Genomic DNA, 121896 nt, shown 5'->3' on the forward strand with positions numbered 1-121896 from the left:
CGGTATGCCTGCAACAGGTATCATAATACTAGTAGTGTATCAAACATGCTGAACACACTAAACTGGCCTATTTTAACACAACGCAGACTGCGTGCACGACTGGTTATGATGTACAAGATCACACATCATCTTGTTGCTATACCATCTAGCACAATTCTCATTCCATCAGACTCCAGAACCAGAAAACACCATTCTCACACCTTCAGACACATTTATACATCAAAAGACTCGTAAAGATTTTCATTTTCCCCATACACAATAACTCAATGGAATCTTTTACCAACCTCAGTAGTAAATACACAGACAGTCGACTCTTTCAGAGAGCAGCTTACATATGCTGTTCTCTCCACCATTATTTAAAAACTTCATCTTCTGTACATAGTTTTAATCACTACATCTGTTCTTTGCACCGTTTGTAAATAAATAAAATAATAACTTAATTTTAGTAAATAGGCCACGTATGCACCAGTTATTAATCATCTTTATTCAGATGGAAAACTTGAAAACTTAAAGAAGAAGAAGAGAAGAGGAAAAGTACGCCAAATTTTATGGTTTACGGGGAACTGGGTCGTTATCCCATTGATATTACTATTAAGCTACGTATGGTTATGTTTTGGAATGATATGCTCTCAAATGAGAATAAATTATCTAATACATTATATAGACTTATGATACAACTTCACCAGAGTAAACCCAAACATTTTAAATGGGTTACGTACATTAAATCCATTTTTGATGAATGTGGTCTTACTTTTATATGGAATAATCATATACCTATGAATAGAGAAATATTGAAATCTCTTGTCAAACAAAAACTTGTTGATCAGTTTATACAACAATGGTTTTCTGTAATTAATAATTCTTCTAGAGGAGAATTATATTGTAAATTCAAAAGTATATTTGAATTAGAACCCTATCTACTTCGATTGGGAAATACTGATAGATTGTATATGGCTAAATTTAGATGCTCAAATCTTAAATTCCCAATTGAAACGGGAAGATGGAAAAATATTTAAAACGAAAATAGGATATGTCATCTATGTAATCAAAATATTGGCGACGAATATCACTATTTGTGTGTTTGTTCACATCCTAGTATATCACTTCTTAGACAAAATCTTGTACCTAATTATTACCTACAATATCCCTCAAGGCAAAAATTAATCGATTTACTCTCATTTTGCAACATAAAGGTGTATAGGAAAGTATGTACTTTCCTTAGAAAGATTACTTATTTTTTGTAGATGCAATTTTTATACATTTATATATATTTATGTACTCACAATCACTGAACAATAAGAAAGAATTCTGTACATATGTAATCCTTTAAACTCAATAGGTAATATGTATAGATTATTACATGGCATTTTTCATATCATACCCTTTATCGGCCCAAGGTTATGATATTAGCCCAAGAGCCGCAGTCTCGAGGGCTTATATCATGAATGAGGGCGGACAAAGGGTCTGATATGAAAAATGACATGTGATTATCTTTTTATCATATACTTCAGCAGAAGAAATACAGACAAGAACTATTAAAATTTAATTTTGTTTATCTTTGCATTTTCAGATAATATTTACAGACAACCAAAACAAAAATCTTAACTTTAATTGTTTTTATCGCATACTAATACAAGCATTTATTGATCTTTTCTCAAAAATTATCGTGTTCTTCAATAATATTGTCAACTCATTTATGTCTTTCAAAACAAGTTTTATAACTTAATTCATTTTTGCTTCTCAACCATTTTTGGAAAAGTCTTATCACTTGCCGTTTTCCGCGTTCTGTTGTCGTTTTCAAACAAATTTCCGGAAATGCACGAAGTTGCATGTGATAAACGTCGCGGAAATTAACGGAAAGGCATCACTGTGTCTAAACCACACCGGCAAAATTTGATCGGACTCGAAGGTATCTAACGTCCGGCACAATGACGGAACATCAATAGACAGAAGAAAGATAGGTTTCTCCTTATTTTCTTATTTTTTTAATGATATCGAAGAATATATATACATATACAACTATTTTCTATTGTGAGATGCAATATTTTCTACAACCGTTCTATATTAACGGAGAAATAAGTCAAAATGCATGTCAAAATGACGAATTGAGTTAACCTTGCCTCGAAATTGTTTAATTTCTCTTTAAATTGTTCACATTGTACGGAAAGAAAGGTACGGGAAGATAGATATTGACACGGAGATTGCAAATTTAGTTATTATGAGCATCTCAATAATTGTAACTCTGTGTATGGAACGAAAGAAATGGGTCATTTCAAAATGGAACTGGCCGGTTTCGTCAATGTATACAACCCGGTTTCGTCATAGATTTCAAAATGCATAACCCGGTTTGGTCAAATAAAAAAAATCATAATCGCATAACATTATAATTGATTATTTAATTTCAGAGTTCAAAAGGAGTTGTGTGGGTCGTTCGAAAACAAGTTCGTTCACCGGACAGCGGCTTATTATTTATTTGAGTCTCAGATTCAAATAAATAATAAACAAATTCCTACTCTTATAGAACTCAAATATTTTAATTTTACTTTGCATTCCGAACTTTTTTAACAGCATATTGAGATTAAAGCTCTTTAAATATGCGTTTTCTATATGAGTTATGGGAAAATATGTTGAACATGTTAAACTTGAAATTAAAGTTTACGGTCTTAAAAATCGAAACACACAATTGATGTATGTGATTTTCTCGCACAAAAGAATGGACACCTTTATAAGTAATCTAATCATTCCATGTATGTAATCTTTTCTACCATCGTTAAAAATAAATCTTCTTAAGGATAAACGTTGATGATAAGACAAATGTTTATGCATGCATAATCGACATAGAATGTAGGATTACAACTACCATGCATTAAAATAAAATTTATTTATCACTAATTGTAACTATACTGCTATGTACAAATTAGTATAATAGTCTCAGGTCATCGATAAAATTCAATAATAATTATTTTGTCAACATTATTAAAAAAAACGAGTCTGTACTGTCACCATTGTGTTATGATGATCGTACATTGGCGTTGGTCAATATATTTTGACAATATATACGGACAGACGGATTCAGTTTATTTCAAAGTGGGCGTATTTCGAACAACTTGTACATACCGCCTAGCGTAGCGAGTCGAACAATATTTTGATTATTTTTTGCTTAACAAAATCGTTAAATACAGGAATCAATATAGTTTTGGCAACCGAAGGTGGGGTCGGGGCGTGCAACCTATACGTCATCTAGATTCGCCACTTATCTTATAAAGTGTATAACGAATTAAAATATTGTAAGAAATGAGAAATCAGGGACACCCGGGAAATCGGATTATGTGAGTTGGATTATGTTTATTATAATAAATGCCGAATATCAAGTTCTTTTTATCGATTTCTATACATTTTTCTCAAATATATATAAAAGTTATATAGGAAAATGATAAGGCAGACAAATATACAAATAAATCGACTTGGTCGATATCCTAATAAAACTTATTGACCTTTAATTACGATTTTTTTTTCATTTCTTTGCGTTTTTACACGCCCATCCCAATTTTGACAGGACGTATTATTGTATACACCCGTCTGTCCATCCGTCCTTCCATCCGTCCGTTCCTTAATCTATCAGTCATTCGGTCCGTCCGTCCGTCCGTCCGTCCGTCTAGCTATCCGTCTATCTTTCTGTCCAGCGTAAACATGTCGCACCGTAACTTGAGAACAGCTTATCTAGTTTTCATGAAACTTAACAAAGTTATTTCTTGAAATGGTCAAACGATTTGTAAACCTTTTAGTGAAAATCAAATTAAATCGTTTTGAGTTACAGAACTTTGTAAGTAAAACAGGAGTGTGTATCTCAAAACCTATATAAAAAAATATCATAATGTTAATGTTAAAAAAATAATTAGATATCAGTGTTTGCTATTGAGTATTTATATTCCATTTAAAATTAGTTTGAAGATCAGTGAAATAACGGATACGATTTTTATTAGGAAAATGTGTAGTACTATAATTACCTCGTCGCGGAAATTAACGGAAAGGCATCACTGTGTCTAAACCACACCGGCAAAATTTGATCGGACTCGAAGGTATCTAACGTCCGGCACAATGACGGAACATCAATAGACAGAAGAAAGATAGGTTTCTCCTTATTTTCTTATTTTTTTAATGATATCGAAGAATATATATACATATACAACTATTTTCTATTGTGAGATGCAATATTTTCTACAACCGTTCTATATTAACGGAGAAATAAGTCAAAATGCATGTCAAAATGACGAATTGAGTTAACCTTGCCTCGAAATTGTTTAATTTCTCTTTAAATTGTTCACATTGTACGGAAAGAAAGGTACGGGAAGATAGATATTGACACGGAGATTGCAAATTTAGTTATTATGAGCATCTCAATAATTGTAACTCTGTGTATGGAACGAAAGAAATGGGTCATTTCAAAATGGAACTGGCCGGTTTCGTCAATGTATACAACCCGGTTTCGTCATAGATTTCAAAATGCATAACCCGGTTTGGTCAAATAAAAAAAATCATAATCGCATAACATTATAATTGATTATTTAATTTCAGAGTTCAAAAGGAGTTGTGTGGGTCGTTCGAAAACAAGTTCGTTCACCGGACAGCGGCTTATTATTTATTTGAGTCTCAGATTCAAATAAATAATAAACAAATTCCTACTCTTATAGAACTCAAATATTTTAATTTTACTTTGCATTCCGAACTTTTTTAACAGCATATTGAGATTAAAGCTCTTTAAATATGCGTTTTCTATATGAGTTATGGGAAAATATGTTGAACATGTTAAACTTGAAATTAAAGTTTACGGTCTTAAAAATCGAAACACACAATTGATGTATGTGATTTTCTCGCACAAAAGAATGGACACCTTTATAAGTAATCTAATCATTCCATGTATGTAATCTTTTCTACCATCGTTAAAAATAAATCTTCTTAAGGATAAACGTTGATGATAAGACAAATGTTTATGCATGCATAATCGACATAGAATGTAGGATTACAACTACCATGCATTAAAATAAAATTTATTTATCACTAATTGTAACTATACTGCTATGTACAAATTAGTATAATAGTCTCAGGTCATCGATAAAATTCAATAATAATTATTTTGTCAACATTATTAAAAAAAACGAGTCTGTACTGTCGCCATTGTGTTATGATGATCGTACATTGGCGTTGGTCAATATATTTTGACAATATATACGGACAGACGGATTCAGTTTATTTCAAAGTGGGCGTATTTCGAACAACTTGTACATACCGCCTAGCGTAGCGAGTCGAACAATATTTTGATTATTTTTTGCTTAACAAAATCGTTAAATACAGGAATCAATATAGTTTTGGCAACCGAAGGTGGGGTCGGGGCGTGCAACCTATACGTCATCTAGATTCGCCACTTATCTTATAAAGTGTATAACGAATTAAAATATTGTAAGAAATGAGAAATCAGGGACACCCGGGAAATCGGATTATGTGAGTTGGATTATGTTTATTATAATAAATGCCGAATATCAAGTTCTTTTTATCGATTTCTATACATTTTTCTCAAATATATATAAAAGTTATATAGGAAAATGATAAGGCAGACAAATATACAAATAAATCGACTTGGTCGATATCCTAATAAAACTTATTGACCTTTAATTACGATTTTTTTTTCATTTCTTTGCGTTTTTACACGCCCATCCCAATTTTGACAGGACGTATTATTGTATACACCCGTCTGTCCATCCGTCCTTCCATCCGTCCGTTCCTTAATCTATCAGTCATTCGGTCCGTCCGTCCGTCCGTCCGTCCGTCTAGCTATCCGTCTATCTTTCTGTCCAGCGTAAACATGTCGCACCGTAACTTGAGAACAGCTTATCTAGTTTTCATGAAACTTAACAAAGTTATTTCTTGAAATGGTCAAACGATTTGTAAACCTTTTAGTGAAAATCAAATTAAATCGTTTTGAGTTACAGAACTTTGTAAGTAAAACAGGAGTGTGTATCTCAAAACCTATATAAAAAAATATCATAATGTTAATGTTAAAAAAATAATTAGATATCAGTGTTTGCTATTGAGTATTTATATTCCATTTAAAATTAGTTTGAAGATCAGTGAAATAACGGATACGATTTTTATTAGGAAAATGTGTAGTACTATAATTACCTCGTCGCGGAAATTAACGGAAAGGCATCACTGTGTCTAAACCACACCGGCAAAATTTGATCGGACTCGAAGGTATCTAACGTCCGGCACAATGACGGAACATCAATAGACAGAAGAAAGATAGGTTTCTCCTTATTTTCTTATTTTTTTAATGATATCGAAGAATATATATACATATACAACTATTTTCTATTGTGAGATGCAATATTTTCTACAACCGTTCTATATTAACGGAGAAATAAGTCAAAATGCATGTCAAAATGACGAATTGAGTTAACCTTGCCTCGAAATTGTTTAATTTCTCTTTAAATTGTTCACATTGTACGGAAAGAAAGGTACGGGAAGATAGATATTGACACGGAGATTGCAAATTTAGTTATTATGAGCATCTCAATAATTGTAACTCTGTGTATGGAACGAAAGAAATGGGTCATTTTAAAATGGAACTGGCCGGTTTCGTCAATGTATACAACCCGGTTTCGTCATAGATTTCAAAATGCATAACCCGGTTTGGTCAAATAAAAAAAATCATAATCGCATAACATTATAATTGATTATTTAATTTCAGAGTTCAAAAGGAGTTGTGTGGGTCGTTCGAAAACAAGTTCGTTCACCGGACAGCGGCTTATTATTTATTTGAGTCTCAGATTCAAATAAATAATAAACAAATTCCTACTCTTATAGAACTCAAATATTTTAATTTTACTTTGCATTCCGAACTTTTTTAACAGCATATTGAGATTAAAGCTCTTTAAATATGCGTTTTCTATATGAGTTATGGGAAAATATGTTGAACATGTTAAACTTGAAATTAAAGTTTACGGTCTTAAAAATCGAAACACACAATTGATGTATGTGATTTTCTCGCACAAAAGAATGGACACCTTTATAAGTAATCTAATCATTCCATGTATGTAATCTTTTCTACCATCGTTAAAAATAAATCTTCTTAAGGATAAACGTTGATGATAAGACAAATGTTTATGCATGCATAATCGACATAGAATGTAGGATTACAACTACCATGCATTAAAATAAAATTTATTTATCACTAATTGTAACTATACTGCTATGTACAAATTAGTATAATAGTCTCAGGTCATCGATAAAATTCAATAATAATTATTTTGTCAACATTATTTAAAAAAAAAGAGTCTGTACTGTCGCCATTGTGTTATGATGATCGTACATTGGCGTTGGTCAATATATTTTGACAATATATACGGACAGACGGATTCAGTTTATTTCAAAGTGGGCGTATTTCGAACAACTTGTACATACCGCCTAGCGTAGCGAGTCGAACAATATTTTGATTATTTTTTGCTTAACAAAATCGTTAAATACAGGAATCAATATAGTTTTGGCAACCGAAGGTGGGGTCGGGGCGTGCAACCTATACGTCATCTAGATTCGCCACTTATCTTATAAAGTGTATAACGAATTAAAATATTGTAAGAAATGAGAAATCAGGGACACCCGGGAAATCGGATTATGTGAGTTGGATTATGTTTATTATAATAAATGCCGAATATCAAGTTCTTTTTATCGATTTCTATACATTTTTCTCAAATATATATAAAAGTTATATAGGAAAATGATAAGGCAGACAAATATACAAATAAATCGACTTGGTCGATATCCTAATAAAACTTATTGACCTTTAATTACGATTTTTTTTTCATTTCTTTGCGTTTTTACACGCCCATCCCAATTTTGACAGGACGTATTATTGTATACACCCGTCTGTCCATCCGTCCTTCCATCCGTCCGTTCCTTAATCTATCAGTCATTCGGTCCGTCCGTCCGTCCGTCCGTCCGTCTAGCTATCCGTCTATCTTTCTGTCCAGCGTAAACATGTCGCACCGTAACTTGAGAACAGCTTATCTAGTTTTCATGAAACTTAACAAAGTTATTTCTTGAAATGGTCAAACGATTTGTAAACCTTTTAGTGAAAATCAAATTAAATCGTTTTGAGTTACAGAACTTTGTAAGTAAAACAGGAGTGTGTATCTCAAAACCTATATAAAAAAAATATCATAATGTTAATGTTAAAAAAATAATTAGATATCAGTGTTTGCTATTGAGTATTTATATTCCATTTAAAATTAGTTTGAAGATCAGTGAAATAACGGATACGATTTTTATTAGGAAAATGTGTAGTACTATAATTACCTATGTAAATAAATGTAAACACGCCAAGTTTACTTTATAATACATATACATGTATATTTAAATTCTTTCGAAAGACAATGTTCAGATCCGTGTTAACGTTGCTTTTCATAAATTGTTGGTTTTAAAAAAATTTAAAAAAACCGGGTGATATATATAGACGAAACCGGGTGTTGTGTAGTAAACAACAATGACGAAACCGGTGTATTTTTATTTGACATGACCCATTTCTTTCGTTCCATATACATAAATACAAGTATTGAGATGCTCATAATGACTAGTTTTGCAATCTCTGTGTCAGTATCTATCTTCCCGTACCTTTCTTTCCGTACAATGTGAACAATTTAAAGAGAAATTAAACAATTTCGAGGCAAGGTTCACTCAATTCGTCATTTTGACATGCATTTTGACTTATTTCTCCGTTAATATAGAACGGTTGTAGAAAATATTGCATCTCACAATAGAAAATAGTTGTATATGTATATATATTCTTCGATATCATTTAAGAAAATAAGAAAATAAGGAGAAACCTATCTTTCTCCTGTCTATTGATGTTCCGTCATTGTGCAGGACGTTAGATACCATCGAGTCCGATCAAATTCTGCCGGTGTGGTTTAGACACAGTGGGCATGTGATAACATACTCAAGGGGTACAATCAAAATCACGTGATGGATATACACACACCGGAAGTAACAGTCGAGCACACCGCTTGAAAGGTAAGTAGTCGTATTTACTTGTTTATATCAATAAAATTTGATAAATAAGGTAGTGCACCGTATGTCGGATACTATCTAGTTTTGAAATACACAATTATCCTTGCTGGAAAGCGTGCAGTTAATGATAACACTTAGACACAGTTCAAAAATTTCACCAGATAACTGTGTCGAAGTGTTTGCAATAACTGCACACTTTCTAGCAAAAACAATTGTGTATTTTAAAACTACATATTATCCGACATTCGGTGTGCCAACTTATTAATCAAAATTTAATTGATATAAACAAGAAAATGCAACTACTAACCTTTCAAGCGGCGAGTTCGACTGTAACTTCCGGTGTGTGTATATCCATCACGTGATTTTGATTGTACCCCTTGATACTGGAAGCAGTCAATAAAGGTACCTTTATCAGCCCGCTATTGAAATTCCAAGGAATCTGGTCAATAAACCTAGTAATCCTTTCATAGCCTTATGATATTTTCAAATGTTATTGAACTGTAAAATTTAAGTAATATTTTATACAAGTATATGATAAATAAAATGTATGTGTCTCAATGTCATGAAAATCACGTGCTATTATCGTACACTACTCTGCTGTCGATTTATATGTATACTTTATTATGTTTTGACCTCTTGTACACGTTCGTGTCTGAGGAAATAAAATATTTTGTCTTGTCTTTGTCTTGGTAACCAAAACACGAAATATTGCGAGTCTTAATCAATTTACACTATTGAAAACTAGTGGTTTCAGTCCAGGATTACGCCAAAAGATTTGAGAACATACTCACCCCGTCTCGTCCAATGAAAAGTCAGTTTTTTACCCTCTAATTTTCATAGTACATGGTTTTCCATGCACTATGAAATGCTATACATGAATGACTTTACATTGTCAGTTAATTATGAAAGTGAACTCTTAATAACTGCACTAACTAAGAGTACAATTTCCTGGGGCATTTTCAATGTCTACTGAGGCAAAGTAGTCTCGGTTATTGTATAAAAAGGTATATACTATGAAAATATCCAATTTAGCACATATTTACAACTTGAGTAATCCTGTAATTAGTCTATTGACATGTTTTGGCTGACTGGATGTAGCTCATTTATATAGTTTTGTAAATCTACTCACTATAATATCATTGCAAAAATGGGATTTCAAAAGGCCCTTGACTTTAGAATGTAAAGAAGGTAGCTGCTGGTTAAGTATGTTTATTGATATACAGCATTGTTTTACTAAACATGTACTTATTTACAAAATGAATTCACCAAGAGCAGACAATTCTTAAATTGCAGTGAAAGCTTTACATTCTTGAAAACATTTTTTTAATTTCACATAAAACCTAAAACTATCTTGAAAATGCTTTTGGATGAGTACAAACAGTTGGATCCCCCTCCCACATCTTTGGTTGAAATGCCTTTTAAGAATGGCTGGATCTGCCCCTGGTATGTACCCATAGGTAGTCTAGTGGATATTTTATATGCATGAAATATTTGTCACTGGACATTAGGCAACCAACTATCGACCAATTTATGACTAAATATATCAAATTGCTTTTTTAATAATTTCCCTTCAAAAGATTCATGGTTGACTCTTTTTGTGTACAAGTAATTGCATGGAAGATAAAGGATTACAAATTTTAGATTGAGTTGTACTTTAATCAGCGTATAAAGCACCATAATCATTACTCTTTATTTTTAATGAAAGAAACTTTGTAATTGTCAAAACAAAATTTAGATCAAAAGATTGATTAGTAGGATGTTAAAAATCTGTTTGAAAACTAATTACAACCTATTTAGTTAAATTTGGAACACAGAATTTATTTCAAAATTGCCAGTAGCAATTTTTGTTCTAATATCTAAGGCTTTATTAAAATACAACGAAATCTTACCCTTGTGGTCATTCATGGTTAGTTACTTAGTACATGGGAAAAGTATGTACTATGAAAATTAGAAGGCAAATTCAAGGAATTTGATTGGACCAGAAGTTGTAAGTATGTGCTAATACTTATTAAAGGTGAAAGAGCAATAATTAAAAAAAAACATTTTTAATTTTGCAAATTTTCATACATTTTCTAATGAATAGCACACATTTCTTGAATAAACAAAAAACAATTGCGGAAAGGATATTGGTAAAATAGTATTTATTTAATTTATTTACTCGACGTTTGAGGGACTTTTTTTTCTTTCAAGAAAACAATGTCAGACTGATGATATTTAATGCAAAGGATTATTTTCCCAGAGAAACACGATACATGTAAATTTATCCAAAAAAATAAGCATTTAATTTTGAATGGTCTGAATTTAAATATTTTTACAGCAAGTTTTATATATTTAAAAAAAAGTCTAATTTCAAAACGGGACTTTATAAAAAATATGGTGCTGTTTAAAATAAAAAAAATCTTTACCTGAAGTAGAAGAAAAACAATTTATCCATTTGGTCCTGACAAACTATGTCAAAGCTATTTCATTCCATCCATTGAAATGATGATTACCTATGTTTTACATTTCATTATAAAAAGTGAACTCTTATTTAGGTTTGAATATTACAATGGGAAAGGATAATTTTGTAAGGTCACTTGAAAGTGTGAATATGTTCTAAATTGGTCAGACAATACTTGGTCATGCATTATGAAGATTCAAGCCCTCGGCTTCGCCTTGGGCTTAAATCTTCATAAAACATGACCAAGTATAGTCTAACCTATAAGACAAAACATGAAAAAGAAGACGTAGACACTCTTTTGGGTATACGGGAGATAGGTGATACAGATCAGAGTATACGAACACAATGGATCTACGAATAGTCAAGATACATCCAGCTTTATGGAGCTATTGTAACGTGCAGGGGTTCCTACACGCCAGATGGTACTTTATGTACCTGTAGATCCGTAACAGGGTTACTTCCCTGGGTTTGTTGTGTATCGTTGGCTAACCCTGACAAATGGTAACGTGTTTCCTGAACTATTTCAACCTTAGATATAAAAGTCTATCAACAATTAACAAAATATTACTTCCGGTAAGTATACAAAATGAAACCCTTAATCTAACAAAGGAATATTACACAAGGAACGCTTAATTGGAGCTATAACTTAACCTTACTTCAAAAGTATATGATATATGAATATAAACCTATTTGCCTTACAGTACTTTAGTTCTTTGATAAAAAGGTAATATGGAATTATGGTTTCCAGTGCGCCATGGTCCTTATTCAGGGCCAAGGTGTCACTGGTCCAAAGGGACAGTATCACGTTGTCACCTTAATTATATACCACAGGACAATATGTCACCACCTTATTCAGATAGTACAATTGGCTCTTGCTTTTAAAAGTTTAACCAAAGGTCTTTGGTAAGCTACTTCTTATTCAGAAATAGTTATAATTACCTTTTCTTTAGTCTTCACTCTGGGAGCTCTGACGATCGAACTGATTAACGTTGCGAGAAACTCTACTTATGACCCATTTCTTTCGTTCCATATACATAAATACAAGTATTGAGATGCTCATAATGACTAGTTTTGCAATCTCTGTGTCAGTATCTATCTTCCCGTACCTTTCTTTCCGTACAATGTGAACAATTTAAAGAGAAATTAAACAATTTCGAGGCAAGGTTCACTCAATTCGTCATTTTGACATGCATTTTGACTTATTTCTCCGTTAATATAGAACGGTTGTAGAAAATATTGCATCTCACAATAGAAAATAGTTGTATATGTATATATATTCTTCGATATCATTTAAGAAAATAAGAAAATAAGGAGAAACCTATCTTTCTCCTGTCTATTGATGTTCCGTCATTGTGCAGGACGTTAGATACCATCGAGTCCGATCAAATTCTGCCGGTGTGGTTTAGACACAGTGGGCATGTGATAACATACTCAAGGGGTACAATCAAAATCACGTGATGGATATACACACACCGGAAGTAACAGTCGAGCACACCGCTTGAAAGGTAAGTAGTCGTATTTACTTGTTTATATCAATAAAATTTGATAAATAAGGTAGTGCACCGTATGTCGGATACTATCTAGTTTTGAAATACACAATTATCCTTGCTGGAAAGCGTGCAGTTAATGATAACACTTAGACACAGTTCAAAAATTTCACCAGATAACTGTGTCGAAGTGTTTGCAATAACTGCACACTTTCTAGCAAAAACAATTGTGTATTTTAAAACTACATATTATCCGACATTCGGTGTGCCAACTTATTAATCAAAATTTAATTGATATAAACAAGAAAATGCAACTACTAACCTTTCAAGCGGCGAGTTCGACTGTAACTTCCGGTGTGTGTATATCCATCACGTGATTTTGATTGTACCCCTTGATACTGGAAGCAGTCAATAAAGGTACCTTTATCAGCCCGCTATTGAAATTCCAAGGAATCTGGTCAATAAACCTAGTAATCCTTTCATAGCCTTATGATATTTTCAAATGTTATTGAACTGTAAAATTTAAGTAATATTTTATACAAGTATATGATAAATAAAATGTATGTGTCTCAATGTCATGAAAATCACGTGCTATTATCGTACACTACTCTGCTGTCGATTTATATGTATACTTTATTATGTTTTGACCTCTTGTACACGTTCGTGTCTGAGGAAATAAAATATTTTGTCTTGTCTTTGTCTTGGTAACCAAAACACGAAATATTGCGAGTCTTAATCAATTTACACTATTGAAAACTAGTGGTTTCAGTCCAGGATTACGCCAAAAGATTTGAGAACATACTCACCCCGTCTCGTCCAATGAAAAGTCAGTTTTTTACCCTCTAATTTTCATAGTACATGGTTTTCCATGCACTATGAAATGCTATACATGAATGACTTTACATTGTCAGTTAATTATGAAAGTGAACTCTTAATAACTGCACTAACTAAGAGTACAATTTCCTGGGGCATTTTCAATGTCTACTGAGGCAAAGTAGTCTCGGTTATTGTATAAAAAGGTATATACTATGAAAATATCCAATTTAGCACATATTTACAACTTGAGTAATCCTGTAATTAGTCTATTGACATGTTTTGGCTGACTGGATGTAGCTCATTTATATAGTTTTGTAAATCTACTCACTATAATATCATTGCAAAAATGGGATTTCAAAAGGCCCTTGACTTTAGAATGTAAAGAAGGTAGCTGCTGGTTAAGTATGTTTATTGATATACAGCATTGTTTTACTAAACATGTACTTATTTACAAAATGAATTCACCAAGAGCAGACAATTCTTAAATTGCAGTGAAAGCTTTACATTCTTGAAAACATTTTTTTAATTTCACATAAAACCTAAAACTATCTTGAAAATGCTTTTGGATGAGTACAAACAGTTGGATCCCCCTCCCACATCTTTGGTTGAAATGCCTTTTAAGAATGGCTGGATCTGCCCCTGGTATGTACCCATAGGTAGTCTAGTGGATATTTTATATGCATGAAATATTTGTCACTGGACATTAGGCAACCAACTATCGACCAATTTATGACTAAATATATCAAATTGCTTTTTTAATAATTTCCCTTCAAAAGATTCATGGTTGACTCTTTTTGTGTACAAGTAATTGCATGGAAGATAAAGGATTACAAATTTTAGATTGAGTTGTACTTTAATCAGCGTATAAAGCACCATAATCATTACTCTTTATTTTTAATGAAAGAAACTTTGTAATTGTCAAAACAAAATTTAGATCAAAAGATTGATTAGTAGGATGTTAAAAATCTGTTTGAAAACTAATTACAACCTATTTAGTTAAATTTGGAACACAGAATTTATTTCAAAATTGCCAGTAGCAATTTTTGTTCTAATATCTAAGGCTTTATTAAAATACAACGAAATCTTACCCTTGTGGTCATTCATGGTTAGTTACTTAGTACATGGGAAAAGTATGTACTATGAAAATTAGAAGGCAAATTCAAGGAATTTGATTGGACCAGAAGTTGTAAGTATGTGCTAATACTTATTAAAGGTGAAAGAGCAATAATTAAAAAAAAACATTTTTAATTTTGCAAATTTTCATACATTTTCTAATGAATAGCACACATTTCTTGAATAAACAAAAAACAATTGCGGAAAGGATATTGGTAAAATAGTATTTATTTAATTTATTTACTCGACGTTTGAGGGACTTTTTTTTCTTTCAAGAAAACAATGTCAGACTGATGATATTTAATGCAAAGGATTATTTTCCCAGAGAAACACGATACATGTAAATTTATCCAAAAAAATAAGCATTTAATTTTGAATGGTCTGAATTTAAATATTTTTACAGCAAGTTTTATATATTTAAAAAAAAGTCTAATTTCAAAACGGGACTTTATAAAAAATATGGTGCTGTTTAAAATAAAAAAAATCTTTACCTGAAGTAGAAGAAAAACAATTTATCCATTTGGTCCTGACAAACTATGTCAAAGCTATTTCATTCCATCCATTGAAATGATGATTACCTATGTTTTACATTTCATTATAAAAAGTGAACTCTTATTTAGGTTTGAATATTACAATGGGAAAGGATAATTTTGTAAGGTCACTTGAAAGTGTGAATATGTTCTAAATTGGTCAGACAATACTTGGTCATGCATTATGAAGATTCAAGCCCTCGGCTTCGCCTTGGGCTTAAATCTTCATAAAACATGACCAAGTATAGTCTAACCTATAAGACAAAACATGAAAAAGAAGACGTAGACACTCTTTTGGGTATACGGGAGATAGGTGATACAGATCAGAGTATACGAACACAATGGATCTACGAATAGTCAAGATACATCCAGCTTTATGGAGCTATTGTAACGTGCAGGGGTTCCTACACGCCAGATGGTACTTTATGTACCTGTAGATCCGTAACAGGGTTACTTCCCTGGGTTTGTTGTGTATCGTTGGCTAACCCTGACAAATGGTAACGTGTTTCCTGAACTATTTCAACCTTAGATATAAAAGTCTATCAACAATTAACAAAATATTACTTCCGGTAAGTATACAAAATGAAACCCTTAATCTAACAAAGGAATATTACACAAGGAACGCTTAATTGGAGCTATAACTTAACCTTACTTCAAAAGTATATGATATATGAATATAAACCTATTTGCCTTACAGTACTTTAGTTCTTTGATAAAAAGGTAATATGGAATTATGGTTTCCAGTGCGCCATGGTCCTTATTCAGGGCCAAGGTGTCACTGGTCCAAAGGGACAGTATCACGTTGTCACCTTAATTATATACCACAGGACAATATGTCACCACCTTATTCAGATAGTACAATTGGCTCTTGCTTTTAAAAGTTTAACCAAAGGTCTTTGGTAAGCTACTTCTTATTCAGAAATAGTTATAATTACCTTTTCTTTAGTCTTCACTCTGGGAGCTCTGACGATCGAACTGATTAACGTTGCGAGAAACTCTACTTATATACAAGAATAATCTCTAACCAAAATGCATATAATCTCTAAACAGAAATAAATATATTCCGTATTACTGTTACGTTTTAATATAACGCCTATATTAATTTAATATCAAGCACTTACTTTTCAACTAGAAAGGATCGGAACCAGTACCAAAACTTCGGAAATGGTTTTCCGTATTACCACCGTAATTAACGTAATATTTGCCGACTTCCTAACAGATAAACTTAGAACTTCTTCACATAATTAAGGTAACTGAATAATATTCGTCACATTACCCACGCCTCAACAGAAATGCGCCCCGCATTTACAATACTCGAGCTAAATCATCGACCTGTGGCCTTTTTGCAGACCCAAACTCTATCAACTATCTATTCGACAGTAACCACTGAGCATATTCTCAAAATGTAAAGTACTCTCCATGGTACTAAACAAAATTAACCGAACAAAATAAATGTTCACCCTATCAGCTCGTAGACAATACATCTACCATATGCTCAGATTTCAACCAGCTCCTACCAATACTACTACCAATGGGTAATGGATTCCTAACAAAACTACTTAAAAGAGGGACGAAAGATACCAAAGGGACAGTCAAACTCATACTTAACTTAATACCCTTACTATATGAAATCTAAATACCAAAAGAATGTATCAATTTAAACTGTCACTAGAAACTTAATTTTCCGAAATAATCCTGCTTGCACAAATTAGCCTATGTAGCGCCCCCTAGGAGCCTACTCTTAACGAACTCTACAAAGGGATCTTTAACGTGCACAGAATGTGACATTTCCTGAACACGGGGCATTAGATTTAACGTCCCCAGTCCGACCGGACGGTCATACAATAAAATGAAAACAAAAACACAATAATAATATCGGGTATCTTTTACCATATAGTACATTTAAAATCAAACAATGTGTCCTCTCACAGTCTGATAACTAACAATTCAAACGTTCAAAACTTATATCTGACTTCGTCCACATGCTCTGGCACGAAGTAACGATATCCAGCCTCATTGGCTTCCATGTAGAATGTATGCACACACACATCGTATAATGATTAATCAATTGTCCCAAGTTTCTTCTGTGGTCTCCTCAACCTTTACTCCTTCCTCATACCAGGTTCTAACGGTCCTTTTCAGATGGTGATGAGCAATCACACCAGGGGTTTGGGTTTCAATCGTCCTCTTGGCAGGAACAACCAGACCACTTCGGCTGAAGAAACACGCCACCTCCAAGCGACGAAGTTACACGCGTCTGTGGCACTGGACTTGTGAATAATACCGGTGAAGTAATAGAAGCAGCCACTAACAAATTACTCCTAACTGCGGTTGCAGTAGTCCTTGGAACTTTAACCGGCACCACACCATCTGCTAGGCGTTCCATAAGCTGCCTCTTCTTAGTCGAGCCAAACACTGGCAGAGGTTAAGTTGGCTTCCTCACTGGTGCCAGCTCTGGACTTGTTGCGACCTCTGGAGTGACTGACGTTATATCCACGTGAGATGACCCAGTCGGTCTCTGGCTAAATGGAATTTCATCGGAGTCACTATCACTTTCAGCTACTGTAGATTTCTGGTGTTTTCTCTTGATGTGCCTCCTAAGATTTCTTTCCAGGAGGGCTGCATAGGTGCACGCCGGTTCTTTGCAGATGAAAGATGTTGATACCCGCTTTTCCTCACAACATGTAATTATATGGTCACTCCACTCTTTGGCAGTGGGAAACCTATCACCACAGACAGGACATCTGTAAATCTCCTGTGAGGATTTTCGTGGCGTTGTCTTTGTGTTTACCATATTTCAAATTTAGATCTAAAATAATAAAACATATTCAATATCAAAAATACATATTTACATTGTATATTTACATCTCAAAACACACAACCTAACGTTTGTAGTCCTTCATCCACGATGGAGGTTTTCTAAACCTCCTTGGCCGATCATTGTCTACATCCTCATGATCATCTAGATCTAATAAGGGCAAAGAGTCAATGATAACTTCTTCGTCATGAATCTCTGATTCTAGTTCTCCTGTTTTCTCAGGACTTTGTTCGTCAACAAATTCTCCCCTTAGTATTTGTTGGGGACAAGAGCGCATCCTATCAACATGTATTACTTGACCCGCTCATTTGCGCCCACAATTGACGGTGTATGTGACACTTGAGTTTATCTTAATCACCTTATATGGACCACGCCATTGGTTAGTGAACTTTGGTGACAAACCCGGGGTTCTAAGGGGGAAGTATACATAAACCATGTTGCCAGGTTCAAATTTAGCCCAACTGACATTTTTGTCATGGTTTTTTTTTTTGCCTTAACATTTGACCAGAAACATGTCTCTGAACAATCTGATGTGCCTCTTCCATGTGTTCTTGTAATTCCCATGCCCACTGATTTTGAGGTATTGCCTTAACTTGGGATGGCAACTTATATATTAAGTCTAGGGGGGTAGACACTTCCCTCCCAAACATTAATCTATTGGGAGTGTAACCAGTGGTCTCATGTTGAGAGGACCTATAAGCCATCATGACATAAGGTAGTAATACGTCCCAATTGGAGTGATATTCATTTACATACCCCGTGAGCATGGTAGCAAGAGTTTTATTGAATCGTTCAACCATCCCGTCAGATTTCGGGTGATAAGGAGTCGTCCGGGTCTTTTCTATCTGAAGCAACTTGCACATCTCCTTAAACAAGTGGCTCTCGAATTGACTACCTTGATCAGAATGGATAATAGTTGGTACCCCGAACCTAGAAATAACCGCAGTCATAAGAATATTTGCAACTGTAGTTGCCTCCATGTTGGGCATGGGATGACTCTCTGTCCACTTAGTATAATAGTCACTTATAACTAAGATATATTTGTAGCCTTTTTCACTTGCTGGGAGTTCCCCAAGGATATCCATAGCAATTCTCTCCATGGGATACCCTGACTCTTTAACTTGCATTGGGGTTTTTCTCTTAGGAATTGGTTTCTTTCTCTTATTACATATTGAACAACCAGCAATGTAACTCCAAGTATCACCTCTAACACCTGGCCAATAAAAATTTTCCTTAATCCTAGCCAAAGTTTTCTTAATGCCCAAATGAGCAGCTGTCTTATTATCATGAGCAAACTCAAGAATTTTACGTCTTTTCTTCATTGGTATGACAACTTGTTTTAAATTAGTTTCCGGGTCTTCCCTAAACAATATACTATCTTGAACCTTCATAACATTACATTGGGACCAAAGGGACTTAACAACATAACTGTGTTTGTCGGTTTGTGAATATGAAGGTTTTGAGCCAGTAGTCAACCATCTTATGACAGTCTGCAAGTCCTTATCTGTTTCTTGCAACTGGTTTATATCTAGCTCAAGATCACTGTCCTGCCCCCCCCCCCCCCTGAAATTGTACCATATTGACTGAGCCAACTGCTTCCCAGTTCTCAACAAAACCACACTGCTTACAAGGGATACGACTCAAAGCATCGGCATTGCGATGTTGAGTACCTGGTCTATGTTTAATAACCATATCGTGTGAACTTATAACTTCCAGCCAACGGGCTAGTTGACCCTCTGGATTTTTGAATCTAATGAGCCATTGTAATGAGCTGTGATCTGTCCTTATAATAAACCGCCTACCGTATAAGAAATGCCGAAAATGTTTAACAAAATGGACCACGGCTAGCAGTTCCTGCCTTGTAACACAATACCGGCGCTCTGTTTTTGAAAGGGTCCTACTCCCATATGCAATAACATGTTCCTCACCATCAGTAACCTGTGATAAAACACCAACTATCGCTCTGTTACTTGCATCCGTATCAAGAATAAATGTTTGGGAGAAGTCGGGATGACTGAGGACTGGGGCACTGACTAATTTGACTTTCAGCTTTTCAAAGGCCTCCTGACTATCATTTGTCCACAAAAATTCGCGACCCTTTTCGGTCATTTGGTGTAAGCTCTTAGCCGTATCTGAGAAATTTGTTATGTACCGGCGATAATAACCACACAAACCCAAGAAGGATCTGAGTTCTGTCACGTTCTGGGGAATTGGCCATTCCTTTATACACTTGGTTTTATCGGGGTCAGTAGCAACACCCGATTCTGAAACAACATGTCCGAGGAAAGGATCCTTTTTAGCAAATAAATGACACTTTTTGGGTTTGAGTTTAAGCCCTGTCCCTTGTAAATTTACAAAAACCTTGCGTAAATTATGTATCATTTCGTCAAAATTCTTAGCCATAACTATGATGTCATCTAGATATATGAGACAAATGTCCCATTGGAGCCCTGCCATAACATTCTCCATTAGACGCTCAAAAGTGGCAGGGGCGTTTACCAGACCAAATGGCATACAGCGAAACTGATAAAGACCCTTTCGTGTGGCAAAGGCTGTTTTAGGGCGATCTGATGGCTCTACTTCTACCTGCCAATATCCAGAACATAAATCCAAAGTTGAAAACCACTTGTTTCCTGACAACTGCTCCAGCGAATCATCAATTCGGGGCAAAGGATACGCGTCTTTGATAGTACATGTGTTTAACTGTCTATAATCTACGCAAAACCTAGTGGTCCCATCTTTCTTTCTCACCAAAGCTATGCCGGAGGACCATGGTCCTTCCGAGGGCTCAATAATGTTTCTTTCCAACATATCGTTAATATGTTGATCTACCTCTTCCCTAAGACATATTGGGGTGCGCCGTGGTGGCTGCTTGATTGGCCTTGCAGCACCAGTGTCAATCCTGTGTTTCACAATATTTGTTTGTCCAAGATCCGAATCTGAAGCGGCAAAAAGATGCTTAAATTCCAATAACAACTCTGTGACCTTGTCTTTTTTACCATGTCCAAGATTCTCACTAGACCTATTTAATAATTTTTCCAATTCATTATTAAGAGCATAATCCTTGTGATTATCTACCTGACTAACCACTTCCGCTACACAGATTTCCGACCACAGTACCGACATTTAATACTTGGACACTGTCACTTATATTCAACAGCCTAACAGGAACTGTTTTATCAGACATTACAACAGACTTTCCTACAAGAGCCTTTCCTCTATCAAGAAATTCTTCACTGGGTTCAATAATGCCAGTCACCTGAACAGCTGAATCATAGTTCAGTACTTCTCCCTGGATCACTACCTCGGACCTTGGGGCTATGCTTACTTTATCTTTGACTGCCACCCGATAAACGCCTAACTTTCCCTGTAGTAACAAAGGTATATGTTGATTATCCCTTTCCATTACTTTATTGCCTAAATCAACTTTACAACCGTTTGTTTGCAGAAAATCTAGTCCAAGAATACCTTCCACTGACAAACCTGCTATAACACCTTCAATGACAGTGTGAAAACTACCAAGCTTAAGAGAAAACAGTGCCTTACCAATGATTTTTAAAGACTCTCCATTAGCTGCTATTATATCCTGGGTGACCTGCCGTACACTTGGCCTATCACGGGACTTCAATTTCTCAAATAGAGTATCCGAGACCAAACTAACTGTAGCTCCTGTATCAATAAGAAACTTGGCAGGGATTCCATTTATAAATAACTCTACATAGAGCCCTGCCTCATCATCAAGAGTGTTTGAGCCAAGGTACAAAGATTTACGTTTCCGTTTACCGCTACGATTGTTCGTACGCCTAACCGAAGGTCCTGATGATCCTTGGTTGTTCTGTCTCCTATTTCTAGGAGCATTACAATTTCTAGCCATGTGGCCGGGTTTACCACAATTATAGCAAAGAAATTTTTACCTATCAATTGGCCTAGATATGTTGGCTTTATTCTTAAATTCATCTAACTCTTTACGCATATTTGCCAATTGATCATTAAAGGCAGCTAACATGCCCTCTATTTCATCTGACAACCTATCATGAGACTCAGACTCTCTTACCACGTGTTCATTATTGTCTACAACTCTTAAATGGGCTTTCCCTACTTCAAATTGCTTTTCTGCTTTGTAAAATGTTTCTAACTCTACAGCTAAACATATAGCGGAATTAAGGTCAGGGGGCCGTGATTGTTTTATTTTATACGCATTTCCGTATTATTCAATGCATCCAAAAAGTGTTCTTTAGCCAATGTTTCTTTTACTTCTCCTGGAGCAGTGGGATACGCCTTATTCACAAGCCGGCGTACCGTTTGTCCTAACTCAGGAAGCGTCTCTGAAGCCCTCTGCTTCCTTTCTTTCAATTGTACCCGGTACAACTCTGACTGATTTGGGGGAGCAAACCTCTCTTCTAGAGATCGAACCAACTGGTCAAAATGACTTTTCTTGTCATCTGATAAATCCCCAAGAACACCTTGAGCCTGACCTCTAAGGGAAGCCGCTAAGTACAACCCTTTCTCTATGCTATCCCAACCGTTAATAGAGGAACAAGCCTCAACATGTGACCGGTAGTCATTCCAATCACCTGACCCTACGTACGTTGCAACCTTAATATCTCTACGCTTACTCATGCTTGCCCCTGGGGTTTTCCCGGATGACTTCTTATCGGACAAGCTGACGGGGTTTTCCTTAACAATTTGAATATCATGAAGCTTCAACTGATTTGGGACTTCTATATCTTTGAAGACCTTTGGTCTTGCGCCAATACCTATATGAGGTGGACCAACTGGGGTACTGTGAATCGGGGTTGTTTTGTCAACATACGTTTTGTCATTACGCTGTGTAGTAATAATCCCTGAGTCACTTGCAAACCCGTGAATGGGTGTAGAATGAGAATGACGACTTCTTGACAAGGTGTCCTGAAGATCTTTTTCAAGCCTAGACAATTGGGCAGATAAATTTTCAGCTTTATCCATATTTATCAAAAAAAAGGATGTTCGACTCTACTGACTGATATATCCAACTAACCAACTATACAGCGAACAAATCCCACCACTGCCACCAAATTCTGTAACGTGCAGGGGGTCCTACACGCCAGATGGTACTTTATGTACCTGTAGATCCGTATCAGGGTTACTTCCCTGGGTTTGTTGTGTATCGTTGGCTAACCCTGACAAATGGTAACGTGTTTCCTGAACTAATTCAACCTTAGATATATAAGTCTATCAACAATTAACAAAATATTACTTCCGGTAAGTATACAAAATGAAACCCTTAATCTAACAAAGGAATACTACACAAGGAACGCTTAATTGGAGCTATAACTTAACCTTACTTCAAAAGTATATGACATATGAATATAAACCTATTTGCCTTACAGTACTTTAGTTCTTTGATTAAAAGGTAATATGGAATTATGGTTTCCAGTGCGCCCCTAGTCCTTATTCAGGGCCAAGGTGTCACTGGTCCAAAGGGACAGTATCACGTTGTCACCTTAACTATATACCACAGGACAATATGTCACCACCTTATTCAGATAGTACAATTGGCTCTTGCTTTTAAAAGTTTAACCAAAGGTCCTTGGTAAGCTACTTCTTATTCAGAAATAGTTATAATTAACTTTTCTTTAGTCTTCACTCTGGGAGCTTTGACGATCGAACTGATTAACGTTGCGAGAAACTCTACTTATATACTAGAATAATCTCTAACCAAAATGCATATAATCTCTAAACAGAAATAAATATATTCCGTATTACTGTTACGTTTTAATATAACGCCTATAGTAATTTAATATCAAGCACTTACTTTTCAACTAGAAAGGATCGGAACCAGTACCAAAACTTCGGAAATGGTTTTCCGTATTACCACCGTAATTAATGTAATATTTGCCGACTTCCTAACAGATAAACTTAGAACTTCTTCACATAATTAAGGTAACTGAATAATATTCGTCACACTATGAAACACATATCTATAACTATTAATAAATGCATGTAGGCAACTTAAAACATATGGTTTTACTTTATCTTTGATTTTCGTGTTCTAATGAAAGTAAAACATGCAAAATTGATAAGATACTCCGAATATTTCGCTCATCACTAATTATTAGAAAGCTATGCATCTTTCAATCAACTTGGTAATTATAACAAGGAAAGTAAGTATCGTTATAAGTAGCTATAGTCATTAAGAGCAATATATTTGATCAGATGTCTCAATGGATTTTATATACATGTTGTCTATGAGTTATAATTAAAATTGCACTGGAGGATATTCATTTTCGAAACAAAGCCGATGCACTAGGATCTGTACTTTTCGTGTCATATATATTTTTTCGGCGATGCTGTAAGTATATAATAATAGTTTTAGAATTTATATCCATCTAATAATTTTTTGAATTTTAAGGAATTGACCTATTACAAACAATGTACTCATTGTTTAACTGCATTGTGGAACACAGCAAATTGTTTCGTGTCAATGTTACCGGGATATGCACCGTATCTCTATACCAATGTAACAAAATTTGATTTGTTGAGAAACAAAGTTATATAGATAGATATCAATCTTTTGTGATATTTGTGCAAATCCGAATAAGATAAGAAATTATGGAATATGAACGGATTTAAGGGGCCCTGAGTTTCCCTTTTTATGGACAAAAAGGTTTTTATTCAGACATTTAAAAAAGAAATGACAACTCCTTTAATAAAAACTGAAATTATCTATTTTACTATTGTACAATGAACAATTTACAACTTATCGCCTTTATTTGAAACATAATGTCACACAACTATCCCATATCACCTCTTGGGTCAGCCTCTTTAGTCACACAACTATCCCATATCACCTCTTGGGTCAGCCTCTTTAGTCACACAACTATCCCATATCACCTCTTGGGTCAGCTTCTTTAGTCACACAACTATTCCATATCACCTTTTGGGTCAGCCTCTTTAGTCACACAACTATCTCATATCATATCTTGGGTCAGCCTCTTTTGTCACACAACTATCCCATATCACATCTTGGGTCATGCAGCCTCTTTAGTCACACAACTATCCCATATCACCTCTTTGGTCAGCCTCTTTAGTCACACAACTATCCCATATCATCTCTTGGGTCAGCCTCTTTAGTCACACAACTATCTCATATCACATCTTGGGTCAGCCTCTTTTGTCACACAACTATCCCATATCACCTCTTGGGTCAGCCTCTTTAGTCACACAACTATCCCATATCACGGACCTTTGATTTGAAAGAAAATAAACGTTAACTTTGCCAACCTTTTTAACCAAAATTTCCTAACAATCTCTAAATTTATTTTCATCTTTATCATTCATGACAGTGATGTTCATTTTGTTTAATCGCTAGGTTAATACCAAAAATCGACAACCAGTAATGTGAAAATCCGAGTTAAATGGTATCTGACTGACAACATCAACGTTGAAAAACAATGGATGCCATAAAAAATATTACAATACCGGATCAGATTCCGAGGAGGTTAGGGCAATTCGTGTAATACAAGGAAAAAATACTACTACTAGGCAGGGGACAACATCTATCATGTCTATAATGATGAAATATAAACAATAGAATTGAAAACCAAAAGATACAATTCTTAAATGAAAGAAAAAGCAGAAAATAATCTATACAGAAACTCAAAATTACTTTTAGTTCACAAATGTTCATGTCAAAATCGAAAAAAAAAAATTTTAATATGCGACAGTAATTTTCTTTATCATTAGTTGATGTTGATAATCTATGCAGATTTTTTTTTATAGTTTAAAAATATTACTACAGTTCCTACGGGGCGCCGAATGGGACTCTTGTGGTTTTGTACAATATTCAATTCTGTCATGACAAAATAATTTTTGTCTTACAAAGCTATGTGCTACAGACTTGTTTTGTGAGAACTTCAATTTTGTGATGACAAAATTCATTTGTGTAGACAAAATTCATTTTTGTCATGACAAAATTCATTTTTGTAGACAAAATTCATATTTGTCATGACAAAAGTCAATTTTGTCTAAAAGGTATGCAAATATGTGCAAATATAAACATATTTGCATACAAAATTGACTTTTGTTACCTGATATGGAAATTAAATCACAAAAGTCTATTGTGTGAGGTAAGATTCAATTTTGTGAGACAAAATTGACTTTTGTGAAACAAAATTAACTTTTGTGAGACAAAATTGACTTTTGTGAGACAAAATTTACTTTTGTGAGACAAAATTGACTTTTGTGAGACAAAATTGACTTTTGTGAGACAAAATTGACTTTTGTGAGACAAAATTGACTTTTGTGAGACAAAATTCAATTTTGTGAGACAAAATTCAATTTTGTCATTTTTGTTGAGACAAAAGTCAATTTTGTTAATTTTGTTGAGACAAAAGTAAATTTTGTCATTTTTGTTGAGACAAAAATCAATTTTGTCAATTTTGTTGAGACAAAAGTTAATTTTGTCATTTTTGTTGAGACAAAAATCAATTTTGTTGTGACAAAAGTAAATTTTGTTAATTTTGTTGAGACAAAAGTCAATTTTGTCACTTTTGTTGAGACAAAAGTCAATTTTGTGACGACAAAATTCATTTTTGTGACAACAAAATTGACTTTTATGAGACAAAATTGACTTTCGTGAGACAAAATTAGCTTTCGTGAGACAAAAATCAATTTTGTTGAGACAAAATTCAATTTTGTTGAGACCAAATTCAATTTTGTCAATTTTGTTGAGACAAAAGTCATTTTTGTCTCACATTGGTCAATTTTGTCTCACAAAAATCAATTTTGTCAATTTTGTTGATCACATTGATCAATTTTGTCAATTTTGTTGATCACATTGATCAATTTTGTAAAATTTGTCTCACAAAAGTCAATTTTGTGTAACAAAAGTCGATTTAATATGCAAATTAGTTCACAGAAACCAAACTAAACTAATTTGAATACAAAATTGACTTTTGTCGCTCAATTTTCAAATTAGGTAACAAAAGTCAATTCTGTGTAACAAAAATGAATTTTGTCATGACAAAAGTGACTTTTGTCCGCTGATAGATAATTTTGTATGAAAAAAATTTAAATTTGTAGTATGATACAAATTTTGTTAAACTGAACTCATTTTTGTTGAACAAAAGTCACTTTTGTCCGTACAAAATTGAATTCTGAGTACAAAACCACAAGAGTCCCATTCGGCGCCCCGTAGTTCCAACAGGTTTTAAACTTGTCAATTTTTGAAGGGCCAGTAAAAATCTGGACGTTTCTTACTGTTCACAGAGGAACTTATATATATATATATATATAATATAATAGTGTTACTTGATACGAAACACTTAAAACAGCTTTGAATTTGAACTGTTTAAATTATTATAATAGTATAACTAGTATTTTTAAAATTACAAATAGTTAAGACAACACACCTACCCACAGTGACACCCTCCAAAATACCAAAAAAAAAAGATTATTTGAATTTATAAAATACAAGCTAAGATAATTACATTTATTAATAAACATATTATGCAACAGTGATTTTGACAATGAAACAAATTAAAATTAACCTAACATCAAAAGCATGTCATCAATTATGTATCTTACCGAGTTCGGAAATATTTCAAGTAAAATTAGGACCTGGAATTAAGGTTGTGGATCTTTCAGTTTGGAGTGTCAAAGGTCCTGGACCTTCCAGTACCAAATGTAAATTTGAACCCCTGAACTATCCCATATCACCTCTTGGGTCAGCCTCTTTTGAAATAAACAAGTCAATCTTTATTACTTTGCAGTATGGAACCTTGTTGTATAATTTCAGAGATATCCATACAATGTACACCATTCCACAAGTTATTGTCTGGAAAACTAGATAAATGCTTTTTAGGCCCATTTTATACCCTTATTCCTAAACTGTTTGGACCACAACCCACAAAATCAATCCCAACTGTCCTTTTGTTGTTATAAGCCTTGTGTTTAAATTTCATAGATTTCCATTCACTTATACTAAAGTCATTGTCCTACTAAAGTCATTGTCCGGAAACCAAATGTGTTCGAACGACGCTGACGACGAGGACGACTACAACGTGATACCAATATACGACCGTCGTATAAAAAACTTCTAAAGTCAAGATTTGTTCCGAACGAAGGATTTTCTTCTGGTCTATACGATTGGATATTTTTTCTTAAGTGGTTTTATGCATATCAAATTCAATTTCTAGATATTTAATTTGTACATGATTTTCACTAATAGTTATCAAAAATACCAGGATTATAATTTTATACGCCAGACGCGCGTTTCGTCTACATAAGGTAGCACTCCACAGTTAGGTGTGTAGTTTCGCATTTTGGCCCCTGTGGATTTTTTAAATATGAGAGCTAGTGTGCAATAAAATTATTTTTTGGATATATATCTGAGTATTAAAATAGCCTTTGTATTGGGTTTATATGAACATCAAGGTTATGTAATGTATGTAATATAGGCTGTTTTCTGTATGACAGTCCGTATTTGCATATCCATACCATACATTGGTCCGGCAATTATTGTAAAGTTTTTTTCCAACTTTTTATCGCACGAACTTTGTGATTGGATTTTACGAAAAAATGAGGCGAAAGACACCCATTTTTTATTTGATCATTAGGAAGATTTAAGAAAACAGTTTCTAAAAAGGTATCACTCAAAGGCATTGAAATTCTAGTTTGATCCAAATTTTGGGGGGATATATGACATGTTCATCCCCCTTTTTGCAATATTTTATGGTAAAAAAATGCAGAATGTTGCCATGGATACACATAAAAGGAATTAATTTTCACCCTTTTAACTTTTGAAAATTGAATCTATGGAAGATACTGATTACATACATATGCACATGTACAACACAAACAGTTAGGTTTTAGTATTAGAAATCCAGGAATAGGAGATGATAAAACATTTTGGGGCTCATTTTTAATTTTATTTTCTAACTGTGGAGTGCTACCTAAGACTCATCAGTGACGCTCAGATCAAAATAGTTAAAAAAGCCAAACAAATACAAAGTTGAAGAGCATTGAGGACCAAAAATTCCAAAAAGTTGTGCCAAATACGGCTAAGGTAATCTACTCCTGGGGTAAGAAAATCCTTAGTTTTTCGAAAAATTCAAAGTTCTGTATACAGAAAATTTATAAAAATGACCACAAAATTGATATTCATGTCAACACCGAAGTGCTGACTACTGGGCTGGTGATACCCTCGGGGACGAAACGTCCACCAGCAGTGGCATCGACCCAGTGGTGTAAATAGTTATCAAAAATACCAGGATTATAATTTTATACGCCAGACGCGCGTTTCGTCTACATAAGACTCATCACTAAGATATATCAGCAAATCCTTCTTGTGACAAATGGCCAGTAATCATACAACTTTAATTGATGGTAAGATATATATACAGAATGTTCATGAGTTAATGGGTAATTTTTCTAAAACTGATCGATATTTGCAATTTCTACTAGAAGAATTTTGCGTTTTGAATAGAGGGATTCTGGAATAATATATATTCAAATTTGTACTGTAACACATACATGTTAAACAATGTATAACTTGACGCAACAAATGTTATCTTAGAGAACGGAATGTGCTATAACACTGAAGTGTTTTGTCCTCAGTATTGTTATTCTTTCATTTCACATCTATAAAACCTGTACCAGTCGATGACATGTTTATCTTGGCAGATACTTGTCTACTCCAGTTGGTACCTGTACGTCTTCATCGTTGTGTAAATAATTCTTTGCAAAATAAAAAAAAAAACATAACCCAGACTGAAGTGTCACTTGATTTTTACTGGTTCGAAAGGTTTGACAAAATCAATAGAGTTTTACTATGTGACGAGGAAATGATTTTCATTGTAACTTTACTGCATGTAACGAGATTAGATATTAAAACACAGTTAATTTTTTAGGAAATTTAAAATTTTTAAAAAAATGTCCGATTCCATATAGATGCTAATTTATTTTCCTACGACCAGGCAAAAGTTAAAGCCTAAATGCAATTTTTGGTATAAAACTTGAATTTACCGCATGGTATGTCAAGGTCATTGCACTAACATTTTAAAGAGGGCATTTTTTTAACTGGTAAATTTTTTACTATACGTTTCTTTAGTCTCGGTGTTCATAGAAAATACGACTTTTATCAAAACATCAGACTAAATAGTTGTTTGTCTGCATAAAGATATATCAAATACTATAGGCATCTTTTTCAATGACAACCCAGGCTCTACAAGAATCTTTCGGTGGCCGGGTGTAACCTTTCCTCGTCAGTTTTGAATCACCATCACTGCTGGTGATCTTATAAAATCTATCGCAGAGTTGTCACTGGTTCAGACGTACCTATGAATAATTATTGATGTAACTGCATCCTGCATTATATTGTAAGATCATTTACGATAGATAATTCAGCTGAACTGTAAATATTCCATCTTCATGCCTTTTAGCATGTGCTGTGTTACAACGCTAGATAAAAACTGAAAAGAAAAGGTATAATACCCGGTCACCGATAGCTTTATTTCTGTTAAGCCTTGCTTATATATAAAAAAGACTGTTGCTTTTTTTATTCAATACATTTTTTCAGTTTTTTATGGGAAATTTGACAACACTATTTGTTATATATATTTGAAAGAAGAAATCCATATGCCTGCCAGACATGTTTCATCTGACCTTGGCCTCAATTCGCAATTCAGTTCTAAAGATACCACAAGAATGAAAATACTATATTAACAATATATAGTGCATCCATGCTATAGGTTATAGGTTAACTGTACACTGGGTGTTTAGAATTATTGCATTATCTGCATGTCCGTCTGTAAGGTTTCAACTGACATCGTTTTCATTGTTATTATATATATTGGTTCGCTTATGTTGAAGCAAGCTTAAGGCTTAAGACATTGATAGGCGTGATGAATTTCCATGTGAGATACTTTAAAATTGTTTACTTTTGTATGTAAATTACAAATTTTTGATGTGGGCAATACTATAAGATTTCTTATTAGTATAATATAATCTTTATTGCAAAATTACACCCATAAGGGTCAAGCAATACAATCAAACAATAATTTTATACAATACAATGCAATACAATGAAATACAATGTAATACAATGCAATACAATGCAATACAATGCAATACAATATAGTACAATACAATATATAGAATAGAAGAACATTAGAGTTCATTTATAAATGTATGTAAAAAACACCATCATAACCTTTCCTGAAATGACACGGCTCTGACTCCCTCAGTTCTAAAGACGTGACTGTTTTCTGTTCTCGGAGTTTTTCGGACGCACAAAATGTCTTATTTTCATTTATTACCACTTGGTCTGTTGGTAAATTGTAAGTCCCCGGGTGTATCATCCGCTTAGTAGTTATTGCTTCAGTAGTGACAGAACTTATAACAGAATAATGATTCACTCACACACACACATGCGCATGCACATTGTCAACGACAAAGTCTACTATAAAATGAAAAAAATCAAAATCGACGTATTTTTCTATATTACGCATTGGCATCTGCAGATAGTTGTACAGTATCTTTCATTTGCATAGAAGGAAATCTTTATGTATCTTGTATTTCATGTACACTTACATTGTTTACGAATGAGCAAATAATTCTTTTCCAAACTTATCATTAAAAAAGGTAATAAATCGACCTGACGTGAATGCAAAAACATTCTGAAGACGAAACTGGGTGTTTTTTCCGCAACAGTAGATATATTGGATTTTTGCATTTCAGTAAAAATCTGATTATTGATATAATATAACGATGTATACAGAATTTAATATGAAGTATGTAATTATTCCTGAATAGTCGATCCCGAATCTTAACTTTCAGTGAGTTTAAATAAATTATAAAACAAGGACAGACCAAAAGGTATTGACTGTGAAGAATTTACTCTTCGAAAATTATGCGACTTATCATTAACGCGATTTGCTATTCAGATTCCTTTTTGTGTGGTAAGAGTTTGGCTCAAATGTTAAAAATAACATTATTTCTGCACTCTAGTACATTCACCAACTATTTTTTTTTCATTTTCCAAATTACAACAAGACAGCTAGAAGCTCAACGTCTTAAAAGATCAGTGAAATGTGATTTAAAGCCAATCCGTGTTTAAACACTAAATCCATGTCATTTCGACTCTGTTGGAAAGTTGTATCATCGGCAATCACATAAATTCAAACATTAAAATCAATAGTGATCAATACCATTATTTTCAATTTCTATGTTTTAGACGACCGTTTACATCTTACCTCGTAGTCGTTCTCAACTGTTGGTTATAGACAATTGTTGAACAAGTTTAAAAGATATACGGTAAAATGTTTTATATCGTCGCAAAAAATGAAAATGTTGCAATATACTAAGAATAGATGGTAACACAGACATAAAAGAATCTTCTTTTGGAATTAAAACATTTATCTATAATCTCCAAATATGTATACGCCGTAATCGAAAGCTTAAAATAGAGATTTCAGGGAGAGTGCTTCATTTAGTCCTGTCTACAAATTTCGATACACTAGATGTATTTTGACGCCAACAGATACGTGCAAATCAATGATTTCTCGTAGAATCTGTAAGTAGTTCATTAAATAAGTTTGAACTGAGAAATCCTGACGTAAGCATGTCAAAGGCCATTATCAAAGGATGCTGGATAAACTATATCACGTTAATAATTTGTTCAGCAATGAAATGTTATACTCTGTATCGACGTTCCACAATTAATAGGATCTTTTTTCAATATCATGCATAATTAACTTTTTGTCAGATAACTGATAGATTAGACATAGAAAAGGCTGGTTATGAGTGCAGGTGAAAATACAGGTATGTAAGCATAGGAATTATTAATTTGTTATTAATTGAAACCAGTGGTAAGTTAAGCTTTGGGTGATAAATAAAATGTTAAAAAGAATAACCGGACGTGGTTTATTTTTTATTTTTTTGTTATTAATTGCGGATTTATTTAAACCTAAATAAGAGTAAAAATGACTCCAAAATCAAAATGCAGGATTTTTGTTGTTGATGAATGATATTGAGGTTATTCTAGTAATAATTTATTATTCATCTGTGTATTTTTTTCGAATTACTTATATCTTTGTGTGACTCTCATAAATCTATTCACATCTGTTTAAATGTTACAATTGCATTGAAAATCAAAAAAAAATGTCCTTTGATACAAGTCTATTTTGTGTGTAATGTGTCCGCAGATGCTTTTAGATTCTTCCTTTTAATCTGGTTTAACAGAGTGTTACAGTTTTTAAAAAAGGACAAGACTCTCATTAGGAGAATTTGTATACATTGTATTTGTTTTGAAATTCATAAACAAAGAAGGAATGTTTTACAGCTACAATTTCATTACATAATATTTTGACTTTCAAATCTATGCACAATAATTTATTTCATATCTTTTGGAAGTTTTGCCAGATTTCATCAAGTTGTTTCTTCAAGTATTTTTTTCTATAATTGTAACGTTATCAGGAATGTTTGTGTTTGTGTTGAATCTAATTTTCCCCTTTAATCACCTGTTCAGCTTGCAATTTGACAGTACAGTTAATTTGGTGTTTTGTTTTGAAGTTAGGTGGCACTTTGAAAAATTGTATATATATATTCAAATCAACGACAGCTCCTTATACACTGTTTCAAGGAATTGAATATTTAAATATACAATTCCTTGACTGTTTTACATTTGTCATTTCGGGACTATTTATCGCGGACTGTGTGTCTATATGGTGGAGAGTTGTCTCATTGGAAATCATATTCTATCTTCGTATTTTCATATAAACATAATCTAAATTTCTTATATATTTCATGAAAATTCAGATTTAAATCAAGGATATTGACTTTATGTTGTAAATAATAGATAAAGTATATTGTTTTTAAATCTAGGTATGGTTTAAAACTTGACACCGGCATTTAGTTCTTACAGCCCGTAACAGAGAAGTGATCGAATTCGCGTTTCTTTACCGTCAGAATAAGTTACGTTATTTCAGAAGTGACATAATTTAATTTTCTTCATCGACAAAATATTTCATGTCCAACGTGTAAGTTTTCGTTGTTTAAGTCGAAGTTTTTTTTAACACAGTAAAATATTTTTTCATTGATCATGACTTTATCGGGGTCGCATCCATCGTTTCTACAATAAACATGACCTCATCGATTTGCTCAATGTAGATATTATTTACTGCTTGCACTGTGAATATTTATGGGATTCATCACTAATAGTTTTTCTTTCGTCTGATACAGAATACCCCATATCTTTTCTTTTTCATACCTATCTGTTTATTATTTTCCCGGGATTATGTCAATCGTACATTGTTGCAATACCGACATGCTTGTACTTTGTCACAGAAAAAACTGAAATAAATTTCCTTCAAATCGAAGTAAAAAATACAAATGTACCCTTTAACATTTGAAATGTTGAAGACAAAATTGCTCTATATCTTAAGTTATTGACGAAAATTTGAAATATAAACCTCTATAAGATGTGATGTACGGCATTTCATTTTATCGTTGGTAATGATCCATATCTGACAGAGAAGAAATATTCATAATTCTCAGAAAGTTTCCGGAAATATTGTTAGATACCACTAATCGTTCCAACAATCAAGACAACAGAGACAAACAGGGAAAAAAATATGAAAATGAAAAGAGATCCTGACTTAAGTGTTAGCATGTTCAGGGAGACGGCACTCAATTTACAAAAAAATAATTGATGTTTTAAGAAACTGTAGAGGTCTCCACAGGTTTTCAACATGGGTAGAATTCCAAACCTTGAATATGAAAGCCTCGAAATCCATGATGATTTTTCTGCGGTAGCTATATCTACAAAATCCAATCATGTACACGACATATAATACATGTATATTTATATATTGGGAATTTTATTTTGGTTTCCAAACAGAATTATAAGGTTATGTATAAGTGTCTCCGTTCACTGCACAATTGTAAATTGTCTTCCTAAAGACAAGCAAAAATAAATGGCACAAGTTCACGTAGTCATAAAAAAAAGTCGTATAATTTACGTTATCGAACAAAAAATTAGAAATACGGAATATTATATGTGAATGGTTAAGAAATCCGTTTCCACTACATGTTTTAAAAGTCAAAGAAAAATGTTTTCCCTGATACAAACTTTTCAAGAACCAGCTTTGTGTAACCTATAGACAAATTCGATTGTATATAAGGAAGTTAATATGTTTACTTAAGAATTGAATGCTTCTTTTTGTAAATTTATTGGGGTGTAAAAGCGTTGACCGAAGTACATTTTGTATGAAGCGCGGAAGCGCTTCATTCTAAAAATGTACGCACGGTCAACGCTTTTACAACCCTATAACGTTACAAAAAGAAGCATTCAATACTTATAATTACATTTTTTAGCTAGGATTATAAAAACACGATTTTCATGAAGTTTAATTTTTAATTCACCTGTGCACTTTATTGTGGGACCTCGTGTCATCATGAATGAAATGTTATTGTCTCATGCAATTGCTTACGGAATAACATGTGATGTGCAATTAGCCAATCAGAATAACGTATTATAATGAAACATACATCTAATGTAATTATTCTGATTTGAAATTATCTTTTAGAACTTTTTTTAGTATTTGAGAACCTATGTTGTTTATGGGTAATAGATGAAATGTTGCATGATCCCTCGAAATGACAGCAAGCGGAGTTTTCTGGACGGTTTTCATTTGTACACTGCTAAAAACTGCCAGGTCCTGGCCATGATATATTGTGTCCAGAGAATTTTTTTTTTACTGATTTTTACTAAAACAATTATTCTTTGTGTGTGCCATTGTAAGAAATAGTTTTGCTCGTTATTTTGTCATATTAAAAAAATTCTCAACAAATTTTCCCGTTTAAACTGTACTAGAAAAAAGTTTGACATGTGAAACGGACGAAGACATATTCTAACAGAAGTACAAATACCAGTCTTCCCTTTTGTGTATACATATGTGAAAACATTTCAAAGTTATTGATTGAATTCAAATCTATCACACATACGGTACACATTGTAGTCCGAAACAATAAAGGACTTCATTCCTATGAAACACCTTTTCAAATTGTTTACCAGTATATTTCTTTTAGTTTTGGGTAAAATTGTTAGGAAATAATACTATCAAGACGTCCTTCCATTAATCTTCTTTTTTCTGTTCTGACTTTGAAGAAATGACTACTTTTCGCCCAATCGAAATGGTGCATGGACATATTTTGTTTCATATTATTAGAATTATTTTCAATATTATCGGTATTAAGCTTGCAGCCCGTAACAGAGAAGTGATCGAATTGATGTTTCTTTACCGTCAAAATTAGCTACGTTTTCAACAAACTTAATTGAGTAGTGACCGAACTATTGGTACTTAAACGTTAAAAAGATTGACAATGCTGACAAACTTTCATGTGTCGATAATCAAGCTTAATACCGATAATATTGAAAATAATTCTAATAATATGAAACAAAATATGTCCATGCACCATTTCGATTGGGCGAAAAGTAGTCATTTCTTCAAAGTCAGAACAGAAAAAAAGAAGATTAATGGAAGGACGTCTTGATAGTATTATTTCCTAACAATTTTACCCAAAACTAAAAGAAATATACTGGTAAACAATTTGAAAAGGTGTTTCATAGGAATGAAGTCCTTTATTGTTTCGGACTACAATGTGTACCGTATGTGTGATAGATTTGAATTCAATCAATAACTTTGAAATGTTTTCACATATGTATACACAAAAGGGAAGACTGGTATTTGTACTTCTGTTAGAATATGTCTTCGTCCGTTTCACATGTCAAACTTTTTTCTAGTACAGTTTAAACGGGAAAATTTGTTGAGAATTTTTTTAATATGACAAAATAACGAGCAAAACTATTTCTTACAATGGCACACACAAAGAATAATTGTTTTAGTAAAAATCAGTAAAAAAAAAATTCTCTGGACACAATATATCATGGCCAGGACCTGGCAGTTTTTAGCAGTGTACAAATGAAAACCGTCCAGAAAACTCCGCTTGCTGTCATTTCGAGGGATCATGCAACATTTCATCTATTACCCATAAACAACATAGGTTCTCAAATACTAAAAAAAGTTCTAAAAGATAATTTCAAATCAGAATAATTACATTAGATGTATGTTTCATTATAATACGTTATTCTGATTGGCTAATTGCACATCACATGTTATTCCGTAAGCAATTGCATGAGACAATAACATTTCATTCATGATGACACGAGGTCCCACAATAAAGTGCACAGGTGAATTAAAAATTAAACTTCATGAAAATCGTGTTTTTATAATCCTAGCTAAAAAATGTAATTATAAGTATTGAATGCTGCTTTTTGTAACTTTATAGGGTTGTAAAAGCGTTGACCGTGCGTACATTTTTAGAATGAAGCGCTTCCGCGCTTCATACAAAATGTACTTCGGTCAACGCTTTTACACCCCAATAAATTTACAAAAAGAAGCATTCAATTCTTAAGTAAACATATTAACTTCCTTATACATGTAAGTCAAAATGAATGTTCAAGAGTTTAATTTGTATTCAATTAATTATTATTTTAAACTTAATATATAACTACAAGGCCGGAATAAAGATAAACATAAACATAAACATTTTATTACATATATAATTAAATGGTTATACGAAGTGTTTATTTGTTGATATAATTTATTTATTTCACTGAAAATTCATTTCATGTTGAAATATTTTGTTGTGTTTCAGTTTTTGTAAATACAGATTCAACGTTGCTAGACTTAAGTAAACCACGGCATTAAATGTGGCATTTATATTTCAGGGAGTGTATGCTCGCCTTCGCAAAGTGGAAGCATCTACTGAATATTGAAAATACTGCCAGATTGAATCTGAGGTTTGATTCAAATGTGTGATATAAGATTCTAAAATTCGACTGATCTTAATCTTTTTAAAATCATATTTCTTTAGTACATTCAAACTTTAAAGACTTAGTGCAGTTAAGCAAAAGACGAGCTTTTGTATAATCCGATCGCCATAAAAGTTATGAATCCAACAAATCAATGTCTACCAAATAGTGACAACGATAATAGGAGTACTAAATTTAATCAACCACGCAATAAAGTTTCTCCAAAAGTTACCAGGAGCAATTTATTGAACCATAATCCGATTCCAAAAAAACATAAGAAGGCAGTTTATGCAAGAAATAACAAAGGGCAAAATGAACATCCTGTGGAAACAGGCAAGACAAGAGTTATTAAAAAGGAAAAGTTCAAACTTGAAGACCATTCAGTATGGACACTTAAGGTAAGCAAAAAAAGGTCAAATCAAGTTTAAATGACTATAAAAAGTTTCATCTCACTTCTACAGTCGAACATATAAAATATTCTAGTGGTAGCAAATGAATCCGAAATAAAACAACTAGTTCAGCCACAGGAAGTTGTTTTACCTGGATTCGATTACATGTTCAATGAATACAAGAGTCTTTGGCCGTCTTCTTCTCTTCAAGAATGTTTTTAATATGAAGTACTCTTTTAATAAAAATATATGATCAAGATATTAATTATTCCAGTGGTGTAATATTCTAAAAGATCTGGTATTTTGATATTCTATTTTTTTCCGGATAATTCAAAGCAAGTGTGCAGAATTTCACGGTTGCAATTGTTTCTTTATTCAATACAACACACTTGGTTTACATACTAGTATGTTCATGGAACACAAATGCTAAATTACGACGATAAAGATGATCTTTTTGGTTATAATATTTTCACCTTTACTGGCTTTAGCTTCCTATCAAACTACTGTGCGTTGAATTACAAATGAGACAAGTTTGCTTAATTTCTGCAAACACAACCTGGCCAACGTTCTTTGTGACTTTTTTCATTAGTGTTTTTAAAGTTTTCCAGTGCAATCATTCGTCCTTTCTTCCATTTGCTCCTCTATTTTATGTTTATGTATCTAGTGAATATATCCGTTTGTTGGTTTCATATGCGCGCATCTGTAATGTCGATTCGGATATTTATGTTCTTATTCAATTATACTTCAAACGAACATAAATAATTTATAAAGACAGACTCAATACTGTTCGCCACGACAGCACAGAAAGCTTGTTATACCACAATTAAATAAAACACACTGAATGTCCAATTTCCTGTCATCGACCCCTGCCATCACATATAAACATAATCTACAATAGAAAAGTATTCTATAAATTGAAGAACAGGAGGATTTATTTTGGATCGGCGATTTATTTTTGTAAACTAAGAGGACAGATTATCTATTTTCTGCACTATTGAAGCAAGATTTTTCATGTTCATGAAAGCAAGGGACTGATTATTTATTATCACAATTATATTCAAATTATTCGAAAACATACGATTTTTAAATATTTGATTATTATAAATAATATGTGTAAAGTCAAGTTATTATGTACTATTTAATCAGAATTAATCATCATCCTCTGCAGAAATGAATCTTTTATATTCCCAACTGCTGTGCATATACATGTATTGCATACATACCCAGTATTAATCAGTAAAGTTTGGTTGTAACTAACTAGGCTCTTTTAAAAGTATTGGCCAATTGTTAACATGGTTCGCCGAGGCAATTTTTTGTTTAAAGAGTTTTTGAACCGCTGAAGGCCCAAGAAGCTATAGAAAAATGATGCAAAATAATGCTTTCTGGGTGTTCTCTGAATCCTTTCTTAATCTGAGTTTTAATCATTCTTTTACAATATTTTGGTCTCAAAGCAAGATGTATAGGTTGTGTGTAAGACGTTTCATCATATATATGCATGATAAAGCAAAAATGTAATTCACATACCTTAAGTTAAATGAAACCAATTTGCAGACATTTCAAGTATTTTTAAATATAATATTTATACTTTTATTGTTAAAAGATGGGAAGATGAATTTATGAAGATTCTGATGCCATCTTATACTTTCGATTAGACCTGCTGAGTTATTTATTTTCAGTACATTGCAAGTCAGACAGGTAATTTAATTTCAAAACCTCAGATTAATTGAAAAAAAAATTCAGGCATTTCAAGTATTTTTAAATAATATTTATACTTTTATTATTAAAAGATTGGAAGATGAATTTATGAAGAGTCTGATGCCATCTTATACTTTCGATTAGACCTGCTGAGTTATTTATTTTCAATACCGTGATTGCAAGTCAGGTAATTTATTTTCAAACTACCACAGAACAAAACCATTTACTACTATATATTTTTTTGATTATCAAGGCTGAGTTATTTGTTTTCAAAATCCTTCTGCCCCCCCCCCCCCCCCCGAATATCAAATGGTCGTCCCCTCATATAAGATTGTCATATACGAAGATGATGTAATAAAAACGTGTTGACAAATATTTCGGCTTAAAAATTAGCATTTTACTTTTATATAGCTAGGGGATGACAGGTCTTAAAACTTTTTCAACTGGACAGGTTATAGTCTGTACTCCAGATTATAGTTTTTGAGGTGAAAATATAGCCATTTTTGTCCATTTATCATGAAACATGAAAACTTAAAATTAAACGCCTATTTCTACATATACAAGATGTATTCAATGGCGTTGTACATAAATGACATATAAAATACAAAAATACTATACACAAAAAAAAATACAATGCCGGTTTTCAACCGACATTTAAAAGTATCCAAAGATTCAGAGTTTCTTACATTTGTACCTAGTTCATTCCACAATTTTGGCCAAATAGTTGATGAACCTTACCTACATTATTGATATTCAGAATATTAAATATGATCTACCTAGTTTGATCTTGATCAAATAAGATCAAATAAATGTACCAAACAAACGCAAAGACTTTGGGATGACATTGGCTCAAAGAATTATAGTCCGGTTTAAGGGAGGTAATCCAATCTTGTCAATAAATTTATTTCAAGGACTGATAACTCTAGCATGTGTGGTTAAATATCGAGGTCTGGCAATAAGCACCTTGTACATTTTGTCTCTTATCTTAAATTCATGTTAACATACACAATAAATTTTCTGATTATATCATGGAATTTGATAATATATCAAGAACCGACTCAGTTAACATGTCAAGTTGGATATAGTTTTCTAAAATTGTTAGGAAAACCCGATCCATCTACCAAAAAATACTTTTTTACAAACTTCATCTACCAATCAGAAGAGCACATGACTTCCCTTTTTGGACAGAAAGCTCTCCCCCAAATGGGCGGTCCTGATGACGTATATTTATTTACTGAATTTACCCCTATATACCGAATTCATAGCCTGACTAAAACCTATGGCCAGTGACGCATGCGCATTACGGACCGCGCTGCTTCTTTACAATGTCACGGTGAGCAAAGTTAACAGAACAAAAGAAATAAATCTGTCAACATCATGAAATAACGCATCATGACCCCGAAACATGTTTTTCTTACGGTTGTTTAAGTGGTTTCCGTAAACTCTTCGGAATTTTGTGGATATCATAAAATCTTACCAATACATTTTTCCGTTGCAGCAGTAACTGAATCAATTTAGTGTAAAGAGTAGTGTTAAATGGGATGCAAAATAACGTCCGGTTGTTTCAATTACTTAACTAAAAATTATCCTTATTTTTTCAATTGTTAGTCCATTCGGGTACCGTTTATGCGCCAAAGATAGTTAGCAGAATCAGGCCATTCGATTTATCATGATAGCTTTGGGTACACATGAATATAAACACGCTTTATAGTATGAACATTATACGTAGTTCTATACGTTTGGCGTTCATTTTTTGCATGTGATGCAAACGTTAAAAGTAATAATAGTGTTATTATATAAGCCAATATGATTAAAAAACAACAACATTTTCTTATGAATTACAACTGTGTCATAGTCTAATGTTAACATATGTCTTTTTTCTATTTCTAAGTTGTGTTGAATAAACCTTGAGCAATGATATGTCTCAAACAAAAGAAAAACTGGTGTATCCTCGTATTATGTATTATTAAGAATGCATCACAAATTTTCATTGATTAGCTACTTTAAAGCATAAAGAGTACGGATTCATATGACGTACTCAAACATACGAACTGACCATACTATAATAAAGTTGAATTACTTTATTAGTTTGTTTGTTGAAGCCTGCAATAAAAAAAAAATACCATTCTAATCTTTTTCGCCCGCGTTTAGTAAAGACCAATCTTTTATAACTTGAAGATGTCCAAAATTTAATTTTTAAAATGTTTTTTCTTTTCTTTCACTCTCCTGAAGATAGAACATATTAATGTGTAAACCAAGTGCATATTTCTTAGTAGAAAATTGTAAAAGTTGGTTAAGCTAAATGTAACTTTCTAAATATGATATAAATTGTGTTCTGATCTTCGGATGTGACAATGGAAGCGCTTGTTCTCAAATTTAGTTGCTTTTTTGATGTATTCCTTTTGGTTGAACCGTTCTAGAAACATGTCAAATGTTATTTTACAATAGGAGTTTTTATCAATCTAATTAAAATACGGATCTGCAGTAAAACGAAATCAGAGATCTATATTTGGAGTTTTATGTATCTAACTTTTTGTGTCAATTTCCCAGTTATAAAGAAACTATATGTGGTTATTTTAGCCATGGTCTATATGAGTTACCTTAAAGTTGTTACAAACAAGAGTCTCATGGCTTTGGGGTTGCTGCTTTTTGATAGAGGTGGTAATTTATTTTCAAAAGTTACTTATTTGAATACTTTTTACTTCTAAAACACGAAGGGTGGCGAAGATTATATCTTGTCCATATTGTTTAATCTATTTTCTATTTTATATCTCTAATTAACTTGGAATCTCTTTTCTATAATTTCATATCTCTTTTCTAAGTTCCTTAAAGTATATCTGAATTCTATGTTTTAACACGTAAGAAATTAATCTGTTTCCCGGAATTACTCGATCGTGATGATTTATTTCAAAAACCGAGATTCTCTTTCATCATTACCAAATTCTTCAAGTAACATTTAGAAACATGTGGAGTTTGACACATGTATATTTAAATGTAAGATTGGTTATTTTTTGGGGTCTTTTGAAATACGTTTCTCTATATTATCATTCTGAACTGTCCGATATTGAACGAGTACAGATCAGTATTTATACAGCATATCATTTTTCAACTTGAAATATAGGGTTGTCTTTCTTATGTTAAATTTCAAGAAATCCTCTTAAAGTTTGTGCTCCTGTTTATGATTAATTTTTAGGGAGAAGTGGGTCCCCTATACTGCGACCAAATTAATTATGGGATGTGAATTGTTTTTATGAGCATATGAAGAGAAATGTATCTTTGTAAAGCCATTTGGCACTTACAATTTTATTTAACATGGCGAGATAAATTGTAGTGTTGTTTTGGTAATATATGTCTTTTGATCTATACAAAATAATACGAAGTGCTGAAATAAATGTTCTTCCAACTTATAAATGCCCGATAAGACGATTAAACGTTTAGCCTGATTTTGCAATTTGGCCGCAAATGGACGTGTACACATCGTATGTAATGATGAATCTAATTTGGGATAAACTTTATAGATAATAGTCCTTTTGAAAGGTGAAGTGTTTTTAATCCACACTTGAAATCAAGGAATATGTCAGTTACTTTGCAACCAAAATAAATTTTGAATTTTGAAGTTCTCTCTTTGATGTTATCTGCTAAAAAGTCTTTTTTTGAAGAAGAATATATTTGACAGTTGCATCTTAATAATTTACTTTACTACAAATCATATGTTGAATCCAACATCTAAGCAGCTGAAACAAATAAAATAAAAAATAATGATTAGCATCTTAATTATTCATGGTGTATGAATGTGTTGATCTGAATACAGTCTTTTTGTCTTAAAAAAAGCTTCTGACTAAATTTTATATAAAAAGAAAAAAGGTTTGATAAAGTTATTGATTAAAAATAAATTAATAACAGACTGAAACTAAATGTAGACGACGCCTTAAGATTGCAAGTTGTCTTGCTGCCGCGACATAAATGTCGATTGCAGGGCTCGACAGAAATTGATAAGTTATGTGTGTGGCAGTATTACCAATGAAGCACTGTTCCATAAGAGACCAAATGATGCAGATGTCAGCAACTCATGATATCATATGTCACCCTGTGGACTTCAATTAACACTGTGAAAACTATAAACTACCCAATACGACTAAATTTTACAATCAATCAAACGAGAAATGATATATACTCTAACAAGAGTGCCCACGCTGAAATGTCTCGCCTTCTTTACTTATCATTGATATTATGTTGATAGTCCTAAGAATAAATAGATATAAGAAGATGTGGTGTGAGTGCCAATGAAGCTTTATTAATAACACATAAACTTAACATTAACCAAGATAACTAAACAAAAACCAATGAACCATGAAAATGAGGTCAAGGTCAGATGAACCATGCCAGGCAGACATGTACAGCTAACAATGCTTCCATACAACAAATATAGTTGACCTATTACTTATAGTTTAAGAAAAATAGACCAAAACACAAAAACTTAACACTGAGCAATGAACCGTGAAAATGAGGTCGAGATCAAATGAAACCTGCGCGACTGACATATAGATCATAAAATATTTCCATACACCAAATATAGTTGACCTATGGCATAAAGTATTAGATGGAAAGACCAAAACTAAAAAAAACTTAACTTTGACCACTCAACCATGAAAATGCGGTCAAGGTCAGATGACATCTGCCCGCTAGACATGTACACCTTACAATCATTTCATACAACAAATATAGTAGATCTACTGCACAAAGCATAAGAAAAACAGACCAAAACACAAAACCTTAACTATAACCACTGAACCATGAGAATGAGGTCAAGGTCAGATGACACCTGCCAGTTGGACATGTACACCTTACAGTCCTTCCGAATATACTAGCAAGGCCGTAGGGCATGTTCATTTAAAGTGAGGCAATTCGGGTGGTTGCTTTTTCCAGCATTACCATCTATAATAAAAAAATAAAAAATATAACAGAAATGCGGTTTTTATTATTAACTAGCCTAGTAAGTAACAAATCAAGTTTCAATATTAAAGTTAATCTCTGTTGGTCAACTTAAATTTTCCGATTCTCTTGTGACCTGTACTATCGAAAAGCTTCAACACACGTTCTTATGTATATATATATATATATGTATGTCCAACAGCAAGTTATAAGCTTTTAAAAGATAAGCATCAATAAGAATATATTTATTATACATAATCATTAACCATAAGAATAGGTACAGAGAAAAATAGACCAACATTGTTACTTAACCGGATTTTTGACGTTCGTATGTCACAAGTGATCACAAGTTATCTTTCACATTATTCTTTCAATTTTCAAGTCATTGGTATGACCTACGGGGGTTCGAACCCACGACCTACTGCACTAGAATCAATGGAACACGCTTGCAAACAACCAGACAATGCTGATCATTAACAGAAAAAGAAACACGAAAAAAATATTTTCAAACAATACCAAAAATGTATTTCATACTTTATCAAAGATAAATAAAAATCAAGAATTGCCTTATACATTAAACTGAGACTTCCATAGAAAAGGCGGTTCGTGATTTTGTTTAAATTAATTATGAATAATTATTATATTTTTGGCCAATGAATTATTTTAGTGTAAAGATTAATAACTATAGCGTTATCGATTTAAAAATAAACCAAGGAAAGTAATAAGCCAGCATACTTATAGGGGGTCTTTATACTCATGAGTTACCTTTTTCATATTTTTTCTCTTTAAAGAACCCATCTTCAATCAGTTTTGTAATGACATTAAGATTTGTATCATTTTTTTATTTTGATTTGTATTCGGAACACTTATTTTTTTACCGTCATCGCTATGGTAAAAGCTGCAATCGCTGCTGCAGATTGGACATATTGTATGTAGTAGTGTGCTTGTAGATAATGTGAAACGTGAAACTCGCATATTGATAATGTAAAATATATAATTAAACAAAAATGACACTTTAAAAGTTCGGTCGTCGTTTCAAAAGTGAGGCATTTGCCTCATTTGCCTCCATTACGCTACGGCCCTGACTAGCCCTATTGCTTATAGTATCTGAGATATGGACTTGACCACCAAAACTTAACCTTGTGCACTGATCCATGAAATGAGGTCGAGGTCAAGTGAACACTGTCTGACGGGCATGAGGACCTTGCAAGGTACGCACATACCAAATATAATTATGCTTTTACTTATAATAAGAGAGATATAGATATAGGAAGATGTGGTGTGAGTGCCAATGAGACAACTCTCCATCCAAATAACAATTTAAAAAGTAAACCATTATAGGTTAAAGTAAACCATTATAGGTTGAAGTACGGCCTTATAAACATTACAAAAATCCGAACTTTTTTTTCAAGTGGTCTGACACTGAACCATGAAAATGAGGTCAAGGACATTTGACATGTGACTGACGGAAACTTCGTAAGATGAGACATCTATATAAAAAGTATGAAGCATCCAGGTCTTCCACCTTCTAAAATATAAAGCTTTTAAAAAGTAAGCTAACGCCGCCGCCGCCGCCGGATCACTATCCCTATGTCGAGCTTTCAAAGTTGCAGGCTCGACAAAAAATGTGTTTAGAACCTAAACACTTTCCTAAACACATTTATGAAACCGATTTTTTACATGTAGTAAATCTAAACATGTTTAATATTCAATGTGCTAACAGCCTAAACGTGTCAACCTTTAAAGTGCTTAGACTGTAAACATGGTTTACTGTAAAGTGTTTAGACCGGAAACGTGTTTAGCTAAAAAGTGCTTAGACTGCTGTGAAGTGTTTTATCTGGAAACATGTTTATCTTTGAAGTGTTTTGTCTGGAAACACCTTTAGTTGTGAAGTGTTTTGTCTGGAAACACCTTTAGTTGTGAAGTGTTTTGTCTGGAAACATGTTTATCTTTGAAGTGTTTTGTCTGGAAACACCTTTAGTTGTGAAGTGTTTTGTCTGGAAACACCTTTAGTTGTGAAGTGTTTTGAATGTAAAAATGTTTAGACCATAAATGTTTATGAAGAAACATGTTTACCATTTTAGTGTGGGAAGCCGTTTCTTTATTCGGCCTAATATAACTAATTTTTCGGATGGCTAGACTGTCAAACTCTTATGATAGATCTCAAGAAAACAGGTTTCCATACCTAGCTTTAAAAACAAAATTACAACATATAAAACAAAGGAATCTATGTTATCATTTTTTTCTAGTTAATCAAAGAACACAATCAAACATAAATTCATAACAATATACATATACAGAATATTGTCAATGAACTCTCCTACTTCTAAATCCCTTCCAACAAAACAATTTGAAACTGTCATATTTTCATTTTACTGGACTGAAATAGCATGCCTTCTCCTTTCGTAAAACCCAACTGCTGGTCACTGACCTGGAATATAGAAAAAGGAATGGTTAGTAGAATAAATTTTAAAATATGAGTATAAGAACAACATCACCAAAGGGTAAAAGCAGGATTTATGGTCCAGATAACTATGTTTAGACCAAAGTATTTATGAAAGCATAAATTTACTGAGTGCGATGTATCAATTGATATAAAACTTCTGTTTAGGCTTGATATTACTATAATTTGTTTGAATGTATATTGGCATTTTAAAAATCAAATATATTTACACTTCTGATTCTTACCTGGCAACATATTTGTCACTGTTCTTATCTCCTCTTGTAAAATGTAGCTTATCAAGCCAGACGATGATTTCCTCTGCATTTTTCTATCAATCTAAAATTAAATAACGCATGAAAATAAAATTATAAGGAAAGCAAAACCTGTTTTATCTATTGAATTTAACAAGCATAATTCTTATATTTTGAAATGCTGATTCTCCATCTCGGACGTGCTAATGAAAACAACGAACTGGAAATGACGCTGGATTTGCAAATGATGCACCTCATCCTATTGAGAATCTGTAGATTCCGCTACCCTTCCTGTTACATTATATACTCTGACGAGGAGTACCGAACGAAAATTAGCCTCAACATCTCCTTTTCCAAGCATATTAGTTAAATATAAACAAAAACTTGCATGACAGAACATTAAGCAACTCTTAATTATATTTTTACACAATATAGTTTGAACACTTAAAGCTCCTACAAGCACTTCAAGGTTTCGTGAGATGGTAACCCCATTCCCTTTTTTCTCCTGCATTGCATATACGATAGTGTACTTGTAAATATTGCTCATAATTGTCAATATTCATTTACAATTGGCAGTAAAATTAAAAGACAGCATAATCATAACTCCCTACCTTTCTGAAACAGTCAAGTTATGGTCATTTATGGTCAGTAGTAAACACAGGCACTTGTCTCAGAAAAAAACATTCCTATATACCTTATTATAACACAAGGTACTTAACTTGCATTTTAGAAAAATGTTAGGTGGTGACGAAATTCCGTTATATGCCGCTGTATAGGCTGTCAACCCCACTAAAGCTTGTTATGGTGTGTTATAATAAGGTATATAGGAAATTTTTTTTCTGAGACAAGTGCCTGTGGTAGTAAACCTGAGCGTGGCCTATCAACGTATATGTGTTCCACCTAACAGAAGTTCCACTGGAAACTTTGTTATAAACAATGTCATAATACCTATTCCTGTTCAAACAAATATTCCATATCATTTATTCCGTTAGGAACATATACTGTAATATCTATTCCTGTGGAAATAATATTCCAGAATATTTTTTCCTTTCACGGGAACTTTTATTATGAAGGAACTTCTATTCCGTGACAGGCCTTTGACTTCGTGTTCTTTGTTTTGTCCTCCCGCTCAAAAATTATCACGTGATATATTGCCGTATGAAATGTGTTGTAATTCTAAACGTGTTTAGGAAAGTGTCTAAATATTGAAAGTGCTTAGAATCTAAACACATTTAGCTTCCTATACTTGACGAAGTAGCTAAACATGTTTAGCACACCAACACGTTTATTGCGAAGTGCTGAGAGCCAAAACATGTTTACTTTTTTATGTTTAGAAATTAAACACTTTCCTAAGCACATCAGTCTTGAAACACGTTTAAATTCTAAGCACAATTTTTACAGTGATATATGTCGGAAACTGTAAAAGTCCAGGTCTACACTGACATTATCAATAATTCATGACAATGAACAAATATAATTAAGTTTTTCTTACTATCATTATATCTGTCAGTGAACCTGAACAAAACTCAACATTGACCAATTAACCACAAAAATAAGGTCAAGGTCAGACGAAAGCTGCCAGACGGACATGTACACCTTGCAATCATTCCATACCACAAATATATAAAGTTGACCTATCATTAAAAATAACAGGAGACAAACTCATGTTTCTGTATACTTTAACGGATAGTATCCATGTTTTCCGGTACCTTGAAGGCTTCAGAAATGTAATTTTCATTTAGCAATCATATGTCTCAATACTATAAAGACAAAACCAGAATCATTCCGTCCCCTACACTCTAATTTACTTCTGGGGAGATTTCATGATACAACATCATTAACAATGCAGCAAGGCACCATCTCCCATAATCCATATCTTCTCAGCAAGGATCAAGAGTACGTAAACTGTTAACGCCAATCTTCGAGGAAGTTCAAAGAATGTATTAGTGACCCCCAAAAAACACTAAAAAATAACAAAAAAAATCATTGAAGTGTTGCTTATAAATATGATTAACAGAAATCTCCATCCCACATCAGATTGCATATTTTAGAAACGATATCGGATGATTTTCAGTTTGTGATGTAAAAACTTGCAAATTCCTGCTGACAACGGATGATAGTGTTAAAACATCCGAACAAATACAAATCGACATTAAATATCAAAGAGTATAATACAGTTAAATGGGAGAAGATTAAACATTTTTATTGACAATCGAATAAAACCATATAAAATAGCACATAATACAGACCATCAAAATTAAACTTTTTAGTCGCTAGTTGAAAGTATTTGATTTATAAAGTTCACCCTAAAGGTGTGAATGTTGTTTGTTGCGTTGCTATCATTCTGTGACCACGAGCGAAAAAGGGAATAATGAAAGTTGTAAAAGAAAATGGCGGATATGCTTAATGTTAAAGCCTTGAATCTGAAATATGAACTCTGCAAAACAGACCAAAAAAACGGTTCATTGGTCCGGTGACATCAATAAAATTGCACCAGAAATATGTGTGGAAAATTCAAAATTAGGAGCAAGCAACAAAACAGGGAAGATTAATGAGGAAATTGAAATAAATTACGGAACTGAAACTGGATTCTGTGATGATTTATTTAAAATTGAAACTCGACCTTTTGCATGGAGGAAGTATTATCCATATCATACTAAGGTTAATATTTTTTAACATGAAACACCGCGTAATAGTCAATATTGTGACTTGGCTGCATGCTGAAATATATGAAAATGATGATTATGTGTAGAATGAAATGTACATGTATATTAGAACTTGAGCCGGACAGAAGACTCGTTAGATAACGTCCCCAAGACTTAGTTGACCAACTGCATGAAACTTTTCCTAATTTTTCGTCATTGTCTACAAAAATTCGTTACAATGATCTTGTTATATAGTATATCAATATATTATGTACCAGCTTATATGTCCTAATATCGGATCTCTGCGTTGGAATGATTTACGGAAATTAAGTCCCTGCGGCGGTCTCGTGTCTTATAATAAAACTTTCCGGTTTTTGTTTGCGATGCTTTCCAAACAAATAATTATTTATGGAAAGAAGAAAACATCTCAATTAAGTTATCCCGTGGTAGGTCCTATGCCTTGTAACTTGAATAATTAGGAGGTCAGTAGTGTACAATACATGATCAAATCACATTTAATTGAACCTAGCTTCTCTAGAACAATTGTTGTTTAAATTAGCCTGTTCATATTGCTATATTATTATATGATCGGAAATATGCATAACCAGGTTATCCTCTAGAGCATTTTTTTTTTGGAATGTTTGTATAATTAGCTGTATACATTTACATAGCTTAAAAAGATCATATATTCATCTTGATTCAACCAGAAAAAATTAGGGTCTACTTGATTCCATCACTACTCACAGTAAGTCAGTCTTTTTACTTATCACATGGGATGACAGCACTGTGAGTGAAATTTTAATCGTGCAGCATGTAAAAATATTATGAAGCAGAAGTACACACCAGTACCATGCCAACATAATACACCTAATCGCTATTTATTCCATTCCAGATAAGTTCTAAAATTACACAACTTTTTCATCCAGTTGGAGCTATCTGGGACCCTGTTTAAACAATTCACCATGCATGTTTCTTTTTATTGAGACCTGTCTAAACTACCGTAAATACTTCAAACAAAATATTTTTTTACTTCAATTTTAATTTCGAAAAAAGTGGATCATACTATATCAAAGTTTCTTGATGATCACTTTCTAAAGTTTTTCCTCCCTCGGCTCACTGCTGATGACCTCCATTTTCGGCCCGCGTGACCTAAACCGGAAGTTGTATAAATGACTGTTTTTCCAGGAATGGACTAAATAGTGATAAGGTGTATTCTATAAAGGCATGCCCCAAAAAGATAATTAGAGACAATCAATGCTTAAAGGGAAATAACCAGTCATGATTTTTTAGAATCTGTGTTTAGTTCACCTGGCCTAACTGGCAAAAAGAGCTTTTCTCATCACTTGGCATTTGGAGTTGTCCACAGTCTGTTGTCTTTTATAAAAATCTTCTGTTGAAACTACACAATCGTCAGTGGGATATCTTGTTTTAAAAATGCGTCCAATGGCCCTGGCTAACAACCAAAATGTCTGCCATGTATATAAAAAAAGAACAGAGGTAAAACGTGGATTTTGGCTTATATCTCTGAAACCAGAGAATTAAGGAGCAAATCTGACAGGGGTTAAAATTTTCATCTGCCCTGAAATTTTCAGACAAATACAACCCGTTAACGTTGTTGGGTTGCTTCCATGGAATTGCTAATTTAAAGAAAACTTGGCATTTTTTGGTTATTATCTTCATTATTATAATAGATAGAGCAACAAATTTTGGTAATTTTTTGTTATCTTTTACAAATATCTTCTCTGAAACTATTGAGAAAAATTTAACCACACTTGGCCACAATCGTAATTAGGGTATCTAGTAGCTAGGATAATAAATGTGTCCAATGACCTAGCCTTCCATCCAACAAGGCTGACATGGCTAAAAATAGAACATAGGGGAAATGCAGATTTTGGCTTACATTTTTGAAACTAAAGCATTTAGAGCACATCTGAATAGGTTCAAATGTTTATCATCACAAATCAGGCAACCTGTAGTTGGATTGCTGCCCTTTAACTAGTAATTTTAAGGATTTTTTTTTACAGTTTTAGGTTAGTATCTTGAATATATTTAAAGATAGAGATAAACTGTAAACAGCAATAATGTTAAGCAAAGAATGATCAACAATTAAGACAGCATTGTCAAAGTGATCAATTGACCCCTGAAGGAGTTATTGCCCTTTATAGTCAATTTTCAACAATTTTGGTAAATTTTTGTAATCTTAAATACAAAATTCTTCTCCTGAAACCATTGAGACAAATAAAACCAAACGTAACCACAATCATCATTAGGGAATCTTGTTTAAAAAATCGGTATCTGATAACCCCGCCTTCCAACAAACATGGCCAACATGGCTTAAAATAGATAGTAGGGATAAAATTTGAGTTTTGTCCATTATATTTTTTAACTGTTATATGAAAGGAGTAAAAATGTTCAGAATAATGAGCTATACCAATTGTCCATATATGTCAACACTGTTATACAAATTCTTATAGGAGTTATTGCCCATTATTGACAGTTTTTTTCCATTTTTTAGCTCACCTGGCCCATAGGGCCAAGTGAGCTTTTCTCATCACTTTGCGTCCTCGTTGTTTGTCGCCGTCGTCCGTCGTCATTAACTTTTACAAAAATCTTCTCCTGAAACTACTGGGCGAAATTAAACCAAACTTGGCCATAATCATCATTGGGGTATCAAGTTTAAAAAATGTGTCTGGTGACCCAGCCAACCAACTAAGATGGCTAGCAATGGCTAAAATTAGAACATATGGGTAAAATGTAGATTTTGGCTTATATCTCTGAAACCAAAGCATTTAGAGAAAATCTGACATGGCGGTTATATTTTCTATCAGGTCAAGATCTATCTGCTCTAAAATTTTCAGATGAATTTGAGAACCCATTTTTGGGTTGCTGCCCCTAAATAGGTAATTTTAAGGAAATTTTGCCGTTTTTGGTTATTATCTTGAATATTATTAAAGATAGAGGTAAACTGTGAACAGCAATTATGATCAGCAAAGTAAGATCTAAAAATAAGTCAACATTATCAAAATGGTCAATTGACCCCTTAAGGAGTTATTGCCCTTTATAGTCAATTTTTAACAATTTCCATAAATATTGTAAAATTTTGTAAATTTTTCACAATATTTTCCACTGTAATTACTGGGCCAAGTTCATTAAAGATAAAGATAATTGTAAGCAGCAAGAATGTTCAGTACAGTAAGATCTACAAACACATCACCATCACCAAAACACAATTTTGTCATCAATCCATCTGCATCCCTCCTGTATGATATGCGCATAGACCAAGGTGAGCGACACAGGCTCTAAAGCACAGGCTCTTTAGAGCCTCTACTTTTATATTCTGAAAGAAATATATGTCAACATCTCTATTTTCCTTATCATTTCATTGAAAAACGATCCCTTTTTCATACCTGTTTAAAAGTAATATTGTTATTCGACTTTTTACTCAATAATAATAATTTTTATTATATTTTTACAATTTTGTCCAATATCTTGAAAACCATCAAAGATAGATGGGCAGTTTAAAATATAAAGGAAATGATCAGTTAGACAATTTTTACAACAAGAAAAGTAAAATTATGCTGAAACTTAAATTAAACATTCTTTTTTACCATTAACCAACTATATTTTTTCCACCCTTTTGTAAGCTCACCTGGTCCGAAGGGCCAAGTGAGCTTTTCTCATCACTTGGAGTTTGTCGTCGTCTTCCGTTGTCGTCCTCGTCCGTCTATGTTAGCTTTTACAAAAATCTTCTTCTCTGAAACTACTGGGCCAAATTAAACCAAACTTGGCCACAATCATCATTGAGGCATGTAGTTTAGAAAATGTGTGGCATGACCGGCCAACCAACCAAGATGGCTGCCACAGCTAAAAATAGAACATAGGGGTAAAATGCAGCTTTTGGCTTATAACTAAAAAACCAAAGCATTTAGAGAATAAAATTGTTGATCAGGTCAAATTCTGTCTGCCCTGAAATTTTCAGATGAATCGGACAACCCTTTGTTGGGTTGCTGCCCCTGAATTGGTAATTTTAAGGAAATTTTGCTGTTTTTGGTTATTATCTTGAATATTATTATAGATAGAGATAACTGCAAACAGCAGTAAGTTCAGCAAAGTAAGATTTACAAATAAGTCAACATGACGGAAATGGTCAGTTGACCCCTTTAGGAGTTATTGCCTTTATAGTCAATTTTTAACCATTTTTCGAAAATCTTAATAATCTTTTACAAAAATTTCCTCCTCTGAAACTACTTCGCCAATTTAATCCAAACTTGGCCACAATCATTTTTGGGGTATTTAGTTTGTAAAATGTGTTTGATGACCCAGCCATCCAACCAAGATGGCCGCCAAGGCTAAAAATAGAACATAGGGGTAAAATGCAGTTTTTGGCTTATTACTAAAAAAACAAAGCATTAGAGCAAATTTGACGGGGTTAAATTGTTTATCAGGTGAAGATCTATCTGCCCTGAAATTTTCAGATTGATCTGACAACCCGTTGTTAGGTTGCTGTCCCTTAATTGGTAATTTTAAGGAAATTTTACTGTTTTTTGTTTTTATTTTAATATTATTATACATGTAGATAGAGATAAACTGTAAAAAGCAATAATGCACAGCAAAGTAAGACCTTTAAATAAGTCAACATGACCAAAATTGTCAATTGACCCCCTAAAAAGTTTTTGTCCTTTATAGTAAATTTTTAACAATGTTCATAAAATAAAAACATTTTCCACTGAAACTACTGGGCCAAGTTCATTATAGATATAGATAATTATTGTAAGCAGCAAGAATTTTCAGTAAATTTAGATGTACAAACACATCACCCCTCACCAAAACACAATTTTGTCATGAATCCATCTGCATCCTTTGTTTAATATTCACATAGACCAAGGTGAGTGACACCGGCTCTTTAGAGCCTCTAGTTTAGTTTTTGGAAAAACTAAAAAAGAAGTTATTGCCCTTCATAGTCAATTTTAAACAATTTTCATAAAGGAGTAAGTTCGGTAAGGGCCATATTTGGCCCCAATTATAAAGTTCATAGTTAGAAGACAATAATTGTTTTTAGTTGCCTTAAAGACATGTCAGAAAGTAAACAGAACTGTTTTTGTCAAAGTTTAATTCTAACACGTTGATTTTTACATCCCAAAAAGGTCAAGATAAGGGATTTTGGTGAAATTTGACACAATCAGCTGGATTTCAACCAAATAAAGGACCAGGAAACATAGAGCGCAGGCGTCGACAAGCTTAATATTCAAAGGAAACATGTGAAATGTCTTCACAAACATTTTTTTAAAAGATGTTTGTTGTCGACGTATGCACTCTATGTTATCAATCCAATAATCTTTGGAAATTTACCCATTTTCATTGTTTTTTTCATGAAAAATCAAAATGAATACATCTTGTGACGTCATAATAAAACGCAGAAACGTAAAATTTTCAACAAAATGACTTATATCCTAGCTAGTCAATGTATTAGATATAATTTATGATGATCTTGTTCAATAAATTTGAATTTGAAATTTACGCTAAAAAAGGGGGCCATTTTAGGACCTTATCAAACATACTCCTTTGGTAAATTTTTGTAAATTTTAACAAAACATTTTCCTCTGTTTCTTAAGAGCCAAGTTTATCATAGATAGAAAAAATCATTAGTAGCAAGAATATTCAGTAAAGTTAGATGTACAAACACAACTCCATCATCAAAACACAATTTTGTCATGAATCCATCTGTGTCCTTTGTTTAATACATGTATGCACATACACCAAGGTGAGTGACACAGGCTCTTTAGAGCCTCTAGTTTCTAAAGAATAGAAACTGAGACTACATTGGGAAATCTAATTAATTGGTATATCTGCAGAGGTTGCTAAGAATTACATTTGAATTTCTCTGTTGAAAAGAATCCAGGTTCACAGGCAACAATTTCATATATGTTGGCAGAATAGTTTAAAGTTTTGGGACCTTTATACAAGTTGCCAGAATAGAACAAGTTTTAGGACCATTACAAAAATTGGCAGATAAATTAAGTGTTGAGACCTTTGTATAAGTTGGCAAAATAAATTATGTTTTGACACCTTTATCTAAGTATGCAGAAAAGAGTAAGAGAACAGCTCTAAACTGACAGTACTACTTAGTAGACAGTAACATCTCGCCCGTGTGTATTGCTTTTCCAGCAATGTCTCAAAGGACTTCATCAACAACTGTTAAGTTTTCTGCTTTTAGTTAGTTTGATAGGAATTACTTGTGATAGATCAATGTGTTTTGATTGAAGTTGCATTTCTATCAGAACATATCAGGTTGACAACAATTTTGAGGCCCTACCACCTAAGCCATGTTCCAGGGTCTACTTTGAATTGATTAGCAAAGTTGCCATCCATCAGATTGTCTTTTTCTAAATTTCATGCAGACTGGTGAGACATATCTCTATGTCAACAGTTTATTGTTCTTTAGAAGCAACTATGATAACCACATTAAAAACTGACAAAGATCATCATTTTCATAGCCAATAGTAATATGTCCCAATTGTGATCAAATAATTTGTCCCAAATTTTTAAGTAGTCTCCTCTTACTATTACATTGTCAGATCAGTCATTTTGACTGATGGCAGCCATTTCAGATATTTAATCAAAATATAAAGATAGTTGTAATGGCATATATAGCTCTTGGATATAATTGTTAAATGCATATGTAACAGATCACTGTTAATGTCATATTTGATTGCTTTCATTGTCACAAAAAAAAATTGTCAAAAAGCACAACCTTAAAAAGACCAATTACAAAATATAATGACATGTTTAATATCAGCTATATATTTGTTTAATACATGTACCAGTTATAAAACTATCCAAATTTGCATTTAAGATTAAGATACTAAAAAAAAAATTCAAAATCACAATTAATTTGTTACATTAGTGAAATGACAGTTAAGGCATTTGATCTACCACCATAAAAAATGGTGTATTTTCAAATAATTTTTCACTTTAAAAAAAAAAGAGAAAAATTGGATAAAATGAAATATACCATGGTAAATTGTATAAGTGGTTCTTGCATGAGCCTAATACTTACACTCATATTTCATAATATGAGCTGGGTCAGATAGAAATCGACCTGGTGCAAATGCATGAATAAAAAAAAGAAAAACAAAAATAGATAAAAGTAAAAATGATAAAAAATTAGTCTGGCTTCCAAATAAGAAAGTCTATCTTCCCCTTTCTTAAGACTTGATTAAAAATAAAGGAATTGGTTTTTAATTACCAACTATTGCTACATGGTGTTAGACTGAACATTGGGTAAAGTATAGTAAATTAATTAAGTGAATGGAGTTAAAGAAAATTGAAATGACAGATGGCTTCTCCTTTCACCTACACCAAGTTCGTAGCAATAAAAATTAATTTGGTTACTGGCTTTTCGTGCTTACTCTTACATAGCCAATCTTTCCACTTTTATCTGACAAGTTTTATGTATCCCCTACAGCCACATCATGTCTTAACTTTAAAACTTGTCTATCTATGAAGAAATAATTTATATATTTTGTTTGTACAACCTTTTAATTATACATGTTCATAATTATGCAATACTGAATACTTGATGTTGCCATTTCTGATGTGGAGTATTCTCTTGTGAAATACAATCATAAATATAGTGCATTGGCCAATGATTTCCTCATAACTAATTGAAACCTATGAGTTTGTCAATAATACCCAATATGGTTGGATGTAGACAACAGTATCGTAATTTACTTGATGGAAAAGAGGATGTAAGTTGTTCAAACTTTTATACATATTTGTTTACTTACATACATTTATTTGCTCTCATTTAATTTATAGTAAATGTGATTTAGAATTATACTTTTAAATAAAAGTTTGACTATACAACATGAGAGAAACATTGATATTTTTTATCTATTGAAGAATTGTTTTTAACTAATTTATGATTTCTGCACAACAATTTCACAATATATTTTCTTTATGAATGCAGCAAAAAGTGTTGATTTTTTGTGTGTGTGTAAATCAGAAAAAGTATATTTATTTGTGTATCAACATCTTGGTCCGAGATCCAATTTACAAATTTTAAACATTTTCCTGTCTATTTTGAGAAATTGTTTTGGGTGAAAGATTTTAAAATTTAGTTGAAGTCCATTTAACTCCTTTTATTTCCTGTTCAGTGTATTAATCCTTTTGAAAAAGAAGTAGATATAATCAGTTACTTTGTTTTTAAAAACTTAATAGATTCATAAGTTCTAATTTCATATTAAACTTTGAAGAAGAAGGGTTTGTATTAGGGCTAGTTTTGGGCTTAAATTCAAAGTACATTTTTCAGATGAAAGATTTTGGGCATTTTTTAAACACTTACATGTCTACTTCAGTTGATTCAATTAGTTTCTGTAAAATATTTGAACTGATATGGTCATTATAGACACTCAAATTCAAGCTTAAATATGAAAAATCAATCAAATATGCCACAAAACATCACTATTTAGATGTTTTTTTTGTCTAAAACAAAAGTGGCCACTTTCATGTTCAATATCAACCTTATATATATATATGTTATGTATAATCATCAAATGCAACATTTAATTTGATATTAAGACTGAACACAAATGGATCCACTTCCCTTGTAGACAAAAAACGTCTTAAAGTTGACACAAATGGTAAAATTATAAAGATTTCAGTAATATGGCATGAATGGGTATCTGATGCATGTGTATTGTATAGTAAAAAACAACCCTTACTTATGGAGCAAAAGTATTCTACTTTTCAACAAAATTTGGGGCCAAAAAAGTGCCCACCTTTTGAAAGCTCCCACTATAAAAATATTTGTGTATCCATGTTTTTTCATCTCCTGCAACCTTTGTGTCTTTCTGTGTGTTTAATAACATGTGAAGTCTACTCTGCATATTTAAAGTAGAAGGTTTTTATTCTATAAAATGGTTTTTACACTTACAGCTGATGTCCATATTGTCCTCATGTTTATGTTTTTAGCTATAAATTTACAAAATTATTAATAGCTGAACTGAATAATCAATTGTTTAATGTTTGACTATATTTAAGATGGTGACCTTTTTCTCATGCCTCCTGCAGTGTTTCTCATCCTGTGATGAAAGTTTAGGTAGACATGTTATTTGTTACTATGTTACATATTTGTTTTTTTGTTTGTTTGAATTGTCTTGTGAGATTTGTCATTTATACAGGCTTTTTATAGCTGATTATGTGGTATGGGACTTGCTCATTGTTGAAGGCCGTACAGTAACCTTTAGTTGTTAATTTCTTATTCAATTTATTCATTTAGTCTCTTGTGAAGAGTTGTCTCATTTGCAATCTTACCATATCTTCATTTTTATAAATAACTTATTTACTTCAAAGTAAAACAGATATCTTAATAGAATACAAGATATCTTATATGCTTTGTTAGATATCTTATACTAGTATATGTTATAAGAAATCTAACTTACATTATAAGATATATGATGTACATTATAAGATATCTTGAAATTGAATAAAGATAAAAATGGCTTGTAGGGTGTTTATTTTGATACTTTTAAAAGTACTCTTTTTACTTCAGTAAATATCAATTTAATTTGTATTAAACATTTTATTGCAGTGTGAATAATTTAAAATAACAATAATTATAGCAGTTGGTTTAAGTACTTATTTTCCATAACATTTGTTGTATCATATTTATAAATTAAAATGATAAGATCAAATTATTGGAGAGCTGTCTGAAATTGATGTGATTCAAGTGATTTCGATGAAGGAAATTTTTGAAACATTTTATAATGGTAATATATTTTTTTTCATTTTAGAACTTTAATCAGTGAATGGAATCATTGATTTTAAATATAAATGTTAATGTCTATTCACATGTTTTATATAAAGAAAATTTTAATGATAAAATAGTTTAGCATTAGATAAATAATATAAATCATGATATCAAAATGAAAAGTCAACTTTGGAAAAGACTATATATATAATTAGTTATCAAACTTTACTATAAATTTATAAAGAAACATTTTCTTCCCCCATAGTTTGATTTTGTAATAACATCAGATTATTACATGCATTTTTCTTTTCTCATGTATTATCAGCCCTAGGTTCAATATCAGCCTAAGAGCTGCATGGCTCGAGGGCTGATAATACATGAGATATGAGAAATGACATGTTATGATCTTTTTATCATATGGTTCAACAATGGAGAAAAATAACAGATTCATATATTGATCCTTTTACATGGTTTCAAAATACAATTTAAAAGATTGAAAAGTTCATGGATGATTTAGTACATTCAATATAAAAAATTTCTATCATATGCCTCAACAGAGAAGAAACATATTTTAATATGGACGAATCGACAAAACAAATGATTTATCCAAATAATTGTTTCGTATAGTATTTTGTATTGTTTTTCACTGAAAACAAAGCATTGAGGTATATTTTCCGGAATTTTCCGGATTGCCATGCGATAAGGTTATGGAAAGGCATGTGATAACAATCGAACCATGTGATAAACTTTTTGTATCAGCCCCCTAATCACCAAATTGAAAAAAATATGGAGTTTACGTTAATTTAATGTTATTATCATACAGTAAAAATCATGTGTTATTTAGTCTAAGTATATGATAATATCAGATTATTACATGGCATTTTTCATATCGCATGTATTATCAGCCCTAGGTTTGATATCAGCCCAAGAGCCGCATGGCTCGAGGGCTGATATTGACCAAGGGCTGATAATATATGCGATATGAAAAATGACATGTTATGATCTTTTTATCATATGCTTCAACAGTAAAGAAAAAAAACCCAGATTATTAATGTAGTGATCCTTTTATGTGGTTCCCGAAGTTTAAAGAGTAAAAACGTTCACGGACGTCAGACCCAAAACTTGATATATTCAATATGAATTTTTTCTATCATATGCCTCAACAGAGAGAGAAAAAAACCCAACAGTTTAATATAAAGGAATCGACAAAAAAAATAATTCAACAATAAACATAATTATTAACCTTGTTTGGAAAAGTCAATTTTTTTAAAGAAACTTTCTGAATTATGTTTCAGAAAAAATAAAAAAATGGATTTATTTAATAATTTGTTTGTTTTTTAATTATTTTTATTGTTTTTATTATTTTACACGATATACTTTCCATTATAATTGTTTTGTACACTACTTTGTAATGTTTTTCACTGAAAACGTAGCATTGAAGTGTATTTTCCGGAATTGGCAGAGTATCACTGGAATGCCATGTGATAACGTTATGAAAAGGCATGTGATAACAATCGAAGCTTGTGATAAACTTTTCATATCAGCCCGCTAAGCACCAATTCGAAATATATGAAATTAACGTCAATTTAATGCTATTATCATACGGTAAAATGTATATGTTATTTAGTCTAAGTATATGATAATATGAAATACACAATTTTGTTTTCATTAGTAACTAATTTAGAAATAATTTAATCTTTGATTTTACAGAAAAAGTTTGAGGTGCTACAGATTGAGCCAATTTACCAGAGCTATATCATACAGATCCAGAGGCCCTTAGTGGTTGGATATATTGGTTTAGCTGTAGCCATACTACTTGGAACTGTGATCTACCACATAGCCAATGTACAGGTGAGTTTGTGGCCGTTTAGGTGTGCTGAAAAATGTGATGTGAGTTTCATCTTTTGAATACTGAATCCACCATGACTTAGCATGGTAGTATGTACTAAAGTATGCTTTTATATTTGAAGGGGGGAGGGGGTCAAATAAGTGACACACTAGCTTATGGTGATTTTAGGCAGGTGGATTTGGAAAAGTGAGTTTCAACCTTTTAATGTTCAGTTTTCCATCCAGATCTTTGAAATATAATACAAATTTTACTCACATTTTGAACTTTCATTCTGCTCTAGGATTCTTTCTCTATTTTTCAAGAATTGGGATCTCAATTTTTTTTCAGCAAAAAAATCACAAAAGAATAGCAACTATTTATGTTATCATTCCATCCTAAACGTTCCACTCAGATCCTCAGCACATCACAGCTTAACTAACAGTATTGAATTTGAAAATCTGATATTGGGGAATTGCTTGTGTGTATTTACTAGTATACAGGCTTGGGAATGGAGTAATATATTAGCAATATTTTCAAAAAGATATACCTATTTTGTGAAATCAAGTTTGACCAAGTTATCCACAATTTCAGATCCTTGATATTGTGAATCAACTATTACAGAATTGCTGAAGGAATGTTTTTGATATTTTACAAAAATTGAGAACTTTTTTTTCAACAAAATTTGCACTCTGTGAAATTAACTTCTAAAGTTTTCAACCCAGATCCTTTAAACTTAACAGGAAATCATAGGAAAAGTTAAATCCTTAAAAAATATGTAGGAGATACATTTTTCAATTCTTTCATAATGTGACAGGTTAGACCCTAGAAAAAAGATACTAGTCTTTCTCCCTGTGTGTTTTGATGAAACCAATTTCATGAATCATCAAGTGTAGCAGGACGATAATACTTCATTGTAAAGTTTCAACTGAAAATGAAAGAATGAATTAGAAATTTAAGTTAATCATTTAAAATATTGATTGCTAAATTTTATTTTGTATGAAATAAGCCTCTTTCATTTTATGACAAAAGAAGAACCTGGGTTGTACTTGAAAATATGCATGGTTATGTTTTTGTTTAAAGTATCTATGTAATCCCAGTTTATAAATACTTTAAGGGACATAAGCTTTGTTTTTCCCTTGACATTATTGTATATGGTAAGCACAAATAGTTGTGGAAAAAGCAAGTTTATAACCATTATATTAGTGTAATTTTTCAGGGAAAGGAATAGTTGTTTGCTTGGATTAGATCTTATATAAGCCTATAGTCCATCAGCTGGTAGGGCAAAAATTCAGTTCTGTGTTACACCCCAGGGTACCGCAATTTTTTTGTATAAATTTAAAGAGTAATATCTGAAGAATATTTTAAGAGGTGTTAGACTTTTGAAAAAGTGTCCAAAAGGGGTTAAAAGGGGACTTATTTCAGGGTATATCAAAAATTTTGTTTTGCACATTATTACAGAAAAATGTAAAAATAACCAAGTATTAAGTACTATACTTTTTATTAAATGGAACACATCATATCTTATTATAACGCAGGCTAATTTTTAATTAATTCCTAAATCGTAGTGGACCAAGAAAAAAAAGGGGGAGGGTCAATTTCCAAAAGTCATGATTTTGAATAAAAAGAAGCATACGTACTAATTTTCTTGATTAAATGGTTTAATTTTTCACATTGAAACATACAGCATAAAGTATATAAAGGCTGTTGAAAAAAAAATTAAAGGTAAGAAACAATAACATAGAATCAACGACAAACACAAACATAAGCAACCAGAAATGCACGATTCTGTCACAAATTTATACATCGCATTCATGAAATAACTCACATATTAAAACACTTAAAACTGTCAGGGTTTCTAGATTTATTTTTTTTTAAATTTAACAACCCCATCACTACATTTTAAGGTCACACAGAAGGTCAATCCATAGAATCAGTTAGGTCACCTGCATTTACCGAATTATCATTATCATCTTTTCCATCATCTTTGTCGTCATCGTTAGCAATATCAACGATTTGATAATGCTTATATCTACAAGCTTTCGAGCATTAACATACAGCTATCTGTTTATGATAAACCTTGTTGCACACATGAACATCTTTTTTAGCACAACCAGCTTAACATGAACAGCACATCAGAATTACAAAAGCATCTAACGCTGGTGGTTGGTCTAGGAAATTGATACTGATCAAAGCGCTTTAAACAATCCAATCATAATTGTTTGGCAACAGACCAGTGTTGTGTTTAAGAGCAGATTTCCAAATCTTCGTCTGAAAGTTGGCTTGTTTAATGTGCTTTAAGATTGCATCTTTTGCATTTCAAAAAACGTTCTGATCTTTATTTATCGATATTTTTAATTTCGTAGCCATATATAGAACACGAAAACCTCTCGAGTGTTTTGACAACTCTTCGCCAACCTCTTCCAAGGTTTCACCAAAATGGAATAGACCTTCTGAAAACTCCATATAACGTGTCAAAAAGCCGAATGCTTTGCTTTTTTCTTTACCAGACAAAACACTTACTGAATCACAACCTGTATGGGTGTGAAATCCTGCCAGTTTTCTACAAACATTCTCACCAAATTTGCACACATTGATTGCACATTTAATAATCTGCATTTGGGGGATGCATCTATCAGACTTACAATGTTAGAATTGATATGCAACTGTGAAAATAGTAAGCCAATACTTCCACAATAGTGTCAGAAGGTTTTTTAACAATGGAGTCGTAACCTTTGTCAGCTGCATGTTTTTGCATTTTATTGAGAAACATTTTTATCGGCTTCTTCCTGTTTGATTATAAGCTAAAACCTTTCTAGGCTCTTTCATTTTCAACATATCTTTTGGGGCACATACTTCCATGTGATACAAATAATCAATACATTTAAGTGTAAATCTATACGATTGTTAACTCTTTTCAAAACAAAAGAATTCAACAAAAGCATCTTTGTTTCCCCCAACTAACATACATTTCTTCCATTCCCAAGAACACGATTGTGATGGTTTAGAACTTATCGTAATAATTTGCCCTCCCAAGGACCTGCCGTTCTAATTTCGTCATGAATATTTTGGGATACTATTCAGTGACAAAATCAGTGCGGGACCACTTTCAAAACTAAAAGGATGGTTTTTAAAATAACAATTGCCAAATCGAAAAAAGTGCTAGGTATCCTAGTAATGGTTTGAATAACTGTCATGTCATCAAATATCCACATGCTTTTCTAAGGAATAAGCCTTCTTTAAAAGACCACTCAGGACAGGTTTTAATTTTTCATTACATGTGTACCATCAAAGTTTGCAAGAGACATTAGAAGAGGACCCAATTCAAACTGAAGAACCTATCGCATAAACAACTATCTTGTCTGGGCTGTGACAAGCAGGCGACATTTTCTTTTCATCTACTCTCAATATTTGTTGTTCTTACCAGCCATTAACTGCTTGCCTTTTATATGCTTTTTTAAAAATGTAAGCAATGATTTTCTTTTGAGTGTTTTGAAGATATCGGTTGACTTTTGAATAAGCCGTTCCGTAATGAAAATTTCTGAAGCAAATTTTCCCTTTTTATACGAGTTAAGAAGGTCGCACATTAATTCTGAAGAAGCAACAGAACCCGAGAACAAGCCATATAACTGCTCAGATGTTATAATAGAATTTGCCAGCTTTGCAGTGTCTGAAACAATTTCAAAACATCAGTTTCGTCTCTCTTCATTCGATTTTTTTAGTTCTTTTTGAGCGGATGTTTCAGGGTTAACCATTCCTACCAAGCCTGACATTTTAATGATATCAAAGCTCTTTCATGAGCATTTCGCAACCAACGTTTATCATAATCTTTATTTAAACTGAAACCAACAAAGCCATTTTTTTTGTATCTCTAAGAAACCTAAGAAAGTAAAAAGTATTACCAAACCCCACAACTGACTATTTGACGTTCGTTCAAAGCAACGTTTGTCGATTGAATGACTTAACAATCTTAAGTAAATCACTTCATAGCTAAAACACAAAATGTTATCAAGCACACCTTTCTCACATAAAGATCATAAATCGACAATTAAATGTTTGTTTTCAGTTGCAAATTGATAATGCTTATGTGTGAATACATTGTACATGTTGTATACTGAATCAAAGACGGCAATTTGATGATTTCCGGTATTTCACGAGTATTTGCACGTACATATATTTTATTTAATAATTCATATTTTAGACGTTATATAATTACTCCAAATTATTTAAACATTGCATGATGATTAATTCTCAAGTTTAATTATCTTAAACGGGTAATTGTATAACGAATTCTTTATGAAAGGAGAAAATATGCCTTAATTTGAACCCAAAAAATCGGATTGTTTGTAATGTAAAAAAACATTTTTTTTAAACAAAAAATCTTCCGAGTTACATTTGATATGATAAGTTTTATATCTGTTTTAGTTGTTCAAACCTATACTTTATTTTTTTTTAATCGCTTTATATTAAAACAATTAATTAAAAATTACTTAGTCGTGATTGCTAAATGAGGGGACCATTGAAAGGGACGTTTTTGAATCCTCTTTTGGACACTTTTTTTTTAGTCTAACACCTTGTATTTTATCAATAGGATAATGAAGTTGAATTCTATCCAAAAAAATCGCGGTACCCTGGGGTGTAACACAAACTCCTTAACTAGCGCGCTTTTGAGAACTAGCTGATGGACTACTATATGGGGGGAAAAAATCAAATTTGTTTTTTTAATGCAAAACATAAAACTAATTTCATACTTCCCTTCAGCTGACTAGCTTACAAAATGTGTTAATTTTTTAAACATACCTACCAACTTTTCAAAACGCCCATGGGGGTTTTTGCATCCAAGATGTATGTCATAGTCCTAAAAAAAACTTCAAGGGGGTCTTCAAATACTTTTTAATGTTGTTTTTTGGCTTCTATATGCTAATATATGCCTAATGTCAATGTAAAATTAATTGTTTTGTTTAAAATTGTGGACAAAATTGCTCTTTCAAAATTTCAGTTTGTGAGCCTCCATGGGGGAAATTCCCCACAAATAGTGACAGTTGGCAGGTATGTTTAAACATGCAACAAAAACAATGACAGATAAATATTTCTTTTCAACTGAATATGATTGTTAACTACTGAGCAGGAAGTCAAAACTGTAAAAATGTTAGTCATAGTATATCAGATAAACAAACTATGCTCAAAAGTATTCAGAAGGTTTGTTAATAGTCCAGGCAGGATATTGGAATTAAAAAAAAATGATGAAGGATTCAGGATATGTGTACTTCAAAATTGATTTCTATTTCTTGTTTAAAAGATAAAAAATAAAATGATTAAACATTTCCAATTTTTTTAACTTGTCAACAACAGCAAAGCCACTGCATAGTCAGTAATAAAAGGCAACAAATGACAAATTCAAACCAGAAAACTAACTGTCTAATTTATGTTCAAAATAATGAACAGAAATCAAATATGTTACACAGCAACAAACCACAACTACTGATGCCTCGTTCACACGTACATTTAATTGCAAATTGAATTAAAATTGAATGCAAATCGAATTTGCTAATCGCGTTCACACACTCTTCCGTTTTAATTTGAATTGATTCAAATTTGCTAGTTCACATTAGAAATGTGTTTCTGTTAAAATCAAATTTAAAGTTCACGTCGTGCGGACAGTAAAGCGAATTTGACGCGCATTGCAATTTGAGGTAGAATTAACGTTGGACATAATTCGAATTAGTTAATGTGAATCCAATTCGAATTACGTGTGAACACAGCTTAAATAACAAACTCCTGGTCTAAGACAGGCACACATAGAATGTAGCAGGGATTAACTTGTGTGAAGGCACATCATGCATCTGTCTATTCTTGTTTTCCTCTGAATGTTATAATGGTAATGTTTGGTTGCTTGAATCTTGATGTATGCCCTATAAAAAAAATGTTTGAACAATGCATTGAAATGAACTTTTCGTGGCTGACTGTAACACATGTTTTTATACGCTGGTCAAAATTTTGACGGGATGTATTATGGTATACAAATGTCCGGTGTCCGTCCGTCTGTCTGTCTGGCATAAACATGTCGCACCGTAACTTGAGAACGACTTATCCAAATTTTATGAAACTTAATATAGTTGTTTCTTATGATGTTCAAATGGTCTTTTTGATGAAAATAAGATTAAAACTTTTTGAGTTACGGCACTTTGTAACTAAAACAGGGTGTGTTTTTTTCACATGTCGCACCGTCTCTCAAAAACGATTCTTGATTATGGCTTAAAACTTTAAACACTTCTTAGTTATATTAATCTTAATATCTGTATACTTTTTGGTGATGATTCAAAATTTTATTTTTGAGTTATTGAGTATTTTGTAAAAAAGGGGGAGGTTTTTTTTACATGTCGCACCATATCTCAAAAACGATTTATGATTATTGCTTAAAACTTTACACATGTCTTTGTTATATTAATCTAAAGATCTGTATACTTTTTGGTGATGATTCAAAATTTCATTTTTGAGTTATTGAGTATTTTATAAAAAAAGGGGGAGGTTTTTTTTACATGTTGTGTCGTATCTCAAAAACAATTTATGATTATTGCTTTAAACTTTACACACTTCTTTGTTATATTAATTTAAAGATCTGTATACTATTTGGTGATGATTCAAAACTTTATTTTGGAGTTATTGAGTATTTTGTTAAACAAGGGGAGGGGTTTTAATTCAAAATTTTATTTTAGTGATATTTTGTACTTTGTAAAAAAAAAAACAGGGTTGGGGGTTTCACATGTCCCGCAGTGTCTCAAAAACAATATATGGTTATTGCTTAAAACTTTCTCAGAAACTATTTATAATTATTGCATAAAACTTCCACACAAGACGTCGGGCGTATCATGCGCTCATGGCGCAGCTGTTTATTTTATATATTGAACTTGTTCTTCTACAATTACAATTTACTTGACATACTTAATATGCTGAATTTCAAGAGAGAGACAAACTTTCCAGTTCAAATTATATTGTGTTTATACAATACTTATAGTGAGTGTTAAATTTCTTACTAATTTAACTTATTTTAGATAAATAGAAATGAATTCTAAATCAATATAGCTGAAAATTTTGAAATAAAGGCTATCAATAATTAGGTCATATATCCATTAATAGTAATGGAACAATCCCCTGTAGGCTAAAACAATTAGACTGTAATTTGACACAATAGATAAATAAAAGTGAAAAAAATGTTTACCAGTCTACATCATATAAACTATAGTTTTTATGAATGGTTTCCAGTACTGCAGGTTGGCATAGTTTTACAGTACAAGTGTGTAAAGTAGTCGTGTGAGGTAAACAAGTTTATAAATGAACTTATTAAAGTCAAACTAGTTGTTGTCAGAGAATATCAAACCAAATCATAGATATGGAAAGGAGAGAGGCAAAGCTCTGTTTATTATTACTGAACACTAGGGATATTTTGTAAGAATTGATTAATTGGTGTTAAAACACCACTTTTAGCACTCTTGTCTCTTTTTGTGCAGGTCATTTTGTTTTAGTTGAGGCAATGGGAGTGCCTGGAGAGAACCATAAACCTTTGGCAGGAAAACTGAAAAAATTAAGTCAATTAATAGTGGAGAGAAAAAACTTGTCACCTGTGGGGTTCAAAATTCACAACCTCTGAGTGTTGACATTGTAGTGATTCAGAATACTTAGAACATTCGACAACATACCCTGGAACTATACTTACACTAGACACGTTACTCTATAAAGTTACTGTTGTACATCTCAGGTTATTATTGTATCTGTGAATTAATAAGCAATAAAGCATCAAATTGATGCTGTGTCAATCAGGTTAGATTTTTTATTTTTATTTTATGCTGACATCCGAGACATATCTCTATGTCAAGTTGTCAACAGTTTGTAATCTAGTTCTTTTGATTAGATTTTTAGAACACTACCAGAGATGTACATTCCCAATTGAGTAACAACTAAATTTTTGAACTTGAATGCAAAATCCACCAATTTCCTATTCCTAAATGATATATGTGAATGTTTGTCCCCAAAAAATGATAGAATCACTTTTTTCCTCATATGACAACTAGCCACTTGGTTTATCAAGGTGAAACTTATTTGTGTTTTCAGGATTATTATAAGTCTTCAAATTCCAGATGTAAAAGAAAATTTGAAATCAGAATATTATTTGATATACGTAAATTAGGTTAATAGCCATTATATTATTTTTTTTTTTTTAATTTCAGAGTTTCAGTAATCAAGACTATAGGATTTCACAGTCAGTGTTAATTGTCGGACAAGTTTCTCTTGCTATTATTTTGCTGTGTGTGATAAAAAATTCCATATACTTAAAATTCTCAACATGGATATCTGTAGTAATTTGGATTTTATTATTAGCAATTTCCAATATTTACTTTCACATACCAAGTCGGAGGCAGACTACGGATGATGTGGCTGTTACATTTTTCTTGATTTTTATGTGTCATGTGATGTTACCGATGTCTAAAATGTTATCGTTATGTTTTGGTGGAATGACCGTTGTATTACAGATAACAACATCAGGAACTTTATCACCAAAAGAAAATATGGTTGCTGAGGTAATATTCTATTCTTTTAATGAACTTGTTTCATTCTACTCCAGAATGGACTGTAAGAAGCTCAGTGACCTTCAAATGGTATAGAAACCAATATTAAATCAATCAAATGGTATAGAAACCAATATCAAATCAATCAAATGGTATAGATCATATATACTGTCAGTTCATGCATATAAGTTTTGATATCTGACACTATAATATCATATAAGCAATACATGGTCTTTAGAAACTTTAGTACCACTCAAAATAAGAACTTGATAGCTAGATTAGGTAGCATTTGAAGGATGATCAAAAGCATAAGACTGCAATTAAGCCCCAGACCCCTATATTTTTTTTAAATAAAAACAAAACATAAAACCACACATCTCCTTTTCTATAAGTATGATACTGAATGCAAATGTTATAAACAAATATCATTCAACTTGATATTTAAGATTGCAACATTTCTATCAATAACTAATCTGAGTGAATTTAAGTAAAAAAACCTTTGTGAGTAATCACCAAAAATCTACTGATTAACAATATTTGTGTGGTATTTGAAGTTAAACCCCTCTTTCTGACACATTAATGAAACTGAGTTCATACTAGATAAAAGCTTCCACTTATATGTACAGTCAATTACCATAAAGAAGATAGAATGATTGATTTTTATTGACTAATTCTACCTGAAAAGGATAATTCCATAATGAAATTGTCTAAAGTATCCTGACAAGTTGACTTCTCACATAATTGTTATAATGATCTCTGTAGTATCCACTCCTCAAGAAATTAGTCTAGCTAGGTCAGTCAAAGTTGACTGGTGAATGGTCAATAATGTGTTGGTAACTGAATCTAATCCGTTTTGGGGTATGCTGCTTAGGATACATTTCCTTTCATTAGCTGTTTTTGCAAGCATGTAAACAAGCATGAAGGATTGTATATGTTTATATCGTATTTGTTATATATGCAATGTGCTTACAATTGTTTGATAAGACTGATTTTTGATTACTATAAAGATGACTAAATAAATATCAACTTCTTTTGAATTCATTAAATTTAGTATTTCAGTACCAGAGACTTAAAAAGAAAATGTTTCTAGAAACGGGACAGGGTTTTGTCCCCTTGATGAAGTAAAAAAAAAAAGCAAAACTTACCGTTAAGGTGTGCTTCTTCCTTTGGTATTTGTAAGGTTCGTTGGCGAAATGTTCGAAGGTATTCTTGAGTTTGAATCCTGCACATGACAGGTGGTCTCAACTCAAATCTTAATTGACTAGGATTGTCAGTTTTTCTACGAAGGTTGATGGTTTTCTCAAGGCACCTTGGCTCTCTTGAACAAAAAAAATTACTGCCAAGAAGTAGCACAATAGTGCTGGTAAAAAAACCGTTGAACATCAATCAATCAATCAATCATTGTAAAGCAGTTTTCAGCGGCGAATCCGCCGATGGTTATTTGAGAATTATGACTATCCTTTCTGAAGTGATTTTATTTTATATAATAAAAGGAAGCTAGTGTATTCAAAATACAAGATTGAGTCTGTTCGACTCCCTGATCTAAAAGAATGGCAATGAGATGGCTGCTGTCTTATTAATATTCACTGGACTTCACCCCCATTTGTCATTTCCAATATCTTACATTTTGCACGGCATTTTTAAAGACTTTTTTTTATTACAGAAGTAGTTGTATGTTTTCCATTTTCGGGTTCAAAAAGGGGGGTGCAGGTGTTATACCCCTTTTATTTTATGATTTATTTGAATATTTCATAGTATTTGGATCCACCTTTGTCAACTTACTGCTTTCATTAATGAGGAAAAGCTATACAGGTAAGTTAGCCATTAAAAGTTCCCAACATGAAAACTGTAAAGCAATATTCAAACAAAGGATCAATAAACAGCTTGATTTTAAAAAGTACAATTAACAAAAAATAAGTATGACATACATGAATTAACAATATCAACCCAAAGGTAGTTTGAGAAAAATCAGTAATAGTTCAAGCAGGGTGTGATTGTCTACAGGTGCACAGTTAGTTCAAAACTTTGGTTGATTTATTAAGTGATATCAAACAAATTTGACACTTTTTGAAAGTTCGTATTTGTGACCCCTTTGAAAAAAATCAGGATCCACCTCTGACTGCCGTGAGTATCTGGTGTAATTTTAATCAATTTAATTTTGTAAATTTTGGGTCCTGAAATCATATTCAATGAAAGAAAAATATTTTAAAAAGACATATCAGTATTGTTTTGACTTAACACTTATTTCCTTAAGTTTCTTTCAGACAAAAAAAAATCATTTCAGTTACGTTTGATATACATGTACTCATTTCATCCAATGATTAAGGAATAACAGTAAGTGTACTGTATTTTGACAGTTGTTTCCAGTCAAATACTTCATTATTATTTGCAACTCATCATTGAGGGTGGTAAAGGGTAATTTTCATGCAATGTTTTCAGCCTTTTTATTTCACATGTTTTCGTGTTTTGACGTTTCATTTCACGTTTTCTCTAGTTTGGTTCGAGTAGGTGCTTCGTGTTTCCCCTTATTTATTTTCCGTTTTTCATGATGATACTCTTAAGTTTTTGTGCTTGTCCCACATTTGATTGAATAGTAAATCGGGACTTCATTAAAAGTCAGTCCAGTATTTATACTGGTATATATGCTACATACATGAATGTTAAAGGAAATTTTACTAAAATAAAAATTTATTGCTAATTAACAAAAAGTTTAGAGGATAAGCCAAAGTCAATCTCTGTCTGGTCAATTTGTTTGTTTTAAATCAATATATTTGAGCCTATGCATTGCATGAACAATTTACAGCTTGCATGAAATATGGAAATAAAGATTGTTTATGATAAAATATTAAATTTCCTGTTGAAAAATACATAGGTTCATTGACTCTTATAATATTTCTAAATGGTCTATAAAAAATTCTCCTAATTTCAACTTCTGATAGGATGTAATTTTAATGACTAAGAATGTTTTTAATACATAATCCTCTTTAACAAAGCAGTTTTAAGTCAAAAGTTAATTTTTGAATCTTATAGAAAATACAAACGATTTATGAAAATGAGGAAACATACTGTTCGTGAGCGAAGATCGTTGCTTGCACAAGACAAATTGTTGTGATTGATGTTAATTGATTTTTATGTAATCTCTAAGAAATGCCATACATTCCCAGGAAGTACTTAAGTAGTGGGATAAGGATTATTGTATTGATTTATAAGGATAAAAAGCTGGAAAAAATGTTTGCTAAAAATAGGGGATAAAATTTCTGAAAACAAAATAGAATACTAAATGTTGGTTCACAGGAAAATAGAACATTTGCTTTTTCTAAAAGTTTCCTTTAAAACTATTGGTTACAATGACTTAAACATTTATTCAGGTTTAAATGGATTGTTCAACTAATTTAATTTAGTTTACAGTAGAAACAGCTTAATTGCTTTCAATTTAAATTTTGCTTTTAAAGTTTTTATTACAATATAATCTTGGCAAGGATCTATACATTTTTAAATGACTTCATTAACATGAAACTATTATCAGAAGAGTTAGAAATGATGAATTTGTGTTCTTATAACTTAAGTCTATCATTTTGTGATACATGTAACATGCAACTGCACATCTACAACCTCCTTTGGTATAGACCTTAGTTTGTTTGAATATTATGATATGTTAAAGTAAGGTGAAATGAAATGATATCCAATGCAACAAAAGTGACTTTCTACTATAACATAATATTATCAACAGTCTAAAAGAAAAGCAATTTTAAAGTTTCATCATTTTTCATCCAAACTAATTATAAGTTACAATACTAAAGCTCCAAAACAGGGTTATAGTGCAATAATCTCTGTTCATCTGTCTGTCCATTCCTCTGTCATGAATTTTCTGTTACATTTTTTGTTCAACTTTCTTTCTTTTTTTTGAGACTACTGATCAGAGCTTTTTGAAATTTTTATCTGGATTCATGTGTTCATGTTATATGTTTCACATAATGTTGACAGGCATTGTCAAAAACTAAATAGTTCAGATTAGCCACTGCTTTGCATTTTTCAAACTTCAAATCCTCAAAGTACCTAAAAGGTCATTCGTCATAACTTGGTCGATTCCAAACCTCAGAAGGGGAGTAGCAGAGCCACCCTAGGATTGCTGATTGCCTAAAAGGAATATTAAAATTACAAAGGGTAAAAATGAAACAGTTTAAAATGCATGTACTCGTTATAATATATCAGTATTTGTGCATAGATAAACTTATTACAGATACCAGGATTGAAATTTTGTATTTGCATCAGATGCATGTTTCCTCTGCTAAAGACTCATCAGTGATGCTCAAATCCTAAAAAGTTAAAAACGCCTAATAAAGTACCAATTTGAACTTGCTGATAGTCATATGACCGAATTAAAACAAAGATTTTTACATAAATAGACAGACAAGCACATGCAATCATAAAATGACAATTTCTTTATGTGAGTTTGCTTTCATTTTGTGAAAATCATCCTTTTACCTGTATATGAAAATTAATTATTTTTTTGTGGACTGAATCAAACAAAAGAATTGGTTCTTCCTGATGGCTTCATTGTTTCACTTGTCAATGTTAACAATGGACATTCTTTTCGTTACTGTACATGCACAAGCCATCTCTAGATAAGGATGACATTGAAGGTGCATGAATAGAAATTGATTTAGGTTAAATTATTGACTTTGAAGCCAAAAATATATCAGAGTTTATTTTGGGCTTATTTTAACAAAAATAGATTTAACTGATTGTATCAATAGCGAAAAATTATTTCACAATTCTTATATAATAAATGATTCAAAAACAAAAAAAAAAGGAAATCATATTTTATATTTTTTATCTGGATTGTGCCTAATGCTGCCTATTAAGTGTCTTCAACTAATTTTGGCACTTATTCTTAGTTTTTCTGTAGTGTTTACTTTTCCTAGTATTACTGTACAGTACAAGTATTTCTTGTGTAAAATAATTGCCTTCTATCAACATCTCCTTCTATTCATAAGCAGTATTCAGAATATTTTTTATTATATTTAATCACTTTTTCGCTCACCTGCATGGCCCATAGGGTCATTTCCATCACTTGGCATCCGATGTCTGTTGTACGTCATCCGTGGCTGTCATTATTGTTAACTTTTTACAATTTGATTTTCTTCTGGAGAACCACTGAATGGAATGGAACCAAACATGACATGAATGTTCCTTATGAGGTGCTGACCATGTATTGTTACTGTATGAAGCCGACCCATCATACGAGATGGCCACCAGTGGGGAACTTATTTAACATAGGATTCTTTGGGAAATACATACAAATGTCTTCTTTTAGAGAATCACTGAATTGAATGAAACAAAACATGGCATGAATGTTCCTTATGAGGCAATGTTTACCAAAGGATCCTATAGGAAATATCTTCTTCTAGAAAACCACTTAATGGATTGAAACAAATCATGGCTGCCACCAGAGGGACCCTATGGAAAATACATTCCAAAGCTTTTTCTAGGTGCAATGAATGGAATGAAACCAAACATAGCATGAATGTTCCTTATGAGGTGCTGACCGAGTGTTATTACTTTGTAGCTGATCCATCATCCAAGATGGCCGGCAGTGGGGGACTTAGTTTAACATAGGACCCTATGGAAAATGCATACAAATGACTTCTTTTAGAGAACAACTGAATGGAATGAAACCAAACATGGCATGAATGTTCTTTTCCTTTATGAGGTGCTGGCCAAGTGTTGTTACTTCGTAGCCCAATTTTTTTTTTTTTAATATGATTTCAAAAACCCAAATAGAGTCAGATGAGCGATACAGGCTCTTGCGAGCCTCTAGTTTTAAATTATGGGGCCAATATTAAACAAAAGTTGGCATCAATCATTATTAGAGTATCTGTTATGATTTAGATCTGTTTTTACATTATTTCCAAAACCAAAGTAGAATCAGTCGAGCAACACAGGCTATTGAGAGCCTCTTGTTTGTTTTTTCTACCCTTTTTAACCTTTAAGACATATATATAAATGCCAGTATAAATGAGCTAGAATGGAAGTGATTTGACATTTGACTGGATAATTACTTGACAGATGAATTACTGGTAATAACATTTTAATACTGATAATAATTGTGGAAGTAATTTTAATCTGTAAAAATTTTCTGATTTATATGTTGGAAAATTGCTCATCATTTTATTCAGATAGCATTTATCTGTAACCTATGAACATTGTGGAGATTTCAATATGTTATATAGTAAATTATGGAAATTTTTATTGCTGTACTGTACCAAGTAAATTGTAGAGATTTTGATTTACTATACATAGTTATATAATATATGTTGTTAAAAATTGTTATGCTAGCTTTCTTAAACTGTTTGGTGTCCTAGCAAACTGATTTTTGTAAGTTAAAGGCATTCATTCATGAGAAATAATGTTATGTAGTTTAGATCAAATACAACCTTGATATTTACATTGTTATCTTAACCTTGATTTATGTATTGAACTGATTTATTTTAAATCTTTGATCAACTTTGCAAAGTTTTTTTTTGGTAAATTTATTTTTCAATCATTTGTTAAACATAGACTACTAAATATGATAAATGAATCTTTTGATTTATAATTTTTGTCTCATATGTCATTCAACTAATTAAAACTTGCCTTCCCATTCATGAATCATTTGCCAAAAAAACCATGCTAAATTATTAGACCCTATCTTACAGGGTATTTTACCTTAACATTATTTTGCTGTGGTAGAGGGGGCATTAAATGTTACCTTTGTCTGCATGTCTGTCTGTTCATATATATATATCCCCAAATTTTGGATTGTGTAACTGTAACTGTTCTTGAGTTTTGTCCTTTTATGTATGGAAATATTCAGCAATTTTCATTTCTGTTCTTTAACTTTAGTTTGCCATAAACCAAATGTTATGAAATTTGCACACAATGCTTATTACCTCATCTGGTAAGACAGTATTTATGTATCAGCTATTTTCATCTTATTTTGGCAAAATCAAACCAAACTGGCTGCTAATTAGAGAAATATGGTATAGTATTCCATTCTTGTAAATTTTTAAAGCCAAAAACAACATTCCTTAATTTTCATCTAAATATTATACTGTTAAGATTGTAACTTGTGTACAGTTTAGAAGAAGAAGACAACTATTTCAAAATAACAAACATTTGATTTTTATATGAATAATATGAAAGAAACATTTGATTTTTATATGAATAATATGAAAGAAACATTTGATTTTTATATGAATAATAGGCATGATATATGAAACAAGCATTGTTTATTGGTTATGACAAGGATTTGTATAGTTAGACAAATCCTTGGTTATGAGAAGAATTATTTCGATTTTTTTATTCTGAAAGAAAAAGAAGACAATTGATATATCTTCCTTTTAATTGTATTCCCCTTTATTGCAATTGAATGAAAAGTTGCCCCCATAACTTTAATGTTTTTGACATGTTACTCAGTAATTGATATTTCACTGCAATGTAATTTTTGTATGTACATATTTTCCAATCTTTGTTCTACAAGAAAAAGAAGAAAATTGATATCTTCCTTTAATTGTGTCCACCTTTACTGGAATTGAATGAAAGGTAGACCCCATAACCTTATTGTTTTTGACATGTTACTCAGTAACTAATTATGAATATCTCTTTGCAATTTTTTGTTGTTGTATATACACCTTTTATCCAGTTCATGGAAAATGTATACAACTTTATTTATCCCATTAGTGTAATTGTGCTGTTTCAGGGCCTTAAATTATAGCTGATTATGCAGTATGGGCTTTGCTCATTGTTGAAGCCTGTACCTTGACATATAGTTGTTAAGTTCTGTGTTATTTGATCTCTTGTTGTGGAGAGGTGTCTCATTGTCAATCATACCACTTCTTATTTTTTATATGTTCTATATTTTCCCTGCTCAGATGACCGTCTCCCCATAGAAAATGAGCTATGCTACAAGTATTTGATTTGACTTGAATGCCTAAGTTTCCAACCAAAAAAGGATGTGGCATTAAATTAATATACACAATATTTTGACTTAATTATAGAATTCTAAAATTGGAACAAATTAACTCACAATAATGACATGCATTACATTTATGCTCAAAATTTCCCCCCAAAGTTACCTACATGTATAAACTTTTTTTTCAGATAGAACAATAAAAAGATAAAGCTTATCATAAAGGAACCACCAATCCCAAAGTTTTTACATATTTTTCAGATGACTGTTTTAATGTTACTTTCTAATATTTGCATTGGTATTTGATATTGAAATTGAATATTTATCCTTTTATTGAACTGATTTCAGCTTGTCTCAAACTTTGTTATTCTACTGAGTGCTAATATGATGGGAATTGGTCACAAATATCTTACTGATCTACATCACAGACACACTTTCTTGGAAGCAAGGAGTATGATCCAAGTTAAGAAGAAGCTTGAATGGGAAAACAATCAAAGGGTATGTAATTAGTTTTTCTGTGCAATATTAAATTCTGTGAGTAAATGAAATTTGGTATGTAAGTATTTTCATACAAAGCAAACACTCATGCTAAATAGGAACAAATTTCTTTATATAAACATTTTTTTATGACCCTGGCATAGGCATTAGTACATGTATTAAGAGTTATCCTTGACCGCCCTTCCTTTCATCTTTCTGTCTGTCCTATTTTGGTTTCTGCACTCTACAGATGTACTTTTTTTTTTCCATACCTAAATTAAGTTTTTCTCATTTCATGTTTTTAGCTCACCTGGCCCAAAGGTGAGCTTTTCTCATCATTTGGTGTTTGTTGTCTGTTGTCCTCTGGCGTTGTCTGTCCTCGTTCATCGTCACCGGCGTAAACTTTTTACATTTTGAACTTCTAGAAAACCACGGAATGGAATGAAACCAAACATGGCATGAATGTTTCTTATGAGGTGCTGACCAAGTGTTGTTACTTTGTAGCTGATCCATCATCCAAGATGGCCGCCAGCAGGGGACTAAGTTTAACATAGGACCCTATGGGAAATGCATACAAATGACTTCTTTTAGAGAACCACTGAATGGGATAAAACCAAAGATAGTATGAATGTTCCTTATGAGGTGCTGACCAAGCTTTGTTAATTTTTAGCTGATCCATCATCCAAGATGGCCGCCAGTGGAGGACTTAGTTTAAGATAGGACCCTATGGGAAATGAATACAAATGACTTCTTTCAGAGAACCACAGAATGGAATGAAGCCAAACATATTATGTATGTTCCATAATGAGGTGCTGACCAAATGTTGTTACTTTGTTGCTGATCCATCATCCAAGATGGCCGCCAGCGGGTGACTTGGTTTAACATAGGACCCTATGGGAAATGCATACAAATGACTTCTTTTAGAAAACCACTGAATGGAATGACATCAAACATAGCATGAATGTTCCTTATCAGATGCTGACCAAGTGTTGTTACTTTGTAGCTGATCCATCATCCAAGATGGCTGCCAGCGGGTGACTTGGTTTAACATAGGACCCTATGGGAAATGCATACAAATGACTTCTTTTAGAAAACCACTGAATGGAATGACATCAAACATAGCATGAATGTTCCTTATCAGATGCTGACCAAGTGTTGTTACTTTGTAGCTGATCCATCTTCCAAGACGGCTGCCAGCGGGGGACTTAGTTTAACATAGGACCCTATAGGAAATGCATACAAATGACTTCTTTTAGGAAACCACTGAATGGAATGACACCTAACATAGCATGAATGTTCCTTATGAGCTGCTGACCAAGTGTTTTTACTTTGTTGCCGATCCAACATCCAAGATGGCCACCAGTGGGGTGACTTGGTTTAAAATAGGACCCTATGGAAAATGCATACAAATGATTTCTTTTAGAAAACCACTGAATGGAATGAAACCAAACATGGCATGACTGTTCCTTATGAGTTGTTGACTAAGTATTGTTACTTTGTAGCCCATCCATCATCCAAGATGAATTAGTTTAACATAGTACCCTATGGCAAATGCATACAAAAGTCTTCTACTAGAGAACCACTGAATTGAATGAAACCAAACATAGCATGAATGCTCCTTTCCTATTCAGGTTCTGGTCAAGTGTTGTAACTTTGTAGCCAAATTTTATCTCTTTTTATATGATTTCAATAAAAAAGTAGAGTCAGGTGAGTGAAACAGGCTCTTGAGAGCATCTAGTTTTTTAACCTCAAACAGAATGGTAAGAACCAAAACCTTGCAGACAGAATTGAAATCAGGGTGTAGAGTTACTTACAGTTTTAGAGTTGAATTCCCCTTGGGTTAAAAAAAATTACCTTTCACCCCTCATTTAGGACCCTTCTTATAATTGCAAATTGCAAAGCTTGAGCCAGGGCATTCCTGACCTGCGACACATTCTTTTTAAAAAAAATTTTTATTGAATTTCGCTATATAAAAAGAGAAGTAAATCAGATTGGATATCTTCCTATCTATTCAACCCTACACTGATATGCTAAATGAAGTTACTGCCATCAATTCCCTTTATGATAGACCTATTCCAGGCTATAATTATAATATGTCTCCCTGGTGATACAGTTGTTAGCTCAGTAAACATTCTTGTTTAAAAGTTTATATTCTTCTATCCAGTTACAGTTATCAGAGCATATTTATATTTATTGAACATTTTAATTTTTCTTTTTTTTTAGTATGATTAAGAAGGTAGGTAATATTGCATTATTTAAAAGGAGTTGTGGTATGTTATATTTTCAGGACGAGTTGTTAAATAGTTGTATACCCGGAGACATGGTAGAAGAAATGAAGGGGGATATAACAGAGAAAATGTTAAACCATTCAAATAAAAATCCTGAATTATATGTAGAGTCCCATTACCAGGATGTTAGGTATGTACATATGGGGGATAAGAATGAATTATATGTAGAGTCCCATTACCAGGATGTTAGGTATGTACGTATGGGGGATAAGAATGAATTATATGTAGAGTCCCATTACCAGGATGTTAGGTATGTATGTATGGGGGATAAGAATGAATTATATGTAGAGTCCCATTACCAGGATGTTAGGTATGTATGTATGGGGGATAAGAATGAATTATATGTAGAGTCCCATTACCAGGATGTTAGGTATGTACGTATGGGGAATAAGAATGAATTATATGTAGAGTCCCATTATCAGGATGTTAGGTATGTACGTATGGGGGATAAGAATGAATTATATGTAGAGTCCCATTACCAGGATGTTAGGTATGTACGTATGGGGGATAAGAATGAATTATATGTAGAGTCCCATTACCAGGATGTTAGGTATGTATGTATGGGGGATAAGAATGAATTATATGTAGAGTCCCATTACCAGGATGTTAGGTATGTACGTATGGGGGATAAGAATGAATTATATGTAGAGTCCCATTACCAGGATGTTAGGTATGTACGTATGGGGGATAAGAATGAATTATATATAGAGTCCCATTACCAGGAATCGTTAGGTATGTACGTATGGGGGATAAGAATGAATTATATGTAGAGTCCCATTACCAGGATGTTAGGTATGTACGTATGGGGGATAAGAATGAATTATATGTAGAGTCCCATTACCAGGATGTTAGGTATGTAGGTATGGGGGATAAGAATGAATTATATGTAGAGTCCCATTACCAGGATGTTAGGTATGTACGTATGGGGAATAAGAATGAATTATATGTAGAGTTCCATTACCAGGATGTTAGGTATGTACGTATGGGGGATAAGAATTATATGTAGAGTCCCATTACCAGGATGTTAGGTATGTACGTATGAGGAAGTTATACATAAAACAGTAATCCATGTAAAGAAAGTATTCTCTGTGTTAAACCTACATTTATACAAATGGACAGAGAAAAAAGAACAAAGATTAATGAATACAAAAATAAAAAATCATTTAATTTATGATGTAAAGTTCATGCATCAAAAGAAGAAGCAAATAAAACAACACAATCAATATTGAAAAATAACATTCAGAAATATATCAAAACATTTTGTCCATAATTCAATGGTCTGTTTAAAGTCATATGAAACGAGTGAGTGGTGAATAATGTTTGTCCAATTCTTGAACCAATGCATGTATAAATCATAAACTTAGTCCTCTGTGCACGATTTTATCATTATTATCGCAAATATATCATATAATCGTCATTTTTAGCTTACCTGGCCCAAAGGGCCAAGTGAGCTTTTCCCATCACCCGGCGTCCGTCGTCGTTGTCCGCCGTCGTTGTCCGTCGTCGTCGTCCGTTGTCGTTAGCTTTTACAAAAATCTTCTCCTCTGAAACTACTGGGCCAAATTAAACCAAACTTGGCCACAATCATCATTGGGGTATCTAGTTTAAAAAATGTGTGGCGTGACCTGCCAAACCAACCAAGATGGCCGCCATGGCTAAAAATAGAACTTAGGGGTAAAATGCAGTTTTTGGCTTATAACTCAAAAACCAAAGCATTTAGAGCAAATCTGAAGTGGGGTATAATTGTTTATCAGGTCAAGATCTATCTGCCCTGAAATTTTCAGATGAATCGGACAACCCGTTGTTGGGTTGCTGCCCCTTAATTGGTAATTTTATAGAAATTTTGCTGCTTTTGGTTATTATTTTGAATATTATTATAGATAGAGATAAACTGTAAACAGCAATAATGTTCATCAAAGTAAGATTTACAAATAAGTCAACATGACCGAAATGGTCAGTTGACCCCTTTAGGAGTTATTGCCCTTTATAGTAAATTTTTAACCATTTTTCGTAAATCTTAGTTATCTTTTACAAAAATCTTCTCCTCTGATACTACTGTGCCAAATTAATCCAAACTTGGCAACAATCATCTTTGGGGTATCTAGTTTAAAAAATGTGTGGCGTGACCCGGTCAACCAACCAAGATGGCCACCACAGCTAAAAATAGAACATATGAGTAAAATGCAGTTTTTGGCTTATAACTCAAAAACCAAAGCATTTAGAGCAAATCTGGCGTGGGTTGAAATGTTTATTAAATCAATATCTATCTGCCCTGTAATTTTCAGATGAATCTGACAACCTGTTGTTGGGTTGCTGCCCGTGAATAGGTAATTTTAAGGAAATTTTGCTGTTTTTGGTTATTATCTTGAATATTATTATAGATGATGATAAACTGTAAACAGCAATAATGTTCAGCAAAGTAAGATGAACAAATAAGTCACATGACCGAAATGGTCAATTGACCCCCTAGGGAGTTATTGTCCTTTATAGTCAATTTTTAACAATTTTCATAAAATTTGTAAATTTTTATTAACATTTCCACTAATACCACTGGGCCAAGTTCATTATAGAAAGAGATAATTGTAAGAAGCAAGACTGTTTAGTAAAGAAAGATTTACAAACACATCACCATCACCAAAACACAATTTTGTCATGAATCCATCTGCTTCCTTTGTTTAATATTCACATATACCAAGGTGAGCGACACAGGCTCTTTAGAGCCTCTAGTTTTCTCTCTCTGTTTGTTATGATTTAACAAATATGGCTGCTCATTAAAAGCCGAGTTTTATCGATTGTCACCTTATAGTAAACAAATCACAAAAAGCATGGGTATTGAGCACGTGTTTAAAACATATATTATCAGATATTTGTTTATTTCAATGACAGATCCATGCGTATTGTGGTCACCGGATTTTTACGAGGAGGGTTACGCTCGGGTCACTATGCATATGGAAAATATGTTGGCGAATTTCTTCCTGGAAGCAAGCAATTAAAAATAAGTAAACTTCTTCTAAATGTGGACAAATTAAAGAATTTTTCTCAGAAAAAAGTATATGTACACAAGTTGTATAATGTAAACTATCCATTTAGTTATAAAAATCATATGCATATTTTTTTTTAATTTGAGGTTTTTTATGACTTTAAATAGAAAACTTCACTGAAACTGGTTTGTAATTGAATAAAAGCTAGCAGAATCATCTTTAAGACGTCTGCTATGAAACTTATGTCAATTAAACATGTACAATTTTATGAAAACTACACTTTTCATATAACATATAGCCCTCGAAGTGAATATTATTAAATTTGGTATGAATATATAAGTTTGTTTTTAGTTTAACTACTTTTGACCTTATTTAGGGGTTTAATTGAACCCCAAAAAGTTTGTGGAGGCTTTTCATGTTCATTGATGTAGAAAAGACTCCTTTGTGCCTCTTGTATACAGATAAGTATGGTAATCTACTAGTCACAGAGATGTGGAAACAAGTCTATATATAAAAAGCATCATGTTTCTGGCAATGATGTCAACAAATTTTTAAGAATGTGATAATGTAACACAGGCGAGACATATCTCTTGAGTTAACAGTTTATGTATGATATTAAAAGTGGCCTCATCATTATTAGTATGATAAGTAAAGCTAAAAAGGAAAGTAAAAACTTATTTTTGGCTTGTCTACTTAAGTTTTATCATGAATGATAGGAAGTTATGACTTGGCATAATTCCTACTAAAAAAATGATATTTATTGCTTTCTACTACATCAAAACTAATTACTTGTAAGAAAACTTTCACATGATCATGATAGTTAACAAACAGCACAAAAAATTTCCAATATTATACAAAAATTACTTTGGTTTGGTAGTACAAAGCCAGTTTTAGCTGTTAATTGTGTATTGGGGTATTGATGAATTGGAAAAATTTAAGGGTTATATTGGTTAGTAATTACAAAACAGATAAAGATATAAAGAACGAATTTATGAAATATTTGTTTCATATTTCTGTCTGAGATTGCTAGTTAACACTCGCTAATACAATGTACTTTGCCAAAAATGTATTCTACCTACAACTGTTTTTAAATTTTATGCTCTTTACTGCACAGATTGTGTCATAACTATTTGCACATTTCAAATTTATTTCCACTATAAAAATGTTTGTGAAAGTCCTGAAAACTAAGGCAGAAAATGAGAATAAAGAAATATATATTAAATTTTTTGGATTGGGGATACATTTAACTCATATAAATTCTATCTATAAAGTATTTAAAAAAGTATTCATAAAGTATTATAAAGAATATTTGAATTTGATTGCCATGATGTTTTACTTTCAGTGAGTTGAGTCTTGAATCCTTGTTTAACCCTTTCCTCCATAGTGACGCCTTTTGACGCCACCCCCTGTACTCCATAATGACGCCTTTTGACGCCTGTGTAGTACCTCTGTTGAAATACTTTGATTACAAAGTGTCTGATTCAGACTTAAAAAATTTGTATCCAATATGAAAAGGATATTCATAAGAATATCTGACTTGAATTTATTTGATGAAATATTTGTTTTTCACAATTTGTTTATACTTTAAAGCATATTTTTAGCATTTTATTGAAAAATCCTATGCGAATCAAGTATGCAAAAAAAAAATGTCAATGGAGGAAAGGGTTAACATGTTATGAATAACTTATTGTGATTTGCTGGAAAACAATACTGCTGTTTACTCTACTATAGCATATAAATAAGTTGTGGTTGTTTTCAATTATTAAATTTTACTCTTGTTAATAGAAGCCAATTAGTTCTAAGAAATAAAATTTCACCAATAAAAATATTTAAAAGCTAGCAGTTATTTTTAGCCATAGATTAATTCTTAAAGTGTTTCTCTAGAAAATAAATATAAGGTTCTAGTGTTTCTCTGGAAATACATATAAAGTTTGAGTGTTTCTCCAGAAAATACATATAAAGTTTGAGTGTTTCACCAGAAAATACATATAAAGTTTTAGTGTTTCTCCAGAAAATACATTTAAAGTTGTGTGTTTCTCTTTTAACATTTGTAAGCATTACATGGTTGTATTAGGCAGAATTGGACAAAGGTTTTAAAAATATTGTTTTTCTTCAAAAAGCCAAAATGTTTGAAATAATGATGAGAATTTGTTCTTATCAAATCATTTATAATAGTATATTCTTATCATCCCAGGTTTGTTATGCTACATTAGTTTTCACCGTAAATCAACTTTCTGCCAAGTCAGTTCTAATATATCTGACATTTCCCAAGTGAGGATTTTCATTCTTTTCCTCAGATAGTTTTCTAAGATTAATATAACATATAATAATTAAATATCTTTACAGAATGTTGATTAATTTTGACCAAGGTCATCCCTATACAAATGAAAGGGTGTACTCTATTTTGTGTGATTAATGATTTTGATAATAAAAGGTTATTGCACTTAACTGCACAAATAAAAGTTGATTGTATATAATGATGATAGTGATATTGTGCAGGATAAGTTTTATGGTCATTATACATGATGCAATTTAATGAAATATTTCAACAATTCAACAAAATATATGAAAAGGTATTCATTTTTTAAACTAAATTATATGAAAAGGGTGGGGTCACAGAAACCCAGCGGCTACCCCTATCAATTAAGTATTGAAGTGACTGTCAAATAACTATTTCAATATAAATAACATGATATTACTTTATTATACAAGTCATGTACATTTGAAATATATAGCGCTATAGCCTATAGTCATTGCAATTTAAATTAGAATGCATCTAAAAATTGTATTTAACTGTCCATCTAAAAAGGCTTATTACTATGACCCAGAGTTCAAGATTCATTACCTTTGGTTAAGATATTTTTTGTTTCCTACAATGTATGAAAAATACATCAAAGACACAATGTCTAACTCAATATTTTTACAATATAATTTTATTTTCTTCTATTCAGAAATTGTAGATTTCAAAAAGCATAGAGAAATTAAAAAAAAAACCCACTTCAACAATTAAGGACATTGTGTGATATTTTTGCAGTTTAGATTTTAGATATATTCTGATTTCTATTTTTCAGTATTCTGTATGCTGATATAGTTAATTTTACACCATTGTCAGCAAAATGTGAGAGTCCAAATGAACTCATCGATCTTCTTAATAGGCTGTTTGGAAGATTTGACCAGTTGGCAGAGGTAATATATACTTTTTGACTTTACAATTCATCTAAATAAACTCTTCATAAAAATCAGGATTAAAATTGTATACACCAGATGCATGTTTCCTCTACAAACAACTCATTAGTGAAGTTCAAATAAAAAAGTTAAAAAGGTCAAATAAAGCACAAAGTTTGATGTCATTACCTTACATTCCAAAAAGTTTTAAACAAATTTGTTTTGCTGTGAGATCAACTTGGTTTTTTTTTTAGGTCTACTTGATTTTACAGTTTTAGAAATAACTGCTTAAAAATTCAAATTATATAAATTTCATTATCTTCTTTTTTTTTGTAATTTTGGTTCCTGTGGAAATAAGTATAATATTGTGCACTCTCTTGCTCATTTAAGCAATACTACCATTCAACCTCCATTGGGGAAGTATAATTGTCATTGGACTGTCTGACTTCATTTTATATAACTCAAGAGATATCTAAATTCATGGCTTCTCCAAAAATTATTTTCTCATTTTAGTTAGTACAAAATGTATTCAGATTAGGAAAAAAAATTAAAAAAGACTTGGATATTTGAAAGGGAGATAACTTGTATAACTTTAAATTTTCATATTTATAAATGGCTTCTCCCCTTCAAAGGGAACTTATTTTTGCCAAAAAATTAAATTATCCTTGCCTAACCTTTAGCTTGAAAATAGACAGATAAAGTATACTTATTTACTTGAATATAAAAATAAGAAGTGGACCGTATGATTGCCAAATAGGACAACTTTTCACAAGAGACCAAATGATAAAGAAATTAACAACTATAGGTCACTGCACAGCCTTCAAACATGAGAAAAACCCATACCACATAGTCAGGTATGAAAGGCCCTGAAATGACAAATGTAAAACAATTAAAAACTAGAAAACTCAATTGAACAAAATTAAGAATGGAAATAGAATTAATGAAAACCTATGATTTATATGCTCCTGACTTGTGAAAGGCACATACAGGATGTAGAAGGTATAAACATGTTTGCAGACACCCTACCCATAGATTATAGTATTTTATATTATAATTTTTTTACTGTTCACATTAACATTATTTCCAAGAGAAATTTGTTAATGTGACATCAAGTATGCTGTTAATATCCCCGTTAATTTCTGAGTACAGTGAAAATATATCAATTTTCAAGGTCTACTGTTTACAAGAGATATACATTTTTTTTTCTGTAAGTCAATACTGAGATATATTTCAATTACATTGTGATTAATCTGCTGCTGTTGTTATTGTGAAATGGTGATCCTTAGATGGTCAGTTATATTAATCATACAGCATGTATTGAACATTGATGTATTGATGCAATGCACAGCAAACAAAATATTGACAATTCTGACCCATAGTAATAAAAGATAACAGCAATCATTCATGGTTAGTTTAACAATGAAACCAGCCATATGAAAGACTGGCAAAAGGTCTGAATAGTGGGAAAAGGCCTGGTATGCTTGTGAATCAAATCATTTGACCAAAAAATAAGAAATCATTGTTGCTGAAATGAAAGCAATTTGTCCTTATGTATAATGAATGATAGAAAATCTTGCTTGTTTTTCACACTTAGAGAATGAATATAAAAATGGGATATTAGAAGTATTGATGGAATAGTCGTAACAGCATTTTTCTTGTACAATATGGTTTATTTTTGTATGGTTCAAATATATGCCTGTAAAAAGAAACTATTTGTTAAAAGTTATTGAACTAAATAACATTCTATTACAGATAAATTAGATACTTTCAGATGAAAGTGCAATATATTAATATGGATTGATCTCCATGTTTATAAAATAATATAAGAATGAGATTTACAAAATAGGACTCAAAGTGTTCATACTACTACAGTCATAGACATTAATTGCATTTAGAAGGATTGAAAGGAAAACATCAGTTTTGTAAATGTCAAATTATTTTAGATTATTTAATGGTTAAAAAATAATATGCTAGATTTTCCTTAGACAATCAGAATATATATCACTTGTACCTACTTATATTTGTTTACAGAAACTGATATATGTTTGATAATTTAGGTAATGTAAATTTGTAGTTTTTTTTCTCTTTAGAAACACCAGTGCTTAAGGATAAAGATTCTTGGTGACTGCTATGTATGTGTATGTGGAGTACCAAAACCTAACCCAAACCATGCACTGAATTGTGTTAGTTTGGGTGTAGATATGATAGATGCCATAAGGTATGGATAAATAATGGCAAAAAAGCAAATAATTGCTTGAAATGTGTTGATGTTGGCATTTCCATTTATATAGTAATGTATATCTTTAGATAGTTACACTACTTCTTAAGGACATGGGACATAGTAGTAAGGGCTGATGATAATGCACCCAAATCCAACTGTCACGGATAGTTCCATCAGGTACAGGTATTATGACATTGTTTATAATAAAGTTTCCACTGGATCTTCTGTTAGGTGGAACAAATATACGTTGACACTACCACTGAATTTCAGGGTCCTGAATTTTGACATCTGAACTTTTTTTCATATAGATTGTTTAAATTTTGAAAGAAAATATGACAAGAATGAATTTTATTGCCAGGCAAGAATTTTTAATTGTGTTTTATAAATGGCAGTTTCTGCTTGCCAATAATTCTTACCAATCCCTAAACACTAACAACTAGATTCAAAGGGGTCATTGTTTGTTGGCATTGAAGTCTTCTCACTGCTTTTCCTCTGGATTTCTAACAATTTCGTCTTCTAAAGTCATGGCATAATTTTAATAGAAGTTTTCTCTTAAATTCAGTGTCAATATTGACGGCAAACAATTATTTGAAAATTTTCAATGGTTTGTTGGACTCAAAAACTAAAATAAAGGTCTTGACCTAAATCATTAAAACTACAATCCCTGAGCTTTGACCCTACACTCTGTTATATATAAGTCCAGACAATCCTTAATTAGCCTGATTGTTGGTATGTTATGGTATGTATTGGAGATCCTATTAACATATCTAGTCTGTCACAACTCATCGTTCACAAATATCAATTTGTCATCCTTGAACTACTTCTCAACAAAAAATTAACATCTTTTGTTATATAATCTCTGAAGACATTGTGTGTTTTATAATGTAATCAGAAAGAAGAAGTCAAAATGACCTTTAATTTCCTGCAGTTTTGTAGAGTGTTCATTTATTTAGATATTGGCAGATGCAAAATAATAAAACTTGAAAACATGATTGAACATCATGGAACTTGAAAAACCCTTTAGATAAACAGGATGGAAATTAAAAAAAATTGTATCAAAAGTAAAATAAAAGAAATTGTCACTATTCATTCCCAATTTCTTTGCTGTCCAACTACTGAAGAATACAAAAGAACATCTGTTAAGAATTATTTCTGTGAAAGTTGGATCAGTACTTATAGTCTATTATAGATTGAAACTAATTATGTATTATTGTAATCATTTGGGAGATTAAATGTTATTTATTCCTCCAGTAATAATTTTTCATAGAAAATTCAATATAATCATATTTTATGAGTTATAACGAAACAGATGATATGCTTTCAAAAACTGTAAATTTGCAGTCAGAAAATAACAAAATTTAACTTATTACTTTGATAGCTAATAAATTTAATACCCTTGGATCTAAAATTTGAACAAAGTATATTGAAAAAGTCATTTTGAAGAAAAAAGTACCTATATTTTATGTTTAATTTCATTAATATTGTATAGATGAATTATTAAGACAGTCAGAGAAAATTTCATTAATTTTGTCTGAAAAGGAAAAATAGTGATAAGACTTATTTGAAGACTTTCTGTTTTTGAGAGGAAATTATAAATTTTAAACAGAATTTCAATTTCTAACCAAAACACTGGATAAAAAAAAATCAGAATGAAGAGGGTTTAACACAATGTTTAGGTATATTCTATTGTCAAAATATACTTTTGAATAGTCTTAAGTTTTTCTTACCATTTTTTTATCATAATTCATTACATTACATTTACAACCCAACAGATATTGCTCTGCTAAAATTGTACACTACATGTTTATCGCTTTAAGCGTTAGTAGTGCCAACATCAAATCATTTACTATTATTGCTGAAGCTGGAGAAAAAGCATTAAAACACGATGTTTTATTATTGTTAATTACTATTAAAACTAATTGTTAGGTTGCAATGAATGATTTTTTACTTGAAGTGATGTACTTTTATTGAACATGAATGATTCTTTTCTGCTCACTGATCATCAGCTGATTGTGCAATATCAATTTGTAAATATTGCATAATGCACAATTGATTCATGGGGGAACAATACAAAAATGAAATATTTTGAAATGATTTTTAATGTAAAAATAAACATACTTATATGTAAAAGCAACAATATTAACCAAATTATTTTCATGGTAAAGAAAATATACATTTTTCTCTTTGAATATCAGCTGTATTTGAAGAGGGCTAAGAAACAAATAAAATGCTAGCTTTAGCAAGCATACAATCTCCTGTTTTTCTGCAAAAGACAACTACAAGCAATATTGAATGACGATAAGAACATATTCTCTATTTATACAGCAGCTGGTCTCTTTTTCCAGAATATAGCTAGCCTATGAAGTGATATTTTGTACAGTCACATCACTTTTTTTTTAAATTATTTAAACATTTGAGGTTGGAACACTCAATTAGTGACAATAGATTGGTAAATGAATGTATTCTGTAAAAGTAATCCTTTGAAAACTCTATGTTATATCTAGAGAAGTGAGAGACGAATCTAAGACTGATGTTGACATGAGAATAGGTGTACACAGTGGTAAAGTCCTCAGTGGGGTCATAGGATTAAATAAATGGCAATATGATGTTTGGTCTGATGATGTCACTTTAGCTAACAATATGGAGGCCAGTGGAATTCCGGGGTAAGCATATAATATCTTCAATTTAACTTAATTTTTTTATTTTTCATGTGAAAAATGTAAATAGGACTTTTTTTAAATAAACCTATACATACAGCATTTTATTTGTTCTCATAATGTTTGAGTTTTAACTTCAGGGGCAGACATACATGATAAGATTTTCTTGCAAATCAGTTGTGGGTACCAATAGAAGACCAGATTACAAAAAATCGTTCAGCTCACTTAGCAATAAGAAATACACATCCCTGTTGATAGAAAGTTAGAATTAAAAACTGGTTGCTTGTTTTGGAATCTTATTTGTTATACATTACAAGTGTGGACACAGATGAGTGTGGATAGTATGTTTGGATGTTTGACAATAAAGTTCTATGTTTTTCCTATATGGTGTTAATAACTGTGTTGCACGGTGACAACCGATCTGAGCATTAGGAGTGTTATTTATTTGATATTTTTTATGTTCAATACAGACATAAGGAGACAGTAACTACATTAGTTACCAAATGATTATGATAGAACATGTTCTACATCTTTGGTTTTGGATACATTTTGTAGCTGGGAGAGCAATTGTTAATTTCTGTGTCGATTTGGTCTCTTGTGGAGAATTGTCTCATTGGCAATCATACCTCATCTTTTTTATATGTATTTGCTTACTATTGGTATGGTTCTATTTACATTACTTTGTGGTGGATTGTCAGTATCATTATTAAATTTTTTTGTTAAAATGTCGAATTTCTTCCTCAAATTAGAATACATTTATTGGTTTTAAGTAATGACAATTGCTTATATCTGACATGATTATTGGGGCTAAATAAGATAGGAATTAAACCTCTGTGCTGATTTATATCAATTCTTTATATCTCCTCCAAAGCTGGTCGAAGCAAAGACACATTTTGACCAATATAAAAATGATTTCACCAAAAGAACCTTTGTGAGCATGCTTCAAAGACTCATAACTGCTCCAAAAGTAATCTGATCGAATTTGAAGCATGTCAAGCAGATATCATCAACATCTACTTAATAAGTCTTAATATGTCTAAATACCTAAAAAGCTATTTAGTACTCAAAAGGTATTGCAAAATTATTCCTTTTCATTTTTTGTTTTGTTATATGGATACAAATATAAGTGATACATGTACCAATACAGTATTTGTTGTGGTATGCAAGTGTAGTAATTAACATTTACTGTAACAATGTTAATTCACACAAATTAAGAAATAACAAATGAATGGAACAGATACTCCGCAGGGTGCTGCTTTATACGACTGCAGAGGTGGAAACCTGAACGGTTGGGGCTAGTATGGACACAGCATTCAAGCTGGATATAGCTCTGAATTTGGATTGTGGTTAAATAGTTGACACAACATAGGTTTCTGACACAGATTGAATGTGGTCTTTTAAAGAACTTCAACTTAAAAATTTTAAATTGGTTATTTACCTATTTTGGTCCAATATCCAAAATCTAAATACATGGTTAAATTCAGAATATCATAGAACCCGAAGAATTCAATTTTTGATGAAATCAAATAATGTTTAATTTGAGACCCTTTAGACCTCCATGTGGACCAATTTGATAACTGGGCCCAAATAATAAAAATTTGTAAGGGTTCGGCGGAACCCAGTGTCTCGCCTACTTTTGCTGTTAATCACAGGCTCAACAAAAATGAGGCAAAAAATCAATAAAAATATTCCTCTTGATACTATCCTATGATTGTAAGAAGGTTCTGTCAAGTTTGGTAAAAATCTATGATAGTTAATGAATCTAATAAATGTTTTAAAAACTTTAACTGCAGACTGTATGTAATGTTAACTGGAAGAAAATCTGAGTCAATTTAAAAGTAAAATACAGAAAGAATGGAGATATCTTTATACAAAATTTACTTCTGGATACTATCTAATGATCATAAATAAGCTTCTGTCCAAGTTTTGTACAAACCCAAGACAGTTTAAGAAAGTTATTTAAATTTTAAAAACTTTAACTAGAGTGAATGTAATGTTTCCCTGCAGAAAAACTAAGTCCATTTAAAAGTAAAATACGAAAAAAATGGATCTATTTTTTTACAAAATTTGCTTCTGGATACTATCTTATGATCATAAACAAGCTTCCGTCTAAGATTGGTACAAACCAAGGATAGTTGAAGAAAGTTATTAAAATTCTAAAAACTTTAACTAGAGTGAATGTAATGTTTCCCTGCAGAAAAACTAAGTCCATTTAAAAGCAAAATACGGAAAAAATGGATTTATTTTTTCATAATATTTGCTTCTGGATACTATCTTATGATCATAAACAAGCTTCTGTCCAAGTTTGGTACAAACCAAGGATAGTTTAAAAAAGTTATTTAAATTCTAAAAACTTTAACCACAGAGTTGATGTAATGTTTCCCCGCAGAAAAAACCTAAGTCCATTTAAAAGTAAAATACGGAAAAAATGGAATTTTATTTTTACAAAATTTACTTCTCGATACTATCTTATGATCATAAACAAGCTTCTGTCCAAGTTTGGTAGAAATCCAGTATAGTTTAAGAAAGTTATTAAAATTTCAAAAACTTTAACCACAGAGTGAATATTTGTGGACGCCGCCGACGACGACGGAATGTAGGATCGCTTAGTCTCGCTTTTTCGACTAAAGTCGAAGGCTCAACAAAAATCTAAATACACGGTTAGATTCGGCATATTGAAGAACCCCATATATTCAATTTTTGTTGAAATGAAACAAAGTTCAATTTTTGACCCTTTGGATCTTAATGTAGACCAACAATACTGTGCAATTGAATATTCCTGGCTATTGGCAATACTGTGCAATTGAAAATTTCTTGCTATTGCGCAATATTGTGCAATTAGATATTTCTTGCTATTGTGCAATACAGTGCAATTAAAATTTTCTTGCTATTGCACAATACTGTGCAATTGGAGATTTCATGCTATTGTGCAATACTGTGCAATTGAAAATTTCTTGCTACTGAACAATACTGTGCAATTAAAGATTTCTTGCTATTGCAGAATACTGTGCAATTGAAAATTTCTTGCTATTGCACAATACTTAGTATAATAATTTTTGACCCCGATTGGGACCAACTTGAAAATCTAAGTACATGTTAAGACTCACCATATCAAAGAACCCCAAAAATTCAATTTTTGTTAAAATCAAGCTAATTTTAATTTTGGACCCTTTGGACCTTAATGTAGATCAATTTAAAAACAGGACTAAAAATTAAGAATCTTAACACGGTTAGATTTGGCATATCAAAGAAGCACAATAATTCATTTTTTTTTATGAAAGCAAACAAAGTTTAATTTTGCCCCTTATTCCTTTGGACCAAAACTCCCAAAAATAATCCAAACCTTCCTTTTGTGGTCATAAACCTTTATAGATTTCTATTAACTTATGCTAAAGGTATTGTTAAAAAAACCAAGAAAAATGCTTATTTGGGACCTGTTTTTGGTTCCTAAATCATACACTGTTGGGACTAAAACTACCAAAATCTATTCCAACCCTCCTTGTGTGGCCATAGACCTTATGTTAAAATATCATAGATTTCTGTTCACTAATACTTGAGTTATAGAGCAAAAACCAAGAACAATGCTAATTTGGGCCCTTATTCCTAAACTGTTGAGACCAAAATACCCAAAATCAATCCCAGCCTTCCTTTCATGGTCATAAACCTTGTATCTAAATTTCATATATTTCTATTGACTTTTACTTAAGTTAGAGTGTGAAAACCAAATGTCAATGTGTCAAACGTGATACCAATGTACAACCAAAAAGTTTTCAATTTTTGCGGTCGTATAAAAATGATCTCAAATCAAATTTCTAATGGAGTTTGCAACAATAATTATTCAAATACTCATTTTAATAAAACATAAAGTATTAAAATATAAATGTCATACAGTCATGGTGATGATGCCCTGCTAGCATATAACGTTAAAAAGGTACATAAAGTGAAGCTGCCAAAAATTGAACTTAAACTGAGTTTAGAGGTAATAAGCATTATATACACATTTCACTAAATTTAGTTGAGACAAACTTGAGAAATTTTTCCATTTGTGAAAGGGCATAACCCTAGGATGATAATCAAAGTGCTTGTAATCACTGAATGGCTATTAAAGACTGCTTAAATTTATCAGTTGGTAGTAAAGTGAATTTTGCATTGTATATTGTATATACATGTATAGCATTATTTTAAGTTGATTCAACTACTATTCTGGACAGAGAAATCTAAACTCCAATTTTTAAAGAAGATTTCATAAAGCATTGGTTTTAGGTAATTCAACAACAATTCTGGACAAAGAAATAACTCCAATTTATTGTCTGGAATCTACAAAGATGTTTGTTTTTGGCCCTTAATTCCTAGACTGTTTGCCCCATAACCCACAAAATAGACCTCAACCTTCTACTTATGGTATTCAATATTATGGTACAATTTCAGAACAATTGAAATACTTATACACAACTTTTTGTACGGACACTAGATTAATGATTGTTTTGGTCACCTTTGGAACCCTTATTCCTAAACCTTAGGGACTATATATATAACCCCCCAAAACAATCCCAAGCTTCCTTTTATGATTATAAATATTACTGTGGATTCATTATTATTCTTTGGATACCAATTTTCGTGGCTTTCGTGGGTAGAGTCTAACCACAAAATTAAATGTTCAAAGATTAACAAATTTTCTATAGGCTTGTATATATGCAGACTTCGGCAAAATCACGAAATTAAATATCCACGAAAATGCAAATTTTCTTTAATCCACAAAAATTGGTACCCACGAAAATAAATGAATCCACAGTATGTTATAATTTTAAGGCTTCCTTTTTACTCATACTGAAGTTATTATCTAGAAACCATCCGTCTTGGGAAGACGACGACAGGATACCTACATGTATTTCAACTGCAAAAATTTCTGTGGTTGTTTAAAAATTTCAAACATGTACCGGTACAATGAAATATTGTTTTAGAAATTGATAAGCCTAGATATGCCTTATAATTTTTCCCCGCATAGTTGAAGGACCATTTACACTCAGAGTCAGAACCGAGTCATCAGTAGGCAGCTAGTACAGATGTATTTAAACAACCTAGCATTATATTGCTAGTAGTGGTAGTAGCATTCTCGGGTAAATTTGTTCTTTTTTTTTATGATATGTTTGGTTCAAATCAAAATAGAATGCTTTTATCTCGGATCCCTAATACTTACATTGTAAATAGAGGTGATACTACTTTGACAAATCCTTGTACATGAAAGTTTTCTGTCAAATCTTGATTTCACAAAGAATGATTTGCATAACAATGAACTAATGAACTGAGCTCAAAGCAAAGTATTCAATAATACACTTAGACAAAGAGCTAAATTCAGTGATATACTTTGTACTACAGGTCCTTCATTAACATCCATCGACCAAAACCACATCTCAAAAACATTCCATACTACATGGTCGGATTCAGAAGTCCTGAAAAAGACATGATTTTTTTTATCATATTTTAAGTATATATACACAGGTTAAAACTTTCTTGTGGTACAATCATTCCGTATCTAGCAACTATCAATTTGCTTCATGCACATATTGATATGTGTTGAGTTTACCTCTGTTGGAAATAAGAACACACAAACACAACTAATTTTAGTCAACGGACAAAACATTCAAAACTATAAAATATTATCTAAGACTTGTCAGTGTCTATTTACCATTGCCACTGAATCAGTGATATATGTACACATAATTATGTACATGCAAGACTAAAATTATAAAGTACATATCATACCAGTCAACTGACCCGTTTTCTGCGGGTGTGACCCGAGATTTTCACAATTCTGAGGGATCACCCGGGACACCCGCCGGGTCATTGAAATCACCCGGGAATTCCGAAAATGACCCGATTTCACCCGTATTTCTTAGCCTTGCGATTGATTTCATAAGTAATATTCTTTTGAAATACCGGCAAATTCGTAATTCTTCCATGAACAGGAAGTTCATCTAGCTATGTAAACTGTCAATTTAAGTGACCCATTAAGTGCATGGCTTTACTTGACAGCTTTGGATATGTCATATATAAGACTAAAACTGACATTCAGTCTTTACGATATCTTCATTCCCAAAGTCATTTTCAAATCTGACTTCATGGTAAAATAAGATTCCATATCTACAACCAATGAAAAGGAAATATCCCTCTAATAGACTAGCATTTAAATCACAGTTTTCGAAAATGGAAGCTAGGTCACCTTGGAACCTAGAACTAAAAAAATCGAAACAATATATCTTAAATATTTCAAATGCATGTACATGAAATAATATTAATCCCTAAAATTCACCATATTGTTCCCTATTTTATCTTCTGTTCGATACTGTACATCCAGTGGAGGATCCAGAAATTTTCCAAAGTAGGGGCCCACTGACTGACCTAAGAGGGGGCTCGCTCCAGTCACGATTCAGTGATTTCCTATATAAGCAACCAAATTTTTTTCTCAAAAAGCAGGGCCCCCCCCCCCTAAATCCGCCTCTGATATCAACCTCTAGATGTCTTTCAATTACATTCAGTTTAGTGTGGGTTGATGTTTGATTGTTGTACATGTTACAATGAGCAAAGCCCATACCGCAGTCAGCTATAAAAGGCCCTGATAAGACAATGTAAAACAATTAAAACGAGAAAACTAACATGTCTGTTTAAGGATACATCATCAAAATATGTATGGTAGGTAGGTAGGTCGGTATATTCTTTTTATTATTTTGTCCATTTTATTTTTTGCGCCATGATTTTGAATTGTGTGGTCCGTCTTGCATGGTCCGAGTTGTCCATGGGGCGAGAGTTCCCCTACTTATAATGATTGAGGGGGGATAGGACCTTTATCGGGACTCCGGGATCGGCTGATAATAAGCTCGGGATTTCGGGATTTGACCCTTTCGGGATACGGGAATTCTTTATTTCGGATTTCGGGATGCCGGATTTACTTTATTTAATTTCGGGACCTCGGGATTTAGTGTTTTAAGCCCGGGATTTCGGGATCAGGACCCCTCCTATCCCCCCTCATGATTGGATTATTTTAAAATGGCTTAGGATGGGTGCTCAAAATAGGATCGGTCAGGTACCCGTAAACAAACATATATTTTTTTGGCCTTACCGAGAGCACCATTGAAATATATACAAATCACGGATCAGATTCACATCAACTATGTAAGACCTAATTTCAACACCCCTAAACAGTGAATATTTTTATCGCAAACAGTAGAATTTTATTACATAATCTGAAAGATGAAACCTTGAACTTCACAGGAAAAATACTCCCATTGCTGGAAAAATCATCTAAAAAAGTATCAGTTCAATATGTAAAGCCATTATTATTGCATTTTTTCAACTAAAATAGAATTTTCAGCTAAATGATAGCATCAAAGGCATACATACACCTTGCTACTTAAAAGTAGCAAAAAGTGTTTTTTTTTTAAATGTACATGTACTAAATAAAAGATATCATTTAAATCTATTTGTTTTAAGTTTTGAAAAACTACAAAATCCCAATTTGTGACTAAACCTTGCAAATTGAATTTTCTACTAAAAAAGTGATTTAAAATCACTTATTTCAGTAAGTCCCCTGCATGACTGAACATGGCAATTTATGAGCTGCCATTTTATCACACCAAAACAGACCGATAAACAAAAAAAATGACAATTGTAGGATACGTTTCTGTAAAATATGAAAAAATCATGTTATTTTAAAATAAATGAATAATACCAAATAGATACACCAAAATTTAAAGCACATTTACAGGAGGGATATACACAATCATTGCTCAACTACACATTTCATACTATATGCATTTATAAATAAATATTGGTTTAAAAAAAGAAATATTGATGTGTATGACATTATGACTATCATGCTTATTCCAGAAATGTAGAAATAATGTACATCGTTTTCATTAAGATACCAGATACGACTAAACATGTAAACAACCCCTGAACTACAATGTTATATGGAATCGTCCAAAATGTAAAGCCTAATATACAATGTTGTATGGAATCGTCCATAGCAGGCGAAAGACAGAATTCGCGAATACACGGTTTCCGCTGTTAATGCCAGTGTTATCATGACTTACATTAGGGGATGAAATGCATATAGATGTCTATAAACAGCTGATAAAGTCTATTCAATAGTAACTTTTTTGTTCGTTGAAATGTATGGGATTGTACAGCACGTGTCATCATGACATGTGTCCCTTCGCGGCCTTCAGTTTAGATTATAGACTAGAGAAGAGACTAAATGCGTACAAACCTGATGTCAAATGAAGATATACGGAATTCTTTAAATGTACGAAACACAAACACATATGACAATTGTTCACATAAAATAGATAGTAAAATTTTCCAAATGAACGTCCATTAAAATTAAGTCTCGGATGAATATTTCCCGCGCAAATGTCATGGAATAGACCAAAACGAATTTTAGGTGTGTGTTGTCATTAAAACATTCGGGTCAATGAACACAGTTAGATTAAATATATAAATATGTTAACTATATTTATATTGGTTTTTCAGAAAAGTGACTTTACCAGATTTATTTTTGTGGCAAACATCGGTAAATAGCCTATATCATCTTGACATGACATATGAAAACCCCTTAAGCATAATGGTGTGTGTATGGAATAGTCCATCGAATTGTCCAAACCGATACAGGTGAAATAAGTAGAATAATATTGCTGTGTCTATTGTGGACACAGCAATAAAATCAGATTTAAGATCCTTATGAGCCCGTAGTAAAGTAAAAAAAACTGTAAAAAGCCTTATTTAATAAGATTTGCTCGATTAACCTTGAAGTGAAGACTAATAAAAATTTGCGTGTATAGTGAACCCCCTAAATAAAATAATACTGTGTTCTAGACCACTTCCCCTTTCGGTGATCTACAGAAATGATTTTTTACTATATAGTATGTTAATAAAAAATGAAGGAAATGTGTTAACTTTGATGTATAATTACCAATGTGACAACTATTCACAATATTTATTTATTTAGCATATAATCTACTGCATCTACTCAATATTTATCTGTAGACATGTAGCAAAATAAAAATTGTTCAATTTTCTACAAAATGTAATTTTATGCAATGCAATTATTGTAAATTCAGAAATTATTGCAATGTTTTATTCACATTTCTGGTATCTGATACATATATTTATATTGAACTTTTCCTGAAATAGCAAGTATTTATCTTAAATTTTTGTTTGTATTGTTAAATCAAAAAGAAAGATTAAGGCTCGCAATAATTTCTGAATTTACAGTATATTATTTTTAAAAATAGGCTTCAATGCATTAAGCAAAACACAGCATTTAACTCAACCAAATTGATTTCTTTTTGAAGAAAATGTGATCACAACCAAGCATAAGCAAACTTTTTTTCGGTCTCTGTCACAAGCTTATTATTTTTATGCCCTCGTCCTTTGTCTCATCTTGATATGGTAACATACCTGAATTTTATAAGTTCTTATCCCATCGATCCTACCTAGAGACATATCAACATCAATTTGTCAAATTATTTTGGCCAATGAAATAAAAAAGATAAAGTAAGATATCAATTTTGAAAATAAATAATTCATCATTTTTATTGTTTTTTACAGAAAAGTACATATAACAAAGAATGTATTAGTTCAATTAGGAGATAATCATCAGTTTACGGTGGAGAATGGTAATGGTCAGGAAAGGAATGAATATCTGAGGGAGAAAAATATAGAAACTTTCATCTTATCTGTCAAACAGCCGGTATGTTAGAAGTCAGTAAAATAACAGCAGATAAGTGAGAATCAGTAAAAAAATCCCATTGAAATCACAACATGTAAGTCACAAGTCACTAATTAAAAAAACACAATAAAACAACAACATGACTAGGTCAGAATCAGTGAAAGCAGGTAAGTCAGATATCAGTAATGAAAGAACAATAAATAAACAGCAGGTTAGTCAAAAGACAGAAAACAACAGTAAAATGAGAGAAAGTTAGTAAGATTTCAGTAAAATAACAGCAGACAAGTCCATTGTAAAATAACAATAGGACGACTAGACAACATCAAAATAACAGCAATTTGATTTATATTCAAACTTCAACAGTAAAATAACTGGTGATAAGTCAAGGTGAAATGACAACAGAATGATAAGACAACAGCAAAATAACAGCAAGTTATCCTGAAGTCAAATTTCAATAGGAAAATAACAGCAAGTTATGCCCAAGTCAAATTTCAACAGGAAAATAACAGCAAGTTATCCCAAAGTCAAATTTTAACAGGAAAATAACAGCAAGATATTGTGAGGTCAAATTTCAACAGGAAAATAACAGCAAGTTATCCCAAAGTCAAATTTTAACAGGAAAATAACAGCAAGATATTCTGAGGTCAAATTTCAACAGGAAAATAACAGCCAGTTATCCCGAGGTCAAATTTCAACAGGAAAATAACAGCAAGTTATGCCCAAGTCAAATTTCAACAGGAAAATAACAGCAAGTCATCCCAAATTCAAATTTTAACAGGAAAATAACAGCAAGATAGTTCGAGGTCAAAGGAGTATGTTCTGTATCTTAAAATGGCCCGATTTTTTAAGCATAAATTTCAAATTCGGATTTATTGATCAATATCACAATAAAATTATAGCTAATACAGTGACTAGATAGGAAATTTTGTTGAAAAATTTTATGTTTCTGTGTTTCATTATGACGTCACAAGTTGTTTTTCACGATAAAAGCAATGAAAATGGGTAAATTTCAATAGATTTTTGGACAGGAAACAAAATAGAGTGCATTCATCGACATCAAAGATCTTTTAAAATAATGTTTGTGAAGACATTTCACATGTTTTATTTGAACATTAAGTTTGTCGAACTCTGCACTCTATGTTTCCTGGTCCTTAATTTGGTTGAAATCCAGCTGATTTTGTCAAATTTCACCAAAATCCATTATATTGACCTTTTTGGGATGCAAAAATCAAGGTGTTAGAATTAAACTTTGACAAAAATAGTTCTGTTTAACTTTCTCACATGTCTTTAAGGCAACATGAAACATATATTGTCTTGTAACTATGAACTTTATAATTGGGACCAAATATGGCCCTTACTGACTTACTCCTTTCCACTGTCAAATGATAACAGGTTAATCTGAAGTCAAATTTCAATAGTAAAAAATAAAAACAAGTTTTGGAGAATGTCAATCAGTTATTTCACCTTCTTTATTCGTTGATATATACTGAAGTTACATCTTATTGATAGACACACTTTTATAATGATCACTTATTATATTTTACTTTTTCAGGAAATACCAAAAAACAGACCAAAGTTTAGTTTTAGAAGTTATGTTAAAATGGCAATGTTCATCTCTAAATTACAATGGAAAGTAGAGAAACCTTTTGCTAAATGGAAAGCTGTGTCAAAGGCAATCAGAATGGTAAGTCTTTATTGAAAGAATTTATGAGTTTGAAGTCAATGATACAGAAATCCTTTTTAAATTTATAAAAAGTTCTACATGTCATCCATGTCATTTCAGACTAATGTATAGTTGTCTCATTGGATTGATTTGAAATACCAAAGGTCTGAGTTTGGACAATTTGGAGACTATGCAGAATTATGTTACTCTACATTAGTGGAGTTAGCTCCCTGTCTATCAATTAGTCATTTAAAATTTGTCAAATGATAGATAAACCAATTTTTCATGATGTTTCGGCCATTGGCCTTCTTCAGTTCTTGAAAAATTGGTTTATTTATACAATTATATAAAGTATGTTCCCTATTGGAATTTTGAAAACAAGGACAAATGATAGACTTTACAACATTGTAAATGGTGCAGACTTTACAACATGTTCAATGGTATAGAATTAACAACATGTTCAATGGTACAGAATTAACAACATGTTCAATGGTACAGAATTAACAACATGTTCAATGGTATAGAATTAACATGTTCAATGGTACAGAATTAACAACATAGAAACCTTTATCAGAGATGAATTTAAACATTACCTATAACAGTATTTAATTTTTGATCATAAATTATAAATCTTAAATCAAAATAATTAAAATTATATCCTTTCATTGATATCATTTCTCTTTGTCTTGTAAATTCATCATTTTTCTCAATTGTAAGATGTATTAATGTCTAAATAATTCCCTTTTTGTGTTTTACAGAGTCCTGGACAGCTAGCTCAGAGCAGTTCATCAAAAATAACTAGGTAATCTTATACAAAATGTATTTTGATTACCTTTCTTTTTTTAAACACAGATTGTAAATCTAAATGTTAACTTACTTGGTATTTTTTTTTTATTTAAGGTTCAATTATTTTCAACATTTTTATGCAACTACATGTTTTACAAATTTGTTTGTGTCAACCAAATATTTTATGATAAAAAATTATGTTTTCAAAAATGCAGTTATGTTTTTTTGTTGTTTTTATGCCCCACCTACTATAGTAGAGGGGCATTATGTTTTCTGGTCTGTGGCTCCGTTCATTCAGGTTAAAGTTTTTGGTCAAGGTAGTTTTTGATGAAGCTGAAGTCCAATCAATTTGAAACTTAGTACACTTGTTGCTTATGATATGATCTTTCTAATTTTAAAGCCAAATTAGACTTTTGACCCCAATTTCACGGTCCACTGAACATAGAAAATGAAAGTGGGAGTTTCAGGTTAAAGTTTTTGGTCAAGGTAGTTTTTGATGAAGCTGAAGTCCAATCAACTTGAAACTTAATACACTTGTTGCTTATGATATGATCTTTATAATTTTAAAGCCAAATTAGACTTTTGACCCCAATTTCACGGTCCACTGAACATAGAAAATGAAAGTCAGAGTTTCAGGTTAAAGTTTTTGGTCAAGGTTGTTTTTGATAAAATTGAAGTCCAATCAACTTGAAACTTAGTACATATGTTCCCTATAGTATAATCTTTCTTATTTTAATGCCAAATTAGAATATAACCCAATTTCATGGTCCATGGAACATGGAAAAGGATAGTGAGAGTGGGGCATCCGTGTACTTTGGACACATTCTTATTTTTTTTCTCTAACTATTCTTATTTTTTTTCTCTAAACTAAACTTTATTTTCAATTTTTCAGTGAAATAGATATCATTCAAATGGGCAAAAAATTTCATGCAGAAGTGAACATGGAGCTAGAAAACAAATCAAAACTTCTTGGAAGGAAAAGGTAGGGTAGCCATAATTATTAATTCAAAAGTTCATGATGATAAACTCTTCATGCAATGGAATCACTGTTATGACGTAAATAAAATTTAGACAGTGGCCTGCATATTTCCAATGGAGCTTTGATTTATTAAAACTAGTATGCAGCAAGGCATTAACTTAATAACTTTTTAAAACTATTTGAGCCTGCAAGATTTCTTTAAACATTTTATTTAAAAAAAAACTTATTTGCAAGTAAATTTCAAACGAAGGAGATGTTGATTAACCCAAGTCTAAAAAAAATAGAATTGGACAATGGTTATATTTGAGTTTAAAAGATATATATTATATTATAAATTAGGTATGTTTGTATTTTGTTGTTCAAAATACACAGAAATCAGTTTTGATTTTAATTGCAGTAGTTGGGAAGGAAATAAAGATTACAACCCTTGGTGGATGAGGTTCAGTAAAGAATTAGAGTTAGAGTACAATAAAGAGCCAGATCTATGGTTTAAAGTCAGTCTTATATTGTTGTTTGGTGTCTTTGTTGGTATTCAGATTGTTCATGGTGTTGTATCTGTCAGGTAAAAGCACATTTGTAGCTTGTTTCAGTTAAAGAGAGTTACAGATTATTTTGTAATCATTTATACATCAACCCTCTTTTGGAAAAATCTGAAAAGAAAATTTCAATGTAAGATAATATAAATGTAAAGTGTATCGGCATTTTTCTTTATAATGAAGAATAGCAATAAAATTGCTTTTCATATAATCCATGTATAATAATGTTCACTTATAATCTTGTTTGTTTAAATGCGCTCACCCTTTATCCCTCTATAAAGAGTTACGCAAATTAAGTGGTATAAGATTCAAAATAGTACAGAGTAGAATAAAGCTAGGTCTTCAATAAATTTGGAACATCAAGACTGAGTACTAATTATATCACTTAAATTTAATTTGTTGTCAATAACACAGTACCATACTACACTACTATGTAATAAAAGCCTTTCTTTTCCAGAGGATTTGAGTATTATGCAATGTTTGGTATTGGTATAACAGTATTCACAGTACTCATTGTTATAAGTCTTGGAGAAAATTTTGTAAGTACTGCATGACTTAATTGTCTGTAATTTTCACACTAAAATGTATTTTATCACTTCAACAGTTCTGTGCATGTTAATCTTTCCACAAATATTAATGCACTTGTTAAATCTACAATTTCTCACTGAGCTGGATGTCTCACATTTTTTCTGTAGTTACTTTATTAAGAGTTAGAATTCAGAATAAACTAAAAATTAAGTTCTCTTTTGGCTCATTCCAACATAGCTGAAAAATAATAAATAATAATATATCAAATGCTTGACAACTGACATGTTTTGCTGAAATATTAAAATATATGAGATGTTGTAAAAAGAAAATCAAAAATCTAATTAGATAGCTACATATTTAAGCTCACCTGGCTAAAAGACTGGACAAAAAAGATCAGCAAGATAAATAAGACCAACAAATAAGACAACATTATCAAAATTGTTTTTCAACTTATTGAAGTTGTGCCCTTTAATGACATTCACATTTTATTTTTTATGAAAACTGTAATAGATAGATAGAAACTTAAGCGCAAATAATCAACAATACCAGTCAGTCAACTGGTTAATGGAGCAATTGCCCTGTAACATAATTTTTAACAATTTTTTATTTTTTTTGCATATACATTTTGTATGCTGAAAAACAAACTTGTTGAAGATGCAGGTGAGCTAGTTTCTTGCCTGTAACAATATACAGATACCAATAAAAGAACTTATTCTTGCTCTCTTTATTCAAACTTTGTTAAAATTTATAAAGATAGTTGAAATAAGTGTTTGATCTTTATCAAATGTCAAATGTATAACAAAAATAATTTTGTTTGCACTTTCATATGATTGTATTTACAACAAATGTGCACGCATGCATGGTCACTTGCCTTTTTCATAACACATATTCTTTTGAACATTTTGTTTTTGCAGAACACTGAAGAATCTAGTTTTTCAACCTGGTATTCTAGAATTTCTCAAAACTTTCTCCTGAGTTCACCTATTCACATTTTTACAATATGCCTGTGTGCTGTTTTGACTGGAATTTGTTCACTGATACCATTGGTAAGTGTGGCAGTGAATTTTACATGTATGCATGTAGAAATTTAATATGCTTGATTTTTGAAATCAGTTTTTCTTGTATTGAGTGCAGGATTTTAACATGATCTTTTAACAATTTAAAGCTGGTTGTGTTTTATTAAATGTTTCCTTTTATCAATCAAAGATTAGATATAATGTTTAGTGGACAAATTTTGGATTTCAAAGATTAAATATAATGTTTAGTGGACAAAGTTTGGATTTCAAAGATTAAATATAATGTTTAGTAGACAAAGTTTGGATCCTTTTTCACAGATGAATCTGAGTGTATATATATTGGACAGATGTGATCTTGTAAAAATTAAGAGTTTACTGCAAAAATATTGATGGCAAATGCATAATTTTTGTTGCTGCTTTATCCATCAATTTGTCTGTTTATTTCTTAACTTTTTTTTTATTGCAATTTTTTTTGTTGAAACTTTTTTGATACAGGTAATTTTATTTTCTTATGGTCCTATATTTAACCATAACAATTTGAATATTTAAATTAGATAAGGTAATAGCCATAGAATTTCTTTCTGCACAGACATAATACACATTGAATCAACCAACCTTGAGCAAAAAATTTGTTTGACTCTACAGGGAATCATTGAAACATGACAGGAGTGGTTCCCCTCTTAGGCAGTCTGTGGGCCCCCTTTGTATGAAAATTTCTGGATCTGCCATAGAAAGTTACATTCTGCCATTGTACTTGACCTCATTTTCTTTGTTCAGTGACTCCTAAAAAGACCATATTATTTTGCTATGTGAATTTCTCATTTAATTATGAGTTAATATGATAACTATATGTGATAAATGGGGTTCATGCAAAGTCTACATGTCCCTCAGACAAGGTTCACCTGACCTCAACCTCATTCTATGGATCAGAGGGTATCTACATGTAGTTAATAAACCTCCTACTCTTTTTTAACCCTGATCCCTAAAACTTCACAGGCAGATTGCTCAAATGTTGAAGTTGTTTAGATATTGAATTGTTTGAGGATTTTTTTCCCTCACTTTTCCAGACTTTGAAACTTAGTAATTTTTCAGAAAAATCTTCTAAAGATTTTTGTTATCCACTCCTAATATGTTTTTTTCCACCCAGATCCATTGAATTGCACAGGAAGATTGAAGATATGTTAAGTCGACTGTTATGGAATTGTTTGAAGAATTTTTTGATATTTTACTGCAGTAGGCAACTTAGTTCATTTTCAGCAAAATTTACAACCTTTTTGTAATTGTTACTACATTGATATAATTTTATATTAATTATTATTCACAAACATTGCAACCTGTCAATTTGAGACTCAGAGCCATTTTTTTTTATTTGACCTATGAATATGATTAATTATCAGTTCCACATTTTGTTTAACAGGTCAGTTGTAATAGGACTAAAGACCAGATGCCTGATGGTTGTAATAAACCTATTGTAAGTTTTATTATTTTACATCTTGTCAATTATTAAAAAAAAATAGAATTTAATTTGATATTTGCAATGATATTTATATATCAGGAAATCATAAAATATTTTTTGACTTTTCTTTTTAATTTGAAAAAGACAAATTATACTGTTTTAGGCAAATATTTGGCCTCTGGTTTTCAGATTTTTCAAAGACATCGTTTTTCAGATTTCAATTTTGTGATTCAGAATAACCCTGCTTTATTCAACAACACATTTTGTTCATATTTCATGCCAAAGGTCATGCTCAAAAGTGGTTATCGCTGTAAATGCAGATAACTTAATATTTGCCATAAAACAGTAGCATATAACACACCATATAGATATAGGAAGATGTGATACGAGTGCCAATGAGACAACTCTCCATTTTACAATTTACCATGTCTGTATGATTAGTTTGAACAAAACTCCAAGGTAAATTCTAAAGCCCCCTGGGAAATCCATAAAAAGTGATAGAATCAAATAATTGGCTTTATCAAACATCCAATGGAACATATGGAAACAACTGTCATAGTCTTATCTTCAAAAGAAATTGATGAGTTTTATTTGTTTAATGACATTGCCTACCAATTATAGGGTCTTGCATGGTCAGAATTTGAGAAATTGATGGGTAAAACCTGGTTTTGTAGTTAGCTAACATCTAACTTGTATGACAAAATTGTAACATTTCTTCTCACATCTTCCAAAAAATAGTAATGAATTATACTTAGATTAGAAATTGAATCCTTTGAAATATTGTTGTTCATTTTTATCTTTTTCAGTATTTTGTACTATGCAGTTTTCTGAGTTTATCAGCCAATGTGTTATTTCTACAAATCAAGTACATAGTAAAAGTATTGTTAATGACTGTTGCTGTGATAGTATTTGACATTCTGTTCCATACAGACTCGGTATTCCAGACAGAGGGTACTATGTAAGTATTGTTTATGACTGTTGCTGTAATAGTTTTTGACATTCTGTTCCATACAGACTTAGTATTCCAGACAGAGGGTACATGTTGTACTATATAAGTATTGTTAATGACTGTAACAGTTTTTGACATTCTGTTCCATACAGACTCAGTATTCCAGACAGAGGGTACTATGTTATTATTGTTTATGACTGTTGTTGTGATTGTATTTGACATTCTTTTCCATAAAAACTCAGTATTCCAGACAGAGGGTACTATGTAAGTATTGTTTATGACTGTTGCTGTTATAGTATTTGACATTCTGTTCCATACAGACTCAGTATTCCAGACAGAGGGTACTATGTAAGTATTGTTAATGACTGTTGCTGTTATAGTTTTTGACATTCTGTTCCATACAGACTTAGTATTCCAGACAGAGGGTACTAGTCTTATGTTAATACTAGAACATAGCATGGACTATGATTTAAGTTTTTATATTTGAAAGTGTTAGTTCTGTATTTCCACAGGATTATCTCCCTTTAATTTTGAATATTTATGTAGGAGTAATGGATTTCCTCTGAGAGCCTTTGCCCAAACACATTCAGGGTGTTTGTCATCATGCAGGATACACTTGTAATTGAGGATAAGTATATGATATTTTTTTATTTGTAGGTCTCTGTCAGTATTGGGTTCAGTATATACAGGAGTTATGTTTGTGGCTTTAGTATATTTCTGTAGACAGGTATGTGTATTTTTTTTAAGACCTTAAGTTATGGATTTTTTTGCCAAAATAAAGAAATTACCTTGAAGACATGAATAGTTATCGAAGGTACCAGGATTATAATTTAATACGCCAGACGTGCGTTTCGTCTACATAAGACTTATCAGTGACGCTCATATCAAAATAGTTATAAAGCCAAAAGTTATAAAGTTTATATATCTCAACTTGTACGATTCGCTCGTGTTTGTAACAATGTTTTAGATTTTAACGAGAGAAATTTATGTATTACTGAAAAATTATTACACCAGGGTTTTCGATATCACAAACTAGTCAAAACTTTTACTAAATTTTATCATCGGTATAAAGACATCATTCGTAAATATAGCTCAACATGCAGACTTTTTATACGTTCAGGTATTTCACATCCAATTTTTTATGGAAATATTCTTTATAAAGCACAAAGGTGTCAGTATTCACCTCAGAAACTTACAAAACCTTTAAATAGACTGATTAAGAAGGGATATAATTACGTTACTGTTGTCAAGTCATTAAAGATTGCATATTTTGGTGTTAATATTGAGTCACTGATAAGGTCTTTGCGTCAGAACTAAAGACATTTATTCTAAAAACAGTTGTTGGCATGACACGGGTTATGTTCTTCTCATATATGTTATGATGGTATGATACTAAACCCCTAACGGGAAGGATTGTGCCTGAGGTTCATATGATGAAATCATAATCTTTCAGTCAGTTTAATTGAAGTCTGGAGCTGGCATGTCAGTTAACTGCTAGTAGTCTTGTTATTTATGTATTATTGTCATTTTGTTTATTTTCTTTGGTTACATCTTCTGACATCAGACTCGGACTTCTCTTGAACTGAATTTTAATGTGCGTATTGTTATGCGTTTATTTTTCTACATTGGTAAGGGGTATAGGGGGAGGGTTGAGATCTCACAAACATGTTTAACCCCGCCGCATTTTTGCGCCTGTCCCAAGTCAGGAGCCTCTGGCCTTTGTTAGTCTTGTATTATTTTTATATTAGTTTCTTGTGTACAATTTGGAAATTAGTATGGCGTTCATTATCACTGAACTAGTATATATTTGTTTAGGGGCCAGCTGAAGGACGCCTCCGGTGCGGGAATTTCTTGCTACATTGAAGACCTGTTGGTGACCTTCTGCTGTTGTTTTTTATTTGGTCGGGTTGTTGTCTCTTTGACACATTCCCCATTTCCATTCTCAATTTTAAACAAATACAAAGTTGAAGATTATTGGGGATCCAAAATTCCAAAAAGTTGTGCCAAATACGGCTAAGGTAATCTATGCCTGGGATAAGAAAATCATTAGTTTTAAATCAGAATAGTAAGCTCCTAAAGAAAATATAACTAGAGGTTTTAAAGAGCCTGTGTCGCTCACCTTGGTCTTTGTCCATATTAAACAAAGGACACATGACAAAAAAAATTTTGGTGTTGGTGATGTGTATGTAGATCTTACTTTACTGGACATTCTTGCTGCTTACAGTTTATCTCTATCTATAATAATTTTCAAGATAATAACCAAAAACTGCAAAATTTCCTTAAATTTACTAACTCGGGGACAGCAACAACCGGTTGTCTGATTTGTCTGAAAATTTCAGGGCAGATAGATCTTGACCTGACAAACAATTTTACCCCATGTCAGATTTGCTCTAAATGTTTTGGTTTCAGAGATATAAACCAAAATCTACATTTTACCCCTATGTTCTATTTTAAGCCATGGCAGCTGTCTTGGTTGTTTGGCTGGGTCACCGGACATATTTTTAAAACTAGATACTCAGTGATGATTGTGGCCAAGTTTGGTTAAATTTGGCCCAGTACTTTCAGAGGAGAAGATTTTTGTAAAAGTTACCGACGATAGACCCCAAGTGATGCGAAAAGCTCAATTGGCCATTTGGGCCAGGTGAGCTAAAAATAAGAAGATGCCAATGAGAAAAATCTCCAAAAGAAACCAAATGACAAATGTTTTAAAGAATTTAAACAAAAAAACTAACTGCCTTATATATATAAAACAAGAATGTGTCCCAAGTACACAAAGGCCCACTTGCACTATCATTTTCTATGTTCAGTTGACTGTGAAATTGGGGTAAAAACATTAGAAAGATCATTTCATAGGGAACATGTGTACTAAGTTTCAAGTTGATTGGACTTCAACTTCATCAAAAACTACCTTGACCAAAAACTTTAACCTGAAGTGGGACAAACGAACGGAGGAACGAACAGAAGCACGAACAGACAGGCCCAGAAAACATATCGTAGGTGGGGCAAAAAAATAAACGAAAAAATTTTATTGATAAACAAAAACAAATCACAACCACTGAATTACAGCTACTATTACTTAGAAGAGGCACAATCATACAGAATCCATGCCATTTGTGATAATTTATAGTTAAAAGAATGATCTCCGAAATTCAAGCAAAACCAAAATTTAAATTGATTAACAAATCAAGTAAATTAAATCTTCTGTCAAGATATACTGGGTACAATAGAAAAACAAAGGATATGAATCAGGTATCTGTCCATTAAACAAAATTAGTGCATGCACAGCAAAAAATAAACCAAAAGAAAATGAACAAATAAACAGCACTTTTAGGGCTTCATCTCAAAGTGAGGCCTTCAACACAAGGCAAAAAGAAAACTGGCACCTCACTGCAATTTGAGATGGCCTTTAAGTTTAAGCTTTTTCAAACAGAAAACTTGTCAACAGCTACATTATATTATATTTCGTGTTTTTTTTTTTTATTAATGTTGTGTTTTGTTGTAGGTAGAGTTTATGAACAGACTTAACTTTCTATTGAAAGACCAGTGTAGAACAGAGGCTAGGTTATCAGAGAATTCTGCCTCACTTAATATGAAGTTATTGGAGAATATTCTACCATCACATGTAGCTGAATATTTTCTAACTGATCAAGCTAAGGATCAGGTAATGTTATTTAACACCTTCAAAGGCCCTCCTGTCTTCTTTGGTCAAAAGGATTTTTAAGAAATTTTTTTTAGAAAGTATAGCTTATCATCCAGCAACAAAGAACACACAATGATATTGAAGACTGATACAATACAGAATCTGATACATGAAGTCCTTGTTTTAGACAAAATTAAATATTTTGGAATAACCATGCTGTGATTCCCCAAAAAACATGGCTTTACTAGAAGAAAGTATAATAATGCCACTTTTATGGTCCATTGAATTCAAAAATAAAAATGATCTTTCTTTATCAAATATTAATAAATATCATTCAGATGTTCAAAAGACATTGGAAGAAAACATGCATCTGTATTTGAACCGTGGAATTACTAAAATTTTGACACTGCACTGTGACTGTTTTCAACTGAAAACTTAACTTTACAGGGTGGGTCTGTGAGTAAAAAAGAATATGTTGGTTTCTTCCTGTCAAATTTAGTAAAAAAATTCTATGAAAAGTTGATAAAACTAAAAATTGAAAAGTTATAGTTTAGAAATATGGAATGGACACAACATTTTTCAAGGACCCAATTAATGAACTATTATATTTTATTTCAGGAATTATACAGTGAAAGCCATGAAAATGTCTGTATTATGTTTGCCTCCATACCAAATTTTAAGGAGTTCTACCAAGAAAGTGCAGCTAGACAGTGTATAGAACTACTCAATAATATTATTGCAAAGTTTGATCAGGTATTCTTTAAATACATCTAATCTCAGTAAAGATCAATCATTCAATGTAAAGTTGTCTGTTTATCAAAATTACAGATTCTAATGAGGTCTCAACATTTCTCACTTTATGGTCTATGTTTAAAACTTGCTTGCATTGAATATGCATGTGTAGTCGACTCATTGGCTGATCTCATGTCGAACCAAAATTTAAAATAAAAAGATTTAACTTGTTTGTTAACATATTGTCCTGTTACTGGTACCTTGTGGGCAAGTGTTCAAAATTGTTCCCAGCACATTAACTAGTTTAATACACACACACAATTTTTTTTTTATTTACATTTCTATTTGTATGACATTGATATATTGAAATTAATGTATAATGGACTGTACAATTTTCCTTCATATGATATATATATAGATAATTTTCATCATCATTTGAACATTGTCTGAATGTATAAAATAAGTCTTTTTATAATAAGAAAAAAAACATTTGATTTCAGATGTTACTTTTGCCAGAGTTTTCTAAAGTAGAAAAAATCAAAGTGATTGGAAGTACATACATGGCTGTGACAGGATTAAAGCCAGATCTCGGTTCTAATGCAGAATCATCACACAGGTCAAATGTTGTTACCATGACGCAGTTTGCATTGAAAATGATGTCAGAGCTTGAGACTATTACATCAAACACATATCAGTTTAAATTAAGAGCAGGTAAAGAACACATATTGTAAAATAAAACAATTTATTACAATAGTATTAACAGAAGATATATATATGTTACAGTAAATAGGTGAAATTAGGAATTACATGTAATTACTAAAATTTAGGAATTACAGGTAATCCCCGATGCACTTAGTAAATACAAGTAATTCCTGAAACGGCCCAGTTATTACCAGTAATTACTAATTTTAAAATGAATTTTTACACCTATTTACTGACTGCTAAAACAATGTTGAATTATGGTCAGGTGATCAAAGTTATGGTAATACTAGCTAAAAGATCAGTAAGTACAGTACAGTAAAATTTGAATGGTTGATTTCTATAAAAAATATCTTGAATAAATATGGACTTTCAAATATTTGGTTAAATCCGAGTATAACTTTAGTTTTAATCCAAAATGGTTCAAATTGAGCATTATACAGATTATTTTTTTATCAATTTCAGAAGACATGGAAATCAGAAATGGAAAATTCTCCTAAAGCATTATGTTTTAATTTTTTTAAAGAAAACTTTGAATTTTAAGAATATTTAGACTTACTACCTTATATAGATAAGGTAACGTTATGTAGGTTAAGAACTGGAATGAACTGTTGTGTGCATTAGCTTCGAGATATAAAAAAAAATATATATATTTTTTGTTGTTGTTAAACCATTAATAAAAATGATACAGTGAAATCATAATTAACTGTTAGCAGCCAATCTGGTTATTTAAAATAGCTGAGAAACAAGGTTGATGAGTTGAGCACTTGCGAGTGAATACTTGGACCTCATTGAATACGTGTTCATGTGACCTTCAATTCAACCTCTAGCTGGAGATGGGTTATCGATGTATTAAGCTATTAAAGTTGTGAGGGTTTTGCAGAACAAATAGCCTACTTTTGCTGTTAATCGCAAGCTCAACAAAAATGAGGAAAACATATTAAAATTTTCCTCTAGATACTAACTTTTGACTAATACTGTAAGAAGCTTCTGTCAAAATTGGCTAAAAATCCAGGATGGTTTATAAAACCTAATGTTTTAAAAACTTTAACTGCATAGTGTATGAAATGTTAACTGGGAACAAACTCTAGTCCATTTATAAGTAATATACGAAAAAAAAGGATTCTTTTTAAAAACTTTACTTTTGGATATTAACATATGATCATGAAAATTTTGCTTCTGTCCATGTTTGGTAGAAATCCAGGATATTTGGAGAAAGTTGTTTTAAAGTTTTAAACCACAGTGAATGATGGAGATTTTAGTTTAACCAAATTATGAAAATCAATTGGAGATAGATATCATTGTCTTGCATACATATATTTACAGAGTTTCAAAACCTATAAAACAACCATGAGTTTCCAGTTTGAATTCACAAACACTAAAGAGTATGCACTTTTGATGTGCCTTATATTCCTACATCCTTAAGTAAGCTCCCTTAAAATCCCTATCCCTTTACTTTGTTATTTGGTATCTTGAATTATGTTTTTAATTTTAAAACAAAAACATCAAGTTAGTAAATAGCTGTAAAAATGACAAAATAAATCAGTAATTACCAGTAATCACTGAAACGACTAGTAAATACATGTAATCACTAAATGGGCTAGTAATTACAGGTATTTACTGAAACGTTTAGTAATTACGTGTAATTCCTAATTTCACCTATTTACTGTAACATATATATAGTATATGTGACTTAGACAGCAATCCAACACTTAAGACCAAAGGACATGTGGAGGCCAAAATAATGTATTCAATAATAGATAGGTCAATATGTCAAGTTCTTAATCATCCAGACTAAAAAAATTGAAAATGAGTAAAACAAAGATAAACAGACATTAAGTAACATACATGTATGAAAAGTTACATCTATCATTGTGTTTAGTGATTAGTTACAAGAACTGTCTTTTTGGAGGATCCTCTCTTTGTAGTCTTTATACCAAAAGTGTGTCTTTTTCATTTATTTCCAAATGATCAAGTTCTATTTCATTGAGAAATATGCTAAATAGGTATTGACATATAATAGAAAAGTTCAAATATGTAAATTTGTAAAGAAATGAAAAATAATTAAGAAATGAGTGGTGTAACATTACCTTAAAAAAAATGTAAAAATCTGTTAGTTAGGGCCTAGACTTTCAGATTTGTATTAAGCACAAAAAACGTCTTAACAAAACACAACAACATAAGATTAAGAGTACATATTAACTGAAAGCTAATTTATATTTCAAATTCAACTTCTTACCTCAAAATGATGTAAATATAAGACATCAAAAACAGTCTGTAAGCATGACCTTGTGTAAATATTAAGAGAATGTAGGACTCTAGAATTTTATTTACATGTACATAAACAATATTTGCAGTAGGTCTCAAAGTTTATTTTTCATTGGAGTTATATTCAATAAAAAGAGTTATTCCTCTTTTTAAGGTATCAACACTGGTCCTGTAACAGCAGGTGTTATTGGTGCTAAAAGGCCATTGTATGACATATGGGGAGATGCTGTTAATGTAGCAAGCAGGCTGGATTCCACAAGTGAAGAAGATAAGATACAGGTAAACAAATACTTTGTTTGGATAATCTGATCCTGTATTTAACAAAAATGAAAACTTACATGTATAGTGTTAAATGATAAAATAAAAAATGTTATCATCTAAAGATTTTAAGAAATATTATTTTCGGCTAGGTTTTTATGCTACATTTGCACAATGCGGTCATTCACGCGACATACTACATTGTACTGAAGAAATGCCAGATCTTTTTCTAAAAAAAAATTCCATTTTCGAAACTTTTTGGCTTAATTAAGTAGAATGTAAAGAGCCACACAAATATATTTTCCCCAGCAATTAGCTACTTTCAAAATATGAAATTATTATTTTGGTCCAAGGTTATTCCCTAATTTCATCCTTCCCTTTGCAACGTGTTGAAGGGGACATTATAAGTATCAGGGTCTGACCATGCTATTGCTTTCAAGCATACAATTCTTACCAGATTTATCAAATATATCAACAATAACTTGGACAAGAACATCCATCTGTGGCATGGAAGAAATGCAGGTCTTGTTACCACTTGACTCTGTCAGTCTGTCAGAAAGAAAACTTTCATCAATGTTTTCTTGGGTCCTATGGAAGGGAATGATTTTATATTTTGTCTGCAGCTTGATAATGTTGAGTCATAGAGAATAAGAATGTTTTACATCTGCTGTGCAGCAACTATACCTGTTTACAGATACATTGTATTTGAAAATTTTACAACATTCATTGTACACTGAAATTTTTCTTGGCTCTCTTTGAAAAAGAATAATGTAGTATTTGGTATCCAGCTAATTTTGTTCATCTTGTGTAGCCACTTCCTGTTAACCAATAATTTGAAATTTTTTATCACTCATTGTACATGGAAATTTTTCTTCAAAGTTTATTTACTTGGCTTTTATGGTAGAGAATTATTATTATTCAGTATACATGCTTGTATATATCATAAACTTAGTCTTCTGTGCACGATTTTATAATTTTTTATCCAAATATATTGTATAATTGTAATCGTCATTTTTTTTCTCTCTGTCTGTTATAATTTAACAAATATGGCAGCTCATTAAATGCTGAATTATGAAGACGAAGTTTACCTATTGTCACCTTATAGTAGTAAACAATCAACAAAAAGCATGGATATTGAGCATGTGTTTAACATGTACAATCAGATAATTGCTATCACCGGATTTTTACGTGGAGGGTCATGCTTAGGTCACTATGCATACGGAAAAGTATGTCGGCGAATTGCTTCCTGGAGCAAGCAATTAAAAAAAAGTAAACTACTTCTAAATGTGGACAAATTAAAGAATTTTCTTCAGAAAAAAGTATAGGTACATAAGTTTTATAATGAAAACTATCCATTTAATTATAAAAACTTATGCAATTTTTTTTTTAATTTGAGGTTTCATATGACTTTTTAAAAATCAATTGCATGCAGCAACTAAGGTTAAGACATGGTATTGGTCTTGTATTAAAGAGTTATGCCTCATTGAAGTATGAATTATATAGAAATTGTATTGCAGCAATCTCATATGTTCAATTTACCAGATTTTTATCATACGTGTATCAAAGTTATCATATTATATATATCGCCAACTAGATCAAGGTGTTGATCAACAAGTTTTAATATATTGAAAATTGCATTGAAAAATATTTATAGTCTAAAATTTCAAGGTAATCATGAGTTATTTAACTTCTACAGGTAACAGAGAAGAATGCTGAAATTTTAATAGATGCAGGATTCAATTGCCATTTAAAAGGAATGACACTTTTGAAAGGAAAAGGAGAAATTGTAACATACATGGTTACCCCATCATGATGCATTACAGTCAGTGTCTGACATCTAGAAATCATCTTATGCAAGGCACACCTAAATCCAGTCTTCAGTCTAGTCAAAACAATGGATACAAACAAATGTTGGGATGTAGATATGTCAAATGTTAAAAAGAGACAACAATACTGTGATAATACACTGGAATTTTCCTTCTTATTCAGTGTTAAGTACATGGCTTTGTAAGATTTGTGCAAAAAGATTGATATAAGTTGTTAGTTTGGAAACTCATGAGATTATAAGAGATGATCATGACCTTAATTCTAGTGATGTATTTTGTCAATAGAGACTCAGAGCAATACATAGTCAACATTGTAGTATTTAACTATTAGCACTGCCCATGTCTTTTGTCAATGTACATATATTTATAATTACATTTTTTGGTAAATTTATATGAATTATAATGTTTATGATAAATATAAAAATGATACTGTGTATTCTTATTCATATTTCGCCTTCGGTCTCAAGTAATGAATTAGCTTAACTTCTCTTTGAGGGGTGAAGCTTACATATAATATCTCTGTTTAAAGAAACAAACTATACCTGGCCAGTGACCTTGACCCTAGTATATAAGCACCTGTTCCATAATAACTTGTCATTATTTTTCTTGAGGGTGAAGTGAACACTTCACGTGCGTTCTTTTTAGTTATTTTATTTTTATCTTAAATTTGGGAGAAAGTTATTAAAGTTACATTAACTTGTCTACGAAGTACGACAAGTTCTAATGTTATTTTGTTATTTACAAATAATAATTCCTCAATTGTCTACGATGTATGACAAGTGTTGATGGAAATGAATTAAAAAATTTCTAGTCTACGATGTATGACAAGTGTTCATGGAAATTAATTAAATATTTTATTGTCTACGATGTATGACAATTTTATATATTCATTAAGTTTTTGTATTAGTACGATGTACGGTACATGTGTTACTTAATTCATACTCCTGTTTGTTAAACTGTAGAGATATAAACAGGTAGATATTTAAAAGTATTTCTATTCACCTGAAGGTCGTGAGTACTCTTCACAATTTACACGTGTTTTACCTGCACAGGTACACATTTTGTATTACAATGGCTGAATTTGTTTATGCAAATGTATTGTTTTTGCAAGATGTTTAGAATGATGTTTACACTTACTAGGGGGATGGTTATGATTTTCATCACCTCTGGAATGTTTTAGAAATTAAAGATGATAAATTTAATAGGAAATCAAGAGGTATTTTGAATAAATCCTCTTCTTAACAGTTATAAAACCTAGTAGTTTTATAATAGGTCATAATGGCATGGCAATTGGAAATAATTGACAAAGCAACAGAACCTGTAAAAAGTAAGTTTTAAAATCTAGTGCTACTTATATAACTTCAAATTCTATTTGATTTGTGAATGTTTCTCACGAAAGTGCTGTTGAGATTTTAGATAGGCATGTATATTGATACATTTACTCATTATTATTAATGTGGTAAAGAACCTGTATGAATCATGAGGTTTGAGACAGTTTCACTGCCTTCAACTCTAGCAGAGTTTGTAGAGAAACCTGCTGCTTTATTTGAATTTTGCCATTAGAGGCTTACTTTTATGAAGATTTAGTTCTAATTTGTGATCTGATCTACTGAAATGATACGGTGTATGTACCTCTTTTTGGAGTTTGTTCCATGGCTGATGATAATCCAGCCGGAGTTGATTTTGATACGTCTTTTGATCCTGCATTAAGGCCCATTATCTCATCCTGTTTGTTGAACAGTTTAATCATGATTTTGATAAAATCAGGAAAATATAAAGTTCATAGAGGAAATAATACTATCACACTGAGAACTGTGACGATCATAGTGTGACGAGGATAAATTAAAATCTAAATGGCACTGCCTATACAGGCCCACTCTGTGGTTTCAAAGATGCAGGAAACCCAGAGATATTTTCTTAAGGGGTTGATCATTACCCCTATTGTTGAGTTGGCTATTTCTTGTTGTAAGAATGATCGAGCCATTGGATCTTGATAATACAAGGATTTTATTGTAAAATTCTATTTGTTTGTTTGACCATGGGTTTCTGGTTAAACCCATAGGAGATGCTCAGAAATATTTAGATGATAAAACTTTTTTGTAATTCTGTTGTGATAGTTGCTTTATCACATTTCTAGTTATGATTGCAAAAAGCAAACTTGTGTTTATACAAAGATTCTAAAGCAAATTATAGATTCCTTGGAAAAGGTTCCAGGTCTAGCAATTAATTTACTCCCAGCTGTTATGGGAAAGGCAATATCAGTTTTTTAACTGCAGATGCTCTGTTGGTCAACTAGTGTACTATACTAGTAGGCAATTCCCTTCATTGAGAGGGAGAGGTTTCCAAAAGGGAACAGAGAATTTCGAAGAGGTCACTTTTCTCAACCACTTGCTATATATACAGTAGATAACTTAAATATTATGATTTGGAAAATGTTTCTAATGATCTATTGATATTAGATATATTAAGAAATGGTTAT

At 31.9% G+C, this 121896-nt stretch overlaps 1 protein-coding gene across 6 annotated transcripts; it reads left to right on the top strand.

Annotated features, from left to right (window-relative positions):
• The first annotated feature begins 38035 nt into the window (after positions 1-38035).
• LOC134721369 (adenylate cyclase type 2-like) lies at positions 38036-119853 on the top strand. 6 transcript variants are annotated; one of them, XM_063584325.1, is made up of 23 exons: positions 38036-38517; positions 61936-62076; positions 70276-70626; positions 78914-79063; positions 81330-81460; positions 87383-87497; positions 89567-89694; positions 92202-92360; positions 101961-102102; positions 103634-103765; positions 104503-104546; positions 105423-105512; positions 105907-106071; positions 106503-106584; positions 107488-107619; positions 109007-109060; positions 109852-110003; positions 110652-110721; positions 113497-113655; positions 114253-114387; positions 114867-115077; positions 117488-117612; positions 119288-119853. In XM_063584325.1, the coding sequence occupies exons 1-23, from the start codon at positions 38257-38259 to the stop codon at positions 119402-119404; spliced, it is 3246 nt and encodes a 1081-aa protein (XP_063440395.1). In that variant the 5' UTR covers positions 38036-38256; the 3' UTR covers positions 119405-119853. The 6 variants fall into 6 exon arrangements, with proteins under 6 accessions (XP_063440395.1, XP_063440398.1, XP_063440397.1 ...); XM_063584327.1 differs by lacking the exon at positions 38036-38517 and adding an exon at positions 50245-50490; XM_063584330.1 differs by lacking the exon at positions 38036-38517 and adding an exon at positions 50825-50920.
• The last annotated feature ends 2043 nt before the right edge of the window (positions 119854-121896 follow it).

This window comes from Mytilus trossulus, chromosome 6 (genome assembly GCF_036588685.1).
Source record: "Mytilus trossulus isolate FHL-02 chromosome 6, PNRI_Mtr1.1.1.hap1, whole genome shotgun sequence".
Classification (NCBI taxonomy): domain Eukaryota; kingdom Metazoa; phylum Mollusca; class Bivalvia; order Mytilida; family Mytilidae; genus Mytilus; species Mytilus trossulus.

What these genes read in the sequence shown, in the direction of transcription:
- LOC134721369 (XM_063584325.1), top strand. Translation starts at nt 38,257, where the DNA reads ATGAATCCAACAAATCAATGTCTACCAAATAGTGACAACGATAATAGG. An exon ending in GATTTGACCAGTTGGCAGAG is followed by an intron (nt 87,498 to 89,566) that starts GTAATATATACT and finishes TTTTCTCTTTAG; the next exon opens with AAACACCAGTGCTTAAGGAT. An exon ending in GTGAAGAAGATAAGATACAG is followed by an intron (nt 117,613 to 119,287) that starts GTAAACAAATAC and finishes TAACTTCTACAG; the next exon opens with GTAACAGAGAAGAATGCTGA.